The sequence below is a fragment of the Ceratotherium simum genome, chromosome 11 (genome assembly GCF_057802395.1).
Source record: "Ceratotherium simum simum isolate JZ-2026a chromosome 11, ASM5780239v1, whole genome shotgun sequence".
In the NCBI taxonomy this organism is placed as follows: domain Eukaryota; kingdom Metazoa; phylum Chordata; class Mammalia; order Perissodactyla; family Rhinocerotidae; genus Ceratotherium; species Ceratotherium simum.
The window spans coordinates 36,469,507-36,613,685 of NC_141910.1; the positions used below are offsets into that span (position 1 = coordinate 36,469,507).

The 144,179-nt window shown below is 42.1% G+C and overlaps 4 protein-coding genes across 6 annotated transcripts; 2 read left to right on the forward strand and 2 right to left on the reverse strand.

Moving 5' to 3' along the window:
* Nucleotides 1-28,497: 28,497 nt before the first annotated feature.
* On the reverse strand, nucleotides 28,498-35,567 carry CRIPT (CXXC repeat containing interactor of PDZ3 domain). Its single transcript, XM_004436684.3, has 5 exons — nucleotides 35,449-35,567; nucleotides 33,383-33,448; nucleotides 32,578-32,632; nucleotides 28,991-29,094; nucleotides 28,498-28,675 (listed from the first exon to the last, which is right to left on the reverse strand). The coding sequence occupies exons 1-5, from the start codon at nucleotides 35,462-35,464 to the stop codon at nucleotides 28,611-28,613; spliced, it is 306 nt and encodes a 101-aa protein (XP_004436741.1). The 5' UTR covers nucleotides 35,465-35,567; the 3' UTR covers nucleotides 28,498-28,610.
* Nucleotides 35,568-35,692: 125 nt separating this feature from the next.
* PIGF (phosphatidylinositol glycan anchor biosynthesis class F) lies at nucleotides 35,693-69,290 on the forward strand. 3 transcript variants are annotated; one of them, XM_004436686.3, is made up of 6 exons: nucleotides 35,693-35,803; nucleotides 37,761-38,009; nucleotides 39,416-39,507; nucleotides 40,796-40,912; nucleotides 56,520-56,628; nucleotides 68,990-69,290. In XM_004436686.3, the coding sequence occupies exons 2-6, from the start codon at nucleotides 37,782-37,784 to the stop codon at nucleotides 69,101-69,103; spliced, it is 660 nt and encodes a 219-aa protein (XP_004436743.1). In that variant the 5' UTR covers nucleotides 35,693-35,803; nucleotides 37,761-37,781; the 3' UTR covers nucleotides 69,104-69,290. The 3 variants fall into 3 exon arrangements, with proteins under 3 accessions (XP_004436743.1, XP_087292943.1, XP_087292942.1); XM_087436817.1 differs by having other exon boundaries at nucleotides 35,740-35,790; XM_087436816.1 differs by lacking the exon at nucleotides 35,693-35,803 and adding an exon at nucleotides 35,819-36,218.
* On the reverse strand, nucleotides 66,374-108,655 carry RHOQ (ras homolog family member Q). Its single transcript, XM_004436685.3, has 5 exons — nucleotides 108,328-108,655; nucleotides 107,690-107,748; nucleotides 77,467-77,631; nucleotides 77,059-77,154; nucleotides 66,374-69,649 (listed from the first exon to the last, which is right to left on the reverse strand). The coding sequence occupies exons 1-5, from the start codon at nucleotides 108,467-108,469 to the stop codon at nucleotides 69,494-69,496; spliced, it is 618 nt and encodes a 205-aa protein (XP_004436742.1). The 5' UTR covers nucleotides 108,470-108,655; the 3' UTR covers nucleotides 66,374-69,493.
* Nucleotides 108,656-126,594: 17,939 nt separating this feature from the next.
* ATP6V1E2 (ATPase H+ transporting V1 subunit E2) lies at nucleotides 126,595-127,277 on the forward strand. Its single transcript, XM_004436687.2, has one exon. It carries the CDS (start codon nucleotides 126,597-126,599, stop codon nucleotides 127,275-127,277), a length of 681 nt encoding a protein of 226 aa, XP_004436744.1. The 5' UTR covers nucleotides 126,595-126,596.
* Nucleotides 127,278-144,179: the final 16,902 nt, after the last annotated feature.

Consider the following 144,179-nt stretch of genomic DNA (forward strand, 5'->3'; position numbering starts at 1 on the left):
ATAGTTCTGCATGTAGATGCTCCTCTCTGCTCCTGCTGTTTACCCTTTCACTACCTGCTAGGGTTCTTTTTAGAACTTGGTAAGCCATTTAAAAATTTTTACGGGGAGGAGCCAAGAGCAAAGAATAGACAAGACATTTCTAAAAAACAAAAGAGACTTACCTTACCAGCTATCAAGACTGATTATGAAGCTATAGAAATTAGAACTGTGTTATTGGTGCAGGGATATGTTACTAGACCAATGGAATAGAAGAAAGAATCCAGAAACAGACCCACACACTATAAATACATGACAGAAAAGGCACTAAAGGATGGCAAAGGAGATGGTGGTCTGTTGGTTTCCATTAATATGGAAAAAAAGAAAATGGATCTCTATTACATACAGAAATGAATTTCTGATAGAATAAAAATTTAAACGTAAAAGGCACACTTTAAAAAATCTTTTAACAGAAACTTTACAGAATAACTTTATGAACTCAGATTAGGAAAGAGTGTCTCAAATAAGTCACAAATGGCATAAACCACAAAGGAAATTATTAATACATTTTTCTACATTAAAATTTTAAACTTCTACTCATCAGAATTCACCTTAAAGAGAGTGAAAAGATAAGCCACAGTCTGGGAAAAAATATTTGCAACATATGTAACTGGCAAGGGATTAGTGTCCAGAATTTATGAAGGACACCAATGAATCAAGAAGAAAGAGAAACACCCCAATACAAAAAGGGACAAAGGACATAGACAGGCATTCGCAGAAAAGGAAACACAAATGGCCAACGAACAAGTGAAAACGTGCTCAACCTTTGGTTTGCAAAATGCAAATCAAATCTACAACGAGGCACCTATTTCGTACTCATCAGCTAGGGAAAATTTAAAAGCCTAACAACAACAAATGCTGGAAAGATTGTGGAGCAACCAGAACTCTCATACCTTATCAGTGTGAGTATAAATTCATGCAGGTATTGGAAAACAATTTGTCATTTTCTGGCAAGGGACAAGATTGGCACACCCTACAACCCAGCAATTCTACACCCATGTATATACCCTAGAGATTATATCTATATCTATATCCATATCTATATCCATATCCTTATCCATAGCCATACATATATCCATAGCCATATCTATGTCTATACCTATACCTGAAGACATGTACAAGAATGTTTCATGCCACACGTTCAAAATAACCAAGCCAAATATCCATAAACACTAAATGAACATGTAAATTTTGATATGTTCAGTCAATGCAATACTATACAGCAGTGAAAATGAACAACAGTGACACATATCACTATGGATGAAGCTCACAAAAAATATTGAGTGAGAAAAGCAAGACAAAGAAAAAAATACATTGTGTTTTTTAATTTGTGTAAAGGTCAAAACCCAGAAAAACTAAAAATATATTGTTGAGGGACACAGATATGTGTTAGTCAGTGCCCTGGCGAGAAAGAGATGGCACACTCAAGCTGGGCGGAGTTGAGGATATTGTATTAAATGGACTCTACAAAAACGTGAGTTGGGTTAGGGCATGCATTCTCAAAGAGGGCAATATTACCCCCAAGGGGGTGAAAATTGGTTCTAGAAGGCAAAAAAAAAGTTATTAAGGTATAGAGCACAGAGATATGTACGGTATATAAACAGATTTACACCCTGTGGTATTAAAATTTCATGGTGGTGAAGATGATTAGGAAAGAATCTGAAAAGGCTACTTGGGAAGCTGATAATGAAAAAAAAAAAAGATTGAGAAACACCAGGTTTGGGAAACCAACAAAGAATGGTGCAGTACCCTAGGGCTGGCAAAACAGTCAGGAGTTTTACCATCCCCAGGCCTGAAGGAGAGCAAGGAGAGGGCAGAGAGGGAGGAGCTGTACAGAGAGGGCTGCCTGCCCTTTGGTAGAGGAATTTATAGTGGGGGGTGACCCAGTAGGGTAGGGGCAGGGGCAAACACCCTGACTTCATTCTTCTCATCATCTGATCTCCTGTCAGTGTTTCACTTTGGCCAAATGCATCGAGAAGCCAGAGATCAAGGGAGCCCCCAGGTGCAGTCCATACAGGGCAGCCTCGGGCAGCACAGGGCAGGAGGGAGAAGATTGGAGAATGGATCTGGAGGGGCAAATGGAAATGACACAGCCAATACACATGGTAAAATCATAAGGGACAGAGGAACCATTAGCACACGTTTCAGCATTGTGGTTACCTCTGGGACAGGGAAGGGAGGGGCATATAGGGGCTTCAATAATATTAGTAATATTCTATTACTTCCTTCAGTTGGGTAGTTGGTTCCCAAGTGCTTGTTTTATTCTTCTTCAACAATACATATATATAATTGATATTCACTTGCATATACAATCCTTTTCATGTAATAGTTTTAGAAAGTTAACATGGTAGTAACTAGATAGGTGAGATAAAATGAAAAGAAGCAATCATTGGACCCAGAGACAGGAAAGGATGATTGGAATCTAGGCTTTACCACTAACTGGCTGTTTGAGATTAAGCAAATAAGTTAGCTTCTTTGATGAACCCTGTTAGAGGCTGAGGAATGCCAGTCTCCAACCCCACATACTCCCAGGGATTTTAGGATTCAATAAGATTATATATAGTATATGGAATCATATGATACACTAACTGGTGGATAATAAATATTTTTTCCTCGTCCCTATCCTACCTATCCAATTCTATGTCGTGTTGTCTACTCCCTTACAAGTTCCTGTGCTCCAACCAACCCCATCCCCTCCCTGACCGTGGACCCTGGCCCCACATCCAGATCTGGGTCCATGCTGTGTCCTTCCCCAGCCTGGGCCTTCCTTGTGTCAATCAGCCTGGCTCAAGCCAGGGCCCCAAACTCCGCCCCCGCAGGACGTCCTCCCTTGGGCTCCAGCACAGTGTCTCCCCAGTCCCTTAGACATTGCAGACGTTATTAAAAGCAGGAATTAAGACATCAAAGCTCAATTGAAGCTCTCATCAAATTCAATTGGGACTAGTGTTGATCAGTTACTTGAAAAAGTCGGTTTGAGCAGATGACAATGAAATAACTAGCCTTAAACATCTTATTTTAACTTAAAACATACAGATATGGGTTTATTTGCCAGTCTTTTGGTAAAGAGGCTAGGCTTCTCATTTGAGCACGAGTTCCTCATCATCTTTCTTGCATCGTTCCGGTTTCTCTAAGGTGGAGCAAGAACACAGTCACTTGAGAAGCCCAAGGTCACAGAGCTTGCAGCAGACCTGGTACCAGAATGACTTTGTATTCCTCAGCACAGTGCCAAGTGGAGGAGTGTCCTATAAATTTAGTTGAACTGCACAGAGCTGCTTGGACGGGTGCCCGAGGAGGGTTGAGATGGGAACACAGAGGATAAGCTGTGAGACGCAAGCGGGTGCCAAAGAAAACTAGACTTCAGTTGAAACACTGCCTCTGGTGGTTATCCCCAGATCGTGTACTGGGCACAGACACAAACACACACACACAGAGCTTCAACCAGTGTCTGTCTCTCTTATACGCAGTTGCTCACTCTGGGACTTAATGCTTTTTTGGCGTGTGTGCTGTGGAATGGGTTTAGGAGGCTGGAGAGGAGAGAAGGACATGGATGGTGAGAGGGGCAGGCTTCTGCTTCCCTCCTAAACTCAGCTTCCCTGACATCTCCAGGCCTTTCTTTGTCCAGTCTGTGCTCTGAGGTCAGGACTAGTCCACAGCTATTTAAAAGTCTTGACTTGGTCCCGGCGTGTTGGCAAGCTCCAGCAGAGTTAGAGTTCATAAGTACAGTTTCCTAAGGTTGTTGATGCTTCATGGGGAGGCTTACCAAATCCCAAGGAGACAGTCAGTATACATGAATGTATGTATGTGTGTACCTGTATGTGCATGTATGTGTGTATTTGTGTGTGTATGATCCTTCCCCCCACCTAGGCCTCAGGCAAGTACAAATTGTACAGAAGGTGCCCTTCCAGTTCATGGCTCCTAGAATTTCAAGGTGCACATACTGCTGTAGATTTTATTGTTTCCCACAAATAATATTTAATAAGATAAATAATGTTGATTTATTTTCCCCACATGGGCAGTGCTCTGCCAGGGTGCAGGAGAGGCTATGCAGGCCGGCCTGTTTGTCTTGGCTGGGCCTGCCCAGGGATAAAGCATGGCAGCCTTCAGCCCTTCCCATGGTGCTGGCAGCCAGCTGTGGGGGAGCACGTAGGCTAGGTGGCAGGGTTGAGGCACCCTGGCTACAGCGGCTGGGGCAGGATGCGGGGAGAGTGGTGCTGGAGAAACCCTTAGGCACTGTTTTCTCCTCCTCCTGCCCACTCACAGATTCCAATTTAGGAGAGCTGAGCATGGCTGTACAACTGCTGCACGGCAGGAAAAAGGATGGAAATTCCTGAAGTACTCCTGATTAGTACTCCATGAGTATTAATCGTTTATTTCCTGTTAGTATGATTTAGGTCCTTGAGAAATGTGGGCTGGGCAGCAAGCAGCCCTTCTTTGAGAAGGAGGGAAATTAAAGCCTGGATCAGAAGCTCTTAGAAGATAGATCCCTCTAGAATAGCCTCCTGATTTTATAGATGTTCAAACTATAGCCCGGAGAGGTTCACTGACTTGCCCCAGGTCATACAGCGCTTTTGATGTGAAGCCTTTGTTTTTTCATGAAGCCTTTTGTTTTATTTTAAGGACTGAATCATTCAGAAAATTTTCATTAAGTTTTACACTAAATAAAGAGCAAGTTAGAAATTGGCTTCTCTATTTGTTAGCTCTGGTACTTTGTGCAAGTTATTACCTTCCCTTTCCTCCTCTGTAAAATGGGATAAATAACACCTCCCAAGACCACTGTGAGGAAGAGCACGTTAATGTGTGTGAGGCATGTATCTCAAGCACTCTGAGGGCTCAGTAATCGCTGGTTCCCTTTTCCTTCCCTCAGTATTCATTTTCTCCTCCCTGACGTTTAAAATCACAATAAACAAAAATAAAATAAGTTCACACCTTCTTTCATAGACAGGCTCACCTCAAATCTGTATCGTAATGAAATGTAAATAGAAATGTCCCAGGCAGCCCAGATAAGTGAGTGGCATCATGAAAGGCATTGTGGGAAGGACACTGGGAGCCAGGGCTGAGGCTGGGGGTTGGGGAGAGCGGATTTACTGAAGAGAGAAGGCTCCAGATGGAAGGTCAGAAGAGACTCTCTTCCCAGTTAACAAAAGAAATGTGCTCAAGGAGGAGAGGCTCAGAGCAGGAAGGGGGGTGACAGTGACCACAAGAGAAGAGTAACAAGGATCCCTTCCCCAGCGAGCACTCGGAATGCCCTCCGTGGGAGTCGGATTGAGCAAGGAGGCCAGTGATGACTGAGCAGCCCACAGGTCCCAGGAGGGCAGCAAGCAGGGCACTCGACGTCAGTCCCCAGGGCAGGAATGGGAGCGTCAGAAGGGTGGGGGCTGCCTGGGGATGAAGTCCAGGGAGAGACATCCCTCTCCAGCATCGTGAGCTAAGGAAAGACATGCCCAACCAGGTCAGTCCTTGGCAGCATGGGCACAGAGAGGCTTGCCAGCTTCATATACCAGCTACCAAATCAGTGATTCTAAAAACTGTTTTATGTTCGTTACACTGCTTCTTACAGCTCTTGTGCCAGAGATGCTTGGCAATGAAAAGCAGACTACTTGATTTGTGTAATAGATATTTTCACATACAGCATACATAAAAAACAAAAACAAAAGTGTCCTAGAAATTTTAATCTAGTCTTTTCAGCAATGGGAAGCAGGAAGTTTTCATTACTGTCTTATCTCCTATAGGATCTGTAGAACAAAACAGAACATTCGTGGAAAAGAGTGTGTTACTGTCATGCAAAATTGGACTGGGGGACCATTTGGAGCAGAAATGCAGACGCAAATGCACGATGTGGGTGGACCACCCTTCAAGCCCAGTTTAAGCCCAATTCCAGTCTCTTCTTGGAAGCTTTCTTAGCAGAACCCCCTAGAGACACATGATGACTTAAGCTGAGTCTCCCCAGGCAACATCATTTTGTGGGAGACAATTCAATAGCCTTTGACCACCTGGGTTCCTAGGTGCTCATTTCCTCTGACAGAAATCAGTGTAAGGGAATCTCCCCATGGTTATGCTCCACTCTGCCACGTGGTGGCTCCCTCTGCAGCTTCCTATCCACAACCCAAGACCCCAGAAACCAAGGTTGAGATGCCAGGCACCAAGGTTGCTGTAGCCATCATCCAAATCCCCCAGACACACAAGGGGCCCTGAGGCACCGGCCCAGGGCAAGGTGTAGCACCCATGTAAAGGACAGAAATGGAATTTTTGCCAATCCTAGATGCCAATGATTTGAGGCATCCAGGGGAGAAATGGGAATGCAAACCAGGTACCAACCAATCCAGCCATCTCTCCGAAAGGGCTTAAGAGAGATTGAGAATCCATTCGAAGGCAAAGCAGTGCAGCTGGGAAGAATTCCCTGAGCCCGAGAGCACAGCTCCAGCCACTTTCTAAGAGGTAGGAGAAGAAGCAAGGGATTGTGGCTTGGCTGGACAACCAGTGTTCTCAGTGCTTACTGCTCCTGTCACTCACCCTGGACAAGGGTTCTTGTTCTCTTCCTGCTGCTCATGACAACTCTTACTAGGTTTCCAAAATGAAATTTAACACCCCCTCTGATGAAGAACTTGGGTGAGTTCCTAGGACTTTGCCAGGAGTCTGGAGATATTTGTGAGTACCACTGTCACATCTCTTCTTAGAGATATTCCTCTCACCTCACCCATACCTGGCCAATCCTCTTTGCCCTCAAGATGCTCCTGCTTGGGGCAGATGGGCATGTGTCTTCCCTGGAATCAGGGGGCAAATCAAAAATAGAGCAGCTGAAGGGAGAGGGCTGAGTTCCATGAGCCAATGATGCGAGTCTAAATGGATGAATCCGGGAGATAATGCCAGGTCAACAGTGGTTTCAAGCTGGCAGGCAGGAGGGCGGTCATGGTAGAAATCTGGAACATGGGCTGGAGCCATGACCCTGCCCAGGCTTTCTACAGCAGGAGGCAAGAAAGGGCTGCATTAATAGGCCTCCGGGGCCATCCCAGCCCCAGGCCCAGGTGTGGGCCTCTCCAGGTTCTTCGGCTCTCCTATCTGGGGCTTTAGGGATGTTTTTCCCAGAGGCGAGGATTTGTCTATTGTCCCTCTTAGATCAGGAAAGTAAACCCTGGAGTTTGGGGACCAATTTTCAATCCTTAAAGTCCTTTTCACCTTTCTCCTCAAAGGCCTACAGGTCTCTTATGCCAATAGGATCTTTAGGCCTAAGTTCAAGTGATTTTTTGTACCCTGCCCCACCCTAGACTTTTACTACTTTCCTCATTTGGCCATTTTCTTAAACTGCCAGTTATATTTTTGATAATTATAGCATATAATATATGTTTTGTCACTCCAGTTAAGTAGGAAGGGACTTTGTATTTAAGTATCGAGCACTTACTATGTTCTAGACCCTTTGCTAAGCGCTTTATATAGATTATCTCATCTAATCTACATAAGAACCCTGTGAGGTAGCTATCATAATTTATTACCCCCACTTTTCTGGGGGACTAGGGGAACAGAGATGTCAATAAACTTGCCCCAGGCTCTGGCTCTTTGTGTGAGTTGAGCATGTTGTCACCTCTCTTCGCCTCAGCCTCCTTGGCTGTCAAATGGGATGAATAACAGTACCCACCTGATAAAATTGCTGTAAGAATGAAATGAGCTGACATGTGCAAAGTGCTCAGAACAGTGCCCGGCCCACATGTGCTTGTTAAATAACAGTGATCGTCTAGATGGCGGAGCTGGATGTAACCTGGGCGGTGGGATTCCAGAGCTCACCTCACTGACAGTGCACGTCCATTTCCTTGTGGACTGTGTCCTGCTCTGCTTCTTCTGACAGCTGCGGCAGTGCTTTGATCTCTGTTTTACAAAGACAGGGAGGCTGAGCTAGAGAAGTCATTAGCCCAGAACCATGCACGAATTTCTCCTCCTGAGAATTCCTTGGTGACAGCCCATATATTCTTATGGGCCAGGCACTGCTCTGAGCACTTTACACGTATTAACTCACGTGGTTCATGTACAGTCTTAGGAGGCAGGGATTGTTATTCATCCCGTTTTACAGAAGAGAAAACTAAGACACAGACCAGCCTGACCCCACTGTCATATCTGTCCTCTACCTGAGCCCTCCCTCAGGCCTGAGGCCAGTCAGTTCTGCCCTCAGGTCTGGAGCAGGAGCTCTGGGCCAGTAATCCAGGGACTCAGCAAGAAGGTATCTTACCGAGGGACCTGTACCACCCTTCCCCACCTTTTCTTCCCTGGTCTATGACTGAGCCCCCAACTGGACCCCAAGTTTTAATAACTGCCCTGGCCTAACTTCCATGCATATGTCAGACCCTTCCAGTCTGGCCCATTTCTAGAGTGACCAACCATCATGGTTTGCCCAGGAATGTTCTAGTTTTAAAGCTGAAAGTCTTTTGTTATGGGAAACCTCTCAGTCCTGGGCAAACCAGGATGGTTGGTCACCCTACATACTGCACAAGCCTGCAGCCATTTTCTGACTCTGAAGTTTTGCTCTTGGTGCTTGGTAATCCTTGCATCTTCCTACAGATCTCTAGAGAATAACCTCTCTTCTCCAAATGATCCCCCAAATCATTTTAAGTTAGCAGCAGTTGATCACATTTTAAATCACAAGAGCATAAGGAACACTATTAGGGAGACTTTCTTTCCTGATGAAGGAGATCTCTCGGGTTTACTTTTCCAAAACACACTGATGGAGCGTAACTAGCCAGTCTGGCAGTTTCCTCTCAGCCCTTCACACGTGACCCACCAAGCTATTATTTTATTTTTCCTTCACATGTTCATCGTCCCCAAACACTTCTCCTAATGGTTTCCTTTCAGCCAAAGGCAAGCGGCATAATGCAGAATAGAGATCTGGGGTTGGCATTAGGGAAACAGCATGAGTAGATGAAAGAACATGGACTTTGGAGGCTGAGAGACCTGTGGGGGAATTCTGTCTCTGACATGCCATTGTATGTCTTTGTACAAGTTACTTAACCTCTCTGAATATTGTCAGTAAAGGATAATAGGAGAGGATCAGTGATGATGTGTGCACAGTGACTTGCATAGAGTGGGATGTGACAGATGCTGAGTGACTGATGAAAGAGGCCAGAGCTCAAGACTGGAGCTCCCGAGGGACCAGCAGGATGCTCATCCCAAATGGGAGTCGAGAGAGATGCTGCTGGGTGGCTGACGCATGCCTGATGTGGTCTCTTGGCCAATTTCTTCTCTTATTCCCTTCAATATAACTTCCCTAGGGAAGACTCACTACAAACTCACAGGATCCTGTACTCCTTCATACTGTTTTTCACAATTTGAATTCAAAATTTACTTGGGAAATTATGTAATTTCTGTCTTCCCCACCTGACCACAAACTCCCTAAAGGCAGGGACCATGTCTGTCTTGTTCATTTTTGTAGATTCAGCAGCCAAATCGGTGCCTGGCACACAGTAGGCATTCAATAAGTGTTTGTTGAATGAAGTGAATGAATCCATCAAATGACCATCAAAGGTACTAGGGGAAGACGTAATGCTGTAAGGAAGCTTAGGCAGTACTCAGCCACTAGATGGCGCTAACATCCTGCATGTAAACTCTCTGGCGGGCTTTCAAAGCCAGAGTGCTGGATGGCAGACTCAATTTCTGATTTGAATTGGAAGCGATTCCGCTGAGATTATAACATCTATCTTTTGCTGAGCACCATGCAAGGCAACTTAACAATGAGATGTCTATAGTTCTTACAAGAACCACAGGAGAAAGTAACCCATTTTACAGATGAAGAAGTAAATTCCCAGTAATTTTAAGTAAATTTTCTAAAGATACACAACTTGTGCGTGACGGAACAAGGCTCTGAACCCAGGTCTGTTGGTGTCCAAGCTTGTGTTCTTTCCAGTATAGCCCAGTGTTTCCGCTTTAGTGGTCTAAGGCAGCCAATGAACGTGCTTCCTGCTGTGACAGGTACCCCCCCACACACACACCTTTTTCCCCCCTCACTGCTGGTTGTTGTTTTATCACATACCCCATCAGAACTCTCCACACAGCCACTGATTTCTAAAAAGTCAGTTTACAGGGGAGGGGACATGAGAGGCAGAATAGAGTCAATGTCTCTTAGAGCAGATGTTTAAGTCTTGAGCTCATTGATGATCTAGGTGTAGCATTCTTAGGAACGAGGAAATAATCTTCGCGTTATCATTCAGTCATCCATACTTCTTTGTTCAGCATCTGTGTTGCACACACAGGGCTGAGCAAACACAGATGGGCTTACAATCTGGTCGGGGATATAAGACACGCACATAGGGGACATAATACACTGCAGTGCCTAAGTGCCTCATGGATGATGTACATAATAAGAGCACTAGGAATTCAGAGGCTGGAAAGATTCCTGCGACTGGGGTGGTCACAGATCTGAAAATCAGGGTTGACCTTCACAGAAAATGCATTTAGGGAGATGGGTGGCACGTAAACTAGTCTCTTTCTACTAAAAGTATGGACCAAGGACCAGCAGCTTTGACACCACCTGAGAGCTTGTTAGAAATGCAGAGTCTCTGGTCTCAGACCTCCTGAACCAGAATCTGCATTTTAACAAGATCTCGGGGTGATTTGCACACTTTAAAGAATTTTAGGGACCAAGTATTTGTATTCATATATCCTTTTAAAATGAGATAATACTCTAACAAAACACCCTTTAATTTCACTATTTTAACTTTGGATTTTAATTTGCTTCTAAAAGAATGGTACTAAATGCTCTAAACGTCTGCTGTTCCTCTCTACAAGAACCTATGGAGAGGCCGGCCCCGTGGCTTAGCGGTTAAGTGCCCGTGCTCTGCTACTGGCAGCCTGGGTTCGGATCCCGGGTGTGCACCGACACACTGCTTCTCCAGCCATGCTGAGGCCGCATCCCACATACAGCAACTAGATGGATGTGCAACTATGACATACAACTATCTATTGTGACTTTGGAGGAAAAAAAAAAAGGAGGAGGATTGGCAATAGATGTTAGCTCAGAGCCGGTCTTCCTCAGCAAAAAGAGGAGGATTAGCATGGATGTTAGCTCAGGGCTGATCTTCCTCACACACACACACAAAAAAGAACCTATGGAGACTATACACAATGGAATACTACTCAGCTGTGAAAAGGGATGAAATCTTGTCATTTGCAACAACAAGAATGGACCTTGAGGGTGTCATACTAAGTGAAATAAATCAGAGGGAGCAAGTCAAATACTGTATGATCTCACACATAAATCGAAGATAAAAACAACAACAAACTAACACATAGAGACAGATTGGATTGGTGGTTACCAGAGGGGAAGGGGGGAGGGAGGAGGGTGAAAGGGGTGATTAGGCACATGTGGGTGGTGATGGATTTTAATTAGTCTTTGGGTGGTGAACATGATGTAATCTATGCATAAATAGAAGTATAATGATGTACACTTGAAATTTATATAACATTATAAACCAATGTTATCTCAATAAAAAAACAGAACCTATGGAGAGTCCTAATAGCTAAATTTTCCATGGCTTGGTTTATCATTTATTTATTTTTATTATTTATTAACTGGAAGGAAAGCTGTTATCCAAAGCACCTTTGCATGTATTTATGCAATGAGAATTGTTGTTCAAGAAACTAGGCCTTGAAAAATCCTAAAGGCTATTTTTTAAATCATGAAAGTAAGTTTACTTTATGTTCAATATAGTTTTGGTACCTTCTAATTCTTTGCAAATTGCTAACCTATGTATGATATATGATGGAACTGTAATGCTGGATCAAGTCTCCTGAGGTCACGCCCTACCTCTCCACACTGTCCTTCCATGCATCATTCTGGGTACATGAGAGTTGTTGGAATGTGGAATCATGACAACTCTGATGGAGAAAGTTATACATTTAGACACCAGCCTATCGATATCACTTGACTTAACATCTCAGTAAGAAGGGAGGGGGGCCCTATGTCTAATTGTGGTTCCATTTCTCTCTCCACTCATGGAAACTGGGTGAGTCCATTGAGAAAGGTAGCATGGTGTAAAGAAAAGAGCACTAGAAAATGAAGTCAGGAAACATGGGCTCAGGTGGGACACATGTTACCTGTGTAATGTTACTTCTCTGTATCTTGGTTCCCCATCTATAAACCTGGGAGGTGGAACTAGGTAACTGCTAAGGTTCCTTCCTGGTTTAGCACTATACGAGCTAGTTAACTAGGAGTTAGAGCATGGATAGTCATTCATTAAACCCAGATTACATACTTCCAACTAGAAATGGCCCACAAGATCCTTACTGACAGATAGAAAAGTTGAGAAGGCTGCTTACCATAGCAATTCACCTTCATGGAGTCATTTATAAATGCCGTTCTGTAAAGCAACAGTATTACGAACTGGCACCTGCAAAACTCCCGAATGCTCCCTTTGCTTCCACTCTCGCCCCAGGCTGCGGTGCCAAGAGCTGTCCTAATCTGGAGAGGCAATTGGAGTTCTCAGGCTGCCTTTCGGTCTGCTAGAACAGAAGGTGCTGACAGGGGTGGGAGCGAAGGCAGGCCTTCTCTCAGTTTACTAACTCTGTAGCCGCCCTTCACAAACTCCAGCAAATATTTGCGATGTTGCAAGGTGTTACGAGAAGCGAAAGGCAAGCTGTGATTCAGCTGGTTATGAAGACTTTGCAAACAAAAAAGAGTGATCTGTTTTGCTGCAAACTATTATTTCTGCCAGAGCCCACAGACTGGAATATTAAGAGATATTTCTGCAAGACACTGCTATTATACATACTGGATTTTCTAAATAAGACCAATTTCAAATTAATTGTCCTAACTCGCGGACCTCAGATCTCTGGGAGCTGTGGAGTTACCTCAAGGGAACTGCAGACCCATGTGCATGTTCTTGTGTTGACTGACGAAAAATGTGCTCATCCATGAGGATTTCTTCTCAAATATGCATAAATATTGCTATGATGAATAAAAGAAATTAACTTACAATGTTACTGAATACACCTTAGATTTTTGTTATGTATTTTCTCAATCAACTGATTCTAAAAGTAGAGTTAATATCATGCTTGAGTTTAAGAAAAGAATTTTTTGATGTTGAATTCAGTCTTCACACTTGTGAGATATTTGACTTGATTCTTGGTTCAGAGAACATGGACACCTTACCATTAGGAGAGAAAATTGCCCCCAGTTATTGGCTCCACTTTCATGGCATATGTTGGATAGTATACTCACCATTTGGTTTCTAAAACCTTAAAACCTGTTAGGAAGACAGTGAAGTGGCTAGTTGAGCATTGCTCCTCTATGAGAAATGTCATCCCTGAATATAAGATATGAGCAGTGGATGCATTTCTTAGTGCAAAAATTTATATAAGAAATAAAACAATTTTTGTTTCAAGCTTCCATTTCTTTACATTGTCAGAAACTTAGTCCCTGTGAACTTGTAGATTTCAACCTCCTCCTTCTCTGGGATTGTGCCTAGTTTCTGAGAGGGGCTTATGAGGTGCCAAGGTGTGCAGCAGGGAGAGGGGGAGTGGCGGGAGTGAGGACTCTGGTCCTCAAAGTCATCCTTCCACACTGGTATTTACTGAGATGTCTTCACCCTGTTTGCATGACCCCTTCAGGTCCAGGAGCACCCTCCATTTCTCTGGTATCCTCTTGGGCATAAGGAGACATGCTTTCATGTTTCATTGGCGCATAGAAAACTTTGCAATCCTGCCTAAGTTCTCTTCAGCAGGGACCCACCATGCACCCATGTCTTCACTGAGGTCTTGCAACCTCCCTGGGGCTCTACTGAGGATGCAAGGAACATGTCTTCTCCATTCCCAGAGCCCATGAAAACATCTGAGATTGCACCCCCTTCCCAAGGTGAGCCTGGAGAGTAGCAACAGGATTTAACAACGTATCTGCCCTTGGTGTTTTCCCATGAATTTACGTCGTCCCCCTTGGAATAGGGAACTCTTTTCTACTCTCATTATCTTTTCTTCCAAATATTTTGTCTATGCTGCTATTTTTTTTTCTTCCCCTTCTCCTTCTTCTTCTTCTTTCTCCTAAGTGCAGCTTCTGAAACCAAAAGCCAGGAAGACACTCTTATTTCTCGGCCTCTTGCTATCATATCCCTCTTCTGCAATAAGACTCACAAACTAGACTAGCTGACTGAATGAGGGGAAGGAAGGAGGGTAAACACGGGGGGAAGGGATCAGCTGATATTCTGCCACATACACAAATTAATATAGATTTCATGGGTCCAGGGCCTACAAGAGAGGAAGTCAGCCCCAAATGAAATCAGACACTGAGCAAAAAGTTAACTTTTGTAGAATAATTAAATAAGATCCCTAGCAGTGATAGAGTTTTTCTACAGTTTCTTCACGTTTTCTGCAGTGTGGCATCTGGAACTAAGTGACTTGTAAACACAAAGCTAAAATAAAGAGATCTTTTCTAAGGATGGGGTGAACAATGAAAGTATAAGGCGGCTCTTCAGCCAGTCAGACAGGGGTGTTGGGAGAGGAAGGGTGGGATGGGAAGAAAGGAGAGGTCTGCTGCACGGACGCTGCACGGCACCACGGGGAGGCTCTCCTCTCACTCAGGCTGTCTCTGGAACTTCCCTGCCCCTGGGGCTGTGGAAAAGGCAGCTGCTTCTAACTCCAATGTTCCTCCCACAGACAAATCTGAGGTCCCTTCATTCATTCATTCATTCATTCAAAACCATTGAATTCCTCTGCTGGGCGACATACTGGGGAACAAGTAATTCTATTTTGATCTTGGTGAATTTATCTAAGAGTCTTGTGGAACAAAAAAGACATGGTCCCTGGATTTAAGGATTTTATGGTTTCATTGGGGGAGAGAGGAGCCCATGGAAAGACACATGAAGAAGCAATCTCAATATTAGGGTAAGGAAAAGGCAGGTTGCAGTGGGACACTGAGGCAGGACACCTAGGCAAGCCTTGAGGTGTCAGAGACGGCTTCCTGGGCAGGATAAGAGGAAACAAGTGGAACTTGAGAGGAGTCCCAGGGATCTGGGGGTAGGGCAAGCTCTGACAGGCCAGGCCACAAGCTAGACACCTCCTAATTGGGAAAGGGCTCGGGGAGCAGCTGGTCTGGCTTTGAACCAGCCCAAAATTTCTAGTAGCAGTAATGGCTATACATTTCAAATTTGGTGATTATGAACACACATTTTTCTCATTCAAAAGAGCTAACGGCTGCAGACCTGGGCAAGAAGTTTCCATTTCCCTGTTTCTCCCCTTGTGCTGTTTGAATCAGGAGTCTAGGGGAGGAACACAGAGGTGGAGGGTCCCTTACAATGCAGAAGCCACAAACTCTCTCCCCCTCTGCCGCTGAGAGAGAGTAGCAGCTGACTTAAAATATCCTATATTTCAGGCAAAGAAGAGTTTGCTGGCAAACCACATAGGAGGCACCAGAATGCTAAATTAGAGCTTTTGCAAGCAATGTCCTTTTATCATTAAACTCTTGGCTCAAGCTCATTTGTTCCAAACAGGCTGCCTTAGCTGAGTAGGCTCACCTGAGGGTGGGGTGAGCTCCTTGAAAATACAGGTTTGTTGCTAATGATTCACAAAGAAACCAAATTAATATTTGTTTTATAAAGGAAGGATAGTGTGAGAAGGTAGGAGGCCCTTTGGCCCACTAAATCATGAAATAGGGTTATGTTTCTCCAGCTATGAAGAGTGAAAATTAATACCCTGCTGGGGAACCTCAACCACATCACCTACAGGCCAACTCCATGTCATGGAAACAAATCAAAGGACGGCATTTGGAGAAAGGCCCCAGCATTCCAGATCTCACAGGAAATAATTACATGCTATTATTCTTTAGTGAATGGAGCAAGAAAATAGAATCCTTGGGTGAATAAGCAGAATAGACTAAAGACATTTGTGTTAAACTGTAAACAATCATCTAGATCAAATTACTTATTGGTTTAGTCCACGAATGTAGAATAATACGTGCTTCAGCTTATGCCCATAAGACAATCTTTAGAGATGTCTGAGTGACTTCTGGCCCTAAATTTAGTCCATAAAGTGATTTAGGAATTAAGAAATAATAAAAATATCCTGGGAAAACATTGTAGCACTACTGTGCAGACACTAACCTTTTACATTAACCCAAGGTTTTTCCAAAAATGCCGATCATTTCTAGAGCTATCTAGAACAGGGGTAAGCAAACTTTTTCTTAAAGGGAAAGGTAGTAAATATTTTAGGTTTTGCAGCTCTGCCATTGTACACAAAAGCAACCATAGACAAAGTGTTAATGAATGGTCATGGCTGTGTTCCAATAAAACTTTATATTCAGAAATAGACAACTGGCTTGTGGGCCATAATTTGCTGACCTTAATCTTGAACAATTGCATTGATGTAGAAAAATTATAAGCTCTTTTGGAAAAATTATGAGTTCCGTGGAGTTCCACAGCAGATCAATTTTTGTGGGGCTGTGTGGTAAGGGTGCATTGGTCCACTGGCCAGCAAACTGTACTCTTTACTTATAAACATTACATAAGGATGCCTGGATGAGCACTGTGTGGTGCTGTCAAAGAAGCCAATGACTCACAGGCAGCAGACCTGGTGCTGGATTCAGGGATTGTTCGTTTGAGGTACAAACTACTTACACAGAAGGAAGAAGTACACTAAGCCAATCTCACAGTCTTTTCACACTTTCCACCTCTCGTGGTGGCTTTGTGAGGTAGCGTGGGGATTCTGTACCTGACACTAACTTCAAAAGATGAGGTTGTACACCAAAAAGTTCCAGCTTCCTTTCTAATTCAGATTCATTGAAACAACTATTTCATTTGAGGCTGGGCAGGTCAATTTTGCTGCCATAGTCATGGTTGCTGCTGGATGGACATCGCTGTGTAACCACTCCCTCCCCAACCCATCCTCTGCCGTAGTTGGCTGCTCCGGTACGTGTAACTTGTGCCCTGACTTGAAAGGTAGAGCTGGGCCCTAATTCTCTTGCAGTAACTTGAACTGAAAGACTAGAGGGAAGACGTAGTCGGTGGCAGAGATGTTGTCAGAAAGGTCACGTGGCTTCAGGGGTTGGAATAACCCTTTGTGGGCCTCGTGCCAGATGTGTTCACTGAAAAAGCAGAAGTAAAATAGAGAAAATGTTTTAGTTTCTTTCCAGTTCCGTGATCCTAGAAGGGTGCTTGTTCTTCAGGAATCCTTATATTCCAGTGAGACCACTCTGTGAATTTATAACAGTTTCTCTTTCTCTTTTCTTGAGTAGTCTTGCTTGGGTCTCTTCTCAATAACTAAATCACATGGTGCTCTACTAGCATATTTCCTGCCACAACCAACCTTTTATTTAATGTGTTTTAGATCTGCCATCCGTGAACACAAGATTCTATAGGTTCAACTGTGATCTATTTAACTTCTATACCTGCTGGAGGTAACAAATGCTATCAAATTTTCCTTGTCAATGACTTTTCAATCCAGTGCTTTGCACTCCCATCCCTCCCCCTATGGCCTAGAACTTTATCACTATCTGGATTTCGGCCACAGTCTCCTAGAAAGCTCCTTTGCCTCTACTCATTCCCTACTTTTGTCCATCTGTTGTCAGATTAATTTTTATAAAACCTACTTTCATCAAATCACTTCTCAGACGAAAAGTCCATAATGCTTTCCTATTGCCTTCTGGAGCCAGTCTGATCTCTTCAAACAAATATTTTAGGCTTTACAATCTGGTCCCACCTTATCTATTTACTGTATTCATATCTCCCATGACCCTTTGACGTGAACTTCAATTTCAACCAGGTTAATCTCCCATATCCTCCATTAACATCTCACTCTTCATTCCCACTTCTATGTCTTTGCTTCTTTTTGTCCCCACCACTTCTCCTATTAGTTAAAATATCTCCTCTCTATGTCAAAATCTAATTATAATATTATCTATAAGAAACAGAAATTGAATATTATCCATAAGAAAGAGAAAGGGTGGGAAGGAAATGAAGGCTATGTCTGTCTCCTTCCACGGGACAGCCCACATTCCGAAGTAATAGTCAATGTCTGGTGACCATCAGAAACAGAATAAAACTATCAAAAGTACATGACATTGAAGCTTCTGGATAAAGATAGCAGAATCAAACACACATCTAATTTTTAGCCTTCTCAACTACATAAAACTGCATTAAAAGTATTTTTTTGGGGAGTGTAAATCCTAAGGATAAAGAGAGTGAAAGAGGATAACAAAGGAACCAGTTTTGGAGGGAAGAAAGCAGACAGACAAATGGTAATGGACTTGGCAGACTTGAAAGACCAAACTGTAAACTGATATTAAGTAAAGATAAAAACAAATTCAATATGCGTTCCAGAATCCTCACAAGACTCAAGGATTTATGGCACCCCTGGAAGTGGGGTGAATTGGGGTGTTGGACTAAAAAAGACTAGTTGACTGAAGGCTGTTTGAGGGTGGATTCCTGGGTTTCTCCCCTCCCCCCATTCCACACCACTGGTCGATTGCCCCTCCCACATTCCAGCCAAAATCTAGTGGTTTAGGCTCCAGAGACAGGAAAACAGACGGGTTCTGGATAGAGGAACACCAGGCACAGTCAAGGGTGGGTGTGAAGTATTTAAAACGGGAAGAATAAGTGAATGCATGTGTATCAAATATTAAGGCTTCCTGCTCTCTTCTTCCACTTTATCCTTCAGGCAAGAGAAACTGGAGGATTATTCTGTGGAGAATATGACCATCTCAAGAGGAAATATCTAAAGATACTGGCTTCAAGAGTCCCCTCACAAACAGCCCAGATCATCCTACATCAGTGATTCTCAACTGGAGGCTTGTGGCAATGTCTGGAGACATTTTCCGTTGTCACAAACTTCAGGGGCGAGGTGGGTAGAGGCCTGGGATGCTGCTAAATATCCTACAATGCACAGTAAAATTCTCCCACAACAAAGAATTATCCAGTCCAAAATGTCGGTAGTGAAACTGTTGATAAACTCTGTCTTACCTGAAACTCACGGTCAACTTGTCCACCAACACAAGCAGAATTTTCAATAGTCTCCCCACTTTCTAAGAGTGAGCAGAAAACAAAAATGACCAGATATCTGAGGAAAACTTCCAACAAGGAAGCTAGAGATCTAAACAGATAAAAGCATCTTGCAGGTAACAGGGTCTCCGTAGGAAGAGGAAAACTCTAAAAAACTATACTTGACTTCCACTTATGAGCATGATGGACTAATAGGGACCAGATTTACCTTCCTGCTCTAAACAACTAGAAAATTGGACAAAATGTAGAAAACTGTTTTCTGGATATTGGATAACAGGTAGCTCAGGACTGCCTTTCACATCTAAGTCCTGGACTTGACTTTTGTGTACAGGGATCCAGCTTGAATTGACTGAAGAATTTCCCCCACTGATTTACAATGCTACCTTGTGTCATATACCACCTTTCCACGTATGTAGTCATTGACTCCTGGTCTCTCTGTTTCTGTCTTTGTGCTGGTACATACTGTCCTAATACTGCAGTTTTACTATAGGCTTTGATATTTGGTACAGCAAGTCCCTCCAAATTATTATCCTTTAACAGTGCCCTTGGCCCTTTGTTCTTCCATATAAATTTTACGATCAGCTTATTGAGTTCCATCTTGTTCAATAAAATTTTATAACATAAAGGACTTGGACATCTTCTGTTATATTTATTCTTATATTTTTGGTTGCTATTATATATGGTATATTTTTAAATTACACTTTCTGTTTTTGCTGTGTGCTTAAATGTGTTTTACTTCTGCGTATCGATCTCCTTTGCAGTAAATTGGATAAACTAAGTTTATTCATCCTAATCATTTGCTGTGCATTCTTTTGGAACACACAAAATACTGCAATACTACAAATAATGACAGTTTTGTTTCTTCCTTCTGATCTCTGTACCTCTTCCCCACTTTGTCTTGTGTTATTGCACTGGCTAGGATCTCCAGTACAATGTTGAACAGAAGTGGTGAGAGCAGTTATTCTTGTCTTGTTACTGATTTTAAAGGCAATGCTTTTAACACTTGATGTGATATTTGCTGTGGGTTTTTGATGTTACCCTTTACTAGGCTAAGGAATTTCTAATTCTAGTTTACTGAGTTTTCATTATGACTGGTTGTTGAATTTTATAAAAAATTGTCATAGTCTTTTTTCATTAATTTGTTAATGTGGAAACTAAATTAATAGATTTTTCTAATTTTGGCTAATCTTGCATTCCTGGGATAAACCCACATTGGTCACAACATAATTTTATTAACTGTTATGCATTGCTGAATTAGTTTCCTAATATTTTCCATCTTCGCTTATGATTGATTATGCCCTGTAATTTTCTTTTCTTTACAGTACTTGCCTGGTCTGGGTAACAAGGTTATACTAGCCTTATAAGCGAGTTGAGACGTAGTCTCATTTTTTTCTATTGTTTGAAAAAGTTTGTGTAAATTTGGAATTAATTCTTATTAGAATTTTGGTATAATTCTAATTATAAACCATCTCATTCTGGTATTTCTTTAACTTCTGATAAAATTTCTTTAATGATTATAGGTCCTTCCAGATTTTTAATTTATTCTTGAGTCAGTTTCAATCATTATTACTTTTACAGGAAACTATCCATTTCATCTAATATTTTTCAAATATATTGGCATAGGATTGTTCATAATATTCTTATCTTTTTTAATCTTTGCTGCATCTATGATTATGTTCCCTTTTTATTCCTAAAATTAACTATTCCTGACTTTTTTCTTCATGAGTCTTACTAGATGTTTTAGAATTTTACTAGTCTTTACAAAGAATTGACTTTTTGCTCTGTTAAGCTCTGTTTCTTCTACTGTATCTTTGTTTTACATGTGATTAATTTATATCTTATTTTTATTAATTCCTTCTTCCTACTCTCTTTGTATTTGTTGTTTTTCTAACTTAAGTTTGATTTTTAACTCATTAATTGTCAGGCTTTCTTCTTTTCCTATATAAGCATTTAAAGCTACACATTTCCCTCTAAATTCCACTTTAGCTGTATCCCATAAGTTTTGAAAAAATATTTTCATTATTACTTGATCTTAAGTAGCTTTTAATTCCACTACGATTTATTTGACTCATTGGTTATTTAGACGAGTGTTTTAAATTTCCAAAGATATGGTTTTAAAAAATTATCTTTCTGCTGTCAATTTCTAACCTAAGTGTGTTGTGATTAGAGGTTGGTTTTTCTGATATCAAATTTCTGAAAATTTAGTCCTGTCTTACGGCTTGGTACATAATTCTTTTATGTTTCTTGTGTGCTTAAGAAGAATGTATATTATTCAGTTATTGGGATGGTGTTTTATACATGTTCATTAGATCAAGCCTAATTGTATTGTTCAAATCTTACTAAATTTTTACCTTTTGACTGCTTGTTTTATCAATTACTGCAAGAAGTGTGTAAAATCTTCTGCTACAAAAGTTTTGTCAATTTTTGCTTTATATATTTTGAAGTTATATTATTAGGAGCAGATGAATTAAGAATTTTTTTTATCTTCTTGGAAACTTGAAACTTTTATCTGTATGTAATAATTTTTTATTCTCTAGTAGGGCTTTTTGCCTTAAGACTTATTTGCTCTATATTAATATAGCTACACCAACTTTTAGTATTTGCCTGATATACTTTTCCATCTTTTTACTATAAACTCACATTTAGCATACAGCTGGAACTTAAAAAAAAAAAATCAATGTGACAATATTTGTCTGCTTTAAAATTTAGTATATTCACATTGATTGTGATTAGAGATATATTTGGATTTATTTCCTCCATCTTACTGTTCCTTCTTTTCTCCCCTTTCCTTTCTTGACTTCTTTTGGATTGATATTTTTTCATTCGGCATACCTCTGGTTTAGAAATTATGCACTCTATTTTATTCTTTAGTTGTTATTTAGGAAATTTTAACATGTATTGTTAACTGGACCACGTTGAAAGTTTGTCAATATCTTTTTCTTCTTGAATACTTAATCTGATCAACCAAGCTATATTCTATTATTTTCTAGTATTTTTGTTCTTATTAACTCCACAAACTAGATATTATCATTTTATATAATCAATGTTTGCCTATAGTTACCTACATATTTACCATTTTCTGGGACTCACCATTCTTACTTACATTTCATGTCTTCCCTTTGAGCTCATTTCCTTCTTCCTGAACTATGCCTTTTGGAATGTCCTCTAGTGAAGATCTGTTTTACCTTATTTGCTTGCCTAAAAATGTGTATCTCATGTCTGTTCTTAAAAAACTATTATGAAAAAAATTATATCTGTTCTAAAACTTTGGATACATGTCAGACCTTTTTCGAAACTCTACCTTTCATGTCTCAATTTTCACTTCATGTTTTCTATCTCTGGATCTTTGTGCTGAAGTCTGGAGAGACTTCAATTTTTTCCCACTGGTCTTCCCAGGGCTAGGGCCAAGAAAAGAAAGTATCCCCTCTGCCTTTCTCTGTGTATATGTGGGGGTATTTGAGTAAACTCACTGAAATCGTTGCCTTGCGAGGCTCCATGCTTTACGCACACAACTCTGATCTAACCTCCCCACTTTGCTCAAGTCCAGGGCTTTGTCTTCCACGCATGTGATGCCTTTTATAATTTTATTATTTTTTTTCCCCCAAAGCCCCAGTAGATAGTTGTATGTCATAGCTGCACATCCTTCTAGTTGCTGTATGTGGGACACGGCCTCAGCATGGCCGGAGAAGTGGTGCATAGGTGCGCGCCCGGGATCCGAACCTCGGCTGCCAGCAGCGGAGCGCGCTCACTCAACTGCTAAGCCATGCGCCCAGCCTCTGTGATGCCTTTTAAAACATAAGCTTTAGACTCTGAGAGACTGGCAGATATTCCTTAAGGCAAGCACTGGCTTTGGTGCTAGTTTACCCTGTGAATTTATACTTTCCCTTTGTTTCTGGCCTCTGAGGATCATCATTACTTTCTTGCCAGTTTAACCATATCCATATTTTAAAATTACATACATATATAAATTTTGTATCCTTATATGAGATGTATATATGTAAATAAATATTTTCTAGAATTTTTATTGTATGGTAAGTTTCTCTGGCTATCTTGTTCGTAATGTTGTTGTAAACTTAAGTCCATCTATTTGATCGTTAAGTTGCTATGATGGAAAATTAAAAACCAGGAAGAACACTATTGCCATCTGGTGGAGAAACCTACTATTACCACATCTAAATGAGACCCATTGTGACTCACCTCCTTCTCATTCCCCCCACATTTAGTCAACAAATCTTATCAAGTCTTCTTTTATCAGGTCTTTCAAATCTGTCCCTTCATTTCCATTGTCCTAGTACTACCTTAGTCTACTTCCCAGTTTTTTTTCCTAGAACTTTTGCTTTTGGACCAGCCTTTCTCTTTAGTCACTACTCTTTCAATGTTTTCCTTGTTCCTATTGTCACACCTTACTTTTACAATTTTACGTTAATCTGATGGGTTGCTTATCAAGTTCTTGTTTATGAGCAAACATTTTGGAACCAACAACAGCAGTCTGACTAGAGATGAGAAAGAAGAGTTCCAATAAATGTTAGCTGAACTGAAAAAAGTATTTAGTACCATTTTCTCATTTGACAAATTTATCTGAGAGGCAGCATATGCACAGAAGTTTCCAAGCTTTTTTATTCTGTAATAACAGACTGATGAATGACATTCACATGTGTAATTCTTCTGTGGGCTTCTCTAGATTTTTTTAAAACTTAAAACTATTTTTAATTACAAAATACATGACCAATATAAAAAAATGCAGTTCGGCAAATGAGTAATTATATTGATGATGTTGGGAGCCAGGGTCCTCACTGTAGAGGATACACACACGGAATGAGGAAAGGCAAGGAAGAACCCTGTGGTGTTTGATTAGAATTGGAGACATCAGTAAAACTTGTGATTTCTGAAATATACGTTTCCTAGCTCTTTCTGTTGAAAGGGCCTAGAGGCAACGACAACTCAGCAGTCCTAGATCTTAGTATCTAAACACTATTCTCCACTAAAAGAAGCTAGAGATCTTTGGAGAAATGGCTGATTCCAGGGCTGGGTGGGAAAAACAAAAAAAACCAGATAAACTTGAAACATCTTGTGCTAGAAAGTAAGGAATTCCTCAAAGAATGGTAAGAACATGTCAAAAAGACCCAAGAGCCAGCTTGAATGGTCTCCCACTGGCCAAATCTGGGACGATTTGACATCAAAACAAGTTGGAGTAACAGACTGAATAAAATAGGAATCCATGAGTTCATACTAAGATAAGTTGAAAAAGACAAGGCTTTTCCTTATAGTAGAATGCCAATTAATAAATGTAAAAGGAATGACAGAATTGGAAAACCATCTGGCAACCATCAAAGTAACAATTAATTCAGCCAAGAAACATCACTGGATGCTAAAATTAGTGTGTGCAAGTTCGCTGAGAAATGTGTATTTATAGTCTCAAAGTATAACACTACAAAATTATTCTGTTATTAACTTAACAGAAAAAAACTGAAACTTTACAGTGGAGAAATCTAGCAGATACCACCTAAAACAAGTGATCAAAATTAACACCTTATAATGGGACAACCGACACCATACGAGACTGAAAAGGACACGGCATCACTTCTATATTGCTGCCAAAAACGTATAAGTTCAGTCTAATCATGAAAAAACCTCAGAAAAACTCAGATCAAGGGACATTCTATAAAATACTGACCTATGTGTTTCATGACCTTGACATTTTTGAAAGACAGATTGAAGAACTGTTGTAGATTAAAGGAGACTAGAGACATGACAACTAAACGTAAAGTGTTAGTCTGGATTGGATCCTAGATCAGTTTTTTTTTTTTAACAAATGCCATTACTGGAACAACTAGTGAAATATGGAAAAGAGTAGATAATAGTACTGTATTAACGTTACCTTTCTGGTTTTGATAATTATGCTACAGTTACTTAAGAAAATACTTTTGTTCTTGGGAAATGCATACTTAAGTATTTGGGATAAAGAGGCATCATATCTGTGACTAACCCTCAAATGGTCAGGAAAAAAATCACATTTATTCTATACTGATGATAAGTAGATAAAGAGAAGCCTCTTCCATAGACTAGGATGACAATTAATACAGAAAGAATGATGTAGTTAGAAAGTCACAATTTTGCAAACATTAAAGCATGCTAAATCTAGGAGGGGCAGGTAGAATATCAACAGTCTCTAATATCAACATAGTTTCTCCTCACAAATTATCCACTAATCGCAAAAGGAAAAATTGTAACTATACAGTGGAGAAACTGGACATCTTCCCCAAGTGATCAAAAGAACATTACTAAGAAGGGGCAAAGGGACATTCTGTGAGTCTGAATGTGACACCAGAGGACACATCACTCATTTCAGCCCACCCTGTATATAACCCAAATCTAACCACAAGGAAACACCGGAAAAACCTAAACTGAGAGGTATTCTGTACTTTAACTGCCTTGTCTTCTTCAAATACATCAATACTACAAAAGGCAAAAAAAGGCTGAAGAACTGTTCCAGATTAAAGATTCATGATAAAGTAACATGTGATCCTGGACTGGATCTTAGAGCTGAAAAATTACCAGTGGAGCAACAAATGAAATTGGAATAGGAAGTGTAGATTAGATGAAAGTATTGTATCAATGTTAAATTCCTGAATTTGATAACTGTATTAGTATGCTTGTTCTTATGAAGTAAATATATAGCATTAAAAGGTAAAGTGTATGTCTGCAACGTACTCTCAAATGGAACAAGACAAAAAAATACATAACAAGAGATAGAAAATGGTAAAGCAAATATGAGAAACATTAAAAAAGAAGTCAAAGTGCAGAACAATGTATATATTTCTTCTACTTAAAATTCTCAAAACAAATATATACACTTAAGTGAAGGTAAATATGTATTTCTAGGGTACTAAAATTATTAGTACTCTTCTTCTCCCCCAGGTAAGAGAACTTGGAGCTAAAAAGTATTAGGCGGCTGACATAAGGCTGAAAAGCGTTAAGTCTCTTTTCTTAACCCTCAGTTCCAGTCTATAGAAAAAACCAGTGCTAATAGCTTTAGATGTTTTCTATATGGATACACAAACTTCTGCACATATATATAATTCTTACATCATTTTGATGGCTCCACATTCCAAAGAATGAATGCCCTTAAGAAGTGTTCTATTGGTATATAAGTTGTTTCTAACATATATACTTTTTAAATAACAATCTGAGATTAAAAAAATACTTTATTTCATCACTTTTACATTTACTTTGATAAAAGCTATGTTTCGCCTTAATTCTGTCGTATTATTTAATGTTATAGTTTGTTTTTATGCCTTCTTTTAAAAAATATTTTATGTTCGTTTGTTTTGGGATTTTCCTTCTCATCTAATAACTACTCAATTTATGGCACTTGTATTATTTTCAACAATACGAAGATTTATAATACTTATATTCTGTTCTGAGGTATAATACTAACAAAAGTTTTCAGAGGAGAACCTGAGTCTGGCCACTGGATCATTTACGGAAGGAGGCTACTTAAGGCATGAACGCGAAATGTGGGTTGTGGAAGTCCAGGTCCCAGATTATACCTAGGAAATGTACTCTTCTCAAAGTTGACTTTGAGTCAACCCAACTTTTAATGGATATGGGCCACTCGCTGACTGGGTCCTATTATGGATCCCTTGTGTTGATTTTAATTTTTTTTTTTTTTTAAAGATTTTATTTATTTATTTTTTCCCCCAAAGCCCCAGTAGATAGTTGTATGTCATAGTTGCCCAGCCTTCTAGTTGCTGTATGTGGGACGCGGCCTCAGCATGGCCGGAGAAGCAGCGCGTCGGTGCGAGCCCGGGATCCAAACCCGGGTCGCCAGCAGTGGAGCGCGCTCACCTAACCACCAAGCCACGGGGCCGGCCCTTGATTTTAATTTAAAATCTCAAATTGATTAAAGCATGAGAAGATAGTTCCTGCCCTCGGAGCTACTGTTATTTATTATATTTTTGCATTATCCTTTTGATCTTTCCCGATATGAATAACAATGTATCCTAGAAAAACACTATTTAAAAAACCTTATAAACAGTTAAAACTTTAAATACTTTCAAAATACTTTTAAAACAAATTAAAATCAGTATCTATACAATGTATACCATCATGTTATCTACTCTACACGTTTTACCTGTTGTTAGTGTCGTCATTTCTGACTCCCAGTGACCCTGTGTACAGCAGAGAGGAACCCTAGCTGGTCTTTTTGCACCATCCTCTCATCTTCCGGCACTATATAAGACAATGCTCCGCTGCTATTTATAGGGTTTTCATGGCCAATTTTTTTGCAAGTGGGTGGCCAGGTCCTTCTTCCTAGTCTGTCTTAGTCTGGAAGCTCTGCTAAAACCTGTCTACCATGGGTGACCCCGCTGGCATTTGAAATGCCAGTGGAATAGTTTCAGCATCACAGCAGTAGCAGCTGCCACAGTACGACAACCAACAGATAGGTGGTGTGGTTCCCTGATCAGGAAACAACCAGTGCCACAGCAATGAGAGCGCCAAATCTTAACCACTAGACCACCAAGGCTGGCACATATTTTACAGTGATATGTGTTTATACATACTGTACTTGGCGATAGGGAACACGTTTTTGGTCTCCCACAGTAGGCTGCAGGTTTCAAAAGCAGAAGTCCTGAACCTCTGAATATAGCACAAGGAAAATCTTTGCTTGAAACCTCAAGTAGTCTTTTAGCAGTCTATATTATATATATATATATATATATATATATATATATATATATATATATATATATATATTAAAAAGAGTCAAAATGTTTGCTTTGTTCTATTTATTTCTTTTTTTTGGCGAGGGGGAGGGAAAAGGTAAAAAAAAAAGTTTGGGTTCTGTTTCAACGAGCTTTCCCCAAGAGTGGTGGTTCATTTTCATTGCACATCATCACGGATGAACGCTGTTCCCCCAGCTTTCACGACAGTTTGAATTGAAGATAATGTGTGTAATACGTGTTTTTCTAAAATCCAGCATATTCATTTGGGCATATATGGGGTGTCCCTTGTGTTCTTGTACTCATATGAAAGATATTGGCAATTTGGCTTCAAGAACAAATAAAAAAAAATCATAAATACAATTTGTGTTTGATTTGGGTCTGGACTAACTACTAAGGAACCAGTCAGCAATACTGGCCTCAGATATTTAAATAGTGAAACTGCAATTAATTAAGGGACTGCTGATTCTAAGAACAGTGCAACCAACAAGGCAATGAGGGAAGAATTATAAGTCTAGATGCCAAGATCAGAGTAAAATATCAATAATCTCCTCACTTTTGCAGTATCTATATAGTAGAGGAAGAGGATAATACAAATTATAATAATAATAAATAAAAAGTGCATACAGAACTGGGGCAATATTTTTTTCGTTAAATTTGCCACTTATTCCAATTCGATAAGATGCTTGTAAGGAAAATAATAATTTATGGCAGAGAATTAGTTATACTGTTGCTATTAAGAACTTAAGAGCAAAAGAATGAACAGAAATTAACATCCCTGGTTTAAAGTTGTCTTAAAACATGTTATTTTGCAACTTGAACATCTATGTTATGCCTTAAAAATTCAAAACAAAAAGTAAAGTCACATAGACAGGCAGAAACATCATTAATACATTTAGACAGATGTTTGCTTGTAGTTTTTCGTATCCAAAACTTTTTTCCCACACATCGCACAGATACCTAAAACAAATAAACACATGTGAGCAATCAAATCATAACACCAACTAATAATACCAATCAAATATCTAATACCAACGGTTTGGTTTATTTAAGTCACTCCTGAAGCTTACAACATAATTTAACAGCATCAGAACAGGGAAAAGGAAAATATATACTTTTAACTATGAACAAGTTCTACGTTTTATTTTGCCTTAGAAAAAAGAGCATTTGCTCAATAGGACTTATGAACGGCTACTCATTTTTTATGTTATCCAGATCAGTACCAAAAGAAGTAGGTCTGATATGAACAGAAAAATGGTATTAAAGGAAACTTACCCTTTTTGTAGGCACAGCCCTGGCAGTAATGAGAACCCGGTTGGTGCACAGAACTTTTACAAATTCTGCAAGTGGAGAACTTATTTTTTCCGTATGGATCAAATCTAGAGGTTTTTTTTTAAGAAAGAAAAATGTATAATAACAATAGAAACACTCTTAAATAACCTCACTTAAGTAACAAATGGGATTAATCCATGCTCTCTGTGACCTCTATCAAACTCTACAATTGATAGGCAAAGCACTCTTTTAGCTGGCTACTCTCTTAATATACCTGCACACCTCTGCTCCTTCCATGTAAAGTTGTATGCTTATAAAAAGTCAGTTGTACTTAATCCCAAAGCTGTTTATATCAGTTGTACTTGACAAGCTATTTGTGTGAGGTAATTAAATATTACGGAAACTGATGAAATGTGGGTGCAAAAAGAGTGATTGATTCTATTAAAAACTAAGTGAATGCTTTAGGATGACTAAATAAGTGTGAATCATTAAAACTGCTATTGAATTAGGCATAGGTAAGACAACTATTAAAAACTGGGGAAAAATTATAAGTGGAAAGACTTGGCACTTTGCAGTGTCAGTTCTTGCTCTACTTTAAAGATACTGGAAATATATATTCTGCTTATTATCTATGTGAGGAAAATGACAAGGAACTCTTATCAGTAGGCTGATACTCAAAAGCCTTGTCTCAATGCCAAATGACTGATAAACGCCATGTACAGTTATGTGCCCACCTTATAGTAACTAGAATATGAAATAACTTTAGAGGAAATAATTCCTCCTAAATTTGCAATCACTTTCTGTAATGATACATACCAAATACCAACATTGTTCTAGACCTGGTTTCTTCTGTTTGGGTACAATACAACAGCTCATTTTCAAAGGTTAATTTTTCCAAACCCAAAAGAATGTCACTTTACTCCCCACAAGAGAAGACAGAGTAGACACTATTCTTCCTTTAAATAAGCTCAATTTGTTTGGACCTGTATATCTGAAGATTACTTTTTCTTAAAACCATATTTTATTCTAAGATGCACATTTTAATATCTCCGAACTCTTACAATTAATTGGCAGAGCTTTTTCTTTCTTAAAGTAATGACACATCTTATAAACGTGAATCTTTTAGATTCAATGCAATACAGCAGTACACTTTCCAAAGTGAGATATTTAGAGTACCTAAAAGTAATAGCTACTTATTGATGATATCAGAGTAAGTCTGAGAGCATAAAGGAACTGGAAGTATCTAAAATTGTACAATGTGTAAAAATAAAAACTTAGTCAATAATAACCATGGTGTTAGAAGACATCAATAAGTCAGTCAACAATACATAGTGTGATGCTGCACTGAAGATTAAGTCTATTGTGCTGTTTTGTAACATTATTTATTTATTTATTTATTTAAGTTTTATTGTTCACACATGTTTTTTTTTTGATAATTTTATTTATTTATTTCTCCCCCAAAGCCCCAGTAGATAGTTGTATGTCCTAGCTGCACATCCTTCTAGTTGCTGTATGTGGGACGCGGCCTCAGCATGGCCGGAGAAGCAGTGCGTCAGTGCGCACCCGGGATCCGAACCCGGGCCGCCAGCGGCGGAGCGCGCGCACTTAACCACTAAGCCACCGGGCCGGCCCCATGTATCATTATTTAATAAGCATCTTTATGTGCCAGGCACTGTATGTAGTAAAAGCTTTATTATTATTACTACTATTTCTAATCCTTGGGATGATGTCATGAAACAGGTATTTATTCATGCAGCAAATATATAGTGAGTGTCCACTATGAGCCTGTTACTGTTCTAAATACCAAAGATGGACCTGACAGACAGAGCCTCTGCCCTCATCAAGCTGACATTCTAGTGAGAGGAAACTGACAATAAGAGGAAACAAACATGCTTTTCAGATAGTAATGTGTGTTGTAGAGAAAATTCAAACAGGATACTTCGGCAGACACGAGGGGAAGAAGGAAAGAAATTAGTTTAGATGCTGGTTAGGGACCCTTTCTGAGGAGGTGACATTTCAGCTGAGACCTAAGTAAGAAGAAGGAGCCAGCTATGTAAGCTCTGAGGGATGAGCTCTAGGAGGAGGGAGCAGCAAGCACAAACCTCTTCCAACGGGAGTGGGTTTGGCATATCTGATGCAGCAGCCGGTAAAACAGGAAGTCAGAGAGGTGGGAGGGGCCAGATGATGGAGGATCTTGTAAGAACACGGTAGGGGGCTTAGATTTTATTCTATGTTAAAAAAGAACCAGTGGAGGGTTTTGAGCAAAGCAGTTACATGCCCTTTAAAAGACCACTCTGGTTACTAGGAGACTGAACTATAAGGAACAAGAGAGGAAGCAAGGAGATAGAAAGTTATGACAGTATCCAACTAAGAAATAACAGTGGTTTGGAACAGGGTAAGAACAGTGAGATGGACAGAAGCAGGTGGATTCAGCTTATATTTTGGTGGTAGAGCCAGAAAGCTTGCTGATGGATATGGGAAGTGAGGGAAAGGGAGCAATCAGTGAGGAATTCTAGTTTTTAGGCTCGCACAACTGGATTGGACAGTGGTGCAATAATGAGAAGACTATGATTAGAAGTCTGAGGGGAAAAGAGGTTGCCTGTTAGACATCAAATTGGATGAGTCAAGTAGGTAGCTGGATACATGTTTGGAGCTCAGAGAAGTTAGGACTGGAGAGTCATTACCATACTGTTTGAATTTAAAGCCATTGGGCTAAAGTCACTGGAGGAGAGATTATAAATTTATAAAGAGAAAAAAAAAGTTTAGGATTGAGTCCAGAGGCACTTGATTGAGAAGGAACCACCAGTGAGTTGGGAGGAAAGGAGAGTGTGATGTCCCAGAGCCAAGAGAATAAAGGGGTACAAAAAAGAGTTGTTAAAAGGCTAAGTAAGGTAAGAACAGAGAAGTGGCCATCAGTTTTAAAGGTCATGTGTGATCGTGACAAGAGCAGTTTCAGGGGTCTGGTGGTGATCAAGGCCTGACTGGAGTGGCTGAAGGAGAGAATGGAACTTAAGGACAATGAGAAAGTTTTGAAAACTTTTGCTGTGAAGGGAAGCAAGGAAATAGGGTGGCACCTGGAAGGGTTCATGGAATTTTTAAGACTGCATATAATAAAGCATGCTGTCAAAAATTATTTTTAAGGTAGGAAATTCATTTTTATGCCCATTCTCAGATGAAAAAGTAAAATTCAAAAAAGTTAAGAAACTGGCTTAACTTATTTAACATCACAGAGCTAGACAGTGACAGAGTCTAGATTCAAATTTAGGTCTGATTCCAGAGCTTATGATCTTTCCACACTTCTCTGTTGCCTCTGATTTATAGCATAATTAAGAACTAGAAAAATATAAAAGTTGTGTTTTCTGGTGAAATTATAAAAAGAAAGTAACACATACTTTCATATATTGATACAGTAAAGAGGAACAGGGTAAAACTAGCAGGTTATAACAGATAGCTTGGTTTTGCAGACCAGGAACTATCTAATTCTATGCTTTATCACCACAGAATAACGCACACCAAATTCACCCCAGTACATGCAATATTAAAAAGAGTGGAAATTTATATGACTGCTCTATAGGTGCTCCTATACCTACCTTGCTTTTTTTGAGGTCAAAGCTTTATTTTCGTTCAGCTTTCTTCCACCACTTTCTGTAACAAAATATACACGTATTTTAGTGGGTCATTTCCACACATTTCACACATAACATAATCATATAGCATTGAACAATTAGTTAACAAGTTCATTTTTCAATCTCCTACCAACAGACCAACCTATATGAAAATTTTCAAAATTCCTCAGTTAATAGCCAGGTTCGTAAGACACTACTTGAAAAGAAAACAACTGTTTATTGGGGAAACAATAAAAAATTGGATAAAATGCAATCATTTTACTTCTTAGACTCAAAGTAGGACTTTAGGAGTGGGTCTACATTTAATGCACTAATGTAAAATCTAGATGCCATTACTTTGGTGCCATAGACCTTGAAAAAGTGTTTCTTTTCCTTCCCTTTGAAAACATCTTCATTGCATTGAATGATTATGAAGGTGAAAACATTTAAATGATTTCTTCAAGAATACAAAAATCAGGTGAGAAGAGGGGGAATTAAATACCAACTCCAATTAAGTTGAATCAAATCAATTACTTTGATATACTCAAGGCTTGAAAAATCATTTAATTATTTTGCTATGTCCTATTTACCAAATTAGGAACCCCAATATGTAACTGAGAGAACTAAATAGAAGATATTAAATTGTTGCAGGATCCAGTATTCTTAATGTTTAATACATGAAATATTTTCTACATATAAAAACATTTCATTTTCCAAATAATGTAAAAACTAAAACATTATTCACAAGAAGTATTCAACTCAATTTCTATGTTCTAAAAGGAAAAAATACCTGTGGTATTCCTTGCACCATCTTTCCATGTATCTGGAGTGATAACAGTACCCAGTTTCTTTTCACCTGTTACAAGACAGTAAAAGTAAGGGGAATTAGTATTTACTATCTAATAAATACATTACATTGTGCCTAAAGTTCACAATGGTAGCAGCAATCATATTATAGTAGAAGCCTGTTAATGCTGGGGTCAGGGCCAATGAACCAAGACTTAAGATATTAACTGTGGGCAATGGATGACAGACTCTCAGTAAAATCTGTAGGATAGTAGTATGGTTTATAATAGGCTTCCTATGTACTTGTATACTTTACATAAATCTGACAAATCTATTCATTTCATAAATATTTACTAAGCACCTATGATCTATAAATCATTGCACAAACTACAGAGAAAAATAAAATGATAAATGAGATGAAGCTCTAGATTTCAAGGAGCTTATAGTACACTGATTTCTCTAACAGTAGTCCTTAAGAGGTACATGAACAAGATGAAACTGCACACAAACCTTTTGTATGTCCATTTCTTTTACAGACTCTGGTAAGAGTCTATAGCTTTCATCAGCTTCTCTAGCTTTCATCAGATTCTCAAAGGGCTCAGAGAACCAAAAAAAAGTTAAGAACCATTCAACTAAAATACAAGCTAGAAAATAAAAAGTATAATAATTGAGAGCTAAAATAAATTGAGAGCTAAAGTACTAGGAGAAATTCCACGGATGAAGAAATAACCTTGTCTAGGGAAATCCAGGAAAACTTTGTGGGGAAGGCAACTGAGAGGGTTTGTGGCAATGTGACTGTGAAGAAAGAGGAGGAAAGAGGATGAAGGCAAACTAGATAAAGGACACAGCCTGAGGAAAGGCAGGGAAAGCTCAGAATACACAAGGGCATGCAAAATAGTTTGGTTTGGCCAAAGTGTGAAGAGGGTAATAGTTAGTGACAATTAAGTTGGAAAGATAAGCTGAGGCCTTATGGTGGAGGGTCATCCTGAATGCCAGGCTCCAAATACAGAAACCCCAAATTATTCCCTGCACACTGAGAATTTATTAAAGTAATCCGACCATGGTCATCCTTTTACCTAATATAAGAACTGTTATGCAAACTCATGGATGTCTGTGCTCAAAGTTTTATCTACTAGGGAGATATAAACAAAATGGATCATGTTAGACAGTAACTGGATCATGTTAATGAGACAGCAATGAGGACAAGAGTTCTTGAAACCTTGTGACAGAAGAGCCAGATATGTCTAGTGTGAGGAAAAAGAGACTTGGGGATATGACAGCTGTTTTTAAACATATAAACGGTTTGTGAGGTAAAAAAAATCATCAGATATTTTCCAGAAATCTCAAGGGTTGGCATTAGAATCACTGGAGAGCAACTATAGGGAGGAAAGACTTTTCTAAAAGTCAGTGAAGTATACACAGACTCATTTCAAGGTGGTGAGACTCTCCTGGCCCCAGCCTCAATACTGTAGATATTCATGCAGAGGGCAATTAAGCCAATGTATGGAATACTGACTTACGATTGTTAGATAAAATACAGATGCTCAGTTAACTTTAAATTTCAGATAAAAAAAAATGAATACTCTTTTCTGTAAAGAATGTCCTAAAAGTCCTCGGGGACAAAGCACTTGCAGTAGTAAGGAGCAGCAGAGCCAAGTCTCAAATATTGTACGGGACACATTTATACTAAAGATTATTCGTTGTTTACTTGAAACCCAAATTTAACTGGGCGTCTGGTATTTTTTTGCTAAATCTGTAGATGCTGTAGAAGTCAATTTTAAGACCCATTCCCACCTGAGGGTCTGTGAGGCAAGAGAGCCAGTCAGAAGCTGTTTGGGATGAGATCTGGGGTTGCTGGAAAGCAACGGAAATAGACCAAGAGGTGCAAACTGAGACCAACCTATATGGTCGTTGGGGAGGAGCAAGAATGGTCAAAGGGCAGAGTAGGAAGACAGGCTAGAATCAGAGTGCTGTGGCCGCTGGCAAAACAAAGAAAGGGCCAAGTTCCCGGGGAACTCCACTTAGGTTCTTCCAGCCTCCTTCTCCCGCAGAAGCCACCCCTTAACTCACATTTTTCGCACACCATCCTTCCGCGACGGTTCCCTTAGCCGCGGAACGAGCAACGGGTTGAAAACATCAACAGCACTGCCAGGGAAGAATTCCCCTTCCGGGTTACGGCAACCCACTTCCGGCTCCCCCGCTCTCCGCCCCGCCTATCCTACGCCTGGAAAGCCGCGGGAGGAATAAACGCGGGCGGAAGGCGGGGCTGCTTCCTTTGCCCGCCCCTCCACTTCTGCGATTGGCTGTGCGGCCTTGGGTCTCCCCGCCCCACAGGCCTGCGCCTGCGCGAAGGTCAGGGCGGCGAGTCGCACCTGATGGTGGGAGGTAGTAGGTCTCGCTTCGCTTCCGCAGGTGGGCGAGTTAGGTAAGCCCAGCCTACGGCTCGCGGCTCGCGAGCCTCCCGGGGGTGAAAGCAGCCCCCGCCAACTGCCCTAGTGGCCCCGAGCCTCTGCCCCGTTCCTCCCGCGCCCCCGGGCGCTCGAGCGCCACTCTTCCGGCGTGCCCCAGGGGCTGCCCTGATGGACCGGCCGTCTTTGGGATTTGACCTTCTGTGTCTGTCCCTCCGTTTCTCCTGGGCTGCATGCCCGTTCTCTTTGATTATGCCTCTCAGCTCGTCCCCTGCTGTCCACACTCCTGCCGGCTGAGGCTTGGGTAGAGTCCCGAGCTACACAGTTTGAGGTGGGGCTGCAGATAAAGGTCCCGCGATTCCCGCGAAGGCTCCCCTGGGAGCAGCTCAGAGGGCCTCTTCTCCCGCCACAATGCCTGTGGACCCGGGCCAGGTCAGAACGCGGACGCCGGGACTGAGGCCGCCTCCGGGGCGTCCCCGTGGGCTCGCCAGGGCCTAACACAGTGCTGGCTTCTCAGGAAGGGCAAACACTTGACCCCCTCTCCGTTCGTTCGTTCATTCATTCGGCAAGCATTTGAGTTTGGGTACTGCTCACTGTATTAGATCCAAATCCGCTGATGTCAATTGGGATTCGGAGCGTGGCCCAGAAAAATGTCCTAAGGGGTGTCTGTTGAGACAATGTCTTCCGGATCCCCCTTCCCACCCCTCAATCAGCCAAGGATAGGACCTGTGAGAAACTTTTCCTTTCTCCCTTGCTATTCATTCTCTTCTCGACCCCTAGTGTGTATCTTTTGTCAGAGAGACTAGGTTTTGAAATGGATTTGGCACTCGGGAGCTTGGGACCTTGACTTGTCTCCTAACCTGTCTTAGCCTGTTTCCTTATCAGTAAAATATTTGCCTTTGAAGATTGTAGTGTGAATTAAATGAGATCTGTTAGAATAAGGCCTGGACTTGCCTTTTTGCGCTAGTGGGCGCCCCCTCTGTGTGTGTGTGTATAAAATATATGTTTTTTTCCCTAGCGTGTTCACCAGAATGTGAACTATTACTTTAAATTAATAAGGTCCTTAACATTATTCAATACTATGTATAAGCTGTCTGTTAGGTAATGAATAATTAAATATATATAGAAAATACTTGTTTTATGTATGGAGAGAAAGTACATTTTTTTCTCTTTTTCCATTCTTGCTCCTTTTTTTTTTGGTGAGGAGGATTAGCCCTGGGCTAACATCTGCGCCCATCTTCCTCCAGCAGTGCATAAGTCCGGGCCATGAACCTTGGGCCACTGAAGCGGAGTTCTGGAACTTAGCCACTGTGCCACCAGGCCGGCCCCCATTCTTGCTCTACATTTGATTGGAGTATAGCACCTGTAACAGACACTGTCATTTTGGTATTTCTGGAGCACTGGGGTCCCTTAGTTTAGCATAATGTTCTTTGAACTCTCTTGATTACACCGGCCGTCATTTGAGTATTTGAGTTTGCAGTTGGTGTCACTTGGCATTTGCTAGAAGATGTGAACTCCTGTCATGTTAGACAAAGGTCTACAATGGTGAAAAAAACAAACATGCCAACAATTTAGCCAAAGTGTATTCATGGGATTTTTAGAATGCATAGGTTATATTTCCAGCTGGGGGAGGTCATTAATCCATGCAGTTAGTTTTCACCTCTGTTATTTTGGCAAAAAAAAAAAAAAAAAAGAAATTGAATTGCTTAATTGGTCCTAGCACATGACTCTGTTGCAGAAATCAGTCGCAAATATTTAAGAACTTAGTAAATTTGTCTTTTTTAGGCTCTGAGAGCTATTTGTACCATATTAGTCTACATGTGCATTTACGCATATGCATCTTATTGTGAAAGCAATACGTTGTTGCCCGTAGAAAATTGACTTTGGTTCAAGGCTTATTTTTAGGCGTTAGAGCATTTAGGATGATGGAAAAAGTTATTGCATATGCTTTTTTCTTAATTTGTTTTTCATTAGATAGCCACTCAAGAAAACACCATGAAAGATACTGATATCAAGAGACTACTGTATACCCATCTTTTATGCATATTTTCAATTATCCTAAGCATCTTCATTCCATCATTGTTCTTGGAGAACTTCTCAATATTGGAAACACACTTGACATGGTTGTGCATCTGTTCTGTTTGTGTAACTGCTGTCAATCTAGTATTATATTTAGTGGTGAAACCAAATGCATCCTCTAGAAGAAGTTCATTATCATACAAGGTAAGGCTTATTTCTTGATAACTGATTTTTAGATGGAGGTAGTGTTTCTTTTAATGGAAGAATAAAGTATTAGTCAAGTACTCATTGGGTTATTTACAGTGAGTAAAGAGAACCTGATTTCTTTTTCAAATCAGTAGCCTATTTGTTGGAATGCTGCTCACAATGTTTAATAGATCCTTGCCGTGCATTAGTTGTGAAATTAGGATGTCTTTTTTTTTTTTTGTGAGGGAGATCAGCCCTGAGCTAACATCCATGCCAATCCTCCTCCTTTTTGCTGAGGAAGACTGGCCCTGGGCTAACATCTGTGCCCATCTTCCTCCACTGTATGTGGGACACCACCACAGCATGGCCTGACAAGCGGTGCGTTGGTGCGCGCCCGGGATCCGAACCCAGGCCTCCAGCAGCGGAGCGTGCGCACTTAACTGCTACGCCACGTGGCTGGCCCCAAAATTAGGATGTCTTAAGTGGATATTATAGCTTTGTGAACCCATATAATCAATGGGGATCATTGGAGATAAATACATATAGCAGTCATAACTTTAAACCTTATTTTATAAGACATTTCAGTTTATTTTCATTTATTTTTTGCATTTCTGAAAGACAATGAGGTTTTCAGAAATTAGAAAATAAGACTCTATGATAGCTCTAGTTTCAATATGGCCTTCCTTAACTAAACAGTAGTTAAAGTTTTCAGATAATAGAATCTGTTTTCTGAAATATTCACCACAGTGTAACACTTGACTATTACTTTAAATTAATCAAGTCCTCACTTAACATTATTCAATACTATGTAAGCCCTCTATGAGGTAATTTTAAATACGTTTACTGCCCTATGATTAAAAAAGCTTATTGCATGTTTTATAATTAGATCTTCTTAATCTCCAAGTCAAGTAGGTCCCACACACTAATTTACAAACATGTAAGTCTTTTCATGTGGATCATCTAGTAACATGAATATGATTTGGAGAATTATTTAGTATTGTGCTTTTTTTGGTGTAGTTTTCCTAGGGATTTTGTTTTAAAATGAAAAAAGTTATTATAGTCATTATTTTCTGCAAATATTTCATGTGTGGTCACGTGTATGTGATCCCAGCACTCTGTTATTGGTAAATATTTTATAAATACTGATTAACAACATAGCTCAATACATACCATAGAAACAAATGCATTTTGACTCTAGTGTTGGTTGGGTGGGTGGAATATGGGGGTGATGCTTGCTTTGTAAGGCTGTGTTGAGGGCTGTGTACCTGATGGGACATGTGATCTGACTGCAGGGTACTCAAATCCAAAGAACATTCAACTGTATCACACATTATGGGAATAAGTTGTGTTTGTAGGTAAAATGGAGGCATTTGCTGTTCTTTAGGCATTCTCTTGAGTCTTTAAATTATTCATTTCTTTTTTAGGTAACCAGATTTTTGAAATGCTGTATCTATTTTCTTATGTCTTGTTTCTCCTTTCATATAATTTTTGTTCTCTATGGAGCACCACTAATAGAGTAAGTCTGAAATTTTTATCTGAAGGCAGTTTTTATCTGTGGCAATTATGTTTTAAAACACTCATTTACTAAATAATGTGCTAATTCTATTGGTGATTAGACGAAAACCATGGTGTGTTTAATTAATGGATCAAGTAAGGATGCTGACACATTGCCCTTCCTTAGCAGTGTTATTCTTTTAAAAAACAGTGGAATAACTTAATTCATTAAATGCTCCTATTACCTAGCCTTATGTCACCCACTTGCATGTGAGGAGGAGGTAGATGAGAAACTATACTATACCAATAAATGTGTGGCCCTTAGAACCTCTAAGGAACTTTTATGCAATGATATGTGTAAGTTAATTATAACTAACATATCAGGTCTTAGTAAATGTGATTCTGAAGTGCTTAAAAAGAGTTTGTTTTCTTAAGAAAAGTCAATAGGTTCCTATATTTAATTACTTAATAAGGTAATGTTTATAGTTTAAAAGTAAAATTTAAACACTTTTTCAAAACTGATTTTAAATTAGTGAAAACTAAATTCATGAATGTTTCTTAAATAATGTTCATTATAGTTTGGGAAACTTCAGTTTAGCAGTGATGAGTGATCATGGTGAAATGAGTGATGTGATATACACACACACATACATATATAATTATGTATATAGTTTTATATATATATACATAGTTATATATATATACACTAAACAGGTTATTCTTTTCTACAGAGGGGAGGACAAGACCTTTGTAATGAGAAATGGTAGTTTCTATCTAATCCATTTTAGAGTAGAATGAATGTCTGGAGCAGTGGTGCCCAAAAAAGTGCGGTTCTAAAACCAGCAGCATCGGGATTTTATCAAAATGCAAATTCTCAGGCCTCAGTCAGAAACTCTTAGAATAGGACCCCCCAATCTTCAGTTTATCCAGCTCTCCAAGTGGTTCTGATATTGGCTACAGTTGAACCACTGGTTGTAGAGACAGTTCCAGAGACTATTGAGGAAGAAAGTTAATTATCTAGAAATGGGGTTTCTTGCAATGGACAGTCTCAGTATGGAACATAGGGTATTTAACACTTCTGAAATCTGTCATTAAAGCCAGATAGTTGCTAGATTGTTTTTTATAGCTTGCATTTCAGTAGTAAGATTATTTATATTCATTATTTTGCTAGGACTGATGTTACCTTTCAAAGTAAAGTATAAGAAAATATTTTTACATTAAATTTATTTAAGTAACAAGGAATATATATGTGTGAGTACATGCACCTTTAACACTTTTTAAAAAATTAATAAGGTTTTTTTTTTCCCTAGGTTGGTGTTGGAAACATTTTTATTTGCAGTTACTTTGTCTACTTTTACTACTGTACCTTGTTTGTGTTTGTTGGGACCAAATATTAAAGCATGGCTAAGAGTTTTCAGTAGAAATGGGTAAGTTTTAATTTTATATTCTAGTGATGTTTGAAATCTTAAAAAAAGTAATGAAGTATTTTTCTATTCATGGCAGCTTGCAGATTGTTCCATGAGTGTTTCTCAGTTCTGTCTGGTTCTCGGAGATGCCTCAAGTCTTCACTGCAGTTGGGGACGGGTCAGGGAAGGGGCGGTATGCACTTGAAGGGGACTTAAGCAGGCAGAACTACAGGTGCCTCCTTCTACTTTAGCAAGATCAGTTCTGCTTTTTTCTCTATGGTAGAATTCCACTTAGCCTTTTGTTTGAAAAAAGGTTTCTGCTACCAAAAGAAAGCTTTGAAAACCACTCCTTGGGGTAATTTGTCACGGTGATAAAATTGCTGCAGATAAAAATTGCTCTCATATATCTTATAATGTAGAATTAGGGTCCACAATCTAAAAATGTTTAGTGTGACAACTATAATATCTTGTTTAGCCTCTTTTGCGGTTAAAATAGCTGAGTGCGAGTTTTATAGGATTTCATTTCCTTAGCAGTCATATAATTTTCAGCACAGCTAAGTTAAAATTTTAGCTTCTTGAAAGGCAGTGAAATGATTTGTATCAGAAATGGTTGAGTCATAACTAAGAAAACTAGAAGGTTATTTAGTGTTCATGATTTTGTACTATTTATCACCCAGCAGCAGAAACTTCTTGAGCATTACTCTATGCTCCGTGTTGTGCAAGCTCTGTGTGGAGTCTGAAGTATTAGCCGTGATTCTCTCCCTGAGGAGCTTGCATGTTCAAGGGACTGGAATGAAATGAGCAAACAACATGAGACTAAAATTGTGTAAATCAAGCAATAGATGCTATAGGAACTCAGAGGCATAAGAGACCACTGAAGAATGGAGCTGGGGGGTGGGGGGATCATCTACGAAGGACTTGGATCAGGAGTATGAGATCTGTGAGAGTAAGGGGAAGGGGGAAGACACCCTGTGCTAGGGGAATGAATGAAAGCATAGAAACTGAAATGAACGTGGTATTTTTGTTTGATTTGGAAGGAAACAGCCCAAGTAGAGCACAGGATGCGTGCTGGTTAGCTAGGCTCCATAAATTACGTCTTCTTTTTGAAATGAGTACTGTTTGTTCCCCTTCAGAACCATGTTTGGATATTCATAAACTCTCTAGAAAACAAAAGTGTAATAATCATTGAAAACTTTTTCCCACGTTGTTACCATAGTATCCCAAATGGAATTAATTTCTTTTAGCATTTTAGTTTGAAGTGTTTAAACAGGGAAAACCAGTTGAAACCTTATTGGTTTGGATTGGTGATTTATCCAGCTTTGACTTCTGCTTCTGATAAGAGCGTTAATGGTGTCTTTGGGGGAGACAATGCCATTTGATTCTGCGGTTAGTCTGCTATTATATGGCATGTCCATTCCTAAAAATCTCTCGACTATGCAAAATTGGGCAATAAAAACCATAGAGCTCAAGGGAAAGATGGGATTGGGGCATAACACTCAAAAACTTCATCATTAATATGTAAGAAAAGATAGGAACTTAATAAAAATGGTAGGTCAGTTTTTATACATGTTAAATAGTTAAGAAATATATAAATATTATAGTAAATGTAGCACTTTTCCTTGGAAAAACCCTGAAATTTGCTTTTGGAAGTAGAAGTGGGGAGGGTTACCTCTTGTGAGTTATTATTAAGTGATAAAGGAGGGTTGTCTGAAATCTGATGGAAAGTTAAGGCCAGGTGTGGAGGGTGTGGCTCATACACAAGAGGTGAACTAAGGTAGTTGGGAGATGGGTTTTTTAAATAATATTGAGATATAATTCAAATACCATACATTTCACCTATTAAAAGTGTACACTTCAATGGTTTTTAGTATATTCACAGATATGTGCAACAATCACCACAGTCAATTTTAGAACATTTTCATCACCTCAAAAAGAAACCCTGTACCCTTTAGGTATCACTTCTTTATCCTCCCTCCCCTAGCCCTAAGCAACCACTAATCTACTTAACTGTCTCTATAGATTTGCCTATTCTGGACATTTCATAAAAATAGAATCATATAATAGGTGATCTTTTGTGATTGACTTCTTTCACTTAGCATAATGTTTTCAAGGTTCATCCATGTTGTAGCATGTATCAGTACTTTGATCGTTTTTATGGCTGAATAACATTCCATTATATGGATATATACCACATTTTATTTGTCCATTTATCAATTGATGGACATTTGGGTTGTTTCCACTTTTTGCTATTATGAATAAACTGCTATAAACATTTGCGTGCAGGTTTTTGTGTGGATATGTTTTTATTTCTCTTGGTATATGCCTAGGAGTAGAATAGCTGGGTCATATGGTAACTCCATGTTTAAACTTTTGAAGACCTGCCAGACTTTTCTATAAAGTGGTTGTACCATTTTACATTACCACAGGGTTCCAGTTTCCCCACATCCTGGCCAACAGTTGTTATCTGACTTTTTATCCTAGTGGGTGTGAAGTGTTATCTCATTGTGTTTTTTATTTGCATTTCTCTGCTGACTAAGGATGTCAGGCATCTTTTCGTGTGCCTTTTGGCCATTGCATATCTTCCTTGGAGGAATATCTCTTCAGATCCTTTGCTCATTTTTTAATTGGGTTGTCTTTTTATTGTTAGGTTGTAAGAGTTCTTTGTATATTCTAGGTACAAGTCCCTTATCAGATACATGATTTGCAATATTTTTTCCCTCTCTGTGGGTTGTCTTTTCACTTTCTTGATAGTGCACTACGAAGCACAAAAGATTTTAATTTTGATAAAATCCAATTTAACTATTTTTTTCTTTTGTTTCTTGTGCTTTTAGGGTCATGTCTAAGAATCCACTGCCAAATCCAAGGTCATGTAGATTTATTCCTGTGTTTCCTCTATGAGTTTTATAATTTTACCTCTTACATTTGGGTCTTTGATCTGTTTTGCGTTAGCTTTTGTCTATGGTATGAGGTAAGGGTCCAACTTGACTGGATAGCATGTGGCTATCCAGTTGTCCCAGCACCATTTGTTGAAAAGGCTATTTTCCCCCTTTGAGTGATCTTGGCACCCTTGCCGAAAATCACTTGGTCATAAAGTCATGATTTTATTTCTGGACTCTCAATTCTTATTCCATTGATCTATATGTCTATCCTTACGTCAGTACCACAGTGTCTTGATTAGCTGGTAGATGTTTAAGACGTGTGCATGTTTTGTGCATTCATATGTTGCCCTGTGCAACTGGATGCATTTTTCTGTGCTCACTTAGTGTTTCTCACAGATGAAATTGCTCATATTGTTCCCTAAAGTACAAATCAAATTGAAACAAATTTGAGTCTTCAAAACAAGCATTGTAGCAGAACTGATCGTATATATAAATTCTTAATATTTTAAAATTAAAAAAAAATCAGACTTTAAAACTCAAGGGAAACAGAGAAACTATTCTCAGTTTTTCTTAGTAACTTACATGAATTTAATATGTATGCATTTTTCTGGGCCTGTTTTAACCCTGTTTGTAATTTAAGCCTGAACCATATCTTGCAGTAACGCCTGTTATTTTCTGCTAGGTAAAAAAAAAAAAAGGCCTGGCCCCATGGCTTAGCGGTTAAGTGCTCGCGCTCCACTGCTGGTGGCCCGGGTTCGGAACCCCGGGCGCACACCGACGCACTGCTTCTCCGGCCATGCTGAGGCTGCGTCCCACATACAGCAACTAGAAGGATGTGCAGCTATGACATACAACTATCTACTGGGGCTTTGGGGGAAAAAATAAATAAATAAAATTAAAAAAAAAAAAAACATTGGGGCTGGCCCAGTGGCATAGTGGTTAAGTTCAGCGCACTCTGCTTCGGTGGCCTGGGTTTGCAGGTTCAGATCCTGGGCGCAGACCTATGTTACTCATCAAGCCATGCTGTGGCAGTGACCCACATACAAAATAGAGGAAAGATTGGCACAGATGTGAGCTCAAGGCTAATCTTCCTCAAGCAAAAAAAAAAAAGGAGGAAGATTGGCAACAGATGTTAATTCAGGGCCAATCTCCTTCACCAAAAAAAAAAAAATTATAAAATTTGCCTTTTGAATCTTCTGAGATATGCAGAATAAATCTCTTGTCATCTTTTTTTTCATACCTATCAGCCCTTTATCCCTTCTCAGAAGGATCTATAACAAAAGTAAAACAAAAAATTGTAGGAAGAGGAATACCATTTTCCAGCTAGTAGACTGACCAAGATCCATTAGTTTGATAATACATAGTGTTAAGGGTTTGGGGAAGTAAGTGCTAATGGAAATGCAAATTGGGTCAAACTCTATGAAGGGCAGTTTGGTAATATCTATAAAAATTACAAATACTCATCTTTGATCCAACAATTCTGCTTCTGGGATTTTATCCAAGAGATATACTTGCACACCTATGAAATGTTGAATGCATAAGGTTACTCCTTGAAGCATTGAAAATAGCCTAAATGTCCTTTAATAAGGGATGGATTAAGTTAAATTTAATCCATACCGTGGAATAGTATGCAGCTGTTTAAAAAAACAACCAACTCTTTATTTGCTGATAGATTGTTAAGTGGAAAAAAGAAAGGTGAAGAAATGTGTGTAAGATGCTACCATTTCTGTAAAAAGTTGGCAGGAGAGAATAGATATACCTGTATATCTTTGGAAAGATACATAAGAAACTGATAAAACATTGGTTGTCTCTGGGGAGGGGATCTGAGAAGCTAGGAGAGAAGGTAAGGAGACTTTCCACTGACTACCCTTTGGTGTCTTTTGAAATGTAAACCATATTAATGTACTACATAGTCAAAATGAAAATTATGATGAGTTAGATTTTGCCAATACTTAACTTACTTTATGGTTATTGAAAGTTAGGTCTGTATCAAGAAGCTGTTAGGTTTCTTTGATGCTACCTAAGCTGCAGTAGACTGCAAAAATTATTCTTCTAAAATTTCTATCATACAACCAGAGAACAGTTCAGTCGCTAGAGGACTATGGCTAAAAACAGTCAATTTGTAATACAAAACATTTTATTTAAACACACGGGGCATGGCATGAAATAGTAATAATGCAACAATATTTTAATAACTTTTAAAGCATTTTCGTATATGTTATGGCATTTGATTCTCAGAGTAATCCAGTGAGATACTCCTATTTTCACCATTTTCAAGATGGAGATACTAAAAAGCTGACTAGTTAAGTGATTTGAGCAAGCTCTATAGTCAGTAAGAGGTAGAGCTGGGACTTGAATCCAGATCATCTGATGGTAAGGAAGTTAGGAGACTCTAGTAATTGAGGGTCAGAAAACAAGTCCCTGCCCTGTCTTCATTACTTAGAGGCCAGGTGATCTTAGGCAAGCTATTTAACTTCACAGATCCTCATATGTACAGTCATCCCTTGGTATCCCTGGGGGATTGATTCTGTAACCCCCTTTTCTCCCTAGATACCAAAATCTGCTCAAGTTCCTTATATAAAATGGTGTAGTTTTTGCATATAACCTACACACATCCCCCCCATACTTTAAATCATCTCTAGATTACTTATAATACCTAATACAATGTAAATACCATGTAAATAGTTGTTACACTGTCTTGGTTAGGGAATAATGACAAGAAAAAAGTCTGTCTATATTCAGTACAGGTGCAACCATTGTAGGTGTTTCGATTTGTGGTTGGTTGAATCTGCAGAAGCAGAACCCACAGACAGAAAGGGCTGACTGTAATGTGGTTAGAATAATACTGATAGATACTTTGCAGGGTTATTGTCAGAACTGAGTGACCTAATGAGTGAAATCAAATAGTAGATGCTCAAGAAACATTTGTCAAATGGATTAACAAATGTCAGGGAGCATTTTCATGTTTTTTTTTTTTTCTGTGAGGAGATCAGCCCTGCGCTAACATCTGCCAATCCTCCTCTTTTTGCTGAGGAAGACTGGCCCTGGGCTAACATCCGTGCCCATCTTCCTCCACTTTATATGGAACGCCGCCACAGCATGCCTTGCCAAGCAGTGCATTGGTGCGCATCTGGGATCCGGACTGGCGAACCCCGGGCCGCCGCAGCGGAGCACGCGCACTTAACCGCTTGCGCCACCGGGCCAGCCCCTCATTTTCATGTTTTATACTTCCAATCCTGACGATGGTTGTCTTAGTACTTCTTCCTGGTTTAGTTAACAGACCAAAGAGTTCAGGGCAAAGACAGCCAAGGAGAAGGAGGAACAGTTTTTTCAGTTTGTTTAGTGTAAAGTTAACTTAAACTTTGCCATGAGAGGGAAACTTAAGTCTTCGTATCTCCACCATACATTAGGGATAATTTCAGTTTCTTCCCTAGCACTTTTATCACACTGGAAGAATTTAGTATATAAATCATGTCAAATTTTGAATGAGGTAGCAAGTAATTAGATAGATTAACTTGTTTAATGTTAGAGTTGGCCTTCTTAAATGTTTACTTTTATGCAATATTTGTTTAAAAATTCAAAGATCTGGTGGTTCTGCAGTGATAATATGAAATACCCACAAAAACAATTACTTGTGTATTGTTTTGAAATTGTCCCAATATATGGTTAGCGTTGTTTATATTGTCACAACTTTAATTTCAAAGAATTCTATTATTATTTAAGGAGGTTGTACAAAACATGAGTAATTCGGTTTTTTCCTACTCAATAATAATTTACAACAGAAATTGAAGTTCTTATGCTATAGTTCTAATGCACTAAAAGTGTTTAAAATACCTTAAAAGTACTGATTGAAGATTTTAGAGCTTTAAATATTTTTATTATTCATCCTGTGTTTTAGTATATAAAATATGGTAGAGTTTTTTTTGTTTTATGTATTTAAAGCTGGCCCTTTTATTATTATTGAAATATGACTAATTCAGATGTTCAGTGTGAATAGGCTAATTTTGAATTAGGCTGACATCTTGCTCACTGTTGAATCAATATAAATGTTTTATACTATTTTTAAGTGAAATAATTATTATGTCCTGATTTGTAATGTATTTATTTGCATTTTTAATATTGAGTAGATGATAATCAGATGAAGATTGAGAAACACAAAAGCTTTGCTCTGGAGACTGTGTAGGAACAAGATCCCAAGACTAAAGGACCAATTCTGATGCTATTGAGATTTAATACATAATTATATGACACTAATTTAACAAGCCTTTTCCTCAAAGTAAATGTAAAGTTATTCCAGATAAGAAACAAAACAAAAGAATGCTGTTTTAAAGAAACTTGAAGGTAGAAAAGTCATTCGGTTTCTTAAAAAATTCTGCCAACTTCTTTTTGGTATTTTATTACTGAATATACTCAATTTGTAGTAGTTTCATTCAATTTGTTGCCTTAGTGTTATAATTATTGTGGATTTTTTTTTTATTTCTAGACTTTCTTATAAGAAAAGTAAATAATCTATATTTTTCATTGAAGTTTGCTTTCTGATTTATCGGTTCTTTTATGCTGCTATTTGAATGTTTAAGTCAGAACCTTATCACTTTTGGTGAACTAAAAAAATTGAAATTCTGAATAGGTCCCTGAATCTGTGGTTATCTTGCCAGATAAAGATAGTCAGTAAAACCTATTTGTGTAGACAAAGGCTTCTTTTTCTCATCTTTGTATTGAAATGGATTTTATATTAAGAAAACACTGTGGACATTAAGAGTGAAAAGAGAATGAATGAAAGAAATAGGTGATTTAGCCTTAATGTGGGCACAAAAATTTAGTGGCAAAGAGGCATTGGTTTTAATATTCATTCGGTGGGGAAGGGAAAAGTTTATATAAGAATTCTGTAAAATATCTTTAGCAACTAGAAGGAGTTATGTGGTGTCTGTTTTAGGTGAAGAGATCAACAGCTAAAAAGATCAACTCCATGTCAACAAGCACTGTTTTGATGACAGCCTGTCCAGGTCACAGTGCTCACTGTTAACTTCCGCAGGTACCTGATACAGGGTCTGGCCCGTGAAAGGCATTCAAAATGGCCTATTTATTTTAATTAATATTTGATATAATAAATTTCAGTGGAGTCAAATAATGTGGACAGTTACTTGGAGCTCGTTGTCATGAAGATTGATGTGTAATATTGCTTTAGTCACTTTTTAAGATTGTTCACAGAACAGTGAGCCATTTATTCTCAGCCCTATTGCCTATGTGTATACATTCTTTAACTATGAAAAAATTAGGCAATAATCACAGAATTCAGGTGACTTTATTATGGCAACTTATGAGAATAAACCAATGTCAGTGCTACTAAAAATTAGTTAATAGAGAGGAATTTATATTTTATTTATTCTTATCTTAATTGTTTATTACAAAAGACTATATATTGTAAAAATTAAAATAATAGACAAATATGGAAAAGTTAAAGATCCTAGTAATCCTATCAAAGAAGCAGTCATTACTAAGAGATTTAATATATTCTAATTTTGGCTATGCATATAACATATATGTAATTTTAAAACAAAAATGGTTATACTAGTCACTGCTTTATAACTTGCCTGTTTTTCACTTAGTAAGAATGTCTTTAACTGTATATGTGTATGATGTACCTCTTCCTGCATAGTATCCTTAGTATATCTCTGTCTATAAGGAATGGAAAACTCCAGCTTATATTGGTTTGAACAATAAGGAAACATCATCTCACATAACAAAGGTTCTGTGGTTCTAGATACAGATAGTCAAGCTGTGACTGTGCTTCTCATTGATTCTCCTGGTTCTTATCCTTGGGCTGGTATGAGATGGCAGTAGCTTTTCCTTAAGTCTTCTAAACTAATCATCAGGAAAGAGAATGGAATTGCCATGATTTAATTAGTCTAATCATCAGTGATGAGGTGAATCTTGGGCAATTAATCGTCATTACAAGTATTCCATGTACCGTGATTTATTTAACTAATTTCCTATTGAAGGTTTTCATCAAATTTCATGATTATAAATAATGTTGTTATGAATGTCTTTGTACCATGTAATTTTGTAGACTTGTGCAAGGGTTTCTGTAAACTAGATTCCTGGAGTAGAATTCCTAGATCAGAAGTTGGTAGACATTGCCTAACTAAAGTTTTAATTTGAAAAATATGGGTATACCTATATACTTATAGGTATGTCTCTGTCTATATATCTCTATCTCTATCTCTATCTGTCTACTAACAGAGTGTTAGTTTCCCTGAATCCCCATCAGGGCTGTTTAGTTTTTATCAACCTACCAGGGCTGCTGCCTGCTGGGCTCTGCCAAGGAGGCAGATTGTGCTATAGCAGCTCCATCTGATTTCTAACGGGGTGCATAAGCCCTGGTCAAAAATTTTTAAAAGTTTTATTTATGGACCCATCATTTATTAAATTTCAGCTGAATATTACTGATTAAATCACAGAGATAGCATTTCCCTTGCCCTGCCTCCATTCTCTCCTTCTGCCTCATGTTCAGAAAACTGCATAGAAAATAACATTCAGTCCTCAAAATGCAGCTTCAAGACAGGAAAAATTGGTGCCAGTTAAGATGGGAAGACAGCTTCAGAGATAATTCACTCGTTGTATCTGAACAAATAGGTAGTCTGGGCAGCCTGCCCATGTGAAGTGTGAGCAAGATGAAAAGAAATGGCTTGCTAACCCTAAAAACATACTATAGAAGAAGAAGAAGAAGAAAAAGGAATGCAGAACACAAGGAATTCAGCCTGGAAGAAAAGACTACACAAGGAACAAAAACAAACAAAAAAACTCCACAGTTTACCATAGACAAATGTTATTAAGGATATGAATTTAATAAAATAAGAGCTAAAGATGAGATAAGGAAGCAAAATGAGGGGGAGAAGGAGATTGCAGAATTAATGAAATAAATCGAGACTCCAAACCACACCATTACAGATAAATTAGAAACATAAGTTGGAGAGCCAAATTCTAGCCTGGAGGAAAGGTTTGAGCTAATCTAAATGAAGGAGAGGTAGAGAGGGGGTTGGGAAGAATGAAGCAATTAGAGAAGAAATGATAGAGGACAGACAAAGGAGATCAACCTAAGACTAGTTAGTGCCCCTAAAGTAAAAAACAAAAACTAATTCAAAGGTATGTTACCAGACAGTTTTCCCAAATGAAGGAATTATTCAGTTTGTATATTAAGAAGGTTCACTATATCAAGAAAATAATCGAATGAATTAAGGTTTCAGAACAGAATATAAATACTGTAAAAAATGATATAAGCAATAGAAGTTATACAGTGGGGGAGGGGAAGATGGAGAAAATATAATTGTACCCCTAGCTACTCTGGCTATCCCCAGATCCTAAGCCTATTTGTTACAGCCTCCTCAGGGAATAAGGATTAAATTAGTCTAAGTACTGAACAATGAGTCCTCACCTTATGTATGCCTAGTCTTTTTCACCTGCTCGGCCCAGAATACTGATAGCCAGGCTTATACCATTTAGGCAGAATATTGAACTATTTCTTCCTGGGGAAAATGGTACAAAAGAAAAACCTACAGATACTGACGTTTGGGGGTTCTCTGAAAGGCAAGGTTCCTACCCAGTCCCTGGTACAGTGAAGCCCCCCCATTGAATCGTGCTACTCATGCACAGTGAACATCCAGGCACCTGTTTAGTGTTTCACTTTCTTTTTGCTTTTTTAAAAGTAACTTTATTGAGATATAACTTCATATCATAAAACTCACCCATTTAAAGTGTACAATTTAGGGGCCGTCTGGTGGCGCAGCGGTTAAGTGCGCGTGCTCCGCTGTGGTGGCCCGGGGTTCGCAGGTTCGGATCCCGGGTGCACACCGACACACCGCTTGTTAAGCCATGCTGTGGCGGTGTCCCTATAAAGGAAGAGGGGCACGGATGTAGAGGAAGGTGGGCACGGATGTTAGCCCAGGGCCAGTCTTCCTCAAGAAAAAAGGGGAGGATTGGCATCGGATGTTAGCTCAGGGCTAGTCCTCCTTACAAAAAAAATAAATAAAGTGTACAATTTAATGGTTATTAGCATGGACACAGTTTTGTAACCATCTCCACAATCTAATTATAGAACATTTCATCACCCCTGAAAGAAACTATGCCTATTAACATCATCCTCCATTCCCACCCTTCTCTCCTTCCCCCACTTCCCCATCCCAGGCAACTACTAAAATACTTTCTGTCTCTAGATTTGACTGTTCTGGATATTTCATATTGTTTTACTTTTAAGTAAAATGAGGAGTGAAGAAGCACTAGACATTTGAGGAACACCTCTAAAATGAAAACAATAAAAAAGAAACTCAGTGGAAACACAAGCAATATAAAGGCCAGAAGATAACTTTAAAAAAAAACATATTTTTTGACATTCATAGAATATGAACAGGAGGCAATCAAAACGAATATTCAGAGAACAAGAAAGCTCTTGGGAATTAAAAATATGATAGGAAAAAAAAATCAACAGAAGTAGAGACAGAGTTGAAAAGATCCCTTACTCAAAAATGCAAAGATATGGGAAATGAATTAAAAGGTAAGAAAATCAGAGATTAATTCATAATGAAAATATTCCCAGCAAAAGAGCAAGAAAAACAGAAAATTCTTAAGGGGTCTGGGCAGAAGAAGTCTTTAAATAAAAGAAAATTTCAAGAACCAAAAGATCTGAGATTCTAGATTAAGAAGGCCCATGTATTTCCAGCATAATGAATGAAAAGACACCCACTCCAGGATGCATTATTGTGAAATTTTAGGTAACCAGGCATAAAGAGATGATTACAAAGGCTCCCAGAGAGGTTGGTGCAGGGAACGTGCTACCTACAGAGCACTGGGGGCCAGAATGGCTCTGAACTTCTCAGCTGGGAATCGGAAAACAATGGCACAGTGCCTTCAAAATTCTGAGGCATGAGGCTGGCCTGGTGGTGTAGTGGTTAAGTTCATGCACTCTGCTTCGGTGGCCCTGGGGTTCACAGGTTCGGATCCTGGGTGTGCACCTACACACCACTTATCAAGCCATGCTGTGGCAGGTGTCCCACATATAAAAAGTAGAAGAAGATGGGCATGGATGTTAGCCCAGGGCCAATCTTCCTCAGCAAAAAGGGGAGAATTGGCAACAGATGTTAGCTCAGGGCTAATCTTCCTCACCAAAAAAAAAAAAAAAATTCTGAGGCAAAATGATTTCCAACAATTATAGTAAAGTCATTTTCAGACTTTAAGCATCTGAAATCTATTTTCTGTGTACCCTTTCTCAAGAATCTATTGAAGGAGATGCTTTGAAGAAAGAAAAAGGAAAATAGAAGGAGGGAGTCTCAGAAGCCAGGGAGCAGGAGACCCCAAAGCGCTGAGATAGGCAAAGGGAATTCATAAGATGGTGGTGTAGGGAACTCAGGATACAGCTGTGCTTTAGGCTTGGCGAGCACCCAGTCCAGTTTGGAGCAGGTGAAGTGTCTCCACAAAAGAAAGAGAGAGAAAGAGCACCAACAAGCATTGAGAGGTGATGTTTAGTTTCTTTGGAATACTTGAGGATGATTGTGTGACAGGTACCTTAGCAAATGGAGGGTAAAAAAGAGGAAATTCTTAACATCCAAAGAAAATTAAAAATTAACTGTAAGAAGGGAAATATAATTGTGGTTTACTGTGTGGTTCAGCTGTGATGAATATTTTCATACTCATAATAAGGTATATACTGTGCTGTTGATTCAGCTGAGAGGAGATGTTACTGTCCAAGAGGGGATGAGGAGTCAGAAATGTGTATGTGGGGATGGGAGGCTTGTGGGTAGAACGCTAAATCCTCTTCCATTGTAGAAAGCAGAAAGTAACTAAATCTTGAAAAATCTACACATAATGTATCTTCTTTTAAATTTGAAGTACATAGAAGAAACAGTGAAGAGTTGCAAGTATCTGCCTCAGGATCGGAAATCGGGAGTGGGGAGGGATGCAGGGAGGAGTTCTTATTATTATTACTAGTCTAATTGTGATCTTTGACTTTAAAGGTGTTTATATATGCTATTTTGATAAACGTAAAATTTTAATTTTAAAAAGAGAGGCTCTAGAGTTTTTGTGTTTTTTAAACTAGGTCTTGGTTCCATTTTTTCTACATTTATTATGTGTAAGATCTAAACATTCTTGGACACATCAAACAAACAAAATAGAGGACATCCTCTTGGATGTTTGCACTTTTTATTATAACAAATATAAGATGGCCACAAGGGTGCTCTAATGATGAAAAATATGAAGACATGGATCTTGCCCCTTAGCCCTAGGAACTTGGAGCTTAGAGGTTAGATAAGACACGTACATAAATCTTAATGAAACATAGCTCTGATCATATTGCTGCCTTGATTTAAAACCTTCAGTGGCTCCTTTAGTTTGACCTTTAAGGCTTTTCTAAAGTCCTAACCCTAAATCTACCACAATGAGATACGACTTGACACCCACTGATATGGCTATAATCAATAATAACAAGTGTTAGGGAGGTTGTGGAAAAATGGAAACACTTGTACACTGCTGGGGGGAATATAAAATGGCTTAGTTGCTTTGACAAACAGTCTGGCAGTTCTCAAAATGTTAAACGTAGAGTTACTGTATGACCCAGCAATTCTATTCCTTAGTCTGTCCCCCAGAAAAATGAGAGCATATGTCCACACAAAACTTGTTCATTAACGTTTATAGTAGCATTATGCATAGTAGCCACAAAGTCAAAACAACGCAGATATCCATCAACTGATGCATGGAAAAAATAAAATGTGGTATATCCATACAACAAAATATTATTTGGCAATACAAAAGAATTTTTACATGGTACAAAATGGATGAATCTTGAAACATTATGCTAAGTGCAAGAAGCCAGTCACAAAAGACCACACATTATATGATTCCATTTATATGAAATGGTCAGAATGGGTAAATCCATAGAGACAGAAAGTAGATTAGTGGTTGCCTAGGGCTAGGGAGAAGAGGAGATGAGGAATGACTGCTAATGGGCAAAGGGTTTCATTTTGGGGTGATGGTTGCACAACTCTGTAAATATACTAAAAAACACTGAATTGTTCACTTTAAATGAGTGAGTTGTATGGCTGGAAAAAGATTTTCTGGGGCAAGTTTTTACTGTACTCAATAAAGCTGTTTCTTAAAAAAATCCTAACTCTAACCTACTTTTCCGGTCTTCTACTTGGCCTCAACCAATTTTACTTATGTCCTTTTTACCTGCAATACAGCTCTTTCTCTAGTTCTTCAAGAGTAAATGCTACCAGTTCTTCCAAATCCAGCTGAACTTCCTCCTCTTCCATAAAATGGAAAAAGTAAACTCTTCCCAGCAGAAAGTAAACTCTGCTCTCAACATCTACCACACTTTATGTCTCTAGGCACATCACTTATGGATTGCAAATAGAGGAGTTGCGTGTTAAGTAAAAGCTAGTCAACATTTGTCAGCCACGTATAGTCAAAATTTACCTTAGAAAATCCTTTAAATTGCCCAACAGTACAGTTCTCTCTTTGTGTTCAACTTGCCAGTTTTTTCCCAAGATTGGAACAGATCGCTGATCTGTTGAATGTTAGTTGAAGAAACATACTTGCATTTATAGGTGTTATGTAAAATAAAAAAAGATAATAAAGCCCAGCAAATAACACAAATTTGGATATGTGGTGATTGCCTCGAACCTTCTTCCAGCCTCAATTTTCAATAGAAACAAGTTAAAGCTCTTACTTTATATAGGTGGGGAGGGGGAGTAATGAGATGGACAGGTGATAGAAGGATTGATTTATGAACTGACTTGTCATCTGGGACTTCTTTAATTCAGTGTACATTTTGTGTGTAGTAATTGGCCAATTTCTAATGAAAGAAGTCATCTAACAAAACAAATGTTTTCCTCTTTTTCCACACTAGCTGGAAGAAACTGCTTCTCATAAACTTCGTAATAAGTCAACTTCGTATTTTTAAACAATTGAATATTTGGACCCCCCATTACTGCATTGTGGTGGGGTTTTACTCTACTGTAACCAGGCTCATGTTCTACGCAGCTAAGTAATGCTATGAGAGACAGGCTGAAACTAAGATCTAAGAGAATGGCAGAATTATGTCTTTCCACCTTTGCACTCTAAGATGTGCACTTAATAAATAAGCATGGTGGGCAGAATCACTGGATCTTTTGAAATATTTTGCTTTCGTTCTCTACTCTTGCCCCACCAAATAGAGTTGATTTGTTTAAATGAAATGTGCCATACACAGGACTAGTTGAGTAATAATACTCCCTCCATATGATGGAATCTAGTATAACTGTTAAGGGAAAACACAACAGCAAAACTGGGTTTATAACATGATGCATTTGAGTTTTGTTTTGAAGGATATATACATATATGTGTGCATATTTGCAAATATGCATAGCATGTATCATTCTAAACAAAACTGTATATGTATTTGTGCATGCATAAAATATCTGGAAGGATATGGATTAAGTTGCTAATAGCAGTTGCTCTGGAAAGGGTGGGAGAAGACTTAGCTTTCATTGCAAATGCTCTTTTGTATTGTTTGACTTTCACCATGTGCATATATTACCTTTTTAACTGAAAATTGGAATTAATTGTTAATAGTTCATGGTAAATATTTTTATGTCAATTTGAGATGCTAATTTTAAAAGAACAGAACATATATGTATAGTGTTAGTTTATGCTCCTGTTTGTTTAATTCTCCAGCAACTAAGATATATACCACCAGTGATTTACATATTTGTGTTTTACAGAGTTACATCTGTTTGGGAGAATAGTCTCCAGATCACTACCATTTCTAGTTTTGTAGGAACATGGCTTGGAGCCTTTCCTATTCCACTCGATTGGGAAAGACCATGGCAGGTTGGTTTCAGCTATTTAAAGCAGTAAAATAAATGTTTGTACAATGATAGTAAAACTGATGAAGTTAACTGGTATGTATATATAAATTGTTTTGTTCAATTAAGTAGGCTTGCCAGTTCCCTCTGTCACTGTTATCTTGGCGACTGCTTATTGGGACCTGTCTCAGTGCCACAGGCATACAGATCAGTCTGGTTCTATCTTCCATCACTATTTTTTCTACATGTATAGGTGAATAAATAAGCTTAGTTTGTGAATATGTATAGGAGTTTTTAAAAAATAGGCTAGAAGTTGCAGGAATTTCCTATTTTCAACTTTGGTATTCATTGCCTTTGTGGTCTTAGATTCATATTTTCTTAACTTGATTGATGGCCAAATTGAATGTTGATCTTGCAATATTTTTTAAAAGCATATAGCAAAGTGGGTTTTGAAATAGGGGATGTGATATCGAAAGAAGCTCATAAACATCATGTTTTTTGTTTCCTATTACAATAGCACATAAAGCATTATGAGATAACTGTTCTTTTTATCCCTATTCTACAGACGAGGAAACTGATACCTGGAGGATATGTAATATTTCCAAGGTCACTGAGCTAGTAATGGATATATCTTTGTGTTAATTTTTAATAGCGTCATAGTATGCCATTTTATAGTTATTCTAAAGTTTATTTAACAAATTCACCATTGATCATTTAGGCTGTTGCCAATATTTCACTATTATAAAAAGTTCTATGATAATCATCTTTGAATCTATATCTTCATGGATGTTTCCAATTATTTTCTTGAGAATTTCTCTCAAATGGACTTGTGGTATTAAAAATAAATATACTTTCTTTTTCCAACATGAAGAGAATTTTTTTCTTATTACGAAGACAGTATACATTTATTTAGAAAATTTAAGCAATTCTAATAATTATAAAGAAGAAAGTAAAAATTATCAAATATCCAACCACCCAGAGGCAACGCCCATTTGTATTTTGATGATAATTTTTGCAGCTCTCACTCCATGTGTATAACTATTCATAATATATGTTATTTTTAATCCGCTTTTTTTTCCCTTCAACAGTATATTATGGAGCTCATTCCGTGTCAGTGAAAATTTACATATATGTATATTCCATTATTTGGGTAAAATCATATACCAATTTCTTATTAATGGATATTTAAATTGTTCCGTTTTCCCTATTATTTATTTATTATTATTATTATTAATTATAGTGATTACCATACTTAAACATATATCTTTGCATATTTATGTGTCCAGTTTTCTCTTTAGTGTAAATTCTTAGGTAATGAGTGACTGGGTTAAATCTTTGATATATATCTCACTTTCCAGAGGCCTTTGAGGCATCCTTATTATATGTCTTGCACTTAACTGCCTACTTTAAAGTCCGTCCTTTGTGCTTTCTGTTAGATGTTGTCTCCCAGACTGACGAGTTGGTCTTTTACATTCAATAAGTATGGTGGGTTTGCCTTTCCCTATATTGGTTCTTCACCTACTATGTTATAGAAATCCCTGGAGGTTTGGGATGTGTGGTGTCACTGATACTGTTCCCAAGGTTTTGGTGCTAATAAAGGTTTTCTTTATATTTCCTTGGCCATCTCAATGATCACTGGAAGATGGGGATTCATCTGTACTCAAGTTACCATATTATGGAACTTAGTTTCATTCAGCAGTGTCAGTGATTTCTAAATTGGAGGACAATCAAAATCATTGAAACATATACATAGAAAATTGTGTTTTACTCTGTAGTAGATTCATTACTTTCAGATATGTGCAATTAAATGTAAATACAAAGTGTTGATATATAAAGCACCATGGGCCATCAGCTTTAATGAGTTGGTAAGGTAATGTGTAATTAACATGTCAGTTTGCATATAGATGGAATCTGATATCTTATACTTGTTTAAATCTTCTGTTTACAAGACCATGCAGAAGTAGAAACTGAATCATGGGGAGTAGATGTGCCTTTGTAAAATATGGGATTAGTTTTTCATAGAAAGTATATATGTTAATTATTTACAATCCAGTTATCCATTTTGGATTGTTCAGGCTTTTAGTTACTGACTCTCATTTTTCTACCTCTTGTTTACAGTAAGGTGAGCTGGATCCAAATTGATGGTATCAGACTTTTTAAATCAATATAAAGTTTCCATTTGAATTACTGACTTTTAAAAAATATTTTCTAGCTAGCTAATTTAAATATATGACAAGTGTTGGAATTCATTAAGAATGTTTCATTTGACTGGACTATTACTGGTTGTTTAATTATCTTTACTGTTGGGTTGTTTTTATAGTGTTCCAGGTTAATGACCCACTTATTCACTATAATCTTTTAAAATTATGATATATACTGTTGGTGGGATGATAGAATGATGTATAATTAATCATCTTTTATTCATATAATAATTGCCTGCCCCTCTCCCTTTTAGCAGTTATTTACTGATAAACTAGAGAAATGATGAGGTTTCATTTTTTTCTTTCACTTTCTATTTTCAGCAAACAAGGTTTTTTTTTTTTTTGCTTTTTGCTTCATAAGTCTAACTACACAGAATAAGTACTCAGTGTGGCTCATGATGCTGACAGAATCTGCCAGAGAAACAATAAACCAGATAAAGGAATATGGCAGTACCTCAAAATGGAGATTTTTCTAGAGCAAAATTTCATGAGAAGATCCTACTGTATACACTTTATTATCTAAAATATAACATGTATTAAGAAGAGATTTTAGTTCTCCGTTCCTTGTAGCCCAATACAGATTTGATATGTTTGTGGTAAAGCAAGTTTTTCTGGATTGTGATCTGGTTTTATTTATATTCTAGTAAGAGAAACAAGAGTAGCTGGTTAAGCAATTATACCTTCTTTAACAACGTGCACACACAAACAACCCCACAAAAACTTTTTTTTTTTTTTAAAGATTTTATTTATTTATTTTTTTCCCCCCAAAGCCCCAGTAGATAGTTGTATGTCACAGCTGCACATCCTTCTAGTTGCTGTATGTGGGACACGGCCTCAGCATAGCCGGAGAAGTGGTGTGTCGGTGCGCGCCCGGGATCCGAACCCGGGCCGCCAGCAGCGGAGCGCGAGCACTTAACCGCTAAGCCACGGGGCCAGCCCCCCACAAAAACTTTTACATGTTTTAGTTCAATTTTCCCTACTTTGAACTCAAATCTAACTTTGTATCAAGTTCCAGAGGCCGAACATAAGATTATAATGATGTGAGTTCTGTACTCAGCAATTTCAAACATATTTATATTTTTTAAATTGTTGCTTCACTAAATGACTGGCAAGGCCCACTGAAAATATGTAATCTCAACAGAAAAGTTTTTCACATACTAATATGAATTTTGAATAATTTTACGTAATGACAAGTGATGAAAGATACCAGGCATCTTTAGTTGGAGGAAGCCTGCCCATTGTGGGCGCAGCAAGAGGATTTGGCAGGGGGGCTACCCACTACATTGCTGGTCATCTTTGTTGTTGTTTAAAAAAATATCTGAAAGTCATCTTACTTCTCTTCCCTGCTTAATTATTTGCCTTTAAATATCAGCCAGAAAATAAACACTTGAATTGCCCATAACCCAGACAGCCTTCTTCACGCCCAGAGAAAGCTTATAGTTACTGACAAAATAAATATTTTGACTGTGGAAAACCTTTGTACATTATTAATTTGATGCTTTATCTGCTGTAACTAAATAGCTAATCAGTATTTGTTGACTTCTTACTGTGTACAAAGTATATATTCTATGTAAGTATAACAGATACTTAAATATTACACAGGACTGGAATTTAATTTTTTTATAACTTTAATTTAGACTCAGATTGTGATTTAGATTCAGATTCAGATTTAATATGCTCTAATATTTTGCAGAATACTTATGAGCTTTTCATCTGGAAAACGTCTAAATTCTTTCCTTTATCAAAAATGGGCATTTCATGTTATAAAAAAAAATTAATGAGAGGTTAAGAAATGTTGGTTATTCTCAGCAAAGGAAATTTGCCACATTTTATTAATAGGTAGACAGATAATACGATTATTAAGAGCTCTGGCATCAGATTACTGAGTTCAAATCCTGGTTCTGCCACTTGCTAGTGAGGATTAAATAATATAATCTTTCTAAAGTACTTAGTTCAGAACTTGTTACATAGTTACTGCTTAATTAACGTTATAGGCATTTGTGATCTATAAAAGGAGTAGTTTAGGGCCGGCCTGGTGGCTTAGCGGTTAAGCGCTCGCACTCTGCTGCTGGCGGCCCGGGTTCGGATCCCGGGCGCGCACCGACGCACCGCTTCTCCGGCCATGCTGGGGCCGCGTCCCACATGCAGCAACTGGAAGGATGTACAACTATGACATACAACTATCTACTGGGGCTTTGGGGGAAAAATAAATAAATAAATAAAATTATAAAAAAAAAAAAAAAAGGAGTAGTTTAATGACTATTTTTAGCATTACAAAAAATGCAAATTCTATCAAGTTCCCAAAGTGTTAGAGAGTGTGTTAATTGTGTCAGTTTGTTATTTTATTCATTCTGCTCAGCAGTCCTTCAGTTGGTAGAGTGGATTGTTAATTCATCTTTTTGTTTCTCTGGTATTTGGATATTTACAGTGTTTGGATTTCACAAAATTTTTCAATCTTGTCTGACAGGCAATAGAAAGAAAACATAACATTTATAGATCTCTGTGTATGTACCAGGCATGGGGCTTGGCACTGTCACAAAAGTAACTTAATCCTGACAGTTCTAGTGCAAGGTAGGTTTCATTCCCGTTTTTACACAGAAGAAAGTCACAGTGCGGGGAGAGGACACACCTTGCTCAACATTACTCGGCTGATAAGAGGAAGACTTAGGATCCAAACCCGAGCCCCAGGACACCACAATTCTCTTCATTGCTGGAGACTCTGAAACATGGCTTTTCTTTTTAAAAAATGGCCATAGTTTAGATCTCTTTGGAAAAGCTTGACTAGTTAATTATATTGCATTCTTTTCCCACATAAGAATTTCACTTAAATGCCATGACCACTCTGGTGGTGTATGCATTTTAGACCATAAGATTTAAAACATTTGTAGGAGAGTATTTGATGCTAATATGCAAAGCTTTTGTGCCTAGAAAACCCACAAATGCCTTTAAATTCTGGCCCTCAATGCTGGTTCAATGGAATTGAACCAAATAATCAGATCTCTTCTGAGCGTACTTCTTATAAGTTGAAAAGTAAAATTGATTGAGATTGTCTTTAAAACAATTTAAAATCTTTTAAAAATATTAGTACTTATTCCCATCAGATACCAGATAAATGAGGCATTGTTATATTTAAAAATCCTTTTTTGTTTTCTCTAGTTGTATCAGGTTAAAAATTTAATATTTGTGAAATATATATATTCATTTTCTAAAGTCACAGATGCCACAGATAATTCTTTCATATATTGAAGCTAGAAATCATAAGGATTATAACTAAATGAATTACTGCAAATAATGCTAGAGTGAGGGATAAAACTAAGATTATGGATTTAATTGTTGAAGAGTTGCATGTTTTTAGGTTAACTGGTATATCTGTTACCAAAGGTATTGTACAGTGTTTTACACAGACCAAAATAAAATAGTAATTTATATGTTTCAAGCATGGAAAAAAACTATAATACTTAACTGACAGAAAATGGTTTTAGATTTAAAAGGTAGGCTCACTGTAGGGTAATTGTGTTGATAATGCTCTGCTAGCAGGACTTTCATGTGAGAGAAAGTGCTGGCCAGGTTAACTCATTTGCATGATCTTGGCAAGGACCATTTGGCATTACTTGGACAAGAAGTTCCAGACCAGGGACTACACCTCTCCACAAATAGCTCTTTCTAAATCTGTGTTGTTAGTCATAGGAGAGTGGTAGAGTATACACGGATCAGTGCAGATTTACAACCAGAGAAATGTATCCAGAGGAGTAGATTCATCTGCACATGTATTCCTACATCAGGCAATAGCGTTTGCTTTAAGAACATCTGGAAAAACACATCACGTACAACCAAATTCAGAGGAAAATATAAATGATCATTTAAAACCAGTAGAAGTGTCAGCAGGCTTTGAAAGAATCCCATCAGCCATGCAAATGCAAATTTGTGATAAGCACAATAAACAAAACAAACATATTAAAAAGTAGCTTGTAAGAAATTTAGAACTAGCTGCCTGGGTTTTATCTTCCTTTTTTATCTGAAAGAGCCAGTATTCCTAATGGTTGTGAGTTATTCTGAGATTCTAGGTGTTCTGATCTGCAGAAAGTCAGTTTCCCCATGGTATCTGTGACAGCATGTACCTCCCCCAAATTATATTTCAGCACACATTTTTTAAGAATTTATGTTATTAAAATTTATTCAAAATGAAATAATCTTAGTTAGCTCCTTAACTGCTTTTATGTAGGGGCTCAATGAATAGTTTTGAACGAATGGAGTTATTCAAATGGAGACTGTTAAAAATGACACGAATGTCTGCCAGTGGTTGGTTAAATTTCCATAGTTATGCTTCTTAAAATTTATGAAAAACAACAGCTAGGAGCAGGAATCACCCTTCTGTTTCTGAGGGGAGGCTATACATATGGTTAATACAATGCAGTGTGTTGTATAGGCCTTGAGAGTTTTTTCTTGTCAGTTTGTACTCCCCAGACATTCATGTGAATAGCATATATTAGACATGATTATATTACAAGGGCAAGGGAATAGTTCCTACAGCTCCATATAACATTGCTCATGAACTGTTTTTATTTGTTCTAAACTGCTGGTTCTAATTATTACCTAGCAGTTACATAAGAAATACTTACATGAGTGATCATATAATTTTTTTAAGTTATAACATGTAATATACAAAATGATACTGATGTGTGGTACTTTACAGCTTTCATGACAAATTTTAAAATATTACTTCATTTAATACAATAGCCCCATGTTTAAGTACAAGAGGTACTATCATCCCTGTTTTGCATATTGGGAAACTGAGGCTCAGATGTTAAGTGACCTGGCCAAGGGCATACAGCCAGTAAGTGGCTGACCTGGCCCTGCAACTCAGATCTCCCTCCATTGTCCCATGCTGCTTCTCAGAAAACCAAAGTAAAGCTCCCAAGTAAAATATGAAGTATTTTTAAAAGTAGCCTAATATTTTTGTATAAATAAACTTTTTGTTGAATATTTTAAACTAATTTAAAAAAACATCATTATCTAATTTCAAATACCTGATTATCATTTCAGTAAACCTGCAGCAGCTTATAAACTGCCATAGCCAGTGACATACCAAACTAGCTGTTATATGGAGTATCAAAATTTTGTGGGTATCATTTTAATGACATTACAAGGTTCAAAACCTATTTGCACTTAATATATATTATAGGAACCTAAATAATATCGTGCATGTTATCATTAAGTAAAATGTATTTAAACTGTTTATTCTCAAATCACATAACAAACAAATGCCATTTACATCATTGAAATTGATCCTTAAAACTCTGAAACCAAAATGTAAAGGGTCACTGTATTTCTTTGGTCAACTAGAACAGTTAATAAGATACTTGTTAGGGTACAGTGATGAAGAGTACAGGGATTCTTAAACAAGATTCCATAGATGGACTTCAGAAGGCTGTGAACCCTGAAATTATATTCAATACATATGGATCATGTTTGACAAGAAGGAAACACATTCTCTTAGATTAGTTTTTAAAAAATATTTTTAAAGTTCTTAAAATTTGGGCAGGAGTTTTTTAATAGGAGCAGCTTTAGAGATGGTGTATTTGGGGAATGATAGTGTTCTAGATTATAATGACAACTTATTTCATATGTGCCTATTAATAATATGAACTAAAAGATTATCATCAATTATAGCTCACATGTATTGGTCACTTGTACTATGTGCCAGATACTGTTATAGGTAAGTTATAAGTACCACATAGTGCATTATCTCATTTAATCATTACAGCAACCCCGTGAGGTGTTTGATGATGATCCTCATTTTGCAGATGAGAAACCAAGGCACAGAAAAGTTAGGTGACTTGCCCAGGGTCACATATTTAATAAATGGCAGAGCCAAGTCTCAAATCGTCTAATACAAAAATCAGTGTTCTTAATCACCCTTCTGTACTACTTAAAACATGCTTTGAAAAATATCAAACACTACATAGATATATTAGTACATTTTCCTTTCCTAAAATGTAAGCAGAGTTCTGTAGTACTGCCTGATCAGAAGAGAGTCTTCAGGTGGAGATAAGCTTGTATAATTTTGAATAGGTCTTTTAACCAGCAATAATATTGATTTGTTTAACAAAGAAAACAAGCAAAGGTATATCTATATTACTAAGGGTTTTTTTTTTTTTAGCTTATTAGTGAAATTGTTTTATTTCTGAGAGAAAAAAAACTTATTGCTGGTACCATGTACCCAGACCCTATATTAGGCCTTCGTTAATGCTGATTATTTTAAGAGAACACTGACCTTTTTTGGTTTAAGTGATGAAAAATACATTATAAGGAGTCATTTGATTTAGAGAAAGAATAATAGTAGTACTTTAAGCAAGATGCTTTCTTCACATGGTGTAGCTACTCATTTTTTAAAATAGGTTTTTCTTTTTGACAGTAATCTTAATAATTTTACCACCTGCATTGTATTATCTTTAGTTATGCAACAGGGTTTTTTAGTGATTTTTAAAAAATCATTTAAATTTATAAAAAACTGGATAAAAAGAAGACGGTCATTTTGGTGGCAGATGCTTGTGAATGACTTCCTTTACATGAATGTCTGTTTTGAGTTTTCTATTTTCCTTAAACAAAATAAGATAATTATATATAGCCATCTCAGATTACCATAATTTGGAGAAATATTTAGAGGGGTGCAGTTGAATTGTCTGTTCAATAGATGATACCATGTTTTTTTTTAAAAATCCTATTTGTGGCATAAAGAATGTTAAATAGAACCATCTCAGTATGTGAGACAACAGTTTTAAATGGAAAACTTCAAGATCTAATTATGAAAATACATGATTAAGCTAGGATTGGTTGACAAGTCAATATGAATTCTGTTGCCATAGTATAGCTTTGAATTTTTTAAAGCAATTATAAGGTTAGTAGGAAATTGGTTGAAGAAAGGTTATTAGTGGGCAGCCTCCCCCAACTCCCTTCAACTGCTTCTTTTGCCATTTCCTAGCTGGGTCTACAAAAATCAGGAAAGCTGCCCTTATATAAAGAAATTCTCTTATAAAAAAATGACTGTTACAATTAAGGACCACTTATTTCAGGATAGTCAAGCAGGAACCCCTGATCATCACTAGCAAACAGTCTTCAAAGCCAGTCCAACATTTTAATTTGCTGATGACATGGATTTCTTGAGACGCTGAATAACGCCAGTGTTCCAAGCCTTAACCCCTTGTTAGACAAAACTTTTGAACCAATATTTACTTCATTTTTAGCATTCCACTGGAGGTGAAGTATGGCAGCTGTTTAAAGAATGTGTGTGTGAATGTGTATGTATGTGTTTGGAAACAAAGAGCCATACTGGAATTACAGTGTGATTAAAATAGAATTTAGTAACCCAAATTGGAATTTGGCTGAGATTCACGAGGGATTATTATCCTCCCTACACTTTGACAATACGCTCTTTAACAAAGTACAGGTGCTCACATGTGGCCAATGATGAGTAGACTCAGCATGAGAAACAGGAAAGAGTATTATCCCGAATGTTTACAAAGGTGTTAAATAAAAACTATTAAGGTAAGAAGTTCAGTGCTTTACATAGATAGTCAACTATGCATATTATTTTATTTGTAACCCCATGTGTTAAGATGGGACACTGTTAAGGTAACAATCACTTAAAAAGCAACAACCAACAAACCAGTATTTAATTTGGTACTTAAAATTAATAATTAAAACTCAAATGGAAGCAATGCCGAAAGTAAGATAATTCACAATAAAAACCATTAATTCAGGCTTTTATGGAAATATGATAATTCAACATGGGCTAACCTAAAATGTACCTTTAGAGATAGAATAAGGGTATAAGTTAGCAAAGTATTAAATAAGATTTCAAAGAGCCCCTAAAATTATTTTTAAGAACTTGCAGAACTGATTATCTAAATGCAAAAATAATAACTAAGTTTAAGTTCTTTCATACATGTCCTTATTTGAAGCAGTGTATTTGCATTCACTAGCAAAATTCACGTCAATAAGATACTTTTGAAGTATTTTATTTCCCAGATATTTCACTACTTTGAACTAGTTGTTCCAGTGATTAGTCTGAATTTCTACTGAAACCTAAGTGTTTAACGAAGACGTGCTTCTGAAAATAAGGCAGTTTTTCTACAATCTGCTTATGAATAGAAAACAAATCTTTGGTTTTTAGTTAAAGTGGCAGGAAGGATTTTGCAAAAAGAACTACCAAAAAACCAAAGCAATGAAAAGGCTCTTAATAAGCAATGGGAGACTCCAAACCCCATCAAGGTCAATAGAGTACCTAAGGCACCTCAGGTTCAGATGATACAATCATCTTTGCTTAGAGTTCTAATAATCTATATACAGGATTTTTACCATCTTAAGAATGTGAAGCTGAAAAGGTAATGTCCAACAATGATTACTGTGAATAAGAAAGAAAAGAATAATAAGAATTGATAAATGGGAGAGAGATTGGAGTTCATCTCTTCTACCTTCCATATTTATGGATGAGGATCTGACGCTTAATCAAGAAACAGGTGACACCAGAGGTTTTGTTTGCAGATTTCTAGTCCATTTCTTTTAGGGCAGGACAAATTCTAGATTTTAACTTTCATTGGCTAGTAAACCAAGGATGAAGTTTCAGAGATGTGAATTTGAGAGAAAAAAAATATCCCCATCAAATCCCCAAAGGCAAGTTGGAAATGTGTAATACTTTACTGTCTTAATTCCTTTATACCATGTGTTGGACAATTTAGCTAATACACTAATTGATTTATACAATTCCATCTAAAAATAGCAGACCAAAAGTAAATGAAAAAGTTACATAAGATTCCACTTGAGCATACATGAGGCCATGATACTTAATGTGAACCACCACTTCTTGGGAGAAAGAAGACATCCACTGTCCAGTTCAGAGAGGAAGCTCCTGACTAGTTATCCAGTAGACTCTCCACTCTTCAATGGGGAAGATGATGCTATGTTTTAAAAAATCTCTACAAAGCTCACATACAAGACAGTACATCCTAGATTTGTGACTGATATGAGCATTTAAGGCTGTCATTTTCAAGTATAAAAGTTTAGTGTTCCATTACCCAATCTGTGCAATAGACATAGCTATAAGCTCAAGTCATAGAAATTAACAGAAGCTCACCAAAGACATAAAGAAATCATAATTTAGGCAACAGCAAGTTTAAATGTAGGAAAGGCTGGAAAATATTTATGGATTAGATTATGCTTCTCTGAACTGTATTAGTTTGTTCACAATGAAACTTTGTCTAACACTATTGTTTGTTGCATGGCATTTGGAATAAGGCAGATCCACAGCAGACCAAACAAGGAACCTTAAGTAGGTAATAGAACTAGTAATTAAGATGGTTCACCTCTAACACAGTTCTATGGCCTGTTCCCCCAGAGAAAGATTAGAAATGGCTCCATTATACCAAACAAGCTTCACAGGTGAACATGAAAAATTTTTTTTAAAGCAAGGCCTTTCACCTAGGGACCAACATGCACTGCTTGTGGATGAAATATATCAACATTATTTACTTCTGGCTTGATGTAATATTGTGAAATGTAATATGGCTGGAGAAAATGAGCATTTGGAAGCCAGTATTTCATTTAACTTACACTCTAGGTGTGTACTTAAGTTGTAGTTCTATAACTTCTGCTATGGTTCCAATGTCTATATCTGAAAGGTGGCATCAGTTTTATTATGGAAGCAGTTGCTTTGTTAGAAATTCCATATAACATGCTTGAATTCTAGGTCTTTTCTCTAACACAATTTAAAGTTTCTTGTGGTTTGGTCAGCATACACACTTCTCATTTCATTTGATATACAAGCCAATGTGGAAATTAAAAAACAAAATTACCCACTAGTTCAGAGAGCTAAACTGAGTCCAGGATTATGGCAAAATCTGACTCACAATTTTAATTTGTAATCTTAGCATGTATCTCATGCAGTCTGGGGAGCATCAAACTAAGTCTACAATCGCCAGAAGCCTTGTTACAGCTGAATGTACATTAACTCAACTGTGTACATTTTTAGTGTTCATGATAAATGCAGTCGGGACCTTATTACACTTTTGGCATTCTTTAAGAAAGCACATTAAGCTTTAATATAGAAATATTTAGGTTACACTTAACTTGTGCTCAAGTAATAATAAAACGTTTGTTCTGTTTTGATCTCATACATTCTCTCCTCAGGTCTGGCCCATCTCCTGTACGCTTGGAGCGACCTTCGGCTACGTGGCTGGCCTTGTTATCTCACCACTCTGGATATACTGGAATAGAAAGCAACTTACGTACAAGAACAATTAATTGGAGCAGAGGGAGAAGATACTTCTTTGTGCAGATTCCATAAAGACTGTGCAGAAAGCCAGGCAGTTCCATTTACAGCACTGTTTTTTATATAGTTACAACATGATGTGATTGTAGCTTTTTAAACTATGAAACCCCTGAGAGATTGTACCTTCTAGTGGAAATAAAGTATTTATATTAGACTGTGGCTTCAGATGCGTTTTGCTGCTTCTTGGACCTTTAAGAAACATTCTTAATGAAGTTTATACAATTCTGAGGACACGGTTGGTTTTGTTTTTCCTTTCAAGTTTTAAACTGCTTCATTATTTCTAAGAGGTCTGGGTATAGCTGTAGCATTTCATATGCTTTCTGAGAGAAATGGACAGTTTCCTTGGCCACTGAAGATGTTTCTCATGTAATCAAACAACAGTTTATACATCTTGATCCTATTCTTTTTTTTACTGTGTGTTTCTTTGGAGTTAAAATGGCTATGATAGCCTCATCAAAAACAGTCTTCAATCCCTTCTGCGTTAAAGCTGAACATTCCACATAGCAGCACGCTCCTATCTGAGAGGGAGAAAAAAATCACAAATATATAAAATCTTTTTTACACAGTTGGTGTGACACAAACACATCATTGTAAGGAAAACTATAAAATACAGCTATGCAAAAAGAATGAAATCATCATCCATATTCATAATACCCAGAGACAGCTAACTTAAAATACTAATGTATATCCTTTCAGACTTTTTTTATGAAAAATTCTTTCATTCATCAAATATTTACTGACTACCTACTGTATGCCAAGCACTGTTTTATGTACTGGGGAGAATGTCGATGAACTGAACAAAAGAGCAGTCTCTGCTGTGTGATGCGTACACTAGCTTATGTTCTACTGGGGCAGGGGCACACAGAGCAGGCAACACAGAGCAGATGGTGGTACCAGCTATGAGAAAACGACAGCAGAGGGAGGGAGATGGGGAGTGCAGAGGACAGTGTGGTGGTCAGGGAGAGCTGCTCAGCAAGGTGAAGTCTGATGAGTGAGGGATACCTAGGGGCAGAGTTTCCAGGCAGACAGAGCCACAGATGCAAAGACCCTGATGCAGGAGCACGCATGGAGCATTCGTTCAGGGAATGGTAAAGAAGCCAGAGTGGCAGGAGAGAGTGAGCAAGGGGGAATGGGTAAGACATGAGGTCAGTGAGGTAGCCTTGAGGCCACTCTAAGGACTTTGGCTTCTACTCTGAGAGGGGACCTATTCATTCATTCATTCATTCATGCATGCATTGAAAATTTACTGCGCACTCCTATTTGCCAAATGTGAGAATACAGCAAGGAACACAATTAAGTCCCTACCCTACTCTCATGAAGCTTACATAGCATAGAGGTAAACATAAACATAGAGGTAGGATGTCAGAAGGGTAATATGAGGTCTGAAGGAAAATGGGGAAGGGAGATAGGTAGGGAATGGGGACAAGATCAGGCAAGGTCTCACCGAAAAAGTGATCTCTGAGCAGACCTGAAAGGAGTGCAAGAATGAATAATGGCTACATAGGGAAGAACCTTCCAGGCAGAGGGGGCAGCAAAAGTACAAAGGCCCTGAGGTAGAGGACTCTGGGGAAACAGCAAGCCCATGTGTCTGGAATACAATGAGTGAGGCAGAGAGGGAGTAGGGGCCTCAGGCCACGGGGAAGACTGTGGCTTTTATTTACTCTGACTGAGCTGGGGAGCCACTGGCGGATTCTGAGCAGAGAAGTGGCCTGATGGAGCTCACTCTGGCTGCTGTCTTGAGAACAGATTAACTTGAGGCACAGATAGAAGCAGAAAGGTGAGTTCGAGGCTGTTCCAGCAATCCAGGCCAGAGATGGAGGGGGCCTGAACCAGGCTGACAGAGGAGAGGATGTTGAGGAGCGTCTCGATTCTGGATATATTCTGAAGGTAGAACAATATGTTTTGCTGAAGCGCTGGCTGTATGGTATGAGAAAAAGAGCAAGGTCAAGTGTGATGTCAAGGTTTTTGACTTGAGTAACTGGGAGGTCAGGCTTGGAGGGTAAAAGTAGGAATTCTGTTTTGGACATGTTAATTTTGAGATGCTTAGCCACCTAGATGGACTTGTTGAATGAACAGTTGGATAACCAAGTCTAGAATTTAGGTAAGAGGTCAAGGTTGGAGGTAGAAATCTGGGAATCTTCAGTAGTAGATTGTTCAAACCACAAGACCCATAGAAGCTCACCTAGGCCTAGAGAGTTGCGTGTGGATACAGAAGAAAGGTGTCCAAGAAGCTGTGTGCTGATCCCTGGGCCCTCCAACATTCAGAGACAGGGAGATGAGGAGAGGAGAGGCCAATGAGAGGGGAGAAAACCCAAGAGGGCATTCAAGAAAGCCAGGTGAGAGTGTTTCAAGAAGGAAGCAGCTGTGCCAGATGCTGCTGACAGGGCTAGAAACGGGATCATACTGTTTTGCAACCACTTTTTTCCCTTAAACTATATAATAAATATGAACACCTCAATAGATACATTAGGATAAAGTTTTTATAGATGCAGGAATTTTTTGCCATTATGAACAATGCAGCAACTTTGTACCATCTCTTGAAGCACATCTCTAATAATTTTCTTAGGATAAACTCCTACATATGGAATTGTTTGATCAAAAGTGTGCATGACATGGAACATTCTCCAGGACTGATCACATATTAGGCCACAAAACAAGTCTCCATAAATTTAAGAAGATTGAAATAATACCAAGCATCTTTTCTGACCACAACAATATGAAACTAGAAATCAACTATAGGAAGAAAATCAGAAAAGCCACAAATACGTGGAGATTAAACAAAATGCTACTGAACAATGACTGGGTTAACGAAGAAATCAAAGAAGAAATCAAAAAATACCTGGAGACAAATGAAAATGAAAATACGACATGCCAGAATTTATGGGATACAGCAAAAGCGGTTCTAAGAGGGAAGTTTATAGCGATACAGGCCTATCTCAACAAACAAGAAAAATCTCAAATAAACAATCTAACAATGCACCTAAAGGAACTGGAAAAAGAAGAACAAACCAAGCCCAAAATCAGTAGAAGAAGGGAAATAATAAAAATCGGAGCAGAAATAAATGAAATAGAGACCAAAAAAACAATAGAAAAAATTAATAAAACCAAGAGCTGGTTCTTTGAAAAGATCAACAAAATTGACAAATCTTTAGCTAGACTCACCAAGAAAAAAAGAGAGAAGGCACAAATAAGTAAAATCAGAAAAGAAAGAGGAGAGGTTACAACAGACACCTCAGAAATACATAAGATTATAAGAGAATACTATGAAAAGCTATATGCCAACCATTTCGACAATCTGGAAGAAATGGATAAATTCTTAGAATCATACAACCTTCCAAAACTGGATCAAGAAGAAGTAGAGAATTTGAATAGACCAATCACCAGTAAGGAGATCGAAACAGTAATCACAAACCTCCCCAAAAATAAAAGTCCAGGACCAGACGGCTTCCCTGGGGAATTCTACCAAACATTCAAAGAAGACTTAATACCTTTCCTTCTCAAACTCTTCCAAAAAATTGAGGAGGGGGGGAAGCTCCCTAACTCATTCTACGAAGCTGACATTACCCTGATACCAAAACCAGACAAGGACAACACAAAAAAAGAAAATTACAGGCCAATATCACTGATGAACATCGATGCAAAAATCCTCAACAAAATACTAGCAAATCGCATACAACAATATGTTAAAAAGATTACACACCATGATCAAGTGGGATTTATTCCAGGGATGCAGGGATGGTTTAACATTCGCAAATCAATCAACGTAATACACCACATTAATAAAATGAAGAATAAAAATCACATGATCATCTCAATAGATGCAGAGAAAGCATTTGACAAGAGACAGCATCCATTTATGATAAAAACTCTGAATAAAATGGGTATAGAAGGAAAGTACCTCAACATAATAAAGACCATATATGAGAAACCCACAGCTAATATCATCCTCAATGGTGAAAAACTGAAAGCCATCCCTCTAAGAACAGGAACCAGACAAGGATGCCCACTGTCACCACTCCTATTTAACATAGTACTGGAAGTCCTAGCCAGAGCAATCAGGCAAGAGAAAGAAATAAAAGGGATCCAAATTGGAAAGGAAGAAGTGAAACTGTCACTATTTGCAGATGACATGATTTTATATATAGAAAACCCTAAAGAATCCACCAGAAAACTTTTAGAAGTAATAAACGAATATGGTAAAGTTGCAGGATACAAAATCAACATACAAAAATCAGTTGCATTTCTGTACACTAACAACGAAGTAGCAGAAAGAGAAATTAAGAATACCATCCCATTTACAATTGCAACAAAAAGAATAAAATACCTAGGAATAAATTTAACCAAAGAGGTGAAAGATCTGTACACCGAAAACTATAAAACATTTCTGAAAGAAATTGAAGAAGACACAAAGAAATGGAAAGATATTCCGTGCTCTTGGATTGGAAGAATTAACATAGTTAAGATGTCCATACTTCCTAAAGCCATCTATAGATTCAATGCAATCCCTATCAAAGTTCCAACAACATTTTTCACAGAAATAGAACAAAGAATCCTAAAATTTGTATAGAACAACAAAAGACCCCGAATAAGTAAAGGAATCCTGAGAAAAAAGAACAAAGCTGGAGGTATCACACTCCCTGATTTCAAAATATACTACAAAGCTATAGTAACCAAAACAGCATGGTACTGGCACAAAAACAGACACACAGATCAATGGAATAGAATCGAAAGCCCAGAAATAAACCCACACATCTATGGACAGCTAATCTTTGACAAAGGAGCCAAGAACATACAATGGGGAAAAGAAAGTCTCTTCAACAAATGGTGTTGGGAAAACTGGATAGCCATATGCAAAAATGAAAGTAGACCCTTACCTTACACCATACACAAAAATTAACTCCAAATGGATTAAAGACTTGAATGTAAGACCTGAAACTGTGAAACTTCTAGAAGAAAACATAGGCAGTACGCTCTTCGACATCGGTCTTAGCAACATCTTTTCAAACACCACGTCTGACCGGGCAAGAGAAACAATAGAAAAAATAAACAAATGGGACTACATCAAACTAAAAAGCTTCTGCACAGCAAAGGAAACCATCAACAAAACGAAAAGACAACCTAACAATTGGGAGAAGATATTTGCAAACCATACTTCTGATAAGGGCTTAATCTCCAAAATATATAAAGAACTCATACATCTCAACAACAAAAAAACTACCAACCCAATTAAAAAATGGGCAAAAGACCTGAACAGACATTTCTCCAATGAAGATATACAGATGGCCAACAGACACATGAAAAGATGTTCAAAATCACTATCAGGGAAATGCAAATCAAAACTACAATGAGATATCACCTCACGCCCATCAGAATGTCTATAATTAACAAGACAGGAAACAACATGTGTTGGAGAGGATGTGGAGAGAAGGGAACTCTCATACACTGCTGGTGGGAGTGCAAACTGGTGCAGCCACTATGGAAAACAGCATGGAGATTCCTCAAAAAATCAAGGATAGAACTACCATATGATCCAGCTATTCCACTGCTGGGTATTTATCCAAAGAACTTGAAAACACCAATTTGTAAAGGTACATGCACCCCTGTGTTCATTGCAGCGTTATTCACAATAGCCAAGACTTGGAAGCAACCTAAGTGCCCATCAAGGGACGAATGGATAAAGAAGCTGTGGTATATATACACAATGGAATACTACTCAGCCATAAGAAACGATGAAATCCAGCCATTTGTGACAACATGGATGGACACTGAGGGTATAATGCAAAGTGAAATAAGTCAGAGGGAGAAGGTCAAATACCGTATGATTTCCTTCATTAAGTAGTAGATAATAACAACAATAAACAAACACATAGGGACAGAGATTGGATTGGTGGTTATCAGAGGGGAAGGGGGGAGGGGGGAGGGAGGAGGGTGAAAGGGATAATTCGGTACATGTGTGTGGTGATGGGTTGTAATTAGTATTTTGGTGGTGAATATGATGTAATCTATGCGGAAATAGAAGTACAATGATGTGCACCTGAAATTTTTACAATGTCATAAACCAATGTTACTGCAATAAACAAAAAATTAAAAAAAAAAAAGTGTGCATGACTTTAAGGCTTCTGCATACTGTCAAGATTGCTTTTACTGAATGAGCAATAGTATAAGAGAGTGCCCATTCCCTTGTACCCCTGGAACAGTGGCTATTATAATTAATTTCTCATTTTTGGCCAAGTTTATAGGTGGAAATTGAACTCACATTTGATTCCTAAGGAGTTTGAACATATTTCCTATCTTCAATGACAATCTTCATTTTTTTTTATGTCTTTTTTTTTTTTAATTTTTTATTTATTTATTTTTTTCCCCCCAAAGCCCCAGTAGATAGTTGTACGTCATAGCTGCACATCCTTCTAGTTGCTGTATGTGGGACGCAGCCTCAGCGTGGCCGGAGAAGCAGTACGTCGGTGCGCGCCCAGGATCCTAACCCGGGCCGCCAGCAGCGGAGCGTGCGCAATTCACCGCTTAGCCATGGGGCTGGCCCAACAATCTTCATTTTTTGGTGAATTTTCAATCGATGTTCTTAGCCCATTTTTCTCTTGGGCTTATATGTCTTTTTCTGATTAATTCATATGCAAGGGGTTCCCGTATACTAAGGATATTAACCCATTTTTCTGCCATACATGTCAAGTTTGTTATATGAGTTTTAATTTTATTTCTGGCATTTGATGTGGTATTAAATTTTTATTATAGTTAAGTCATCAATATTTTCATTTTTGACTTATACCTTTATGACATTTAGAAGTTCCTTCTCTCCCAAGATTACAAAATTTAATACATAGAATTTCTAAAGTGATTTGTTAGTGACGCTATTTATCCTTTGCTATAGGAAAAACTGCCCTCCAAAAAGTTTTCTTGCTTTCTTCTGCCTCCTAATAGTGCATTTAAAAAGATCTTATTAGATTCTGTTTCCACAAAAGTCCTATTAAAGTCACAACATCTAAAAAATAGAATCCAATAATGTTAGGGCCAAATGGAGAAAAACGTAAGCCTAGGGTGAGGAAGAATATAAGTTAAACGGTATTATGTGCATCACAGTTATATATTTTTTAGAATGCTAATACCTTCTGTCTTTCATAAAAAGATTGGAAGAAAATTCAAAACATTTCTTTTCAAACCTAGCTGTATTTTTTTGTGTGTGTGTAAGGAAGATTAGCCCTGAGCTAACATCCGATGCCAATCCTCCTCTTTTTGCTGAGGAAGATTGGCCCTGGGCTAACATCCGTGCCCATCTTCCTCTACTTTACATGGGACACTGCCACAACATGGCTTGACAAGCAGTGGGTCGGCCCGTGCCTGGGATCCAAACCCACAAACCCCGGGCCGCCAAAGTGGAGCACACAAATTTAACCACTATGCCACCGGGCAGGCCCCTGTAATTTTTGATTTTTAACTGCATATTTGAATTGTCATCCTATGCCTCTCCACTACCTACTCCATGAGTTTTAACTGAAGACAGAGGCTGTTTTGGCACAGGACAAATGTTTAAGTGATTAAGAAGGACTTAAAGATGAGCACCTTCTGCCGATGGCTCTTTTTACACGTGGCTTTTTCAGAGAATATTGTTGGCAGCATAGCACAGGTGTGAGAGCCTGGACTCTGCAGTCAGGCCTGACTGAAACCCAGTTCTGCTGTTCATTACCTGCCGGACCTTACAAGTTACCTGACATCTGCAAGCCTGTTTTCTCTTCTGTAGAACAGGGGAACTAGTCAGACCCACCTCACTGAGTCGGTGCAAGGATTAAATGAGATAATGCATGTACAGCACTCAGCACAGTGCCTGGCATACAGAAAATGCACAACCAATGTTAGCTTCTATTATTACCTTAGCTACTTTTACATTTATTTTTAAATTCTGTAAATGTTCCATTACCTCTTTTGCTAGTTTCTGTCCTTGTTCCATACATATAGGTTTTTCTTTCATATCATTCAGTCTTGCTAAAGTTTTGGGGTCATCTCGGAGATCAATCTAATTAAGAAAGGTCAATAATGTCACAAAATATTACAAGTCTTTAAAGATAAATCAAAGCATGTAGTCCCATTTAATCCCCACATATCCAAAAAAGATTAAACAAAAGAACTTAATTTTTAAAACCAACTAATATAATTGCTTTTTTTTGACACTACTTTTCCCAAAACTGTGACAGAATTTATTTTAACTAACAACTGAGATAAAACAAATATATCATTTGCTAAACCTTAGGACCATCTGTCTGAGAGCAACACCACAAGATAAGCCAGAGAGATTATTCTTAAATGAGTATAATCAAAGCAGACATACCTGAGTTCCTATCAATAAAAAGGGTACATTTGGTGCATATTCCTTAAGTTCTGGTACCCACTCCTCTTTCACATTTTGAAATGAGGCTGGATTTACCACAGAGAAGCATATAAGGAAGACGTCAGTCATTGGATAAGATAAAGGCCTCAGACGATCATAGTCTTCCTAAGGAAGAAAGAAAAACTTCATTATTTCTATTTCCCTTTCTATGGTTTACTAATAATATGTACATTAGATTACATGGTCAAAGAAGCAAAGTCAGGACTATTCCACAAATGGAATGTATGGCATTCTACATAAAACAGGATAATTCCATTTGCTTTTGTTATTCTTCCTTTTGAAGTTCTGAACACCAGTGGGTGTTAAAATATGACACAACATCATTAACAACTACAATTAAACTTTGAAAAAATACACTGTGATTATGAAAGCTGTCACCGGAAACATTTTTAACTGAAACTTTGCACACAGAATTGATTATAACTAGATGTTGTCCAGTATTATCATTTATAGTAACTAATACATACTGTTTACTGTATATCAGGTACTTGATCCATATGCTTTCCCAGGTGTTACTTATTTAATCATTAAACAACCATATGACATAAGTAGCATTATTCCTGTCTTCCATTTGAGTAAACTGAGGCACAGAAGCTGAATAACTTGTGTAAGGATGTGTAGCCAGTAAGTAAAGGAGATGGGATTCAAACCCTGGCAGTTTTACTCCCGAACCTATGCCTTAACCACTATACGTCTTCACTGAGACCTTAAATCTTTGGTTTTCTTGTTTATATGGTTTTCCCAATTAGGTGTGTGTGTGAAAATTTAAAGACAGAAACATATAGAGTAAATCCACAAAAATCCCCCTTTCCTCCCCAATTTCCATTCCCTTCCCAAAATGGAGATGTTTCGTATCTTTCCAGTTCTTTTTCTATGCGTGTACATACCTACAAATGTACATATTCAAACATCTGTACGTAAAAGAGATTGTGTGATCCATATCGTTCTGCACCCTGAAGTATGTCTTGAGATCTTTCCAGAGCAGAATACGTTAGATTACCACATAATTTTAAACTGCTGCTTCCTATTCTATAGAAGGGCTGCGCTACCTATGGATGACTGTTTTAGCATCTCTCCCTATCACAAAAGGCAGTGCAGCTCCTGTTCTGCTTAGACTATTTTCTATGACACAAAATTCTCCTTATTTACATTCCAGTGAGTGAACGGAGTCAGGATGCCTTTTTTGTTGGGGCTTGCCTCTCGTCTGGTTTCAAGGAAACTTTATTTTTGGTCTCGGCTGCCACCCCTTTTAAGTGACCTGCTTCCCGACTAAAACCACGTCAATGTGGAACTAAGGGAATATGAAAAGCATCTTCCACTCTGAGTTTCAGCAGTAGTATTTCCCTCGTGGAACAATTTTCCATTCATGTCTTCTTCTGACATTTTTCTTAATATAATGTTCAATTCAAAGATATTAACATCTCAAACTCGTGACTTGGGAGTTAACCCTTCTGTTTTTCTGCGATGCTTTCGAGGGGCACACCTACAGTCTGGAGCTGTGGGCGCTGAAGGATTTCTTGGGTATTGGCTATTACAGGACATCCCCAATCTTCTTTACCCTTTAATTTTAAATATGGAGGCCCCACATCGGTTTTGAATAAAGCAGTGCTCTGATGCTAAGAAATTATTAATGAAGAAATCAAGTAGACTGGGTATAAAACATGCACCCCAGCCAGTTACTATAAAAGGAATACTATCAAAAATATAACGTTTTTAAAAATCATTTTGAGCGTTAAATAGTATAATTGGGTGCATTAAATATACTTCCTGTACTCTACCGCCTATTTCAAACTGCATGTCCATGCAGAGAGAAAAGGGACAATATTAATCTTAGCATTCCACCCAGAAACTCTGTGTTCCTCAGCAAACTTACACGTGGCATGGTCAGGGAAATGGGTGCTCCTGTTAAAAATCTCTCCTCACCCATATTTAGATTTCCAATTTTCACAGAATTAGAAATGAGGATACTATCTCATAGGATTAAGAGGAATAAATGAAATAATGCAACTAAAGCACTCAGCATAGTGCCAGGCACACACAAGAACTCTTCCAACACTTGAACACAAATTCTTCATCCCACAGGAAACTGATTTTCCCATTTCTCTGCAAATCCACACAGAGTCCCATCAGCCCCACACCAGTCTTGGCTTTGCATCTCTCTCCAACCACAGGTAAGAAACTCCTTCAGTGAGAAATAAAATTTTCTACACTGGCATGAAAACACACAAATCAAACTGAGGTCTCTTGAGGACAGCATAATTTTCAGATTAATAAAAGAGAATGATATATTATTACTGTACTAATTAGTCATTTTGGGACTCAAGAACCCTACGATATTTAAAATGTAACCAGAAAAAAAGATTTATATTGTTTTAAGAAAATCAAATTAGATTTTTTAATAAAAATTTTACTTTTTAAGCAAGTTTACCTCATTAGGGAAATAGAATGTACACTCTTCTCCAGAAGGGTATTACGAGGAATAAAAAGTAAGTGAATGTAAAGTTCTCTAGAAATCCTTAATAATATGAATCCAAATATTCTACAGAACGTTAAGTCTGTTGTACAGATTCCTTTCATCACCATAGTGAATACTGACTTTCCTTAATGAGAGACGTGGGCACAAAGGAAGGAAATTAGACTAATCATTTCTAGATACTTAAATAGCAGATTTTGTTGGAATAATTAAAATGTGAAGGACTGGGGTTATAAAACAACAAAACAAAGACAAGTATGTTTAGAATTCCTTGGAAAGAAATGCTACCTCTTAAGTCTGAACTACCTAAAATGTACTCCTTTGGCCTGTAATCTCCAGCTAAATAATTGGCAGTTATTATAAGATGGAGACCTTTCTGCCTCCATCGAGCCTGAGTAATTAGAAGTCTAATAATAGGCAGCAAATTGAAAAAATAAATGATCCTTTTGTGTACAGTAACCTGCATCATATAAATTGTTTATATCCACTGTGCAGAATCTTGAGTGAACCTAACATAAAATTTTAGATTTGGAGATAAATAAATTGAAACATGCAGAATCTTTCATCTCCAGCCATATATATATTTTTTTGTGAGGAGATCAGCCCCGTGCTAACATCTGCCAATCCTCCTCTTTTTTTGCTGAGGAAGACTGGCCCTGGGCTAACATCCGTGCCCAACTTTCTCCACTTTATATGGGACGCCGCCACAGCATGGCTTGCCAGGCAGTGCGTCGGTGCGCATCCGGGATCCGCACCCGCGAACTCCGGGCCACCGCAGCAGAGCGTGCGCACCCAACCGCTTGTGCCGCCCGGCGGCCCCTCCAGCCATATATTTTAAATTTGACAACACAAAGGAAGTTAGATGTGGAACAACTGCTGTTACTTTTAAGCCACTTATCAAAGTCAGAACTTCTCAAAGCCAACTCTCTAGTGTCCTCCTCACTTACAAATAAATGTTATTTTAGTTCAAGTTTTTTAAAAAGGTAGGTATTTAAACATTTCAGCCTGGTAACTGGAATGTTCTCAGGAGTAGAGAAAAACGTATTAAAGCCAACTGTCTGACATCAAAACCATGAAAACAATGGTGAGTTAAGTGAACAGTACTGTTGGACTGCTTAGTCTAGTCTTTAGCTTCTTACCAACTGGCTAAGTACCAGGGGTATCAATTTTTTAAAAGTGTGATTAGGATCTCCAGTCTTATCAAGAGTCCTTGATCTGTGATGATGACAAACTTAACCCTTGAAAAATATCACACATTTACAACCTGACAAGAATCTGCAGACAATAAGAGACCCAAGAGAGCCAGCCCTGACAGCCTAGTGGTTAAAGTTCCATGCTCCCTGCCTCAGCGGCCCGGGTTCGTTTCCCGGGTGTGGAACCATACCACCCGTCTGTCAGTTGCCATGCTGTGGCTGCAGCTCACATAGAAAAACTAGAAGGACTTACAACTAGGATATACAACCATGTACCAGGGCTTTGGGGAGAAGAAAAAGAAAAACAAAAAGCAGAAAAAGAGGAAGATTGGCAACAGATGTTAGCTCAGGGCAAATCCTTCCCTGCAAAAGAAAAAAAAATAGTATCATAAGGTTTAAAAAAAAAAGGCCAAAGAAATGGGCTCTGAGAGGAAACAAAAGACCTTTAGGTGCAACAGAGAACTGCAGCAAATGACAGTGAGTTGGGAGACCCCTTCTTATATACAGCTCAACCAGCAGTGCCCACGAGCATCCCTACTTCTGCACTAAAATACCTTTGTCCCCTTCATGGGGACCTGGGTGTTCCTGCCACTTTGGTGAGTTCTGTTTAAAATACATGTTTTTAGGATGTGCATGCCTATTTTAAAAATATATCCAAAACATGTATTTTAAGCAAAACCACTCACATTGGACAGTATGGGCCTTGCCATGCTTTGTTAGCCGGTATGCTATTACACACTGGTCATTTAAAACCAATCAGCAAAGATCTATTGAGATCACACTGCATGGAAGCTGTTCTAAGGATACATATACGCGAATGCAAGAAATAACTGTCCCCTCTGGATCTTAGAGCTCAGTTGGGAATTCAAGACATATACATATAAAAAGATAGTCATAAACAACAACAACAAGAGAAAGAAAAGTGTAAACTGGAGCAGGTAAATATATAAATGCTTAATCCAAGAAACCTTACTAAGCACCTACGCGGTGCCCAGAATGGCGCCAAGTGCAATCATCAGCGAATTGAAGGCAGGACGAGATTCAGATCATATCTGAATTGTAAAACCTTATAAACATTTGCAAAGCTCTCTCATAAGATATCTGTATGTTAAAAATAAGGCAACAAGCTCAAATGAGCAACAGGACTCACAATGTGCCCGTGCACCCCACTAGAACACGCAGACCTGAAAGCCACAGCCTAGAAGAGAAGAAAGTGCGGTGCTGGTGTGGGAACCCGAATAAGGTTAGTCCCAAGGAGGAAGAATGTGATAGGTGGGGAGAGACACAACAGTCTCTGCTCTCACGGAGTCCACGGTCAGGGAGACAAATGTACGCGAACACTGTATGACAAGTCAGAATGTGGTAAACACCAAGAGTGGAAATTAGGGGACGCTAAGAAAAGACGTCTTAGGAGAGGCGGCATTTGAATCAGGCCTTGCAGAATGGAGGGGATCGGCACAAAGATGACCTACTAGCACTGTGGCCTTCATCAAGTCACTTATTTCTTAGAGGCTTAGTTTCTCTGTCTATCAAATGGGAGAATGTCAGTGGCACATGCTTTGAGGACTGTAAAGTTCTATAAGAATGTATTTTACTGCCAAATAATCCAGGATGTTAATTTGATTTAGGAAATAATCATTTCTCAAAACCTACAAGAGTTTTCCTCTGTAACAACCTAGAATGAGAAAAAGTGGGACCACAATTGAATAATTCTTTAACAGGGAAGCCCCAGGCTTCTAAAGTCTAAGACAGCTACCGACTACTTTAAGAGATACATGAAATGTAAGACAACCTAGTAACAATGCCCCTGACAACTGGTGGCTTGTGGTATACGAAGGAGTAACTCTGTCACTTCCAAAGCACACAGTAACAATCTCCATTTGAAACATCTGTTTCTAGTAAGAAGCCCAAAATAGGTACAGGCCTGGCTCCTGAAACACAGCAACCCCCACAGGCTGCTAGACTGAAGCCAGGAGGACACGTGGGCTGGGGCTGGCTTCTGAAGAAGACAAAACAAGCGTTTTGTCACAAATCTAACTTATAAATTATAAACATTTCTACAGTAATTCTTGGTAAGGGTCATCTACGAAACCTCATTTCCTTTGTGAAGTCCTTTTGTCACTTTTGAGTTCATTTTGTATTTAACTTTGTGACATGAAAATATCACTTTTCACCTCCTTAAAAATAACTGTTTTTCAAGGAAGCTGGGTTGAGTTCCTTTTGGCAACATTTTGGTAAGTTTGGTTCAAAATGCATCAGTGATAAGTTTATTGAGTTTGCCCACCACTTCCTACTACTGTTGGACTAAAGGAAATTTGAGGAGAAAGAATTTTTTTAAAGTGCTATAAACTCCTATAGGTAATTGTTTTTCAAAAACTTTTCAAATAATTGGCTTTTTCTTTTTTTTTATCTTTAGTTCGGTTGTGAAATGGTATTTACATATCCCTGGCCTGAGTAGCTCTTAGTAAAAGAATTCTTGAAATTGAAGGTTTAGCTTCTAACTTTCAGCAACTGTCATCTTCGTATATTTTGATATATAATAAGTCTGTCTCCCAATTAATTTACCAATTATTTAGGTACTGGTGAACCAAATCTTTGGCTTCTTTTCCATCATTGTCTTCCTTTTGGCTGCCTGACTGATCATAACTCCCATTCAGGTTAGCGGGAGAAAAAGGAGAGAAAAATGTAAATATGGTTAGCAGAAAGGCGACCAGCCAGAGAAGGGGCTCCACGGCCCTTATCTAACCGTGTCATTACGAACCAGCACTTCCTCATCTCTAAAAGGCGAGGCCTGAACTAGATCGCCACGTTACATGATTAAAAATGCTCCAAGTAACACTTTTTACCCTTGTGAGCAGCCCTAGTAACAGATGTAAGGTGGGAGGAGGTTTAAACTACAGCATGAAAATCAAGTTTTAGGATTCTGTTTTATCTAAGCTGACCCCACACGGCAGAGGATCAAGACTTAGCTAAATATGGCCCTGAGGCGAGCTTCCTCTCCCCTTCTGTGAGGGGAGAATAAATATAGCATACACATGTTAAGATAAATGAGAGAGCTGGTCAAGTGTTCTGAGCTCTTCAACAGACAAGCCTGACTTTCCAAAAAAAGACAAACCACAACTTCAGAGCCGGTGCAATTTCTTTTGTGCCTGGGGAGATGACTTCCCTCACTGTACAGGATTTAGACCTGAAACTCTACATTGTCTGGAGCTATAATTGCAAGTCTCTTTCACTAAAACAGAGGTCAGCTGGCCTACGGCATGCAGAAAGAAGGTAAATGTCAGGTCAGACTTCATGCGATGTATTTCTTTTCTAACTTTCCTGGCACAAATTTCATGTTGATGGAATATTCATTCATTCCTTTACTCTAACAAATATCTGCCAACTGGGAGCTGAGCACCGTGCATGCTCTGATGAGAAACAGACATGGATCCTACCCTTGTGGCGTTCACAGTTTAACAGAGGGGAAGGCAACTGACTCTCAACTAGGGCAGTGCTACTCTCTGTCCGGGGACATTCTGGAAATGTGGGGGTCATCATGAATGCGGGGACTCTCTTGGCATTGAGGGTGGCAGCCAGGCTGCTACATAACTTACGTAACGAAAACCAGTCCCTGGTCCCACGTGACTGGTGAGGGTACTGCTAGGCATTGGTGAATATGTATAACCCTTTATAATTACCTGAATCTAGGACCTAACTCTGTTGTACATGAAAGCACAAAGTATTTTTTGCATGGTTTTCATGAATTTTCTAGGAAGACGACTTCAGTGCACACTGAAGGAAAAAGGTAGACTGTACTCTATTTTGTTCAAAACATTACAGGAGGTGCTTACCATTGTAGACAATTGCATGCCACTGGCAAAACTGCTCTCAGTATCCAAATCAGCAAGAAAACACAACTACCTTAGTCAATGTTTGTAGCCGTTGCGTTCACGGTAATTCTACCTATAGGTGTAGGCATCTGACTACTTCATTATGATTTTTGGAGAACTTAGCCCTGGGAACTTAGGAATTTAATACTGAAACAAATATTTTTATTATGAATTACTTTCTGTTTATTTCTCCTTCATATTACTGCTACGATGTTATATTGATTTAAAATTATGTGTATAGAGAGGTTATATTATCTGTAGATTTCATTTGAGGATAAGAAGAAACATTTGTTATAAAAAGGGGGGATGGGTCTGATATGGTTGAGGCACTGTGCCAGGCATTTAACAAACTGGGACGAAAATGACTATAAATGCAAATTGGAATAGGTGCTATGAAGGAAAAGAGCTAGGTACTAGAACAGATAATAACCAGGACGACCAGCTTCAGTCTGGGTGGTCAGGAAAGACCTCTCGGAGGGAGCGACATCTAACCTGAGATCTGAGGGATGGTTTAGGGGCCAGATACAGGACAGTATGTGCAAAAGCCCAGGCAGGAGAGCTCTGACAGATACTGAAGGCCCTGGGAAAAGGCCAGACTGACAAGGCGGGGTGGAGAGGTAGCCTGGCCAGATCATCCGAGCCTACTGCAATGGCAAGTCATTGAAAGGGTGAGAAAAGGAAGTAACGTCATTTGTTTTTTTGAAAAGGCAATTCAGGCTGCTTTGTGGAGAATGAATTAGAGGCAGCAGGAGTGCAGGAAAGAGAGTATCACAGTAATTCAGATGAGAGAAGATGGTGGCTTGGACCAAGTGGTGGCAGTTGACAGCTAGAGAAATGGTGGATTCTAGATATATTCTGGAAATAGATTCAGGCTTGAGTGATGGGCTGGATGTGGGGCGAAAGGTCAGGGAGGTCTCTGGAGTAATCCAGGGTTCTGCTTGTGCAGCTGGATGGATCATATCTTTTACAGGGATGAGGAAGACTGAGGGTGGAGAAGCACATGAGGGAGGAAACTCAAGAGGCCAATCTTGGACATGCTGAGCTTCAGACGCGAGGACATGGTCAGAGGAGTGTATCTGGAGGAGCTCCCCACCGCTGAGTTCCAGACCCAACTCCACACACCTCCTTTTGGCTGAATCAGAAGCACCTCAAATTTGACATTTCTGAACTAAACTCATTCTTCCCCCTCCAATCTGCAACTCCTCCTGTGTTCACCATCTCAGTAAAAGTGTCACCACCCAATCAGCCCAAGCCAGACCCCTGGAAGTCTTCATTATCAACCTCAAACACACAGCGAACCTGTCACATGCCCAGCCAGGCTCCTGGTCCTTTCCCTCTCAGACATCTTATCTGGTGGCTCCTGCTCATCTTTCAGGATTTGGTCTAAAAATCTCTTCATCTAACAAATCTTCTCTGAACCCCCCCACTCAGATTAAACGTCCTCTGCTCTGTACTTCCATAGCACCCCAGGCTTCTCCTGCCATCTCATTTCTCACACTGTAATAGAATTGCCCCTTTTCTTATCTGTATCCTCCACAGGACTCCTTGAGGGCAGGCGAGAATTCTTCAAAGCCTGGCTTATACTAGAGGATCCTTGGGTGCTAATGGATGCAGGTCACCTGGGCCTCCCATGATGGGGGGTGGGGAGGGGAACAGCCAACACAGAACTGGGAGTTATGGATGAGCCAAATCCAGAGGAAATAGCATTCTCCCCAGCTGTGGACTAACACCGGCCCTCCTCTGCCTTTGAGGCCGGGGAACAGGCTTACGAAGACTGAAGTCTCTCACTGACATATACCCTTACACCTGGGCCTATTACACTAAGACAGGCAGCCAAGCAGCAAGAGAAGACCCGGAACTACACTCTGATTAAGCCTGAATTGCTGGCAGCCAAACAGCATGGAGGGGTTAAACCATGTCTAACAAACCCATTTGGAATCTGAGTACTTGAACTACACTCCTTGGCCAAATGTACAGTGCGATCTGCCACGTGAGGATGAAGAAGGCTTCTGTGCAGGCAGGCAAAATCAGGACAACCTAATGCAGTTCACAAATACACTTTCACGGAACAGACCCTTTAAAAAATACACACAATTCCAACAGGTGATGAAAATGATTCAGAACTAGATAGAGGTGGTGGTTGTATAATATTGTGAGTGTACTAAATGCCACTGAATTGTACACTTTAAAGTGATTAATTTTATGTTGTGTGAATTTCACCTTAATTTAAGAAAGACACACACAGGTCCACAAGCGTGCAAAGCTGGGGCCTTGTGGGTACCTGCACATACACACACTCAAGATTTCTTTAAAATTCAGAGAGGTGCTGCACATGGCAGAAATAGCCTGCAAGAAGTCCCTGGCAGAAAGCCTCACCACATCAACTCCTCAGGACCTGCATTAATCACAACACACTTCCACATTGCTGAGAGCAACTCATCCTCCTTCAGGCATATTTTATACCCCCTACTCTGCCTGTTCTGCATTACTTCCTTCATCTTCCCCCCGCCAGCTCTGGCCTCCTGTACTACAGAAGGCTCCCAGCAGAGCTCTTCCAGGCCTGTAACAAATAAACGCATCACAGTTCTCTAGTCATATTTCACTTCACAGCCCCGAGAAAAGCACCCTTGAGAAAAGCACCTTGCTTCTACTTTCACACTAACCCCAACTATCCTACTGAACCTTCACCATTCGCCTATAAGACAGGGCAGTTCCCACTTTCCTGATGAGGGAACCGAGGCTTGAAGAAGCTCATCATTTGTCCAAAGTCCGGGGAGAGTCAGAAGTGAGGAGGGAATATAGTTCTCCTAACAACTAGTTTAGGACCCTCCCGGCCCCTTTGTTTAAACCAGGCCGTAGATCATAGGTTTTGAACATAGACCTTTTGAATCTTTAAATCACAGGCTTACTAGCTATGTGGCTTTGGGCAAGTTACTTACGTTTTCTGTTTTCTTTATCTATAAAGTAGCCTAAACTGTTGGGAAAATTAAATGAGCCAAGGTATGAAAGGCACTGAGCATACGCGGTGGCTGCTACCTTTACCCACGCCCAGTAGCACTCTTTCTCCATTTGGTTTCAGCGATTTGAGGCAGAGGAATAAAAAGGCGGAAAATGAGGATTGAGGGTGAAATCGACTTCGTGAAAAACACATTGAGAAGTTTTGCTGGTTTAATGAGTGCATGAGTTTACACAGCAGGCGAGGACTGAATCAGGTATTTTATTAAAATACCTGAAAATAGTTAAACTAATATACCTCAAATATGTTTCTGTAAAACAATGGTGAATGACACCTGAGAAGTGAAAAAGAGTCAAGATGCACGTGGACTCGGATGTAGCCACTGAGCCCTCGCTGGCTCGGCTGCACACAGCCGCAGGCGGTTTTCAGTGGCTGGCCATCAAACGTTGTTTGGACACACGTTTGCACCAGCATCTTTGTGTTTCAAGAAGCTCAGCCAGTCCGGGAGCTGGATTTCCCACTATCAAGGACCGGGCTAGGGAGACGTGGCATTCGCTGAAGCAAACTGAGAGCCACTGAAACAAAATCAGAGAAGCAAAGCCACAGGCAGAGGAGGAAACCAGCAACAACAACACTTTACAGGAAAAACACTAGGTTTCAAGTGTCCATTCTCTTCTGCGTATCCTCATAAAACCCTCGGAGGCAGCGGTGGGACAGGCGCTGTCATCCCTCCCTCCAGAGCAGTGAGGGCAGAGCCCAGGGCGCTAGGTGAAGTGGTGGCGAAACTACCACTGGAACAATTGGGCCGGTCGGGGTTGGGAGTGAGGATGGTTTTCAAACTGAGAGGTTGGAGCCCACGGTCTGGTCAAACCACACAGGCAGCTGCGAGGTTCCCGCTCTTAGCCCTGCCCTGTGTTACCCACTAAGGTGAATCCTGTGGGAGCCTGCAGTCCATCAGGTCAACTCCTTTACCACAGAGTCTGTGTTATGTGCTACCTGGGAAGTCAAACAGCATGCATCTCCCTTCAGAGAGCCGCTAGCTTAGTTAAACAATCTAGTAAGACACTGGCAGCAGGGGGAAGTCACTAGAATAGTAATGAATTACAGATCTGGAGCCAGAGGGCCTGGTCTGAGGTCCAGTGTTGCTTCTCATGGGCCGTGCGCATAACCTGTACAAGTCATTTCAGTGTCTCTGAGGCTGATTTCTCATCCATTAAATAAAAAAAGGCAGGGGGAGGGGTGGATAATATCACCTACCTCATAAGGTCATTGTTATGATTAAATGGGATAAACAGGTCCAAGGAAGGCCTCAAACATAGGCACGAGGTTAATGACGAGACACATATGCTAAGCACCACAGGAATTCAGAGAAGAGAGAATATGTCCCCCTTGAGGACTAGAAAAGTCTGCATGGAATACCTTGTCCTACCTGTGCCCCCTCCCCACCCTGAGTCCATACACATACACCATCTCCTCACCTAGGAAACCAGTCCAGACTCTCCCCCCATCATCCTCAGAGCTGGAAGTGCTCCTTCCCACCTCCCAATGTCATTAATACCTGTAGGTATAGATAATAAACATAAGAAAACTGTAGTAGGACACCCTAATAATTTGACATAAGGCTACATTTTGAGAATTAAATTAATGAAAATCAAACCATAATAGTTATTAGTCATCTGCAGTGTGGGTCATACTGAGAGATGACTGAGACACTTGAAAACACCTAAATCTCATCAAGGTGACGAATGTGTAACTAAAGAAAGCTGTAACCTAATGGAGTAAGTTTTGGCCTGTCTGAAAAATGTTAACTGAAAAGTCATAGTCTATATAGGCTTCACAGAGTCTAGCAAAAAAGAAACTGCATAATCAGAACATTAGTGTCCATCCAGCTCTGCCCGACGGTAAGATGCTGGACTTGGTGGACACACAGGTCCTGGTCACTAGAAAGCCACGCTCTCAGGTAGAAGGGACAGCTCCTCATGTGGTTGCAAGACCTACAAGAAATACAAATCTCCCCTAAGGCTTCTAAGTCCTTTTGCTCCAAAGCCTCAATCCCAAGCAAGCTTCTTAGGAATCATTTTGCAGGTACCTTAATGCTAAGGGAAGGTACACCTGATAACAGGCACTGGAACGTACATCCATCGCTCTAACTTTGCCTTCATATTTATGTTTTCTAAGTATACAAAACATTGGGGAAGACTTCACTTAAATCCCAACCTACCGAATACATGCACTTATCTCGGATCTCTCCAAAATCTCTAACATGTACAATGATTTAAAACAAAGAATAAGGCATAAAGCCACAAGGACAAAGCAAATAGGAAAAGAGACAACAGCAACACAATTTTAGAAGCTAGAAGGCAAAAGAACCAGTAGGAACTGATTAGCAGGCCCAGGGAGCCAAATCCTGGGCCAGCAATGAGGGGAAAGCAAAGAAGCACCTTGTTCTGCACAAGAGAACCCCCGGAAGGTGTGGGAACCGGAACAGTGTGTTCTCCATGTGGGTTGAAGGGAGAGCCACAAACAAGAAGGTGGAAGACAGTCTGCTTATGAAGCAGTTAAGTCCCAGATCCTGCTCTCTATCATGGTAAACACTCTCCTCACCCTGACGAAAGGCAGAGGATATTTCTTCTCTGGGAAGGGTAGAACAGAGGGTTACCTGTTGGGAGCACACAAGGCCCAGTTGACTATACCGAACACACAGGCGAGGGTACACAATGAAAACTGAGATCCCTACCCTGCTTCCTCCACTCACCTCCCAGAACACTGGCAGCCCAGCAGGAACCAGGCAGGAGAGTAGAAGATTCTTTTCTGGGGAATATGACCAGCCTAAGCGGAAAGACCAAAATCTGACATTATAATTTTCCCACTGAAAAGGCCCAGCCAGAATTACTACAGCAGTAATTCTCAACTGGGGGCAGGGGCAGTAAGGGGTGATGTTGCCCCAAGGGAACATTTGGCAATATCGGGAGATATTTTTGATTGTCATGACTGGTGTAGAGGTGCTACAGGCATCTAGTGAGAAGAGGCCAGGGATGCTACTAAACATCCTACAATGCACAGGACAGCCCCCACAACAAAGAGTTATCCAGCCCAAAATATCAATGGTGCTGAGGTTGAGAAATCCTGACCTACAGTCAAGGCCAGAGTCAGCCAGCCCTACACAGACACAGAGCTTCCCACAGGCTCCAGTGACACTCTCGTAAATATGAATAGACACTTGAGGAACCACTGTGAAAGACAGAGATCAAAACGAGCCACTATGCAGGGAGGCAAAAGCTTCAAAAAACTATCATTAATATCCTCAGGGAAATCAGAGAATATATGCAATCAGAAAGCATGCCAAACCAAACGTAGAAGATGCTAAAGAAGAAAAGGAACATCCAGAGAACAGGAAAAGGCTCTTGAAAATTAGAAATAGAATCACATTTGAAAAAACAATAGAAATGATGGATGATAAAATTGACAAACTGTCTCCAAGAGAGAGCAAAAAAGACAGAGAGAGAGAAAATAGAAGAAAATTAGAGGACCATCCCAAGAACTCCAACATCTAAATGCTGGGGGTTCTAGTGTAACAGAAAAGATTAACTGGAAGTGAAGAAATCAAAGAAATAAACTGAGAAAATTTCTCAGAACTGAAGGACATGAGCTACCAGATTGAAAGGGCCCACAACAGCCAGCTAGCTACCCCAAAGCCCATGACTGTGAGATTTCAGGAGAGTGAAATGGCAGATCCTAAAAGTTTCCAGACAGGAGAACCAGGTTCCCGACAACAAACCAAGGATCACATTGGCATCAGACTTTTTAAGAGCATAAATTGAAGCTAGAAGACAATAGAGCAATGCTTTCAAAGTTCTGAAGAAAAAATATGATTTCCAATCTATTTTCAAACTGTCAATCAGATATAAAGGAAATAAAAATATTTTCAAACATACTAGGTGTCAAAAGTTTTGCCTACAATACACCTTTCCTCAGGAAATTAATAAAATATATGCTCCACCAAAATGAGGGAACAAACCAAGATGACATGGGAAATAAAAATAAGAATCTTGGGGCTGGCTTGGTGGTGTAGTGGTTAAGTTTGCGCACTCAACTTCAGTGGCCCAGGGTTCACAGGTTCGGATCCTGGGTGCAGACCTACACACTGCTTATCAAGCCATGCTGTGGCAGGCATCTCACACGTAAGGTAGAGGAAGATGGGCATGGATGTTAGCCCAGGGCCAATGTTCCTCAGCAAAAAGAGGAGGATTGGCAACAGATGTTAGCTCAGGGCTAATCTTCCTCACCAAAAAAAAAAAAAAAAAAGAATCTAATACAAGAGATAGAGCCCAAGGGAATCACAATAATGATGAAGGGAAATCCTAGGACGACAGCTGTGCAGCAGGCTAAGGCAACCAGCCCAGACTGGAGCAAGTTAGGAGGCTCATGAGGGATGCCTTCAAGAAGAAAGTAACAGAATACCTAATATGCTGGATTGCAGGGAAAGGAGAGTTTGGGGTAAAATAGTGAGACATGCAGTGAAAACTAAGCAAGGGAAGAAACAAGATAATTATTAACTCCAGGGAAACAAAAAGTGGTACATGAAGGGAAAAGTAATTATAGTACACTGTGTGGCTCAGCTGTGGTAACATCGTGTCAAAAACATAACCACTGATGGGTGATCAAACGGAAATTACAATACAGCTACTGAGAAAGGGTGGATGGGAAGTGAAGGTATGTGGGAAAGACAGTTAAAGCCTCATCATTCACGGTGTGAAGTCAATAGAGGATTTTTTTTTTTTTTTTTTTTACCAGAATAAACAGCTAAGAATTGAAAGTAGTTGCCTCGAGGGAGTGGGAAATGGCTTTTCTGTAGGGTAGGTGGAGAGGGACCTTTTATTTTTCCATAATAAGATCTTATAGAACTGCTGACTCTTTAAACCATCTGCATATGTAACTTTAATAAAAATTTTTAAAAAATGTTTTTAATTGGAGGAAAACAGAATAAAGTAAAAAAAGTAAATTTCTAAAAATATTCAATATCACCACCTAGAGCTAACCACTTCAACATTTTGACAATTTTGTTCTGATTTTTTCCTTGCATATTGCACATATACATATTCTTCAAAGTTGTAATCATGCTATATATAGTTTTGATTCCTGCTTTCTCACACTTAACACATTAGCCTTTTCACATATCTTTAAATACTTGTTGAAAGCAGTTTTTAATGGCTGTGACTATTCTAATACACATCATGCTATCATTTAACAAATCCCTTTTTGCTATGCATTAATGTGTTTATAATTTATCACTATTATAAAAATTGCTGGGAAGAATATCGTTTTATGTAAATCTTTGTGTACTCTGAATGTCTCCTTGGTATAAATTCATAAAATCACTGAAAACTTAGGAGTCTTTGCCAAATTAAACTGTGTGATATTGTGGTTTATAATAATAAATATCTACTTGGTCTTTGTCCCATTTCTTGCACAGAGCTCCTAAAACCCTTGGAATTTCTTAAGTGGTGAGAGCCATAAAGGTGCCTTTTGTTATGTTAATGAGGTGACTTTTGGACCGCCATCTAAGGATGGGGGCTGGTTGCCAGGAGACCCAACCATGTGATTAGAGGGTTGGAACCTGCAGTCCCACTCCCTTCCCCCTTACCTCCGGGAAGGGGAGAGGGGCTGGAAGTTGAATCAATTACCAATGACCAATGATTTAATCAATCATAACTAAGTAATGAGGTTTCCATAAAACCCCAAAAGGACAGGGTTTGGAGAGCTTCCAGGTTGGTGAACACGTGGAGATGCGGGGAGAGTGGCGTGCCTGAAGAAGGCATGGAAGTTCCACGCCCCTTCCCATATACCTTGCCCTGAGCAGCACTACACCTGGCTGTTCCTGAGTTACAGCAGGCTCCCCTTATCTGCGGGGGGGATATGTTCCAAGACCCCCAGTGGATGCCTGAAACCTCGGATAGTACCGAACCCTACGTACACTGTGTTTTTTCCTACATGTACATACCTATGATGTTTAATTTATAAATTAGGCACAGTAAGAGATTAACAATAACTAATAATAAAGTTGAACAATAATAATAATAATATACTGTAATAAAACTTACTGTAGATCTTAGCAATCTCAGCATACGATTTTTTTTCTTTCCTTATTAAGTCAAGAACTTTCACGTTTTCACTTAAAGGAAGCATTTTGTGGCTTCTCTTTGGTGTATCTGAATTGCCAGCATCACTACTGACGAGCTGTGGGGCCATTATTAAGTAAAATAAGGGTTACTTGAACACAAGCACTGTGATACCATGACAGTCGATCTGATAACTAAGCTGGCTACTAAGTGACTAACGGGTAGGTAGCATATACAGCATGGATATGCTGGACAAATGGATGATTCCCGTCCCAGGGGGTCGGAGGGGTTTGGAGAGAGATTTCATCACGCTACTTAGAACAGTGCATGACTTAAAACTTATGAATTGTTTATTTCTGGAATTTTCCATTTGATATTTTTGGACTATGGCTGACCACAGGTAACTGAAACCACGGATAAGAGGAGTCTACTCTATATCTTTTTACAAAAACTGGTGATCTACTAAGTAACATGTTTCTCTGAGTTTTGTCAGCCACTCTAGCAAATTAATCAAACCCAAAGAGGGGGTCATGGGAACCTCTGATTTATAGCCAGTTGGTCAGAAATACAGGTAACAATCTGGGCTTGCGACTGGCATCCGAAGGGAGGGTGGTGGTGGTGGGGGGGGGCGTCTTGTAGGACTGAACTCTTAACCTGTGGAATCTGATGCTGTCTCGGGGTAGATAGTATCAGAATTGCGCTGAATTCTCGGACAACCTGCTGGTGTCCAAGAATTGCTTTTTGTATGTGTGGGGACCCCCCACACGTTGAAATTGAGTCAGAACACTAAAGGAACCTCCAAATGGTTTGTGTCAGTTTTTACTCCCAACAACGGTACAGAGCATCCACTTCCCTGACTCCTTGGTAACAACTTTTTCCCATCTTGTCTAATTTGATAAGTGAAAAAGAAGTTTTTATTTGCATATCTTTGCATATTGTGTGTTCATCAGCTATTTGCTTTTCCTCTATTGTGAGCTATCGGCTTATGTCTTGTGTCCATTTTTCCACGGAGACCATGTGGTAAATTAATCCTTCAGCAACCTCATTTATATGTGGATCTCTTATGAGTTAACACAGATCAGACCCAAGGACCTGATGATCCATGAGTGCCTCCGTAAAATCAAGTTTCTGACTCTCGATGGCCCCACTGAGGCCCTGGCTCTCTGTGAGGCTCTGGGCGAGCAGCCAGGCAGTGGGCACCGTCTTGACACTCCTCACCCTTTACCCTTCTTACCTTCTTACCACATGTCCCATTTTCTACTTGCATTCTGGTCATCTGTATACTCTTCCCTTCCCACTGGACTCTAAACTCCCTACCGGAGAAGGACCCTATCTGATGGATCTTTCTGTTCCTCATCTCACCTGTGTTTAACAGATACTAATACATTTGACGAATCAAGATATAAGGGTGTGGATGGGGTGGGGGAGACTACAAACAGAGGCACAGAGAGAACTAGAACACCGGAAAGGTAGAGGGGAGACCACCCCACCCCCACCTGAGGCAGGGGTGAAGCAGCACCGGAAGTGCATGACCAGCAGAAGGAAACTCACCTTCTGCCTCACAATCTGGAAAGTGGTGCCCAGAGCCTGAGGCACAATGCCCATGTAACAAAGACTGACAAAAAGGAATAAAAAGGAAAGACAAGGATTATCCAGCCATAAAACGGAAGAAGTATGATACATTCTAGGACATGAATGAACCTTGAAAATATTAAGTGAAATAAGCCAGACACAAAAGGCCACATATTGCATGACTCCATTTATATGAAATGCCCAGAATAGGCAAATCCATACAGACAAAAAGCAGATTAGTGGTTGCTAAGAGTTGAGGGGATGGGAGAATGGAGAGTGACTGCTAATGGGTACAGGGTTTCTTTTGGGGGTGATGAGAATGTTCTGGAATTCAATAGTGGTGATGGTTCCACAACTTTGTGAATATATAAAATCCACTGAATGTGAATTATATCTCAATTTTAAAAAAGGAAAGAGAAGTAAACTTATACATCAAGCAGTTTGGTCTACCAGGAATTTCTGAGTAATCACTTTCTTCCTAACGCCAGCTTACCTAGACTCTGATGCTTCCACACTGCCCTGTTAGGTCAGGCAGCTGCATGTCACAGCTCCCCCCAGGGCAGCCGGCACCTACCAAGGCAGAGCTGAGCAAGTCAGCCCATTCTCTGTGCCCTCTCTCCCCCTGCTTCTAGCAGAGGGCCACAGAACACTCTGGAGGGATACCTGACATAAAACACACTGAAGGATTCCTGAAGATCCAGACTTGCTGGAGAAGAGTACACATCCTGGCCAATACTTTATCCAAATAGACCTGGCAGCCTTTCTGTTAATGGGCTCCATGAGTTAAGAAATGAGTTCTGTTGTGCTTAAATGAGCAATGCACTAAAACCACCACTTAAAACTTGATTTCAAAGATCTTCAATAACGTCCAGACAGATCAGGATCCCCTTCAAAATCAGCTGATAAGAACACCAATATAGGGCCGGCCCTGTGGCTTAGCGGTTAAGTGCTCGTGCTCCGCTGCTGGTGGCCCGGGTTCGGATCCCGGGCGCGAACCGACGTACAGCTTCTCTGGCCATGCTGAGGCCGCGTCCCACATACAGCAATTAGAAGGATGTGCAGCTATGACATACAAGTATCTACTGGGGCTTTGGGGGGAAAAAATAAATAAAATCTTTAAAAAAAAGAAAGCCAATATAGAGGTGATGTAAAATCATGGGACAAGTTCTTTTCATAATAATCTTCCCAACAGATTTCCGTGCATCCAATACACACCTGGGTCCTACTGGGCGTGCCCAAACCTTGTGCTAAGTGCCACATTACAATCTGGGTGCTGAGTAAAGATTTACACATGAATAAAAACAAATGCTAGGGGGCTGACCCAGTGGCAAGTTAAGTTCGTGAAATTTAAGTTGGCATGCTCCGCTTCGGGCAGCCTAGGGTTTGCAGGTTCGGATCCCAGGGACGGACCTATGCACTGCTTGTCAAGCCTTGCTGTGGCGCGTCCCATATAAAGTAGAGGAAGATGGGCATGGATGTTAGCCCAAGGCCAATCTTCCTCACAAAAACAACAACAACAACAACAACAAAAAAAACAACAACAAATGCTAGACTTTAGCCTATAGACTTATTTGCTCAGCTGAAATTCAAAGACGGGGTTCAACCACAAGAGGGCTGGAGTCATAGAGGAGGGGGTCACAGGATACCTCAGCCTCAGAAGAACCTTCTCACTTTCTGTAGGCTGGATGAAGATCTGAAGCTCTCTCTTGCCAGACAAATCCCCCATCTGAAAGGAGCAGGGGCCCCGACCCCTCTTCTGTGCCCATCTCACATCCAGCCCCTTCCCCCTTCTCCAGAGCCAAGGAGCCCACCAGAGACACCTTAAGGCAGTAACCGTGAGCCCTGAGCCCGCTCACGGGGGAGGAGAGCCCTTTGAAAATTAAGCTGGGATAAATGGAATTTTAATTGAACTGGACAATCAGAATTAAATGTTCTCTCTCAATGGCAGCTCTCAGAGGGGGCATACTTTGAGCCAAGTCATTTACAATCCCTACTATCATGCCAGTTGAAAGAGGATGGTTTTTCTACACTGGAACAAGTCTGGAAAAAAGAAAGAGAGAAAAAGAGCAAGAGGAGGAATGAAGGAAGAATGAATTTTAAAGTAGGGGGCAGGGGTGCAGGAGAAGGGAAGAATGGAGGAGGAGGACACTACACAGAAAGCTTCGGACAGCCAGAGAATTACTGCCGAGATGGGTGTCTGAGAACAGCCCCTCCTCCAGCCACACCCGGTGACCTGCCTGGGGGGTTTTAATACAAAAGGACGTCATCACCCATCTGTTGCTCTGGAACTAAGTTAGCACAAACCAAACTGGCGTCCTCCTAAGGGGCAGGCCTGTCACCACCCAGAGTGCTAACCTCAGCTACAGTGAACAGAGCAGGGCCCAGGCCTCAGTCTGTCTGGCTGCTTAATGTAAGGAGAGAAAATGGATTGGCACTTAGGTCTCATCAAGGAATACCGATGGAGCTTACGGTGTGCACAGCCCTGGGCCAGAAAGCATACCAGTGGAGCCAAGGAAGGCCTAGGAAGTTCTGCTTCCATTTTCTCCTGATAGTGCCCTGGCCCCAAAGCAGCACCAGTGGCTGAATGATTCAATTCATTCCAACAAATATGGCGAGTCCCAACCACGTGTAAAGAACTAGAAAGGAGGTGAGCTTGGAGGGGCAGGGTTTAAAAAATGAATAAATTATGTTCCCTGCACTCTGGGGAAGTGTGTAAGGTGGGGGTGTGTATGTGGAGTGTGTGTGTAGAGTGTAGAGTGTGTGCGTGTATATGTGGGCGGGGGTGTGTGTGCATGTGCGTGTGCGTGTGTGTGTGTGTGTGTGTGTGTATGTGTTGGGGGAGGGGAGGGAAGGTGGCTCACTAAGAGGAGCTACATAAGCACACAGTATTCATTACCTCACTCGGTGGCTCTGACATTTCAGCCTGCATCAGAATCATTTGGAGGGCTTGTCAAGACCACAGATGTCCCAGAGTTTCTGTTCAAGAGGTCTGGAGGGCAGCCTAAGAATCTGGATTTCTAACAAGTTCCCCAGAGATGCATGTTGGTTCGAGGAGCACATTTGAGAACCAAGGCAGTATTTCCAACCCTTGTTGAGCATCTAGTACATGTAAGAATCCAATCTGAGCATTTTCTCCACCAAAAGTCCACCTGGAGAACCCCTTAGTCAGCTTAGCTCTTAGGAGCAGTTCATCTCCTTAGAAGGACAGAACCTGACCTCCTCTGTGCCCCCAAAGAACAGGCACCCACTCCCCTGCCATCACTCATTGTTGGCCCAACCCCTTCACTGAACTGTGAGCTCCTGGGGGCAGGGCCTGTGCCTGACTTGTCTTGTAAGCCCTGACACAGGTCCCAGACCAGATTTGGTGCTCGAGGAATGTTTGCTGACTGACTGCATGAATGTTTCCATCTAGTCTTGACAGCCAGCCCAGGCAAGAGGATATGGGAGCCCATGCAGAGGTGGTGTCCATGGGGACAGCCCAGAAAAGCAAGCAAAATGAGTAGCAGGTGGCAGAGGAAGTCTTTGGATGTATCCAGGGCACATTCAGATGGAAGAGGGACAAACAGATTTGAAACGGCAGTTTTCACCTAAATAAGAAAACTCTTAGATGGAGAAAAGAAAGGCTTGGGGCAGCCTCTTGGGACAGAAAAGACACCTGTCATCTGCAGGCTGAAGCTGCCCTGCCCAGCAGCCCCCAAACAGCAAGCTAATGTCAATCAAGGTGGGCAGAACAGGGGTGAGAGTGCTGAGGGGCAGGGAGGAAGTCCTGCCCTCTCAGCTGAGGAGAACATAGAACGGTCAACACAGAACAGCGCCTGTTCCTCCTTCCCCGGAAGAGGCTACACCTGTACACAAATGGCACCCAGCTCCTTCCATACAATCACCTGCAAGGTGGCCTCCTGTGCCACCCAGGGGAAGGCCTCTTTTTAAGCAAGAGTGGAGGCTAATGAACAAATGGACAAACTTCCTTAACTTCCCGGGGTAGGGGTCGGGGGGTTGTTTTTTAGGAGCCATTTTAGCAGCAGCCCCTACTATTCCATTCCACTAACTCTTCTATCTAGAAAAGCGATGTGCTCGGAATGCACTTTTTACACGAAATATTCAACAAGAGAATATATGCGACGTAAAGGAGCCATTTAACACCGTCAAGCTGATCAGTGTGAGTAATTCAATATAAAGACTTGGAGCTGGACAGCCTGCCCTAGAATCTTGGCGTTGCCTTTTACCAGCTGTGTGGCCTACAGCACGTCACTTAACCTCCCTGAACCTACAAAATGAGGCAAACACCACTTGCTTCCTTTACTCAAGAGCAGGTGAGAGGCCTCAAGGAGGTACCAAATGCAACATGCTTTGCGGCTCTGTAAAAATGCCACTCCAGGACCAGTGTGTCATTATTAAACCCCAAATTCTACCCTGAGTCTGGGTAGGGCTAGCAAGTCTGCAGATCAGGAGAGACGGGCTGGTTCACCACTCCCACCAGTCACTTGAAAAGAAACAGCGACAACAATAAAGGCCCCCTCCCCCACTGTCTGTTCTTTATATTAAAATCAACAAGCAACCCAGCACCAGATTAATAACTCTCTAATTACTAAGTTGTCAGTCACGGGGAGAAAAACTCCATAATTTAGTTATCAACGCTACTCCACATGCTGACACTGACAGCAGGGACCTGCGGTCCATAAAAACACACATTTGGGACCCCTTCAATGCCTGCCCTCCCCACACGGCTCCTCCCCACCCAGAATACAAGCTCTCCGTGCCCCACTGCCTGTGTGACCTCATTTAGTCCAACACTTCCCAAGCTTTTACTCTATGCTACAGAGACAACAGACTATGTGTCGAACACATAGCTGGTGGGGTGGAGGGCCATGGGGCAAGCGACTGAGGTTAGACTGCTTAAACTGGAAGGGACAATCTGAGCTGGGGGCCATCCACCCCACACTCCACCAGCCACGCTGAGGCTTAGGAAACCCGTTATCTGGGACTTAGGAAGCTCTGATTTGATCCAATGACTCTACAAGGTACTACTATAATCCCCATTTTATAGATAAGGAAATTGAGGTTTTGAGAGGTCAAACCCCTTGCTGGGAAGTGGACTCTGGTAGTTCAATGTGGGGGCCCACAGTGGTACCCAGATTTCTCTACTACCTCCCTTCTCTTCCCGCAAGCCTAGATCTTCCAAAAAGCTCATCCCTGCCACCTCTTCTCAATGGGGACTGTGCAGCACTCAATTTCACATGAGGAGCTTTCCCCGTTGCATAGGCGAACCTCTCTGTGATCTGATCGCCCCTTTCTTCTCCCACAGGTCGGAACACAGACAGGCACTGAATCAACACCCATTGAAATGAACTGGTGTGGAGCCCCCCAAAGCTGGCCTGGGCCATCACTCTCAGTAACCACTGAGCACCAGGCCATATGGGACAACTACAACCACCATCTCTAATTCTTACAGGAACCCTGCAGGGTGGACATTATCTCCCCATTTCACAGGGAGGGAAGAAGCCAGCTGGCTGATGGTCTCACAGCTACAAAGAGAAGGAGCTGGGATTCAAAGTTAGCCTGGAGAACCCAAAACCCACACTTTCACTGCCAAGCTGCCTCCTCCTCAGGAGATCTGGGGGGAAAAGTTCTCAGGAAAGATGCGGAGGCCTGAGCCTGAGAGAGAGTATCAGGCGACTGGCCCCCTGGTGACCACTAAGCCCCCAGATTCAGGGTGGGGATAAATTGATGCCTGCTGCACACCTCCATGCCTGTCACTCCTTGGAACCTTGGAGACTTCTACTGTATTAACAAAGCTGTTTTCCAAGAAAGGGCTTGTGCCTGAAGCTATTACTTAACAGCTATAACCTTAGTCTTTGGTTAACCTTTTAGCTGAAATGACTTGACAGCCAAATGAGAATCAACTAAATTTAAGAAATATTCGTTGAATGCCTACCATGCACCAGGCACTGGGCTAAGCACCAGAAACGTGGTGGAGAAAAAGACACAGTCATCTGTCCTCACGGAGCTTAGGGAGAGCGAGAGCTGGCCCAGGAGGTACCGGCAGGCAGTGGATCTGGGAGGACTCTACTGGGGAGCTAGGAGGCCCGGGAGAGCTACAATGACCCGGCCACGGCCATCCTGCCTGCCGCCCCATGCAGCCTCCCTGGCTGGGTTCCCCCTAGCTTCCTTGTGCAAAGCAGCTGCCTGCCAGAAACTAAAAGAGGAAGAGCAAACTGCTGAGCGCAAGGAAAGCTGCTCCTTGACCCAAGCATGCCAAATTAGGGCAAAACCAAGCCCCTCCGAGTCAAAGGAAATTCAGCTGAGGCTCAAGAATTTTAGTTTTTAGAGACATGTGTGGTCTCTGGCTTTGTTTCTTTGTAACCGCTTCTCTTTTCCCCTCCTTGCAGTATTGCTATTCTGTATCTGAGGCCCTTGGTAGTACCCACTGCTGACAACACATGTGTCGTTGCTAGAAACTGATACTCCCACGGAGAGCTGCTTTGTTTTGTTTTGTTTTAATACCATTAGGTCTCATCTCCTGAAACCCAAATTCCACAACAAAACCACAAACACCCAGCTCTCCATAAGGCCCCTGACCTATGAGCTTTAAACGCTTCCCACCTTGTTCACATCCCGGGACACACAGAAATGATAACGTAAGCTCAGCCCTCCCGCCCCGAGGCTGCAATCCCCCTCCCCGCCTCCCTGCCACCTCCACCGCCACCAGAGCACACCTATAAAACCCATTCCTGATAAACCTGCTGGGAAGCTTTGGTTCCCAGAGTGTAATGTCACCAAACCTCAAGAGAATCATGACAGAAGTGGAGAAGCCAGCCGGATCAGAGGGCCAGGAAGGGGATGGAGCCTATCTGAGGCACAAACAGAAACCAATGAGAGCTGATGGCGACTGCCCTCACCCCGAGGTCCCCGCCTGCTGGATCACAGTCTGAGCTGGCACATCCAAACCCACATCAGAGTGTCAAGGGGGGACACAGGGCATTCAGTCACTGCAAAGGCTCTGGAACCAACAAAGGCCATCCACCTTCCCAGCGCAGAGGAGGAAACCAGCACTCCGTGTGATACGATGCAGGCTTGAGATATAAATAGCTTCTAAAAAGGTTAGCAAAATGCACAGACGACAAATCTACAGTAGGTTACTAAGGGAAACCAGGATGCTTAGTGCCAGCATCTCACCTGTTGCAGCTGATGTCTGGAAGGAACCCCACGGCTCCTCCCAAACTCTGCTCCCTGGGCCCCTCGGGGATGCAATGTGGGGCTGCAGGGACCTGGAGCCTGGGTGACGTGAGTGGGCACTTCCTAAGCCCTCCTGATGTTCCCTGAAGACCCCCTCCGAAGTAAGGTAAACCTTCTTCCTAATCACATCCATCTGGTTTCCCTAAGTCCACTCACTCTCAATTGCCTCACCTGGGGAAAGTCTAGCTGGGAAGGCACTGTGAGGATGCCTGCCTGCAGGTGGGAGGAGCTCGATGAGTGGCAAAACCCTGGCCTTTCCCCTTCCCCTTCCCATTGTACTGGGCCCTTGGGTGCTGCCCCAGGGAACGCAGAAGGTGGAGCATTCCGAGGCTGCCTCCCCTGGAGATTCCCTTCTGGAGGGGAAGTGCTTGCCTGGACACCCAGAGGGGCTGCAGGGTGGCCACAGCTGCTGGGCTGTGTCAAGGGAGAGACAGACCTCACTTGTCACTGAAAAACCAACTCCAGGGGACACCTGAGTGAAGGATATTTATAGCTCTCAAGCACGCATCCTTGAACTTGTGTGTGTTTAAGTTAACAGACACAGCAATAGCACACCCAAAAGCATACATCTGGACTTCCATACACTGAGGCAGTGGCTAAATCTGGAACCCCAAGCTCACCCCCAACACACACCCTCCTGAGTGTGGGTATTCCGGGACCTGGGATAAACCGGGCATCAGTCCTTCCCTCTTCAGGGTATCAAGTTCTGCCTTCCTGCCAAGGATTAAGAGATCAGCTTGGAGCCCGCAGCTCCAGAGCAGCTTGCCAGGCAGCTCCCCACTGGCTCATCTGCACCGCGAGCGAGAGCTCTTCTCACTTCCCCTGAGCTCCAAACAGTACAGAGGCAGGAGGGAAAATCTCGCCTCTCCAGTCCTCCCTGAGCAGACAAAGGGGCTGCTGCAGAGCCTACCCTGAAGTCCTGAACAGAGAAGAAAGGAGAAGCTCCACAGAGGCCCAGGCCGGAAGCCAGACCCCTCCACAAGGCCCCAGGGAGGAGGAAGGCGCCACCCTCAACTTCCACCCCAAAAGGCTTGGCAGTCAAAAGGTCGGCAAATGCTGCTCCTGGGCCACCCAGGGGCTTGGCCAAGAGAGGGGGCGTCCCCATGGCAGTAATGCTAGTGAGTGTGGTGGGGATGTTGAGGGATGTGCCAGGCAGAGCAGGGGACTAACACTGCTCAACACACTCACATTCATACATTTTCTCTCTCTCTCTCTGCCAATAGCAGCAGAGATCAAGGGGGAAGCAGCCTGCTCTGGAAGGCAAAGGTCATCTACTACAGTCATCTCTTCCGTTCCCTAATATGTTCCCTAATATGTAAACTGGGCGAATGTTGACTATGGCTTTGAACTTGACTGGGGTCAAAGAGGAGACCAAGAGTAAGCGCATAGACTAGAAGCTCCAACCTGAGGCAGGCACTGTTGCTGTTATTCAAATAAAGTGAGACCACGCAGGAGCCAATGTTGTGGAGAGAAGGCAACTGTTTTCCAGTGCTGTGAGCTTCCTCCTCACCCCATCTTACCTCCCAAAGTAGAACCAACTACATACCCCACTTGTTTCTCAAATTCTACACTGAACTCTTAGTTTTTGTAAGAGTTTCTCTTACATCACTGGGGATGTAGGCCCTGATTAAGAATGGAAACCATCTGACACAACACGGCATTCAGAGCAGGGGGCACTAGACTGTGTCCATGGCTCCAGTGATGGGGACTGCGTGATTATGAAGGGCAAGGCTGGCCCCATGCCTCCACTGAAAAGGTGCTAGGATCTGGCATCCTAGTGGAATTTCTATCAACTCCAGGCATAATACACTGTCCTCTTCTACCTGCGACCCCTTCCCCCTACAAAACTGCCCACAGTGGAGCACAATAATTTCTCATAATATTTATTATACATCTACTATGAATGAAGAACAGCATCAGCTGCTTTTACATACATTAAACAATTTAAGCCAGCCTACAACATTGCAATATAGATTCTAATTATCCACATTTTTATTAGATCGCAAAGAAGGTAAATAACTTAGCTAGAATCACATGACCAGTATAGCAAAGTGGAGATCTGAGCCCAAGCCTGTTTGGTTCCAAAGCCCATGGGCTTTCCTCTGCTGCCCCTCAGGCTTAAAAATTTCTCTCTATATGTATACGTGTATGTGTACACGTATATATGTTTATTTATCATTATTGCTATTGTAAGATTTATCTGATACCAAGTCATAGAGGCATGAGGTCTTAAGGACCAAGTACAACACAGGAATCTCCTACATAACACACATGAACCGGCGTCTGATTTGGACACCTCCACCTATGCTGTCATCAGCCGTGGCAGATCCCTATCTTGAATTTATTCTTTTGTACCCCCCAGATGCTTAGCACAGTGCTAGGCACATAGTGGGCACTTCTCATTTAATCTCATTGATGATTACATTGCTAAGATTGCTTATTAGTAATAAACCTTTAAGTGCTGAAAGATGAATTATCACTAACTTTGATCTAAAAAGGAAAGTCTTAGACAGTGGGGGAAACACCAAAAGGGGCCTAACACACATCTTGGCCAACAGAGTAGGTGTCCCACCATTGGGTAAATACAGTAATATTTGAACCTTACTAAAAGGTTGATCTCACTTGTTATATGTCTTACAATCTCCACTGGAAACAGCAATTATGACCATATATGGGAAGCCCTGATTTTGTGAGCAGACCCAACTTTGAGTGACTCTTTGGATCTGGGTTCTCTCCTCTGTAGGGGTGGCATATAACCTCCCACTCAGAGAATGCCTGTGAAGATTCCAGGTACCATGTCTAAAGACACACAAGCAATCCAATCAACCCCGGGTGACATCTCAGGACCTCCCACTGCTTCCTGTGGATATAACCACCTCAACTGGCGGCAAACTCAGACCCATGTCCCAGTCCCAGCAACACTGCTCAGTAGCTGTGTGACCTTAGGTCAGCAACCTAGCTTCTCTGAGCCGCAGTTTCTTCATCAGCAAAGACGGAATATCACTTATGGCACAGGGTTGTTCTGTGGAGAAAATAATATTTGCATGTGGCTGCCCCACGCCTGATACGTAGAATGAACTCAGTAAATACTAGGTGAGTTTGAATGTGCACAGAACAGCTCCGACATACACATGTCCTGTTGAAAACAGGTTGTGGTCAAAAAATGGTCACAGTGACATGCAAAAGAGAGAAGGGAAGGGCGGTAGTGAGAGAAGTGAAAATTAGAGACAATTTTTAAAAATCTCTCTCCTTTCAACCAATAATTTCAACCTGTATGTTTATCAACTGTACTGCCTCAAAGTTGGCCTCATTGGATTGAGTGAGTTCTGCCTCTTGCCCTCCCTTCGTTCCAAAAAAGGTAGGAGTAACAACTACAAGGCAGGCCACTGAAAGGGCCCCAGAAAGCCAGGAACTGGTCCAGGAACTGGTCGGACTGACTTGGGTCAGTCTGGTGAAAGCAGGCAGCCTCAGGGATCTTGCACGGCCAACAGTTTCTCTATCCTCAGATCCTCCTCTAACTTAACAGTTTAGAAGCCGGAGGGCACATCAAGGCACTCCCCAACAAGACATTTTTCAGAATCTACCCTGATACCACAATTCTGAAATCCAAATCTAGAAGAGTTACAAAGAACAGCTTCCCTTTATTGAACAGCTACCTAGTGAGTGCCTGACTCAGAGGGAAACATCTGGCATATAATATATGCACAGGGGAATGGTCTGAATTGTTTAAACCCCATTGTACAGGTAAGGAAACTGTACTACTGGATATGCCCCAAAGATACTAAGCCCCTCAGCTTCTCACAGGTCCTCAAGGACTCAAGTCTGCATGACATGTGGAAACTTCTGTCCGAGTCTTTAGGTCTAATCACAGGGCTGGATTCTGCAAAACTTCATCACACACCATCATCTTAACCCCACAGCAAAAGTAGGTCTGGAAGAGGGTGGAGCTGGGACAGAGACAGAGAAGAGACCTTAATTCTTTAGGAGCCACTTCTAATTTGCAGATAATTTGGTCAGAGGCTGGCTGCCAGGAGGAATGTGCATTTTCTTTCTGCACAATAATCTCTCCCAAAGAAAACCCAGACAAAGTCACCTGGCTTTCCTCGGGGCAAAAAAAGCTCTTCCTCCAAGATCACTCTGAACTCCTAACCCTTCCTCTCCCACCCCGCCCCTGGGAGTGGCTGGATGGTTGTTGTTTCTTTTCTTTTTTCCCTGTGGTCCTCTGGTAACACCACAAATTACGTTTTCAGGGACTCGAGTCCCAGAGTGCAATGATGTTGTAATAAACATAACCAGGACCAAATGCCTTCCCATCATATTAGATGATGCCATTTCCCACCAATCAGGCTCCTCGGGCAGGCAGACCACTCACCAATGAGGGACCAGACAGAGGCTGTGAGGGGAGACCTGGTCATCTGCAACTAAAAATAAGGGCGCTTCACGATTGGCCGCTGCCACTTTGCAACAGGAGTTGGGAGCCGCACACCAGGCACCATACAGAAGGTGCACACAGGCAAAAACTTTCACAGCTCAGGGGTTCACATAGGGTGGGCTGGGCTGGGTTGGGTTTTTTTATCCTTTTCCTAATTTGCTGACTTGAAAAAAGAAATAAAGACTTGATCCAGAGGGGCCTCTCGCAGACACACCCTCCCTCCTAGACACCTCAGTTTCCAAAGGCCCTTCGCAGCCCCCCTGAGTTGGGGAAAGGAAAGGGGGTGTCGGCCAGGGGCCAAGACACTCACCTGTCCGGCCGTGTCATAGAGTCCCAGGAGGTACTGCTTGCCCCCTACGGTGACGCTGACTGCAAGGGCAGAAGTGGGGGCGGGGAGAGAAGCTCACAATTATCCAAGCTCTGGGGCAATCTCGCTCCCCACCAGGACCCTCCTCTCCCAACCCAGCTGGAAGCAGGCGGGCGCTCCCCAGGAGATGTCACTCCATTTCCCTTGTGCCGGGTTCACTGTGAAGTGGCGTGAGGTCGGGGTGCGATGCGGCCCCCAGCTCCCCACTCCCCTCTCCCGAGTCCCGTAGCCACGTTTCGCCCGGTCTCCCCAAATGTTTCCCCGGGGGACTTGGGGCAGTAAGGGAGGTGGCTGTGGGAAGGTCAAGGAGGTCGGCCCAGGGCGCCGAGGGGATTGGAAAGTGCGGGGAGCCGGGACTGGGCGCGGGGGTGGGGAAGGCGGGTAGGAAGGGGGTTCGGATCTGCAGGCGAAGGGGACCGCCAGAGGCAAACCCTGGGGGTGGGACCCGGCGCCCGGCGGAGGGCGCGGCGGGGGGCGGGTGGGGAGCGCGCTCCGGGGAGGCAGCGAGGGGCCTCCGCCAAAGTTGCTCCAAAGTTGCCGGCCCGGGTAGCGGCCCCTTAGTCAGCAGTTCCGAGGCTTACCTGCGTAGTGGTCGAAGACGGTGGGCACGTACTCCTCCGGGAAGGCGTCGTTGGCATAGCTCATGAGTAGGCACGTCTTGCCCACCGCCCCGTCGCCGACCACCACGCACTTGAGCATCAGCGCGCCGGGCCCGTGAGCCATGCTGCGGCCGGCCGGCCTCCGGGCATGGTCCCCCCGGAGCCCCCGCCCCGGCCCCGGGCTCAGCCCCAGCCCGCCTGGGGGGTCCGCCGCCGCCGCCGCTCCGCGCAGCAGGGCCGCCCCCCCGGCCCCATGCAGCGGTTCCCCCCGCCCGAGGGGAGGGGGCGGCGGGCCCGGGGCGCTGCCGCTGCTTCGGTCGCTGCCCCGATCCCCGCCCAGGCCTGGGTCGCCGCGCCCGCCCGCTGCCCCCGCCGCTCCGCGCCCGCGCCCTCTCCCCGGCCCAGCCTCCCCAGGAGGATCCTCTGGATCATAAGACTGTCCGGCCCCGGGGGAGACGGCAACTTTGGGGAGGGCAGCGGAGGGGAGGGGCCAGACGGCTCTCCCCGCCCCGCGCCCGCCCGGGCCCCCTCCCGGCTCGGCTCTGGAGGAGGGCGGGCCCAGGCGCCTCCTCCGTGCGCCGGCCTCCCGCCCCGCGCCCCCGCGCGCCCGCCCGCCGGCTCTGCGCCCCGCGCCCCGCGCCCCGCCCGCGGCCACCACTCGGCCCTGCCCGCTCACGCTAGCTGGACTCCCCGCGAGGGTAGGGGACGGGGCGAAGAGGAGGAGCCAAGGAAGAGGGAGGAGGAGGAAGATGAGGCTGGGGGAGGGGGCCTAGGGATGAGCCGAGGGCTCCTCGCGAAAGTGCCCGCAGCGCCCGGAAGCGTCCAAAGGCCCCGATGCCGTGAGAAGACGAGGAGGCCTCTTGGGGAATCACAACTCCAACGATGACGCAATAGTCATGCAAAATTATACATATATATTTAAACTCCATCCGGAAGACAGGATCCATCCTATCGGCCTCTAAGTGCACAACAGAACTAGAAATCGGGAAGAAAGGCCAAGACAGTTAAAAGAAAAATGTTTTTCATGGCGCGCGGGGTGATGGGCGAGGGGCGGTGGTGGTTCCTGAGCTGGAAAGTAGGGACTGGTTTATTGCTTGGTCCGCCTCCCACCACGACCATCCCATGACGTTTACAGCACGAGCTTGAATCATTTACTATGAACTGGTGACTGAGGGAGTTACATCTTGAACCACTGCAACACCCCTCAACCGGTCAGAAAACGGAGACCCTGCTGGCTCTGGTGCGGCAAGTGTACCTGTGCTCCCCCTGGAGGCGACATTCTCTGAGGTCTGAGGCCCCCTTACGGTCCCGAGTGTCCCTCGAAGGTTGTGATCCCTGAGGAGTGATACATTCTAGCTCCAAGACTTGGCCTGCCATCAGGTGGCAACCCCTGCCACCCTGCCTGGGCAAAGCTTGGAAACAGCTGTCTGGCCAGGTCCCGTTCACTGGCCAGTAGTGATGCTCTGAACATTAGGCACTGGGGCAGAGGGGCAGGGGACAGTGGGTACACTCCACGCTGACACCACAACCCGCCCCCCTTCCCCTTTGCTGACATGAGATAAATGCTTCCCGTCATCGATTCACAGGATTGGAAAATGCTGTGTTGAGAGGCAGCACAGAGGTCAACTGGAACATCTCCCTTAGATCTCCCTCAGGTTGTAGGTAAGCAAACTGAGACATAGGGGGATGAAGTGGTTATCCAGCCTTCAAGGACTTGAAGCACACTTTGGAGATGCTCACTGTTGTGTCCCCATGCCTCACTTCCCAGGCTTCAACTCTCAAACCCCAAATCTGATTTCCATTGTCTCAGGAAGACTTCCTGGATTACTGGAAGTTCCTTGTGGAGTCACAGTGAGCATCTCACCAGACCCCTCCATTTGCATCTGAGTGTATGTATTTGCATTGCCAGCTGCTTTAGATTATGCAATGAATCCGGAAGACACTTTGTACGTACTGAATGACAGATTGAAATCAGATCTTGGATTGAGGCCAGTCTGCTGCTTCCTCATAGAGAGGAAGAAGGGAAGACTTGCCCCCTTTGTCTACTGGACCATTTCTTCAGGCAGCATTTGCTGGGACTAGTATTCTGAAAGGAAGGTCTATCAGAAGAGGTTAAGGAGCTCCTGGAATGCACTCAGCCAGGAGAGTGCATTTGGTCCCAGCTCAGACACTACTTAGCAGTGTTACTGTGAGCGTGCCACTTCTCTTCTTTGAGCCTCAGCTTTCTCATCTATAAATTGAGCTCATCCGTAAGGGTGAGATCAGGTCTCACCCTTGAGGATTCTAGGGCCCTTCGGAATGTGTCCTGAGAGATCCTGGTAAAAGCTTTGGGACAAGGGAAGAGGTAGTTGCTGGAGACACAGGGAAGGCCTCCATGAAGGATGATGAGGTCTGTCCCAGGACTGGAGGATGGAGGCTTCTGCGAAGCTTCCTCCATTCAGGACTCCCAGTGCTTACACTACTTCCCAGAGGGGCAGACATTTACTAGGGACCTAGGGAGCTGGAAGATCAGCTCCAGAACCTTGAAAAATGGCGAGGACCCCAAGTTCTGGATGCTCTGGGAACATCAGAACACTCCAAGTGGGGGACTGACGTGGGATGAATCATGCAGGGTGACTTCATTGATGACGGTGACCTCATCCCTTTGGCCCATAGAGAAGCCAAAACTGACTGCCAGGAATACTTGGAACTCGGGGCTGATTCCCCCAGTGTGTATGTGGAGGGGGAGTGGGGAATTATCCTGGGTGCCCCAGGGCAGCCCACGCTCACTTTCCTACGAGCAAAGAAGATAATGCCTCAAATGGTGAAATAAATAAATAAATAAATAAATTTGAAGGACAGGAAGCAACTTTGTTGGTAAGTGTCCCGTAGGCTCTGTGCTTGGTTTTTTCCCCTTGTGTCAACCGCAAATGTGAAAATACTCACACGTCCGTGTGAGAAGAGTGAAATCTCTACTTAGCCTTCTCCTCTTTTTGCTCTACTTCTTGCTGTTCGTTGATTCATCCAGTATTTCATTTAAGAAGCATGTATTGAGGTCTGCTCGATGCCAGGCTTTATTCCTGAACAGGGCACGAAGAGCTGGAAAGCGGCAGTTGCTGGAAAGAACTGATGAGCAAACAGGTAATTACTATATAATGTGATCAGTGCTGTAGTAGAGGATAAAGAACAGGCTTCTGGAAGTGCAGATGAGGCTGTCAGTACCTAGCTCTGGGTGTGCTGAGGAAGGATTTGTAGAAGGGTGTCGTTGGCCTGGGGTTTAAGAGGCTAATAGGAGTAAGATGAGAATACCTGGGAAAGACAGCCCTGTACCAGGGCAAGAAGGAACAGCACACAACCTCTTGGGGATGGTGAGCCATCTAGGGTGGACAGAGTGCAGGATTAGTGGTGCAAGGGGACTGGTTTGTATTTAACTGGGAACTGTATAATGCAGCCAGTCCATGGGCCTCTGAAAGCCTTGTTAAGAGACATGTAGGACCCCTCCCAGGCTGGGCAGTCTGCGCACTGTACAAAGCTGAAAGGAGAAATCTGGCTCACATGTTACCCACAAAGTCATGACTCTGGCTCAAGGCTGTGTTCATTGGAAGGAGGGGCACTTTTTTCTTATCACAGATGTGACTTCTCTTTGTCAAACCTGTGCCTGTAGGGCTGCAGCCACCCAGAGAGGGGTCTTTTTTTCTACTAAGACAAAGGCAAACAGTGGCTCTGGGAGTGAGGATGTGAGGAAGGGAGGAAGTAAGAATTTGTGGAGCATCTCCTGCGTGCTGTAGCTGTGTACTGTGCCCAGGCACTGTCCTGGGGAGTTGATGCTCGTTTGTGAAGGTCGTCTTATTTCACCCCCAAAACAGCTATCTGAGATAAAATTTGTAGAGAATGTCTATTGGTTTGTCTATGCAGAACAGCACCATTTGCTTCTGTTATATGTTGTAATTTAATCTCTGTGGTCATGTGGTTTAAATGGAAGCTGCCATCTTCACACACAGCCAGCCCCTGAACCCTGTTGATTAGCCGTGGGTGGGCACCTGATCCAAGATGGAACAGTCAGACCCCTTCCTGAAAGGTTTAAATTTGGGTTTCAAAACAGGAATCTCCCCTCTTTTACTGACTAAACTGGAAAAGGTGAGCCTGGAAGCTGTCGGCCATTCATGTTTTGTGTTTCAGCCATTCATGAAATAGCCAATCCAAGAAAATAAAGCTAAAATGCAGAGTGAAGCAAAAATATAGACATTAAACCCCCCCAAAAAAGGCAGAGATGACACAGGCTATTTGTGAGTTCCTGCTTGTGGTTATCCCTGAGACTCTGTTGTACTGCTGTTCCTCAGTTGGTCACTTGAGTTAATAGATCCCCTCTCTCTTTTTGCCTTGTGAGTATTGGTTAGTTTTCTGTCACTGGTAACCAAAGGAATCCTGACTGTTACAGTATTATCACTAAAGTTGAGATAGGTGATATGCAGAGAGATTAAGAAGTTTGCCGGATTTGGGGCAGGTAAGTGGCAGAGCCAGGTTTCAGAATGATCTGTCTTCAAAGCTCATGCTATTTTCCACATTCCACATAGAGGAGGCATCAAAAGTTTTTCAGTAGGAAAATGACAAGTTTAGGGCTGTCATTTGAGATACTCTGGGAGTGATGTAGAAAATGAGTTTGGAGGGGATGACAGTGAAGGCAGAGAGAGTGAGGAGGAGAGAGGTCACGAAGGTCTGAAGCAAGCATGGCGGTAAACATGAAGAGGAGGCCGTGGGTATTAGGGATATTTGGATGACAGAATCCACAGGGCTTGGTAATAATGTGGGCAAGATCTAGGATGACCCTGAGGCTTCTACGTTATGATTCACAGACCTTCTCCCTCTCTTTTCCTTCTTAATCTCCTCTGTTTTTATCCTCCCTACTTCTTCTTTGGGCTTTTTTCTCACTTGTTAAATCTTTCCTAGCTCCTGTTGGTTCCTAACCAGGTGACCAACTGTCTAAATCAAGCTGAGAGTAGAACTCCAGAGGGACAGTAAGGTTCTAAAATATATTCATTTTTTGTCATTTTGTTTGTGTCCTCTCACATCTACCCCAGAAATGCAAAAAATGGATTCCAATAGATCATTTGGTGTTGTGGCTAGGATGCTTTGGGTTGCAAGTAATAGAAAAGTCAACCCAAACTGTCTTCAACAGTGAAGAAAGTGTATGGACTTCTTTAATTGAAACATCCAGAAGTAGCTTGAGCTTCAGGCATGGCTTGATCAAAACTCTGGCTCTATTTTTTTGCACTTCTCTTGGTTTTTCTCTTCTCTTTGGGTCAACTTCTTACTTAGATTGCCTTCTCTCCTGAGAGCAAAATGGTTGTACCAGGTCTAGGCATCGCCACCCATACACCACACTGCCCAGGAGGAGAGAGAGCTTCTCTTGACACACTCATTGAACAAAAGTTTTCGACATCCTCTGATCAGATCAGTTTAGTTCATCACTGAACCAATCATGGTGGCCAGCAGAGTGTCAGCTGATTGTTGCCTTAGGCCTGGGCTACTGCCCATTCCTGACACCATCACTGTGACTAGGGGTTGGGACTATCCTGATTGGGCCAGTCTGGGCCGGCTCCAAGACCAGGGTTTTACTCCTACTAGATTCTGTGGTTCCCGCACAGTGGATGGCAGGTCTTGGGGAATGTACACGGGGGAGGCAACCAGCAATATCCATTACATCTGGGTTGTTGCTCACCAGTCAAAGTTCCTAGGCCTCCCCACTTTAGGAGAGAAGCAAATTTCAAGGGAAGAGGGAAGTGAGAAGGACCCAAGTCATGTCCATGATTTGTTCGAAATTTCAGTCAGTTGGTTTGTCCGTACATGAATCCATGCTCACTCTGAATCCCTAATTCTTGGCCTGTAGTAGGTACTCTTCTCCCCCACCTAACCTCTTTCTTAGAATTATTGGTAAGGAAATAAAGTGGTTATCGTGCTTTTACCTGGTCCACCCTGCTCTTCTGTTATTCTTCTCTCATCCACACATGGCCAGTACCTTCAGACTGCAGCCTCTTCACTCCCCAGGGCACTCCTGCTTCCCAGACTCCACCTGGCCCACCCTCAAAGCATCGTGCCATATCCCACACCTATTCCTCTTTTCCTTCCCACCAGTAAAACCTCCCACCTGCATCCTTTTCTCCTAGGGCTCCCATGTAATGTACGTTGCACAATTTTTTTTGGCTAAGGTGTTAATGGCTTAAAAACTGCAACAATTTCTTAAAGGTCAATTGTCATTAATGATCAGAATGATAAATAAATCCAGTAATTGACTCACTTGGTTTTCGTTTCTAGTTTTGCTTCTAGAATGCATCTAGATCCCTTTTTCCAGTTCATTACATACCAGAAAGTCAGAAGTATGCCCGAGCCTCTGAGAATTTTGGCCCAAGCACCTTCAATAATGTTTTGCCATCTTCATTTCTGTTTTCTGCTGCAAGTTGAGGTCAGGAGACCAGTCATCTTAACTGATGGCATTGCTACCCATTACTGAACTATAGAAAAGGACACTTCCTTAGAGGTCGTTGGTATGAAATACTCATATGGTCTGGGAGTGGCCACTTCTCATAAGCTCCAAAGGAGGCTGGGTCAGTCTTCCATTTCTGGAAGAGTCCAGAAATGACATTAGTGATTTTACTCCACGCTTAAGTACTAAGAGTGCCAGAAAACCCAAGATTGACTCATGGTTGTTCCTGCATAGTGGATGTGTTGGCCACTGAGCATCACAACCACATTTTGAATTTGGGGAATCTTCCACTTTGTGAGTATTGGTGGGAAGAAAAGATCATCCCTTATAGAAGCTGAAAATTGCAGACTCTTGCTTTGCTGCCAGACTCAAGAGCTGGTGCAGTTGGAGTTACATGCAGAGCACACTCTGTCTGCAAGTTGCAGCTTGAGCGGTGGGCACACAATTCAGTTCCTGACATAGGAAGTGGCACGTAGGGTAGGCAGTGGTGGTAGTTGTGGTATAATTGAGTTCCTGGTGCATACGTGACAGCTGTACCTCCCTATTTGTCTAGAGTTTGGTGGCAGCAATGGTTCCAGAAGTGGTTTTCTCATTAGAGCAGTTCCCAAGGCATGTGTTGGGCACAGTTCCTGTAAAGACAGTCTTGAGCAGCTTCTCTAGCCCTCCTACAATCCTGTGAGCTACACAGGATCCTTTCAGTTCCTTTTCTGTTCAATCAGCCACAGGCAGCTTCTGTTGCTTGCAATCCAGCCTCCTAAGAAGGTGTTGAAGGTTCACATCATTATATTGAATGTGCTTCATGCAGAGGGAGTAGAGATTCTCACTTCTACCATGCCTAATAACTGATACTAGACCTATCTTCTCTCTTAGTCTGTTCAGGTTGCTATAACAAAATATCACAGACTGAGTAGCTTATAAACAACAGAAATTTGTTTCTGATAGTTCTGGGGGCTGGAAGTCTGGGATCAGGATACCAGCATGGTTGGGTGAGGACCCTCTTCTGGGTTGCAGACTTCTTGTTGTGTCCTCACATGGTGGGAGTGGTGAGGGAGCTCTGTTGGGCCTCCTTTATAAGGGCACTAATCCTATTCATGAGGGCTTTGCCCTCGTGGCCTAATCACCTCCCAAAGGGCCCACCTACTAATAGCATCACATTGGACATTCAATTTCAACATATGAATTTTGGGAGGACGTATTCAGCCTATAAGACCTTCCTAATGTAAGCAACTCAAAAATTGCACAAAATACATGAAATTGTTATTTTCAGATATTGGACAGCATGTAGCACAGGACTGTGATTCCTGAAAGAAAGGAACAAATGAGGCAAGCTCTACTATCATCCTAACTTTCTGCTGGAAATAGTTTCTGAATTGCAGCACAGTGAGGGGGAACCAAAGCCATTAGAGTTATATAATGGTCTTTTTGAGTTGAGGAGGTGGCTGAGGAGGCTTTTCAAGGCTGAGTACCAGAGAAGAAGGAGTCTAGTAGCTAAAATGGCTCCAGCAAGGTCTTCTTGAGTCTGTTGCTGATACTAAGTTGCACATGCGTTGAGTGAAACTTCACAATGCTAGGCAAAGAACTGCCAGGGAGCATGAGCAGGTTCCCAGGGCTCACACAGGGATAGGAGATGCCTGAGTTTCAACCAGCCAATGTGAAGAGACCTTGCTGAATGTCCAGAGAATTCAGTAGAAACTCCAGAAGGGTTATGCATTAGTAGAAGGGCTAAATTAGCCCAAGAGTAAAAGTAACTCTAGATGTCCCTCCAACAAAGTTTATAAACAAGACTCATAAAGAACAAGTTCATCCACTAATACCATAACTACCAGCCAAAACAAATTTCATCTTTTTTTTAAAGGACAATAACAAATACAGACATTCAACAACATAAAATTCAGAATGTCAGGAATTACTAGATGTGCAAATGAGTAGGGAAATGTAATCCAAATCAGGAGAAAAATTAGTCAATAGAAACAAACCCAGAAACCACAGAGATAATAGAATTAGCAGATTAGGACTTAAGAAAGAATTATAAATATATACAATGATTTAAAGGAAAATGTGAAAATGGGGAGGAGGGGAATGGAAGATATAAAAAAGAATCAAATTAAACTTTTAGAGTTGAAGAATACAATATTTAAAATGAAAAATTCCTTGGCTGGGCTTAACAGCGGATTGGACATTGTAGAAGAAAATATCTCTGACATTGAAGACATAGCAATAGAAACTATTCAAACCAAACCACAGAGAGAAAAAGACTAACAAAATGAAACAAAATAGGAAACACAGTAACTGTGTCCTAAACTGTGCATTCCTGAGACCTTCAGTTAAATGTGGGCATTTTCAACAGATGCCGTAGGGGCAGGGCTAACCTTCAACCCCTTTGCAACCATGTGGCCAAACAGGTTGTAAATATACTGAAATAATTCCATGTTAGTTGGTAAATGCTCCCTGCCCTGAAACCCCCTGGGTGACTCAGTCATCCTAGGCCTTTCCTTGGCTCCCTCTGACCTCCTGATTCAATATTTAAAGGGTTAATGCCTGGCAGAGCTAGGGGCCTTCAGGACCCTATTCCAACTGAGGCAGGACCACTCTGGTTGGTTAGCCATTAATTATGTTGACTGTCATCCCTGATTAGGGGTTATGTTAGGATTGTGGGAGCCTGCCTGGGCCTTCAAGTCACCTCTCTGAGTAGAACAGACTCAACTAGAGGAGCCTTGGCAAATTCATTTAATAACTTACATTTTTAAAGTTCCTATTAAGCTCTGTGTTCCAGGAATGTGGGCAGGACAGAGGAGGTGTCCCTCTGGGGCAGGCCACTGCAGCACATTCCTCTCTCTTTCCCCGGAAAGAGGGCTGCAAATCCCTAAAGTTGTGACAGTCTATAGGGGAAATTATTTCCTCACCACTCATCCACTCATCCATAGGTCCAACAAATAATTATTAAGCGACTGCTCTGTACTGGACTCTGCAGGATTGTTAAGATGAGTGCAGAGGGAGTCAGAAACAGTACTTTACCCAACAAGGTCATCGTGGAAGTCCCTACACATGGTGAGGGACAGAGTTGGGTGGATACATTCTCTTCCTTGCAAACCAGAGCCTTCCCCTTGTCAGGGGTTGAGCTGTGTCTCTCAGCAGAAGTGAGGTCAGCCAGGACCTATCACAGTGAGAATTAAGTCAATGTTGCAGCGTTTGGCGTCTGAATGCGTCCCCTGAGCTGAGAACTGTGTGTTCCTGAGCAAGCAGAGCATCTGTGCTCTCTTGGGGCTGTCCCTGCCCACGGCTCACAGGCTGGAGGCTTGGCCAGCCAGCTCTTTCTGGAGGGCTTGTGTCCCGGGGCTCCTCGCTGACCTCATATCCACCCTCAGCCCCTCTGGAGGCTTCCTGGGGCTCTGACCTCTGTCCTGAGCCTACGTCCACGCAGGCAGCTCCAGGAGTGTGGTTCTAGGAAGAGAAGGATGAGAGGCAGTGTGTTTTGTGAATGACGACATCTGACATTCACCTAGCACTTTACAAAGCTTATTCACTCTGGCTTTCACAACTCCACCCTATTTTACAGACGAGCCTTTGTGTCTTTATCCAGATGGAATTCAGGCAGATTTTCAGCCTTTATCCAGATAGCCCAGCCTGTGAATGACATCAGGACTGAAACCTGAACCTCCGATGCCAAGTCCAGCGGGCTTCACAGAACACCAAGGTGCTGCCCGTGGAGGGATCCGAGGCCAAGAGAGAGACCTCCTATTTCCGGGGCAGTCTGGTTCCTACCCTCAGGGGCCCCCCGGTATGAAGAGGGAGAAATGGGTCCTGCCTTGGAGGAATTACCTTCCTGTGATGTCCTGTGACCACCCACCACGTGGGGTATGCTCAATAAATATTAGCCATATAAACTGCTTATACACCATGTAGCCAGAATCTTAGACCATTCCCACCCTACTCCCATGCCCACCTTAGAAGAGGCCTGTTTTTTAGGTGAATACTTTGATAAGTGGATTGAGTGAGATCTTCCAAGGGTCTGCTTGAGTAATGATAGATGGTTGCTTAACTGCTTTCTGAGGAGGATAGATTCAGTTAACTTGAGGGAAGTGTTTCTCAAATGTTTTGTACTGCAAATTATAGTAACAAATACATTTTTCATTGTGAATCAGAATGTATGCTTATGTACAAACTTACATGTTATATGTTTATATACATATATATTTTCATGTATACATATACATATAACAAAAGTTTGACAACACAATACTTAACCTTACTACCTGTAATGAACTCTGGATTTTCTATTCCATTTGGTTTCATGGCTCACACTTTGAAATACCCTGCTGTGGGGCTGTTTGCTGGGTGGCTACCTGGCTTGCTGCTGAAGGTGAGTGCTCAGGACCACAGAAGGATAAAGAACATCTACAATTCAACAACAACAAAAAACAAACAACCTGATTAAAACACGAGCAAAGGATCTGAATAGACATTTCTCCAAAGAAGATACGTAAATGGCCAATAGGCGCATGAAAATATGCTCAACATCACTAATCATTAGGGAAATGCAAATCAAAACCACAATGAGATACCATTCATACCCATTAGGATGCCTATTATCAAAAAACCCAGAAAATAACAAGTATTGTTGAAGATGTGGAAAAATTGGAACCCTCGTGCATTGCTGGCAAGATTGTAAAATGGTGCAGCCACTGTGGAAAATGGTATGGCAGTTTCTCAGAAAATTAAACAGAATTGCCATATGATCTAGGAATTCCACTTCTAGGTATATACCGAAGAGAACTGAAAGCAGGTACTCCAACAGATATTTGTACACCCACTTTCATAGCAGCATTATGTGTAGTAGCCAAAGATGGAAACAACCCAAATGTCCATCGATAGATGAATAAAATGTGATGTATACATTCAATGAAATGTTATTCAGCCTCATAAAGGAAGGAAATTCCAACACATGCTACAACATGGGTAAATCTTGAAGACATTATGCTAAGTGAAATCAGCCAGTCACAAAGGACAGATATTGAATGATTACACTTATATGAGATTCCTAGAATAGTCAAATTCATAGAGACACATAGTAGAATGGTGGTTGCCAGGGGCTTAGGGGAGGGGGGAATGGGGAGTTAGTGTTTAATGGGTACAGATTTCAGTTGGGGAAGATGAAAAAGTTCTAGAGATGGATGGTGGTGATGGTTGCACAACAATGTGAACGTATTTAATGCCACTGAACATTACTTAGTGGTTAAAATGGTAAAAATTTGTTATGTATATTTTACCACAATAAAACAAGCAAAGAAAAATGATAGATGAATTTTACTTTTAAAATGGGTTTTCCAGCTTCTCTAAAATATCAGATCTTATGACCCCAAGTCCACATTTCCTAAAGGCAGCAGAGGCCCGGGCCTTTAGACAAGGATGAAACCAGAGGGCTTTTCTTTTTGGGGAAATCACTACTGAAAACCTTTTAGTGATGCAACTTTGAAGGAAATTGCCCTTGGGGAGAACCTGACTGCTTTCAAGTGACCTTCCTGCAGATGTTCAAAAAGGAGAATTTAAGGTGTGAATTCTTTTTCGTGTGTGTGCGCGCGCGCACGCGTGTGTGTGTGCGTGTGTGTGTGTGTGAGGAAGATTAGCCCTGAGCTAATATCTGTCGCCAATCCTCCTCTTTTTGCTGAGGAAGACTGGGCTAGCATCTGTGTCCATCTTCCTCCACTTTATATGGGACGCCGCCACAGTATGGCTTGACAAGTAGTGCATTGGTGCACACCCGGGATCCAAACCCTGGGCCACCACCGCGGAGTGCACGCACTTAACCGCTATGCCACCGGGCCAGCCCCAAGGTGTGAATTCTTCATATGGATTATTTGGGGAGAAATGTTTCTTACTCTACCTGGTTCTCTGCTTTATATGACCTGCCTGGCCCCTGTAGGCATTCCCTTTCTCCTGCTCTGTCCCAAGACTGCTTTGCCACTGGGGGTGGAATTCTTGGAATAAAACTGTATGTGGCCCCTGACTCATCAGCCCTGAAACAGAGAGAAAGTGTTATGGGCACTTCTGATTTTCTCTCTGAGTGTCTCCTTTTACTTCCACACCAAATGAACTCTCTGGCTCTTGCTCTCTCTCCCAAGCTCGCTCCGGAGGGTGCAGAGTGCACAGTGCTGGCTTTCCCACATCCTCGCCCTGGGCTGAGCTGCTCGGCCCTGTGAGTGGAGCTGCAGCAGGTGCCGCCAGGGTCAGACATGGAGTCATCGGACCTGCCGCCTCTTGTATTGTGTCTTGTTCCATCCCAAAGCCTCCGTTCTTGTGTTCTTGTCCAAGCCCTCATCCATGCACAGTTTCAACCTGGCATTTGGCTTATAGCCAGACTCTCCTGCCTCCGCCACCGCCAGGCTAATCTTCCTAAACCCAGGTTTGGTCAACCCAACCCAGACCATTTGGTCAACCCAAATGGTCTGAGCCCTGCTCAGAAGCATTTGATGGGTCTCCTTTGCCTATTGCCCCAATCTCAGTCTTACATTTCAAACCTTCCCCAGTTGAACTCCAACCATCTTTCTAGACAGTGTTCATGCCCACTGCCACTGCAGGCCTGTCTGCTGCTGCCAAGCCATCAGCTCTCTGCACCCAGACCGCCTGTACATGTCCACCACCATGCCTTTGCCCACAGCATTCCCCATCTAGACTGTCTCCCTCCCTTTCTGCTTATTGAAATGGTCCACCTTCAATGCCCGTCTTTGCTCCTCCCTCCTAGAATGACCCCTTGCCCACAGGACACTCCTTCAGTGAAACCTGCAGCCGCTCAGCCATGGCTTTTCTGGCTCCTACCCTATCCCATTCTGGGTGCCAAGTGCTTTTCCCCATTCTGAACCAAGGTCCTCTCTGGAAACACTGAGGTGTTGCTCAGAGCCTGGTGTCCACAAAGATGTGATTGATTCTTGTCTATTTGGATAAATTCTCCTTAATGAATACTACCAACTTGCTACCTTTCCTAAGTGACCTGCCTCCAAGTTAAGGCATCTATTGTCACTGATGCTATGTCTCAGACCCCCCACTACACAGTGTACCTATCTGCAGGGCAATACGTTATAAAGGAGCCCACAATGAGCTTGGAGGGGGCTTAGATATTAGATCCCCTCATTCACTTAGCTTCCTTGAAACCACTGCTTCCTAACACACCGCACTGTAATGTGATTACCTGCTCACTGGTTCCTCTCCGCCATTACTTTGTGGGCTTGGGAGGCAGGGCTGGTATCTGCCATGTTCCTACTCTATCTCCAGGGACTACACAGTGCCTGGCACATAGTAGTTATTCAACAAATACTTGTTGAAATACAAAAAAGGGGATTCCCCCTTCCCACATACTCAGTATTTGAAATCCCCCAAAGGAGTTATAATTCTTCTAAATTTCTTCACTGACTTCCTGAGCCCTGCCAGTTGCCCCATGCTTCAAGCTCTGGAAAGCCCCTTCTCTTCCTCATTCTGCAATCTTTATGAGTCTGGAGGCTCAGATTTGGTGCACCTTTTCTCTTGGCTATGGGTAGGGAGCCCACACCCAGACACGTCTGCCCTCAGACTTGCTTACAAATCCCAGTTGGAATGAAGAACAGTTGTTTCAGGGTCTGGGCCGGGCTCCAGGCTGACGACACATTTTGCCCACCAAGCCATCCTGCCCGCCCCGCCCCCCACCCCCACCCCTCCGTCATGGTGCTGTGGATCCTGCACTTCCCCAGGGTACACACAGGCTCACATAGGCGAGGGCCGGAGAAGAGAGATGTCCAAGCTCACACTTCCTCTAAGGACCCCTCCCATGCCCACAAATACCAAATCATCAGTTTTGAAATGTCTCCTTCCCCAAGGTCATAAGGAGCGGCTTCTGCGGTGCCGGTAATATTCTATTGCTTAACCTGGGTGGTGGTTATAGGATATTTGCTCATAATAATTCATTAAGCCACACATTTCCATTCTATACACTTTTCCAAATGTGTGTTATATTTCACAATAAAAAAGACAAAAGAAGAAAGTCCGCTCCCTGCTCCCTCAAGCCCTTAATCCAATCGCTCCTTGTTTAACCAGTGCCTGTCTGCATCCAGCGCCTGTTAGAGGAGGAGATTCTTGTCCTCACGGAATTTCCTGGAGGAAGCAGAAAAACTGGAGCAACGAAAGGCACTGACTCCAGCTCTGAATTATGTCTGGAAACTAGGCTGTGCTGTCATGATTTTGAGGAGGAGTCCAGAGGTCAAGGAGGTGGTTGGGCTCAAAAGGGGCCTGAAAATGTGGGCGGGGTAAGTGGGAGAAGCAGAGGAGGGCATTTTAGCCGAAAGAATGGTGGGAGCAGAAACTGTCAGGTGGGCTCAGCCCAATGTGTTTGGGGGCCATGAAGAGACCCCGGTACTGAATAGTTTATGGGAGTAAGACTGGCTTGGAGAACCCTAGATGCTGCCCCCAGCCCCAAACATGGGCAAAGTGGATGCCACTTATAGCACAAGCCTGCCTCATTGGAATGAGGGGTCTGTGCCCTCGTGCAAGAGCAGACATGTACGTTTCACATCTCCTGGTTTGTTTTGTTGTTTTGCTCAAGCCACAGGTCCATGTGGGCTCATAATCCCCATTCCAGACAGACTGGGAGTTACATCTGCCAGACACATTACACGGGCACCCGCATTCCTGCAGAGACACTTGCTCAATCCCTGACTTCTAACCCTGCCCCGTCCTGCAGCTGCCTTCCAGTCCTAGCACCGATAAGCTGTTTAGACGTGGGAGAGCACAGAGAGGGCGTGAGAACCGAGGACTGCAGATTCAGGGACAGTGATGTGTTTCAGGCTGTGAGATGACTCCACTCCCCCACCAAGAGCCCTGGAATGCGGGGATGTCACCCACCATCATGAAGGATGTGGCTGGCCACCTGAGACTGTGGGTAAAGGTGCCATGAAGTGTTGGGAAGTTCCCCAACTCCAGGCAGGGCTACCAAGTTTAATACAAGGAAGCAAGACTGGGAAGTGTTTCCACTTACTTTGGGGAGCAGAAATCAAATCAGTCATAAGTACTCTGTATACACAGAGAGTGACCGTGACGAGGAATGAGGCCTACAGCAGAGGAGAAGAGCTGCTAATAATAATAGTTGTAGTAATAATAACAATGATAATAACTACAAGCACGGAGGTGAACTATGTGCCTAGCATATGCTAAACATTCACTTCTTTCATTTAATCCTCACAATAGTCCTTTGAGTGGATGCTATTATTATATCCATTGTACAGATTAGGAAACTGAGGCTTCGAGGGGGAGCTGCTTTCCCAAAGTCATACAAATGATAAGTGCAGAACTAGGATCTGAATTCCAGCAGTCTGCCTCCAGAGCCCATACCGTGGAAGCAGGTGGTGCCCACGTAAGCCCTGTCTGGGCCTGGAGAGGATGTCCTCCCTCACCGACCGGAGCACACCAGCCCCCATGGTTGGTGTGGCCTTTTTCTTAAAGACCATCTGGCAAATTTTGCTTGCTCTGGTTTCTCATTAAGCAACCTTTGGATTTGGCTTCCCATGCGACTCACATGCAGGGAAAGAAGGCCATGATTTGCCAACATGACAGCTGTATTTTTCATTAGTAAATTAATAAACTGGCTGTCTGGGTTCACACAAGCATCCATTTCTGATGACTTGGTTAAGGTGAGCCCACCCCAGAGCTGAAGCCCACCATGTGCCAACTTAATTGAGATTCTGAGCATGCAAGGGTAGCCCCCGGCCATGGCCTGTGTGCCAAGGAAATCCCTCTTGGCCTCCTCCCGCAGACTTGGCCAGCCTTCCCCAGTGACAGCCTGGCTCTTTGGAGTCAAGCTGCCTGGTCAGACTGCAAGGGTCGTCTGCAGAGAGAAGGAAGCAACAGTGCCAGGTTCTAGTGTGCGTTCCAAGTTCCACACTCCGTGTGCAGACTCCCGGCGCCGGAGCAAAGGCCAGCCCTTGGCAGGGGACTGGTAAGGGTTTGTCTGGTACATTTTTTCCTCTACACACAGAACCTGGGGCTTCCTGGATATCCCACTCTCTCTGCTTTCATTCACAGTGTCTTCCAAAGCTGGTGACCAGCAGGGTTACCCAGGGAGCCTTTTTTTTCTTAACCATTTAATTGACTTGTCTTATTTAGGAGCAGAGAATGTTTTGCTCTATGTACAAAAGTGAAGTTTTAAAAACATTATGTCCTAAACTAATGGGGAATAAGTGGGCTCAATCATTTTCTTTTTAATTTCCAATGACAGTTTGTAAGGTTGAACCCAAAATCTTGGTCTTTGTCACAAACACTGGGCTGTTTTTCCACCAAGCTTAGTGAGTATTGCATCTTTCTAGGACAGCATTCTGTCTTTTTATTTTTAATTGTGGTAAAAAACATAACATGAAATCTCCCCTCCTAACAAATTTGTAAGTGTACCGTACAGTATTGTTAACTATATGCACATTGTTGTACAGCAGATCTCTAGAACTTTTTCATCTTGCATGACTGAAACTCTATCCCTAAGGAACAGCAACTCCCCATATCCCCCTCTCCTTAGCCCCTGGCTAAGGGGCTTTCTACTTTCTGCTGCTGTGAATTTGACTGTTTTGAATACCTCATTTAAGTGTAATCATGCAGTATTTGTCCTGTGACTGACTTGTTTCACTTGGCATAATCCCCTCAAGGTTCATCCATGATGAAGTATATGACAGGATCTCCTTGTCATATATAAGGGAAAATAATATTCCAGGGTATAAATCATATTCCAACTTGATGGTATCTCATATGTCCCTTAGGCTTTCTTCACTCTTTTTTCTTATTTACTTTTCTGCCTGGATAATTTCAAATGACCTGTTCACTGAGTTTGCTGATTCTTTCTTCTCCATAATCATGTCTGCTATTGAATCCCCTCTAGTGAATTTCTCATTTCAGTTATCGTATTCTTTAGCTCCAAAATTTCTGTTTGGTTCTTTTTAATATTTTCTATGTCTTTGTTGCTAGTCTTATTTTGTTCATGTATCATTTTCCTGAGCTTGTTAAGCTTCCCAGGGAGCCTTTCTAAGATACGGATTCTCAGACCATACTGACAAGATTCTAATTCAATAGTCTGGAGTAGGGCCTGGAAAGTTGTATTTCTGAAAGGTCACCCAGGGGATTCAGATGTACATCTGGGTTTGGAAACCACTTCCAGTGAAAAGACTACCTTCAACCCCTCCCACCTCCTAGTTCTTTCCAAGATGCCACTATCTGCCTACCAGTATTCTGCTTCTTTATATCATCTGAGTGCTCTTGAAAACTTTCTGCCTCCAGACAGCATTCCTGGATTGAATCTTGTCTGATCATGAGTTTCTTATGACTCTCCCCAGTCCTCTTCAACCCAAAATGCGCCTACATTTTCCATTTCTGTATTAATTTGGCATTTCCATTTTGTCAGCTTGCTATCTGAGTATTAATCTATCACTGACTAGAAAACTTCTGGATTAGGTCTGCCCTAATCGTCTCATTATTATTTGATGGCAAAATGGTGATGAGTGTAGTAGAGGTGGAACTCCAGGAACCTGGGCTCAAGTCTCTGTTATTCTAGGGTATAACCTTGGATAGGTCGCTTTCCCTCTCTGGACTACAATTTCTTCATCTGTGAAATAAGCGGTAGAGCGATGGTCTCCATGAGCCTTCCCTTTGGACTCTAACACTCTCCTTCCTCCCCTTAGCACTCCACAGCTAAGGAAGTGGAGCTCTGGAGACACTCCTGAAACTCTGCCCTAAATCAAAGGAACCAGAGGGTCCACCAGTTCTCCCTCCACCTCCCTTTCCAAGAGCAGCCATGGCCCTGAGTGATGTCGACGTGCAGAAGCAGATTAAGCACATGATGGCTTTCATTGAGCAGGAAGCCAATGAGAAGGCAGAAGAAATAGATGCCAAGGCTGAGGAAGAGTTCAACATTGAGAAAGGACGCCTTGTGCAAACCCAACGACTGAAGATCATGGAGTATTATGAGAAGAAGGAGAAGCAGATAGAGCAGCAGAAGAAAATCCAGATGTCTACCGTGAGGAATCAGGCAAGGCTGAAAGTCCTGAGGGCCCGAGATGACCTCATCTCAGAGTTGCTGAACGAGGCAAAGCTGAGACTCAACTGGATTGTAGCAGACCCAGAAGTCTACCAGGGGCTGCTAGAGAAACTAGTGCTCCAGGGTCTGCTCCGACTGCTGGAGCCCCTGGTGATTGTGCGCTGTAGGCCACAGGACCTCCTCCTGGTGGAGGCTGCGGTGCAAAAAGCCATCCCTGAATACATGTCAGTCTCCCAAAAACGTGTGAAAGTCCAAGTTGATCAAGAGGTGCACCTGGCTATGAAGGCAGCTGGAGGTGTGGAGGTCTACAGTGCTGGTCAGAGAATAAAGGTTTCCAACACCCTGGAAAGTCGACTGGATCTCTTAGCCCAGCAAAAGATGCCGGAAATACGAAAGGCCTTGTTTGGAGCCAATGCCAACAGGAAGTATTTTATCTAAGCCTCTGGGAAGTGAAGCTCTTGTTGAACCGCTTAAGCCATAAAAGCATAAGTTATTAGGGCAGAGGAAACTAGTAATGTTTCCTCCTCTTTGTTGCTCTGATATTAGTCTATCTTTCATGAAATACCCTTTGAATAGCTAAAGGCATTATACTTTGGAATAAAGCCTAACTTAATGCTTAGAAATCTAATTCCAGTTCATCCATACATACCCCAACTTCTGGTCAGTTCTGCAGTCTAGGTGGAAAGGAGTGAAGACATCTGCTCTTTAGCTCGTCCTCCAGGCGAGAAGTGAATGGTATCCTTGGCCTATGGGTCTGAGTGCTCGAATTTCTTTAATTTGTATGTGAAGTATGTTTTCCTTCTTTTGTTTCAGCTTCCTGTACTTACACCATTTAATGAGGTTTAGAGGTCTTCCTCATGTGTACAGGGCCAACTTCATGGGCTTATGACTGGTGCAGTCACATAGAGCTTCATGTTAAGAGGAACCTGGGGCTTGGGGTTTAATGCTCTATAGTCACTGCCCTGTAATTCTTATTTTTGTCTTTGGATGTGTGTTTTGCAAGTGAAGCCCGATGGGATTTGGAGCATGCCAGGAGCTTGAGCCTTGGCTTACACATGGTACCAACTCCCAAAGCCTACCCACCTCCCTGGGATGGGTTCCTGACCACCTACTTCCCAGCTCCCTGGTGTCCAAAGACTCAGCCTTCCCCTCCCTCACCCAGTGAACATTGCTGCCCTCTGCCCCTGATTACAGCCTGGTGTGCATGCTGGGAGGGTCAGGGTGGGGTGTGCATGCTCTGCAGAGTCTTAGGGCTGGGCATAATAGTGGCCATCTCTGCCCCAGGCTGGCAGGTTGATGGCATATTCAACAGGTGACTAGGTGAGGATGAGTCTGTCACCTACCAGATACTGAGCACATCCCAGTGTGGAGGATTAAAGACCCTGGGAATCACCTGTCTGCTGTGGGTTGGGTCATCCAGCCTACTGGAATGGAAGATGCCTGATTTGACTTCCTTGACTTCAGCCAGGGCATAACACATTGATCTGGGGGCTGGTGGGAAGGAGGACCCAGCAGCTGTCAAGCTTGCTGGGACTGAGTCTCAGGGCGAGAACTTCAGGAGTCCATGAGGGTCTGCACTTGCTCTGTAAAGTGTCCCGGTCCCCCATGGAGTTCTCTATCTGACAGCTCAGTGCCTGTGCAGACTTGGGCTCATCTCTTCTGGCCGGCTTGATGCATCTTCCAGGAAAAGCAAGAAATACAGATTGTGTAATTTCGGTGGTTCTCCATATGGGCATTGCACAATATAAAGATAAATGATAAAATTCATGCTAATGATTTAAATTTTACTTAGACATTAAATACCAAATAAACACCATGACAAGTCAAAAGACACATTGCAGAACAAAGGAAAAAGCTTTATAGTTTAGCACCTTTAATTGTACTTTTTGAACAAAGGATCCCACATTTTCATTTTGCATTGGACCCTGTAAATTATGTAGCCAGTTCTGCATGTGTATGGTGATTTAAAGTCTAATCTATGCCTGAGTGTGATGTATGTATTAAAACAAAAGTTTTTTGAAGAAACCCCAAGCAACTCTGCTAAGAGTAAAGGCTGACTTGTGTGGTCCAGACTGTGTAAGGAACAGAAATCCTGTGAAGCTCGGAAACAAAGTAGGGGATAGGTTATTAGTAAACAGGGATGTCACCCAGAACTGAGGACAGGAATCTATCATGTCCTGGAGAGGGCTAGACTGGGGGACCAGAAAGCCATCTGAAATCTCTATCTGGCCACTTCATCTTCTTTCTTTAAGGAGTGACTTTCTCTACTGTCTGGTTTGAATGGTGGCATATGCATGCCCCACAAAGTTTACATTCCAAAGTTTACATGTTGCAGTTCCAGAAACAAACTTGCTTCTCTTGGAGTCAATTCCACATTCCTGAGAGGGAATCCATTTGGCCCAGCTCAGGTCAGATGTCCACCTATGGTCCAGTTGGTGTCTGGGGCAGTTCTCAGAGAAAAGAGGGTCTTTGTTAGCTAGACCAACTCCCCAAAGGGCGTCTTCTATGTGGGCCCTTTTGAGTTGCAAATTCAGTCATTCAATGAGCATGTCTGAATACCAGCGATGAGCTAGGCCCGGGCTAGGTGCTGGGCTGCTAAGAATACTGTGGGTCCTGCCCTTTCACTAGTCATAGACACTAAACAGATGATGATCATGATAGTGATAAAACGTGGGCATGCCAGCTGAGTGCTGTATACTGTGAGAATGCAGTAACAGGAAGAAAGGGTCACAGAGGGTTTGTAGGGTGCTGGCAGTTGAGCTGGGGAAAGCACTCCAGGCAAAGGTGGGGGAAGCATATGCAAAGGCCCTGAGGTATGAAAAAGCAAGTTGTGTTAGAGGAACTATGTGTAGTTCAGGGTTATGGAGAGTGAGGGGCGAAGGAGAAGTGACCATGGATGAGGCTGGAAAGATGGACAGAGCCTGATTACGTGGTGCCACGTGCTCTGCTCAGGAGTTAGACTGCTTCTAGTGGGTGGGTGATGAGGGGTCATTGAAGGACTTTAAAAAAGAGTGAAACTATGAGAGCTAGATTTTCAAAAGATTATTCTAGTGTCACCGTATGTGGCAGACACATTGAAGGGAGGGTGGGGCTGGAGGCAGGAGCCCTGTTGGGGGGGCTGGCTATTTATCATCCCAAGTGAGAGATGATAAATAATCTACCCAGCTCTTTTGTGAGGTAGGTCAAATCCATTGATACATAGGCAGGAAGAGATGAGAATCAGTGACCCGTGACCTAGCCACACCAGCCTCCCCTCACCCACCCCAATAAATTCTTTCACTTGTCCAGGGTTTAAGGCTTTCTATCACGGTTTCACATCATCTTACATCTTTTTCTTATGAGTCCCCTGACCCTCAGAGCCTTCCCCCCTCTCTCCTAGCCATCATTCCAGGCCCAGCAAAGCATCCCTTTCCCAGGTGACCAAGCCTCCCAGCCGCCGCCCCTTCTGGGAACTTGGGCACCACTTCCTGCTACAACCCAGGAGCATACGAACCCCCTTGGCCACCCCAGCTCTGCCACCTGAGCCAGCCTCAATCCATTATTGGGGCCCCGACATTAATTCATCTCCAAAAAAATGGACAGCCAGGTTAGTTCTATGAAAGGTTTTATAGGAAGTTGAGGTGAGCCTTAAATAGTGCCTGTGTCGCACTATATAATGAGACCTTAAGTCTCATTTCAACATCTCGCTGTTTTCCCAAGCTTCTCTTTCTCCCAGAGCTGCCAGATACTATCTCTTTCTCCCCAACCTTCTCCTCAGCCTCTCAACCTGTGAGTTCTGGTTTCCTCCCTCATCATGTCCCCTCAGCAAAACAAAAACTGGTGGCTAACCAGGCCCTGCCCTCCCACAGTCCTTTGCTGCAAGGGCTCCAGCTCCCAGTGAGGACTTCTTGTGCCTTGCCTTTATTACTATCAGCTGCTTTTTCTACTCAGCTCACACAGCTCCTTGTGGGCAGGGATTGTGTCTTTATTCTTTGCATTCCCTGCTGCCTTGTGATTTTAGTGCTGGTGTAGTAGGCATGAACAAGCATTTACGGCTCTGGTGTCTGGATGGGGGCCTCCAGAGTCTCTCTCCTCTTCAGCCCCTAGATTGTGCCCTAGGAAGGGGCAGGTATGTGAGATGGGAGTCAGGGGAACGGTGGCTATACTGGATTCCAGGGATCATGCTTGACAAGGAAATCCTTCTCTCTGCTCCTGGGGGAAGGCTGCGGAGGGCCCAGAACCCGAATTCAAGCAGGACTGTGCCTCTGCCTCACTTCAGTCCAGGGCTTGGTTACCTCCTGCGCAAACCTGAGGGTTTATTGCATCCCTTCCCTCCCTGGGAAACAAATGGAAGGGGCTTTGCTTTGGACCTGGGTGCAAAGGCAGGGGCTGTGGAGGGGCTGGGTCCTCCTTAGGAGCCTCAGCCATGGGAGAGGCAAAACTTAGTCCTCCTGCTTCTGTAGCCCCAACGCTAGCCTTGACCTGTGGGGTAGGGTGCTTGTCCCCATTCAGACAGCTGCACTCCTGGAGGGGTCTTTGCTTTAGAAATGTTTGCACTGGGCACTTTCTGTTAGTTGCCTGGTACAAACTAAAATGCATGCTTTATTAGCGTTAACCACCCTACCCTCAAGCAGGCGTGTTCCTCTGTAAGCTCCTCAGTCCCCGTGAGCCAAAAGGAGCAAACTGTTACAACCACAGGCAGGCGCAACCCCTCCCCACCGCTATCCTCATTAACACTTCCTCTCGAGGTGCAAGGGAAGCTGTTTGCGCTGATGCAGACCGAGGCTGTGCTTAAGGCAAGCTGCTTCTGTAGGCTCACTCCCTGCTGGGCCAGGGCTGGGGAATCTGAATACCCACGCAGCCGCCGTGCCCCTCACTGAGGCCGTGCCCTAGGAATCCTCTTGGCGGGGGTAACTTGGTGGAGACAGAGTGTAGAGTTAGTTTTGATCCTCAGCTGCCTGGAGAGCCAGAAATGGAGGGGATGCTTTGAGCATGTGCTGGAAACTCATAGAAGGCAGGGAGAGCAGAACAGCAGAACAGAAAATGCTGCATGGCTTCCTCTTCGGCCCTGGGGTCCCAGGACCCCCCAAGTGGGTCAGCAGATCTATTCTGGGCCAACCATAACCCCCCACGCCTCTGAGGAATAAGTGCATCCCCAGGGAAATTGCTCAAGTCTTCGCCCCTTCCTATGCTCTCCTCTGTATCCTTTCTTATACCCTTCCAATTCATTACTTCATCTCTGAAATCACGCCTGTGATTGACAGTGCTGGGAAAGGATCCAGTCTCTCCTCCCACTCCCACCTTCCTAAACTCTGTTCTAAAACATGATACACCTCACTCTCTCGTAGCACCCCCATGCTTTCTCACACAATCTCGCAGCTCACCCTGTGGTCTTTTCCTGCAAGACAGTACCCATTTCACTAGGAGGCAGGCCACTCCACTTCTCTCTGCAGACTCAGCAAAGGGGATCGCCAGCTCCAAGAGACAGTCCTGGCAGACCCTTGGCCCAGCTCACCACACCCTCCCACATACCTTTGGAGTGATGGACTTGAGGACATTCTTTTGTCAGTGGGAGATGAGCCCGTAGAGGGCTCACACTGGCAGCTACCAAGCCTGAGTGGATTCACGTCCTGGAGGTTACAGAAAGTTTAGAACTGGAAGGGATCTTGAGAGCCAAATGTTCATTTGAATCCAAAGCTCAGAATAAACAAGGAAGGAGTCCAGGGGCATAATCAGCTAATAAGACTCCTGAGACTGCAAACAAAAAACCTGAAAAGACCAGGTTGTTGTCATTCATTTTACGAAAAACTTACTGTATAGAAGCTCTAGAACTTTGGCTCCCAGCAGGACAAATATGTTAGCAAATGCATGGCCATAGCTGAATCTTTCATTTCTCTTTCCCAGGGTTTTTTGGCCTCAGGACAGAACATGCCTACAGAGAAGGGGTACTGGTGGGTGACTGCACGAGGGATGTGACTTGAGGGGAACCAGGGAAAGACTGGGGCCCTGTGTGAGGTCAGAGCACTGGGGTCATGTTGGGGAGCAGAGTGGGTGTGAAGGGGGCCCATCACGCTGCACCTAGCTCAGAGCAGGTGCCAATGAACTTCCCTGAAAGAAAGCGGGAGAGGAGAAGGATGGCACTCAGAGAGGGAGGAAGGAAGGAAGTGGACGCAAGATGTGCTGGGACAGAGCTGGAGGAAGGGGAATAATAGGGAGTGTTTGAAGATTTGAAGATTCTTATCTTTCCTCATTTTGGAATTTGAGCCCTGGGTTTTCCCTCAGTTCAATGCCAATCAGCAGACCTCTTCTTCATTCGTTCATTCCACAAATACTTGTTGACCAAATGTCAGGCGCTCTGCCAGGCACTGCACCCCTTACAGTGAGCAGGAGAGTTAAGGCCCCCCACTCTCACAAAGGGACATTCTAACGTGGATGGTGGGGTCACAAGTGGGAGGGGTCAGGGCTTCGGAGGGGACACCAAACAAGTAGACAACTGGTGACTTCAGGTTGATCTCAGTGCTATGGAGAAGTCAAGGGTTATGGGCAGCAGGGCCTCCTGTGACCCCTGCTCAACTAGGCTGGTGCACCTGAAGGATGAGGAGTCAGCCATATGAACAGCAGAGGGGAGGGTGGGAGTGGGCAGAGGGGAAGCGCACCCTGAACAGAGGGAACCACAGGTATAAGGCACCAGGCAGAAAAAACTCCTCTGGTTTTCGGAGCAGAGAAGAGGCCAATGGCTTCACTAAGCAGTGAAGGGGAGACGGGGGGGTGGGGGGGGGGAGGCAGGGCCAAACCATACAGGGTCTTGTGGTGGCGTTTAAGGAGTTTGGGTTTATTCCAAATACAGTGGGAAGCTACTAAGGGCTTGCAAGTGTGGAAGGGACATGACCTCATTTCACTGCGTGCCATCTTCTCTGCTAGTCCTCAATACAGAACTCACCCTCCCCCTTCTTTACTCAAAAGAAACCTCACTGACCCCACAGAAATAGGAAAGCCAGTATCCAGGCATCAGCCAGCTCAGACCAATGGACAGGTCTCTTTATAGGCAACAGTTTTTTTTTTTTCTGAAAAGCCCTCTGTAAATAGCATTCAGGGCCAATGACATCCTCTTTCCTTACAGAAAGTATCATTAACTTCACCTTTGTCTTCAGTATCAGAAACTGCTAAAATTCAGGTATTCCATGGTTTCCATTCCAAGGTGGGAACAAACACTTAAATACACCATTAACGGAAATCAGCCTATCCAAGTGCTCACCTCAGTTCTCCTTATTAGGGGCCCTCCCCAGCCACTGGGATTGGTAAACAGAGGCTTAGCTCCCCCTCTTAACTTTCTGTGCCATTGCCACGCCTGTGGAATCTGTCGTTCTCTGTTAGCTCTTTATAGCACGCCCATCTTTCGGGACCACTCAAGCCCCGCCTCTTCCTGACTCCTTCTGCCTTCTGGAACCTTCCCCCACTGGGCTCTGGAATCCTTGAACTTGGACACACCTCTGGACTCTTAGCCCATTGGTTTGTTTCATGTGCTTTGGAGTTTGGGTTTGTCTCCCGGGAGAGGGAGCTGCCCCGTTGCCTGTGACTTACTGGATTTTTCCCACCTTGAGTCATGGGGGTCACTTGATCCCCAAGGCGAGTGGAATTGAGGATAGGGTACTAGTAAGCAAGGATGGTACTGGGTATATCTCGAATGAATGAAGGAAGCCTGGCTCTGTGGAATCATGGCCTGGCCTTTGATTATTTTGGGCTTTGGATTGGGCTCACTCCTACTCGGCTGTTGTGTGACCCTGGCAAGTCACATCCCTGTCTGTTAAGTGAAGGACCAGGGCCTGATGACCAAATTCTCGGGGCTCCCCAACCTCCCAGCTCCCCACTGCTGGCTTCACCCACTGTCACTGACCCTTGACCTCTTCTGATCTCTCTTTCCAGGCCTTCTTCTCTGGTGCCCGCCTGTCAGCAACTGGCCTTTGACACGTGCTGGCCTATTGGGTCCCTGCTCCTCCTGTGGGGGCTGAGGGCAGGGTTGTACCCTAAAGGATGCAGAGGAGGATAAACTGCAAATCTACAAGCCTCTCTCTCCACCCAAGGGCAAGGCATGTTCCCAGGGAACCTGCTTCTGGGGACAAGGGTGGCTGTGTGTGTGTGGGTGGGTGGAGGGGTTTGGAGGGTGGTGGGCTTTAGGCGTTCCCCCTCTGAAAACAAGGCATAAAGAGGGCATGCTTCCTGCCTCCAGGCTTTGGTCCACTGGAGAGAATCCACACTTGGATCTCAGAGTTTGGGGTCTTAATAACAGTAGTTTATATTCTCTAGGCAGCACCATGCAGCCCTTCACATAAGGAAATTGGTGTGGTGTAGAGGCCAGAGCCCCGGGCTGGGAGATTGCAGGCCTCGGTTCTAGTCTCAGGGTTGCCACTTGTTTGCTAGTTTACTCCAAGTAACTCACCTTCTCTACGTTTTAACTTTCCTGTTGGTAAAATGGGGGAGAAAATGCCTATTCTCTTTGGAGTGTTTTGGCAATGAAATGAGATAAAACAGGCAGAAGAGATTCCCATGTGTTCCATGCTAATTTTGATAACTGAACCTTAACTCAATAAAAATATTTTTATTATTATATAAGAAATAGAAAAAAATTACGGAAGTTCCAAAAAGTTTTTAAAATCTCATATAATTTTACCATGCTGATGCAGTTATTATTTTTCTCTTTTCTTTCAGATTTCACAGTGATATCCTCAAATATTTGCATAATATGCCTACTATTTTTTTTTTTTTTTTTGTGAGGAAGGTCAGCCCTGAGCTAACATCCATGCCAATCCTGCTCTTTTTGCTGAGGAAGACTGACCTTAAGCTAACATCTATTGCCAATTCTCCTCCTTTTTTTCCCCCTTTTCTCCCCAAAGCCCCAGTAGGTAGTTGTACATCATAGTTGCACATCCTTCTGGTTGCTGTATGTGGGACGCCGCCTCAGCATGGCCTGACAAGCAGTGTGTCGGTGTGCGCCCGGGATCCGAACCTGGGCCGCCAGTAGCGGAGCCTGCGCACCCAACCCTTAAGCCATGGGGTCAGCCCCAAGCCTACTATTTTATACCTTGATTTTTTCACATAATGGTATCACTTGGTCTCTGCCACCTTCATTTTCAATGCCTGTAAATTATGGCACGTAACATGTTTTATATTTATTTAATTATTCAAACAGTAATTGACATTTGAGCTACTTTCAGGTTTTCATTATAATAAAAAATGCTGTAATTAGCACATGGCTTTTTAGTGGAATCAATCTGTATATAACATTTTGTCTACTTGTTAAATTAATACACACACATTGTAGAAAAATTTAAAGATCCAGAATAGTAAATAGAATAAAGAAAATTTAAAGTACTGGTAATTGTACCACAGAGAGATACCACCGTGACAATGTGGGATCTGTCCTTCTGTTCTTTTTCTATGCATATATGTAGGGGCACAGATGTGCATACACATTTCTGTCTGATGGTGCAGTGTCGCATCCTGATTTATAACTAGTTACTATTGTGGAAGGCAGTTACGAGCATGGGAGTTAAGAGGCTGGACTCTAGATTCAAATTCTGAGTTCAAATCCTACCTCTGCCACTTCCTCAGTTAAGCCCTTTGGATAAACTCTAAGCCTCAATTTTCACACTTTATTAGCTAGTCAATCTCAGGAAAGTTCCTTCTCTAGGCCACAGTGTTTAGAAGAGGGATAATAATCTGTCCCCTAAGGGTGTAAGAATCAATCCATGTAAAGCATTTAGTAGAGCATCTGGCAGATAGTAAGTGCCCAGCAAATTCTCCCTATGGTCATATTTTCATGCATTTTCCATGTCATGAAACATTCTTGGAAATCACCATTTTTAATGACTGAATAATATTATATTGTTCTTTTATACCCTAATCTATTCAATTTCATCATATATTTTTTCTAGTTTCAATAACAAGGCAGTGAATTTTGTGCACCTAAACCTTTCCCCCAGTTTGGATTATTTCCATAGCAAGAATTCTAGAACTGGAACTAATAAATTAAACAGAATGATGATTTTTTAAAACACTATTTAATCCATATGTCAAATCGCTTTGGCAGAAAAGATTTTAAAGAACTGGGGCTTAAGCACGGTTGTCAAACTGCAGCAACAAGAAGTGCAATCTTGGACTTTTTTCTCTCTTCCCTCCTTTCTTTTCCAGCCCTTAAAACTGTAGCGTTTGGAGTCATACACTTCAGGGTCTTAGACTTTTGAGACGGTCCCTTGGTGTGAAAGGGGCCAAAGCACCGGAGAGGGAGGAGGGAGAGATAACCGGTTTGAATGTCACACGCCCCGGCTGTCTTAGTAATCGTTCCACAGTAGACAGATGCGGCGGCGGTCACGTGACCTGAGCATGACCTCATAGCTCCCGGCTCCCCGCCCCCCCTCCGCCCGGACTCCCGCGGCGCCCCGAGCGGACCCGGCGGCGGCGCAGGAGGGGGAGGGCGTTTTCATCGCCCCTACTTACAAGTTACCTAAAGGAGACCTGGGGATTTGGGGATTCTCTGCGTTCCCTGGGTGAAGAAGGGGGACGCTAGGAAGCCCAGGCTTCTGTCATCACTGGCCTGTGAGAAAATGTACCCGCACGATTAGCAAGCATTTGCTGAATGCAACTGGGTTCCCGTTCTGGCTGCAGGCCAGGCTCTGTACACGTTTCATCTCGCTTAATTCCGATTAGCCACATCTTACTGCTGAGGAAAGAGACTAGCAGGCATAGATGAGAAAACTTATGACCTAGCTGGAGAGTGAGGACTAGCCCGAAGCAACAGCAAACTGGAGGAACCAGTGGGTGCGGCGCGCAAAAGGGCTACGAGAGTGCGGCCAGCCAGGCTGGGGGCGACTGGGGTGGCGGCTCCGCCGGCCCGAGAGCTTCGGGAAGAAAGGAACGGTTGAGGCAGCGTGGGGAGACGCAGGACAGAACGCACACTGACCTGACGGGGCATCTGTAGCGGAGAGAGTGGGATTTTAGAGGAATGCTTAAAATAAAACAAGGAGACAAAAAAGACCGGAGGAAAGTATTGATAGGATGAAGGGGGGAGCTCTTTGGCCCGTTTCCCGCCAGCCCAGCACCAAAGTCATTTCCCCACTTTGAGGGTGTCCTCAAGATTTAGGAGAACGTTGTAAGCTGTTGATTTTGCATTCAATCTAAGCACACTCCTCTGACAGGCAAGAGCCAGGCTCAGCGACCCTGGTGCTCTGAACGTTTTGCTTGCAGACTCTTAAAAGAATTTTGAAAATCTATGTCCCCCCTTGCACATTTTTAGGGGCAAACATTCAAATGTTTTTTATGGCATAAGTATTTATACCATACCAGGGTGTGCTTTTAGTGTATGCAAATATTGACATTTAAAAATAAAACTATTTTAGTACTCTGAAAAATGTTTCTAAATGAAATACTACAGTGATTGGATAGCCACCATCATCCTTTTAAAAAATACATGAAATTCTTCTTAACAGTGGGAACAATTTCATCTTTCTTTTTTCTCCTTGAATTTATATTTCCATTCTACTTCCCCTACAGAATTTTATCCTAATATATTTTTATGGTTGCATGTCTTTTATGTATCACCCTACCACACTTCTCACCAACAAAGCTATGTATATAAAATGAATTTATCTTTTAAATTTCCTGTGACCATAGACTCTAAATGTTAGAGAATATTTTGTCTGGAGTTGTACCATGAAGACTAGTACACAATTAATCAAAACAAATGCTATTAGATATTTTAATAGATACTAAGGAAGCATAAAAAATAAAGCTTAATTGGAAATGCATCTTTTAATGAGATGAAGCTTTTTTTCCTAGCCTCATTAGCTCATATATCCATGGATGAATATTACTCATTGCTAGAAAGGGTCAGGGTTCAGCATTAATTCGATTTCTAGAATTAGAAATGGGTTTTTTTTTTTAAATAGATGCAAGAATTGAGCTCAGAAACCTTTTTGCATACATAAGTACAAAGGAATGTAAGGAGTATTTTTTCAGCCATGTCACTCAATTTTATAAACTCCTTTTGAGATATACGCCAAAGATCATATGGGTAGATCATTAAAAATCTATCAGCTGACAACTAGAATAGATTCTCCTTTACTTTGAATGGAAGCAGAGAATGGGAAGCCAATTGATTTTTCCCGTCATTAGTCACTTCTTTTCTCAACATGGATACCAGGGTTTACACTGTCCCTTCGTAGCACCAGACAATTTTTCCCCAAGTCAATGCATCATGGAAAGACTGGGATGGGTAAGATGTGCGCCTTTCTTCTGGGAAGTGGGAGAAGGGTGAAAGGGGAGGTAGAAGGGAGAACCAGCAGCATCCCTTGTCCGTGTGCTCAGACAGGACACCTGCAGGAGAAGTGCCTGTGGAAGTGGAGGACTTGGAGTGTGAGGCCCTTAAGATGACCAACCCCAAAATATGTACCCTTTAGAGAATCTTCATGTATCCCCAAGAGCAACTGTACCTTAGTTTGTACTGGCCCATTGCTGGATTGATGAGCAAAGAAAGGGAAGGTAATGGGGCGAAGTGCTCCTGCAGGTTCTGAAGGTCTATTTGTAGGAGGGAAGCTGCTCTGGGCAGAGGTGACCTCCCCGAGGGGTGACCACCTTTCTGTAGGGCCTTTCTGTGGAGGGAGCAGAAGCAACAGTGATTTGAACCCCAGGCACAACTGGCTGCTGTCTGTCTCCAGATCCAGACTCTTCTCTCCAAGCCTTCCTTCTCCTTTTGGTTCAACCTGCTTTGAGCTCTTGAAAGAACTTCCTTCTCGTCCTTTCATGTGGGGCTTCTGCAGGGCAGGGTGGGAGCTCTCCAGATTAGTCAGAGTGGAAAGGAGCATAATGGGGCCAATGAGGGCGGGAGAAAGCTAGAGTCCCCATCAGACCCTGACAGAGTGCTGGCTTCTTTGCTGGCTTGCCTCTCCTCTCCATTCCAGGGCGTGCTCATTCCTGGGGCTGTGGCTGGTCTCTGCCGCACCTTTGTGTCATTAGCAAAAGGCCCCCTCTAGGCAGATACAGCACCATGAGACCACGAGGTGGGGCGCACAAGACATCTTTGTACCAAGAAAAAGGCTCCCCTTCCTCTGGACTGATGCAGCCCAGTGCCAAGGGGCATGGCTTGGCCAGGGGAGGGTGGGCTGCATTTCAGCTCCCACTTGTCCCCTCAGCTGGGCACCTTTTGGCATTGCACGACTGCACAACCATGTGGGTACACTGCTTCCAGCCTCTCTGCCTTTGAGCACAGTGTTCCCCCTATCTGGAGGGCTGTCCTTCTAGCTAGATTAGCCCAGTTCTGATACCACTTCCTCCTCCAAGAACCAGGCTCCTCTGGCCCATGATCACCTCCCCCTCCCCCAGCTTCCTGCAGTACTTTCAGACTACAGACATTAATTACAGTGGAAATGATGGAACAGGGAGTTACACTAGAGCAGTGGTTCTCAACTGGGGGCAATTTTGACCCCCAAGGGACGTTTGGCGGTGTCGGGAGACATTTTTCGTTGTCACAACTGGGGCGGGGGCCTGTTACTGGCATCTAGTGGGTAGAGGCCAGTGATCCTGCTAAATATCCTACAATGCACAGGACAGTGCCCCCCCCCCCACTCCCCACTCCCTGCCAAGAAAAAATTAATCTGGCCCCAAATGTCAACAGTGCCAAGGAGAAACTCTGGACGAGATGGTCTCTAGTCTTGAAACACTTTATCACACCCTAAATTATATTGTGGGGTTTTGAATACTGTTTTAATGACTTCAGTGGCAGTGTTCTTTCCTCACCCAGATGGGGACTTCCTGGAGGACAGAAACCATGTGTCTTACAGGTCTCTACCTCAAGGGCACCAGCACAGGATCCCCCAGGGGTTTTGGCCATGAGGAAGATATACAAGGATGAACAAATATTCTCTGGCCTGGCCCAGCCCTGCTCTCAGATGTTTCTCATGAGCTTCTGCTAGAATTCCTTGCCAACTGGGCTCTGTAAAATTATATCTTAAAACAAACAAACAAACAAAAAACAAGAGAGCCAGACAGACACAGAACTCCTTGGTATGGCTCATAGAAAACCCATCTCTAGCCTGCATCTCACTATATGCCTAAACTGTGGGCTCAGCTGAGAAGACTTGGAGAGAAATCATTCAACTTCAAGGCTATAGGCAGGCATGTGTCAGCTTTCTCTGTAGCCTGGAGCAAGGAATCTATGAACTGTGTTTCCCAAATCCGTAAATGCAGCCTGGGAAAACCCCGCACCAGGATTCATTAGAAAGAAAAGCTCTGATAGATTTCTCCCTTAAATATAGCGTCACCCAGCAGATCAGATCTTTATATTTGCGGGGGTCCAGAGCAAGAGGACAAGTGGAGGCCCACTAACCATATGTTTAAATATCTTACAACTATAAAGGAAGCCAACAAATTGTTAAATGTTTTAGCCTCCTATCTTGAAAAAGATATCTTAATAATGACCTGGAAGGTCAAGTTTGAATTGAGAATTCTCACGCTCCTCAGATGACCACGCAGGAACGTGGGGTTGTGGGGAGAGCTGGCCACAGGCCTCCGCCTGTATTCATGGCCCATGTCCTGTCCCCCTTCTCCCCTCACCCCCAGCTCTGCCTCACCTTTTGAGGCGCCTGATATGGGCCTTCCAGCCTACACATCCAAGTTCCAATCATACCTCTTGCGTGCTCACCGCCAATTCAGTCTATCCTGGGGAGGATGGATCTGCGAAAGAGGCCTGCAGACTCTGGAAACTGGTTTAGGGCGTTTTGGGGAAAGAATTCCTGGGTCCTGTATACCCAGGGTATGGTCTAGAAAGAAGGTGTGAGCATGGACACATCCACTTGGCCTGACAGGCACCTTACCCCATAGGGAGGGATGAGGCTGGATGAGAGCCGGAGTGGAGCCCTCTTAAAGTGCCAGCCCAGAGCGAGGTCTCTCGTTGGGTCTAAGCGCAGAGCTGCCTCCCAGAGCAGCAGCAGCTACATGATGTGCCCTGGGCCTTCTGGAGGCCAACACCCCAACCCTTGCCTCCACCACAGGCAGACTGGACAGAAGCCTCAAGAGCCTTTTTTTGGTAACACCTTTACTGAGATATAATTCATATACCATACACTTCACTCATTTAATGGCTTTTAGTGCATTCAGAGTTGTACAACCATCACTATAATCAAATTTAGAACATTTCGTCACCCCAAAAGAAACTCTGCAACCCTTAGTTGTCACTCCTCAACCCCCCTGTTCTCCGTAGGCAACCACTAATCTACTTTCTGTCTCTATAGATTTGCCTATTCCGGACACTTCATGTAAATGGAATCATACAATATGTGGTCCTTTGTGACTGGCTTCTTTCACTTAGTATGTTTTCAACATTCGTTCATGTTGTACCATGTATCAGAGCTTCACTCCTTTTTATTGCCAAATAATATTCCATTGTATAGATGTACCACATTTGTTATCCACGCATCAATTGATGGGTGTTTGGGTTGCTTCCACACATTTCATGGACCCTCTTGTGAGTGCAGTGCTCTGTATATCGACAGTGTACAGCATATGCTTGTCTATGGAGTTTCCCCTTGGGCATTCCCTCTCAGCTCGGCCCTGCCGTCATTTCCCTTGGCACTGTGCTCAATGCCTCAGCCCCTCACAGTGCCAGACCAGATCTGGTTTCCCTCAAGAAGTGGGGAAATGGCTCCCTATCCTGCTGAGGGGCACACGTGAGATCTCTGCTTCTCCCCATGTCTCCTAGACTCCCTTGTTTAGGTTCATCCCCACATCTTTCTCCACAGGACAGGCTGGGAACAGATGCCAGGATATCTTCTCCATTAGCTATTGCTGAGCCCAGGTTCCAACTCACATAAGCCTCTTTTCTTTAGCCAAATGGGAAAGCCCTTGCACAATTCTGAACTCTTGGTTCCAAGTGACAGAAACCCAATTCAAATCAAGTTAATAGCAACTGAAAAGCTTAGGGTTGTCTCTTATTCCAGGTGGATCCAGGGACTCAAGTCATGCCAACAAGGACTCACTTTCTCTCTCCTCCTCCTCCCTCCCTCCCTCTGTCTCCCTGTCTGTGTTTTCTTGGCTCTGCTTTTCTCTGTATTGCCTTTATTCTCAGGCAGGCTTTCCCCAAGTAGAACAAGATGGCCACCAGAACCTCTGGACATACATTCTACCTGCTCAGTACCTGGTAGAAAGAGAGTTTTCTTTCTCAGGAGTTCTAGTTGACTCATTGGTCAGGCTTGGATCATGTATCTACACATGAACTAATCATTTTGATCAGGAGAAGGAATGCCCTGATTGGTCAAGTCTGGGTCTTAGGCCCACCCTTGACTGGAAGTCAGCCCACCTGAACCTCATGGACTAAGATTAAGGAACACAGAGTTCCCCAAAAGAAAATAAAAGGGAAATAAATGCTGGACACACACAGCAGATGTCACTGGAACCATCCTATGAAGTGGCCTGTGTGGGGTCTGCCCTACCAATTTATCATACATGTTCCGATATGCCTGAACCCTGCTAGTGGACATTCCTAGGCTGAAGCTGAGATCCCTGCTACATGTGATAAATTAAGTCCTTATGAGATTCTAGAAATTGATATCCAAGATGTTACCCTACCTAAAGAGGGTTTGTAATTGAACACGAACAAATCTTTAGTCCAAGAAATTTTGCCCCATTGGTGGAAGTATAAGCTTTACGGCAGAACAGTGGAGAAAATAGTTTTAATTCAAGAGGCCTTTTGGAGACCCAAAGGCACAGTAAGTAGGTACCCATCCAGCCCACCCATGTTTAGTATCTAAATGTCCTTGACATAATTGCATAGTACTTTATCCATGCCAGGGAGGAGCAGAGTCAGGTGGGGGAGGTATCAGAGGGGCCAGGGAGTCACAGACAAGGTGCCTGTGGAGAGCAGAGAGCTGGTTGTAGGCAGTAGCACAACGTAGCTCTTCTCTGAGATCCCCCCTCACTCTTTCTCCTCCTTTCCTTATTCCTATGTTGCCATGGCAACTAATGATGCTCCCTCCTCCTCTTCCCCTCTCTGCCTCGCTCTGGTCCCCAGGCCCCGGAACTCTGTCTGACCAACTTCACAGGGCTGTTGCCAGCCTCTCTCCACATCACTCAGCCTGGGCACCCAGCTTTGCTCTCCACCCCAACACTCTCTCCCACCTCATTTCCCTGCTTCCAGGCTCCTGCCTTGCCCCCTCTTTAATCCTGATCCAAGCTTGAGCCAAATTCCCATTTTCCATCAAGAAGTTGTATGAAAATTAGATTTTTGCCCCTCTAACCTGATTTAAAATGCATTAAGAGATCTATCTCTTGACACACCTAAAGGTGAGGCAATTTGTGAAGAGAAGAAGCATCCCT

What these genes read in the sequence shown, in the direction of transcription:
- RHOQ (XM_004436685.3), bottom strand. Translation starts at nt 108,469, where the DNA reads ATGGCTCACGGGCCCGGCGCGCTGATGCTCAAGTGCGTGGTGGTCGGC. An exon ending in CGTCTTCGACCACTACGCAG is followed by an intron (nt 107,749 to 108,327) that starts GTAAGCCTCGGA and finishes CTGCCCTTGCAG; the next exon opens with TCAGCGTCACCGTAGGGGGC. An exon ending in GACAGAAACTAGCAAAAGAG is followed by an intron (nt 69,650 to 77,058) that starts GTAATGGAACAT and finishes TCTCCCTCTCAG; the next exon opens with ATAGGAGCGTGCTGCTATGT.
- PIGF (XM_087436816.1), top strand. Translation starts at nt 36,198, where the DNA reads ATGCCTGTGGACCCGGGCCAG. An exon ending in GAAGTTCATTATCATACAAG is followed by an intron (nt 38,010 to 39,415) that starts GTAAGGCTTATT and finishes TTTCTTTTTTAG; the next exon opens with GTAACCAGATTTTTGAAATG. An exon ending in TATGGAGCACCACTAATAGA is followed by an intron (nt 39,508 to 40,795) that starts GTAAGTCTGAAA and finishes TTTTTTCCCTAG; the next exon opens with GTTGGTGTTGGAAACATTTT.
- ATP6V1E2 (XM_004436687.2), top strand. Translation starts at nt 126,597, where the DNA reads ATGGCCCTGAGTGATGTCGACGTGCAGAAGCAGATTAAGCACATGATG.
- CRIPT (XM_004436684.3), bottom strand. An exon ending in TTGACCTCAAAAAAAGCAAG is followed by an intron (nt 29,095 to 32,577) that starts GTAGGTATAGGA and finishes AAAAACCTCTAG; the next exon opens with ATTTGATCCATACGGAAAAA. An exon ending in GGGCTGTGCCTACAAAAAGG is followed by an intron (nt 28,676 to 28,990) that starts GTAAGTTTCCTT and finishes TATTTGTTTTAG; the next exon opens with GTATCTGTGCGATGTGTGGG.